The sequence below is a fragment of the Pseudophryne corroboree genome, chromosome 1 (genome assembly GCF_028390025.1).
Source record: "Pseudophryne corroboree isolate aPseCor3 chromosome 1, aPseCor3.hap2, whole genome shotgun sequence".
NCBI lineage: Eukaryota > Metazoa > Chordata > Amphibia > Anura > Myobatrachidae > Pseudophryne > Pseudophryne corroboree.
The window spans coordinates 1210563872-1210708050 of NC_086444.1; the positions used below are offsets into that span (position 1 = coordinate 1210563872).

The 144179-nt window shown below is 47.3% G+C and overlaps 1 pseudogene; it reads right to left on the reverse strand.

The window, feature by feature from the left end:
* Window positions 1–126666: 126666 nt before the first annotated feature.
* Window positions 126667–126785, reverse strand: LOC134948840 (5S ribosomal RNA; annotated as a pseudogene).
* Between the last annotated feature and the right edge of the window lie 17394 nt (window positions 126786–144179).

A 144179-nucleotide genomic window follows, 5' to 3' on the forward strand; every position in this document is an offset into this window, starting at 1 on the left:
ACGTTAGCAGTAAATAGATTCAAAGTTATTTTCAGTGCAGGTTACTGTGCTATAAACAAGTCCATTCTGATGCCTCCAGTGTACACGGAGCACTTAAAGATCCCATAATGAGCCATAGAGGTCAGTGCAGCATGTCCTTGTGCTAGAACGGTAGAGTTCACCATACGTGAGAAGGTACTAAAGACAATTAGGTCCAGCTTCCCCAACAGTCTTTGGGCCTAATTCAGACCTGATCGCTAGGGTGCGTTTTTTGCATCCCTCTGATCAGGTAGTCGATGCCTACAGGGGGAGAGGTAAATCGCTGTGCTGGGGTGCGATTGCATGTGCACAGGGCCGATGCAAGGTTTCTAGGCACCCTAGGCAAAGCTACACAATACTGCCCCTGCCTCCCCCGACACCCTCCCCCCCAGCTGCTAACATACAGATGTAGTCCTGCTCATCTATGCCGTGATGCATACGCATGCATTGCGGCATAATGCGAACGCGCCACACTTATGACTGTGACAGTTGCAGTGTAGCACGTTCGCTATATATACTGTATATATATATATATATATATATATATAAGCCTTCCAAAGACGGTGGCACTCTTGGGACTATATAAACATAGAATTTGACGGCAGATAAGGAACCACTTGGCCCATCTAGTCTGCCCCTTTTTTTTTATCCTTTAGGTAATCTCAACCCTTTTTGAACCTTAATTCTTTGTAAGGATATTCATATGCCTGTCCCAAGCATGTTTAAATTGCTCTACAGTCTTAGCCTCTACCACTTCTGATGGGAGGCTATTCCACTTATCCACTACCCTTTCTGTGAAGTAATTTTTCCTTAAATTTCCCCTGAACCTCCCCCCCTCCAGTCTCAGTGTATGTCCTCGAGTTCTAATACTTCTCTTCCTTTGAAGAATGTTTCCCTCCTGAACTTTAAGACCCTTGATATATTTGAAAGTTTCTATCATGTCTCCCCTTTCCCTTCTCTCCTCCAAACTATACATGTTAAGATCTTTTAGCCTTTCCGGGTACGTTTTGTGATGTAGGCCATGCACCATTTTAGTTGCCCTTCTTTGTACACTCTCTAATGTATTTATATATAAATGAAAGTCAAAGACACTAAGGTCTGGTCACCGTTTCGGTCCGCTGGACCTTTATCAAGAACCCGGGTTGTACAGACCTTAGTGTCTTTGACTTTCATGTATATAGTCCCGAGAGCGCCGCCGTCTTTGGTAAGCTTATATATGGTGGGAAAATACCTTGGAGGGCACCAGGGCAGTTAAATGGTATAGTATCAGGAGAGGGGATACGGTCGTTTGGTCGGCCCAACTTAGGTCGACAGTCATCAGGTCGACCAATGAAGGTCGACATGAGCATTAGGTCGACGTGCAATCAGTCGACGTGGGCGTTAGGTCGACATGTTAAAATGTAGCCATGAGTTTTTCACATTTTTGTAAAAACGTTTCATACTTAACCATCCACGTGGACTACGATCGGAATGGTAACCTTGCCCAAAGCGGTGCACTAATTGTGGTTCCCCCGTCACGTTACAGAGAAAACGACAAAAAAAAAAAAAACAGTCCAAAAACTCATGTCGACCTTTTAACCTGTCAACCTAATGCCCATGTCGACCTAGTGCCAATGTCGACCTTCAATGGTCAACTTAATAACTGTCGACCTAAGTTGGGTCGACCCAATGACCCATACCCCAGGAGAGTGCCGTATTTATGAATTGCTACATTGGCATTCAATTTAGAAACAGTAATGGGCCCTACACACTGGGCGATATGAGTGACAGATATGAACGATCTCGTTCATTAATGAAGGAGATACCATTCATATCTTTCAGCGTGGAGGCACCAGCAATGAACGATGCGTGGCCCCGCGCCTGTGCATGCATGCCAATGTGGATGATCTCATCCATATTTGCCTGCATTGCTATGGAGCCGGGTGACGGGGGGAGTGAAGAAACTTCACTCCCCCCCCCCCCCCCCGTCACTGCCCCCCCACTGCCGGGTCGCCCGTCGGCTGTATCCACCGTCGTGCAGCTCGGCGGCAGATCCCGCAGTGTGTAGGGCCCATTACATGCATCAAAAGAACACGTATACTGAAAGCAGTTTGAGGATTGGAATAATAATGTATCAGTCTAATTATAACAAAGTAACAAACCTTTAATTGATTTTAACCACACAGTTCTGGCAGCATGCTAGCAACATCGGAGTGATACATTATTATCCTAATCCACAAGCTGCTTGACATACTAGTAGTGTTCAAACTGCAAAGAAGTCTGTGACCGCGATGGCAGCGCAGGCAGACACATCTTAGTACATACAGGTGATAAGGAAGCCGGTGAGTTAGAACATTGCAGCATTATTAATGCGAAAATATCTCAAGCAGCATGCAGAAATGAGTACACGCCGCCTCTATGAGGGAAAGAGGTGGAGCAGGGGGGAGGAGCATTGCATCTGGCTTAGTTTATAGTAGGAGTAGGAAAGACTCTACGGGTGCCACTCACAGTATCTGCGTGTGCTTGTGGCACTGGTGCCAATGGCTGCCTATGTGTGTACCATAAGATGGATAATAGACCTATTTTTGTGCTTAAAGGCTTCCCCTAAAAGAGGAGGGGATTGTCATGGAATATTGCACAGAGTATGAGTAATAAAGATTAAATTCTATTTGGCACTCAGTTCTAGCATACTATTGTCATATGCAAATCACACAAAATATGCTTAATGTTAGGGTTTAAACAAACAACACACTTCATTTTATGAAGAAGTCTGATTATCTGTTTTGCTTTAAAGTCACATTCACAGCTAGTAATTCATCAGTGACCTCAGGGTTAGGTTGCAGGAGAGGGAGGGTTAGGGTTAGGCTGCAGGAGAGAGAGGGCTAGGGTTAGGCTGTGGGGAGGGAGGGTTAGGCTGCGGGAGAGAGAGGGTTAGGGTTAGGCTGTGGGGAGGGAGGGTTAGGCTGCGGGAGAGAGAGGGTTAGGGTTAGGCTGTGGGGAAGAGGGTTAGGGTTAGGTTTAGGCTGTGGGGAGGGAGGGTTAGGCAGCGGGAGAGGGAGGGTTAGGGTTAGGCTGCAGGAGAGAGAGGGCTAGGGTTAGGCTACGGGATAGGGAGGGTTAGGTTTAGACTGCGGGAGAGGGAGGGTTAGGGTTAGGCTCTGGGGAGGGAGGGTTAGGGTTAGGCTGCGGGAGAGAGAGGGTTAGGGTTAGGCTGTGGGGAGGAGGATTAGGGTTAGGCTGCGGGAGAGAGAGGGTTAGGGTTAGGCTGTGGGAGGATTAGGCTGCAGGAGAGGGAGGGTTAGGTTTAGGCTGCGGGAGAGAGAGGGTTAGGGTTAGGCTGTGGGGAGGGAGGGTTAGGGTTAGGCTGTGGGGAGGGAGGGTTAGGGTTAGTCTGTGGGGAGGGAGGGTTAGGGTTAGGCTGCGGGAGAGAGAGGGTTAGGGTTAGGCTGTGGGGAGGGAGGGTTAGGGTTAGGCTTTGGGAGAGGGAGGGTTAGGGTTAGGCTGTGGGGAGAGAGGGTTAGGCTGTGGGGAGGGAGGGTTAGGGTTAGGCTGCGGGAGAGAGGGTTAGGGTTAGGCTGTGGGGAGGAGGGTTAGGGTTAGGCTGTGGGAGGGTTAGGCTGCGGGAGAGGGAGGGTTAGGTTTAGGCTGTGGGAGAGGGAGGGTTAGGGTTAGGCTGTGGGGAGGAGGGTTAGGGTTAGGCTGTGGGAGGGTTAGGCTGCGGGAGGGGAGGGTTAGGTTTAGGCCGGCGGGAGAGGGAGGGTTAGGGTTAGGCTGTGGGGAGGGGGGCTAGGGTTAGGCTGCGGGAGAGAGAGAGGGTTAGGTTTAGGCTGTGGGGAGGAGGGGGCTAGGGTTAGGCTGCGGGAGAGGAAGGGTTAGGGTTAGGCTGCGGGAGAGGGAGGGTTAGGCTGTGGGGAGGAGAGGGTTAGGGTTAGGCTGCGGGAGTTGGAGGGTTAGGGTTAGGCTTCGGGAGAGAGAGAGGGTTAGGTTTAGGCTGTGGGGAGGAGGGGGCTAGGGTTAGGCTGCAGGAGAGGGAGGGTTAGGGTTAGGCTGCAGGAGAGGGAGGGTTAGGCTGTGGGGAGGAGAGGGTTAGGGTTAGGCTGCAGGAGAGGGAGGGTTAGGGTTAGGCTTCGGGAGAGAGAGAGGGTTAGGTTTAGGCTGTGGGGAGGAGGGGGCTAGGGTTAGGCTGCGGGAGAGGGAGGGTTAGGGTTAGGCTGCGGGAGAGGGAGGGTTAGGCTGTGGGGAGGAGAGGGTTAGGGTTAGGCTGCGGGAGAGGGAGGGTTAGGCTGTGGGGAGGAGAGGGTTAGGGTTAGGCTGCAGAAGAGGGAGGGTTAGGGTTAGGCTGTGGGAGAGGTAGGGTTAGGTTTAGGCTGTGGGGAGGGGGCGCTAGGGTTAAGCACCACCTGGTAGGGTTAGGGTTAAACTTCGGGGAGGGTGGGTTAGCCACCTCAGGGGATGGCTAGGCTGTGGAGGGGGGTGGGGAAGGGTGTTAGGTAGAGATGAGCGCCGGAAATTTTTCGGGTTTTGTGTTTTGGTTTTGGGTTCGGTTCCGCGGCCGTGTTTTGGGTTCGACCGCGTTTTGGCAAAACCTAACCGAATTTTTTTTGTCGGATTCGGGTGTGTTTTGGATTCGGGTGTTTTTTTCCAAAAAACCTAAAAAACAGCTTAAATCATAGAATTTAGGGGTCATTTTGATCCCAAAGTATTATTAACCTCAAAAACCATCATTTCCACTCATTTTCAGTCTATTCTGAATACCTCACACCTCACAATATTATTTTTAGTCCTAAAATTTGCACCGAGGTCGCTGGATGACTAAGCTAAGCGACCCTAGTGGCCGACACAAACACCTGGCCCATCTAGGAGTGGCACTGCAGTGTCACACAGGATGTCCCTTCCAAAAAAACCTCCCCAAACAGCACATGACGCAAAGAAAAAAAGAGGCGCAATGAGGTAGCTGTGTGAGTAAGATAAGCGACCCTAGTGGCCGACACAAACACCGGGCCCATCTAGGAGTGGCACTGCAGTGTCACGCAGGATGTCCCTTCCAAAAAACCCTCCCCAAACAGCACATGACGCAAAGAAAAAAAGAGGCGCATTGAGGTAGCTGTGTGAGTAAGATAAGCGACCCTAGTGGCCGACACAAACACCGGGCCCATCTAGGAGTGGCACTGCAGTGTCACGCAGGATGTCCCTTCCAAAAAACCCTCCCCAAACAGCACATGACGCAAAGAAAAAAAGAGGCGCAATGAGGTAGCTGTGTGAGTAAGATAAGCGACCCTAGTGGCCGACACAAACACCGGGCCCATCTAGGAGTGTCACTGCAGTGTCACGCAGGATGTCCCTTCCAAAAAACCCTCCCCAAACAGCACATGACGCAAAGAAAAAAAGAGGCGCAATGAGGTAGCTGTGTGAGTAAGATAAGCGACCCTAGTGGCCGACACAAACACCGGGCCCATCTAGGAGTGGCATTGCAGTGTCACGCAGGATGTCCCTTCCAAAAAACCCTCCCCAAACAGCACATGACGCAAAGAAAAAAAGAGGCGCAATGAGGTAGCTGTGTGAGTAAGATAAGCGACCCTAGTGGCCGACACAAACACCGGGCCCATCTAAGAGTGGCACTGCAGTGTCACGCAGGATGTCCCATCCAAAAAACCCTCCCCAAACAGCACATGACGCAAAGAAAAAAAGAGGCGCAATGAGGTAGCTGTGTGAGTAAGATAAGCGACCCTAGTGGCCGACACAAACACCTGGCCCATCTAGGAGTGGCACTGCAGTGTCACGCAGGATGTCCCTTCCAAAAAACCCTCCCCAAACAGCACATGACGCAAAGAAAAAAAGAGGCGCAATGAGGTAGCTGTGTGAGTAAGATAAGCGACCCTAGTGGCCGACACAAACACCGGGCCCATCTAGGAGTGGCACTGCAGTGTCACGCAGGATGGCACTTCCAAAAAACACTCCCCAAACAGCACATGACGCAAAGAAAAATTAAAGAAAAAAGAGGTGCAAGATGGAATTGTCCTTGGGCCCTCCCACCCACCCTTATGTTGTATAAACAGGACATGCACACTTTAACGAACCCATCATTTCAGTGACAGGGTCTGCCACACGACTGTGACTGATATGACGGGTTGGTTTGGACCCCCACCAAAAAAGAAGCAATTAATCTCTCCTTGCACAAACTGGCTCTACAGAGGCAAGATGTCCACCTCATCATCATCCTCCGATATATCACCGTGTACATCCCCCTCCTCACAGATTATCAATTCGTCCCCACTGGAATCCACCATCTCAGCTCCCTGTGTACTTTGTGGAGGCAATTGCTGCTGGTCAATGTCTCCGCGGAGGAATTGATTATAATTCATTTTAATGAACATCATCTTCTCCACATTTTCTGGATGTAACCTCGTACGCCGATTGCTGACAAGGTGAGCGGCGGCACTAAACACTCTTTCGGAGTACACACTTGTGGGAGGGCAACTTAGGTAGAATAAAGCCAGTTTGTGCAAGGGCCTCCAAATTGCCTCTTTTTCCTGCCAGTATAAGTACGGACTGTGTGACGTGCCTACTTGGATGCGGTCACTCATATAATCCTCCACCATTCTTTCAATGTTGAGAGAATCATATGCAGTGACAGTAGACGACATGTCCGTAATCGTTGTCAGGTCCTTCAGTCCGGACCAGATGTCAGCATCAGCAGTCGCTCCAGACTGCCCTGCATCACCGCCAGCGGGTGGGCTCGGAATTCTTAGCCTTTTCCTCGCACCCCCAGTTGCGGGAGAATGTGAAGGAGGAGATGTTGACGGGTCGCGTTCCGCTTGACTTGACAATTTTCTCACCAGCAGGTCTTTCAACCCCAGCAGACTTGTGTCTGCCGGAAAGAGAGATCCAAGGTAGGCTTTAAATCTAGGATCGAGCACGGTGGCCAAAATGTAGTGCTCTGATTTCAACAGATTGACCACCCGTGAATCCTTGTTAAGCGAATTAAGGGCTCCATCCACAAGTCCCACATGCCTAGCGGAATCGCTCCGTGTTAGCTCCTCCTTCAATGTCTCCAGCTTCTTCTGCAAAAGCCTGATGAGGGGAATGACCTGACTCAGGCTGGCAGTGTCTGAACTGACTTCACGTGTGGCAAGTTCAAAGGGCATCAGAACCTTGCACAACGTTGAAATCATTCTCCACTGCGCTTGAGACAGGTGCATTCCACCTCCTATATCGTGCTCAATTGTATAGGCTTGAATGGCCTTTTGCTGCTCCTCCAACCTCTGAAGCATATAGAGGGTTGAATTCCACCTCATTACCACTTCTTGCTTCAGATGATGGCAGGGCAGGTTCAGTAGTTTTTGGTGGTGCTCCAGTCTTCTGTACGTGGTGCCTGTACGCCGAAAGTGTCCCGCAATTCTTCTGGCCACCGACAGCATCTCTTGCACGCCCCTGTCGTTTTTTAAATAATTCTGCACCACCAAATTCAAGGTATGTGCAAAACATGGGACGTAATGGAATTTGCCCATATTTAATGCACACACAATATTGCTGGCGTTGTCCGATGCCACAAATCCACAGGAGAGTCCAATTGGGGTAAGCCATTCCGCGATGATCTTCCTCAGTTGCCGTAAGAGGTTTTCAGCTGTGTGCGTATTCTGGAAACTGGTGATACAAAGCGTAGCCTGCCTAGGAAAGAGTTGGCGTTTGCGAGATGCTGCTACTGGTGCCGCCGCTGCTGTTCTTGCGGCGGGAGTCCATACATCTACCCAGTGGGCTGTCACAGTCATATAGTCCTGACCCTGCCCTGCTCCACTTGTCCACATGTCCGTGGTTAAGTGGACATTGGGTACAGCTGCATTTTTTAGGACACTGGTGACTCTTTTTCTGAGGTCTGTGTACATTTTCGGTATCGCCTGCCTAGAGAAATGGAACCTAGATGGTATTTGGTACCGGGGACACAGTACCTCCAACAAGTCTCTAGTTGGCTCTGCAGTAATGATGGATACCGGAACCACGTTTCTCACCACCCAGGATGCCAAGGCCTCAGTTATCCGCTTTGCAGTAAGATGACTGCTGTGATATTTCATCTTCCTCGCAAAGGACTGTTGGACAGTCAATTGCTTGGTGGAAGTAGTAAAAGTGGTCTTACGACTTCCCCTCTGGGATGACCATCGACTCCCAGCAGCAACAACAGCAGCGCCAGCAGCAGTAGGCGTTACACGCAAGGATGCATCGGAGGAATCCCAGGCAGGAGAGGAATCGTCAGAATTGCCAGTGACATGGCCTGCAGGACTATTGGCATTCCTGGGGAAGGAGGAAATTGACACTGAGGGAGTTGGTGGGGTGGTTTGCGTGAGCTTGGTTACAAGAGGAAGGGATTTACTGGTCAGTGGACTGCTTCCGCTGTCACCCAAAGTTTTTGAACTTGTCACTGACTTATTATGAATGCGCTGCAGGTGACGTATAAGGGAGGATGTTCCGAGGTGGTTAACGTCCTTACCCCTACTTATTACAGCTTGACAAAGGCAACACACGGCTTGACACCTGTTGTCCGCATTTCTGTTGAAATACTTCCACACCGAAGAGCTGATTTTTTTGGTATTTTCACCAGGCATGTCAGTGGCCATATTCCTCCCACGGACAACAGGTGTCTCCCCGGGTGCCTGACTTAAACAAACCACCTCACCATCAGAATCCTCCTGGTCAATTTCCTCCCCAGCGCCAGCAACACCCATATCCTCCTCATCCTGGTGTACTTCAACACTGACATCTTCAATCTGACTATCAGGAACTGGACTGCGGGTGCTCCTTCCAGCACTTGCAGGGGGCGTGCAAATGGTGGAAGGCGCATGCTCTTCACGTCCAGTGTTGGGAAGGTCAGGCATCGCAACCGACACAATTGGACTCTCCTTGTGGATTTGGGATTTCGAAGAACGCACAGTTCTTTGCGGTGCTTTTGCCAGCTTGAGTCTTTTCAGTTTTCTAGCGAGAGGCTGAGTGCTTCCATCCTCATGTGAAGCTGAACCACTAGCCATGAACATAGGCCAGGGCCTCAGCCGTTCCTTGCCACTCCGTGTGGTAAATGGCATATTGGCAAGTTTACGCTTCTCCTCCGACAATTTTATTTTAGGTTTTGGAGTCCTTTTTTTACTGATATTTGGTGTTTTGGATTTGACATGCTCTGTACTATGACATTGGGCATCGGCCTTGGCAGACGACGTTGCTGGCATTTCATCGTCTCGGCCATGACTAGTGGCAGCAGCTTCAGCACGAGGTGGAAGTGGATCTTGATCTTTCCCTAATTTTGGAACCTCAACATTTTTGTTCTCCATATTTTAATAGGCACAACTAAAAGGCACCTCAGGTAAACAATGGAGATGGATGGATACTAGTATACAATTATGGATGTACTGCCGAGTGCCGACACAGAGGTAGCTACAGCCGTGGACTAACGTACTGTGTCTGCTGCTAATATAGACTGGATGATTGATAATGAGATGAAATCAATATATATATGTATGTATATATAATATCACTAGTACTGCAGCCGGACAGGTAGATAATATATTTATTAGGTAATGATGACTGATGACGGACCTGCTGGACACTGTCAGCTCAGCAGCACCGCAGACTGCTACAGTAAGCTACTATACTATAGTAGTATGTACAAAGAAGAAAGAAAAAAAAAAACCACGGGTAGGTGGTATACAATTATGGATGGACTGCTGAGTGCCGACACAGAGGTAGCTACAGCCGTGGACTAACGTACTGTGTCTGCTGCTAATATAGACTGGATGATTGATAATGAGATGAAATCAATATATATATGTATGTATATATAATATCACTAGTACTGCAGCCGGACAGGTAGATAATATATTTATTAGGTAATGATGACTGATGACGGACCTGCTGGACACTGTCAGCTCAGCAGCACCGCAGACTGCTACAGTAAGCTACTATACTATAGTAGTATGTACAAAGAAGAAAGAAAAAAAAAAACCACGGGTAGGTGGTATACAATTATGGATGGACTGCTGAGTGCCGACACAGAGGTAGCTACAGCCGTGGACTAACGTACTGTGTCTGCTGCTAATATAGACTGGATGATTGATAATGAGATGAAATCAATATATATATGTATGTATATATAATATCACTAGTACTGCAGCCGGACAGGTAGATAATATATTTATTAGGTAATGATGACTGATGACGGACCTGCTGGACACTGTCAGCTCAGCAGCACCGCAGACTGCTACAGTAAGCTACTATACTCTATAGTAGTATGTACAAAGAAGAAAGAAAAAAAAAACCACGGGTAGGTGGTATACAATTATGGATGGACTGCCGAGTGCCGACACAGAGGTAGCTACAGCCGTGGACTAACGTACTGTGTCTGCTGCTAATATAGACTGGATGATTGATAATGAGATGAAATCAATATATATATGTATGTATATATAATATCACTAGTACTGCAGCCGGACAGGTAGATAATATATTTATTAGGTAATGATGACTGATGACGGACCTGCTGGACACTGTCAGCTCAGCAGCACCGCAGACTGCTACAGTAAGCTAATATACCATAGTAGTATGTACAAAGAAGAAAGAAAAAAAAAACCACGGGTAGGTGGTATACAATTATGGATGGACTGCTGAGTGCCGACACAGAGGTAGCTACAGCCGTGGACTACCGTACTGTGTCTGCTGCTAATATAGACTGGATGATAATGAGATGCAGTATGTATAAAGAAGAAAGAAAAAAAAACCACGGGTAGGTGGTATACAATTATGGATGGACTGCCGAGTGCCGACACAGAGGTAGCTACAGCCGTGGACTACCGTACTGTGTCTGCTGCTAATATAGACTGGATGATAATGAGATGTAGTATGTATAAAGAAGAAAGAAAAAAAAAACACGGGTAGGTGGTATACAATTATGGATGGACTGCCGAGTGCCGACACAGAGGTAGCTACAGCCGTGGACTACCGTACTGTGTCTGCTGCTAATATAGACTGGATGATAATGAGATGTAGTATGTATAAAGAAGAAAGAAAAAAAAACCACGGGTAGGTGGTATACAATTATGGATGGACTGCCGAGTGCCGACACAGAGGTAGCTACAGCCGTGGACTACCGTACTGTGTCTGCTGCTAATATAGACTGGTTGATAATGAGATGTAGTATGTATAAAGAAGAAAGAAAAAAAAAACCACGGGTAGGTGGTATACAATTATGGATGGACTGCCGAGTGCCGACACAGAGGTAGCTACAGCCGTGGACTACCGTACTGTGTCTGCTGCTAATATAGACTGGATGATAATGAGATGTAGTATGTATAAAGAAGAAAGAAAAAAAAACCCACGGGTAGGTGGTGGTATACAATTATGGATGGACTGCCGAGTGCCGACACAGAGATAGCTACAGCCGTGGACTACCGTACTGTACTGTGTCTGCTGCTAATATAGACTGGATGATAATGAGATGTAGTATGTATAAAGAAGAAAGAAAAAAAAAACCACGGGTAGGTGGTATACAATTATGGATGGACTGCCGAGTGCCGACACAGAGGTAGCTACAGCCGTGAACTACCGTACTGTGTCTGCTGCTAGTATAGACTGGATGATAAATAATGATATAAAAAATATATATATATCACTACTGCAGCCGGACAGGTATATATTATATAATGACGGACCTGCTGGACACTGTCTGTCAGCAGAATGAGTTTTTTATAGAATAAAAAAACACCACACAAGTCACACGACGAGTGTTTAACTTTTTCAGGCAGACAATCACAATATACTGGTGGTCAGTGTGGTCAGGTCACTGGTCAGTCACACTGGCAGTGGCACTCTGGCAGCAAAAGTGTGCACTGTTTAATATGTACTCCTGGCTCCTGCTATAACCTATAACTGCTCCCCAGTCTCCCCCACAATTAAGCTGTGTGAGCACAGTCAGATATTATACATAGATGATGCAGCACACTGGGCTGAGCACAGATATGGTATGTGACTGAGTCACTGTGTATCGTTTTTTTCAGGCAGAGAACGGATTATATTAAATAATAATAAAACTGCACTGGTGGTCTCACTGGTCAGTTACTAGTATAACTAACTAACTACTATCAGCAAAATTCTGCACTCTCTGAGTACTCCTCCTAAGCTCCAGTAAATGAAGTGTCTCACTCTCACTCTCCTATCTATTTCTAAACGGAGAGGACGCCAGCCACGTCCTCTCCCTATCAATCTCAATGCACGTGTGAAAATGGCGGCGACGCGCGGCTCCTTATATAGAATCCGAGTCTCGCGATAGAATCCGAGCCTCGCGAGAATCCGACAGCGTGATGATGACGTTCGGGCGCGCTCGGGTTAACCGAGCAAGGCGGGAAGATCCGAGTCGCTCGGACCCGTGTAAAAAAACATGAAGTTCGGGCGGGTTCGGATTCAGAGGAACCGAACCCGCTCATCTCTAGTGTTAGGGTCAGGCTGTGGGTAAGGAAGGTTATGGAGGTAAGGGATTAGGGGTAGCATACGTATCCAGTAAGTGTAAGGGATTCTGAGTATTGGGATGTCACTGTCAGTACTCTAACTGCCGGCATCCCAAGTGTGGGGCATGCTCAAACTGAAATCTAAATTGCAGTGTAAAAATAAAGCAACCAGTATTTACCCTGCACAGAAACAATATAACCCACCCGAATCTAACTCCCTCTGCACATGTTATATCTGCCCACCTGCAGTGCACATGGGCCCTCATTCCGAGTTGTTCGCTCGCTAGCTGCTTTTAGCAGCATTGCACATGCTAAGCCGCCGCCCTCTAGGAGTGTATCTTCTTTGCAGTTTCTGAGTAGCTCCAGACCTACTCCTAGATTGCGATCACCTCAGTCCGTTTAGTTCCTGGTTTGACGTCACACACACGCCCTGCGTTCGGCCAGCCACTCCCCCGTTTCTCCAGCCACTCCTGCGTTTTTACCTGACACGCCTGCGTTTTTTAGCACACTCCCGGAAAATGCTCAGTTACCACCCAGAAACGCCCCTTTCCTGTCAATCACTCACCAATCAGCAGTGCGACTGAAAAGCGCCGCACAGACAACAGCAAAACTGCTAAGTTTTTAGTTAAATAACTAAGCGCATGCGCACGGCGTACCATGCGCATGCGCATTTAGCAACAAATCGCAGCATAGCGAAAATCGGCAACGAGCGAACAACTCGGAATGACCCCCATGATTTTGCCCAACTGCTAACAAATTTGCTGCTGCGATCAGATCTGAATTTCCCCCAATATGTTAGACTCAGGAAGTAATCATCGGGGGTGTAATTTGCCAGAGGGAATTGCAGGGGGAGGGGGGGTTCGAAACATGCAGGAGGCAATCGGAGGGGATGCAGTCGCGGGAGGGAGGCCGGGTAACATGTGGGAGGCAATTGCCGGGGGAGTTGAGTGTGTTTAATATGCAGGAGGCACTCACAGGAGGGGGGAGCACTGGTAATATGTGGGATGCAATTGTGGGAGGCAGAGGGCAGTTAAAAAGCGGGATGCAATCATGGGGGGGGCAGGTAACATGTGGAATACAATTGCAGGAAGGGGAGGCGCAGGTAAAATTCAGGATGCAATTGTGGGAGGCAGGGGCGGGTAAAATGCTGGATGCAATCGCGGGAGGAGTGGCGCCGGCCCGGGTAACATGAGGGTTTCCGTATTAACAGGGTGCTGTTATGGTGTGGGGGGCAAGGAAATGGTGGGTTCTATCGCAGAGGCAGGGGGGGGGGATTGCAGACAGAGGAGCAGTCAGCACGCAGTGCTACCCATGTTACACTGACTGACATCAGTGCCATGGCGGCTGATAGCTGGGCGACCGCGGCATCCCTGCCTCTAAGTCTCAACAGTTGCAGTATACAGGAGGTCACCTAAATCTGGTGGGTCATTTTAATCAATAAAGTTGGAAATAAAAATAAGTAACCTATTACTCTGGCCATGTGGTTTGTTTGCTGGTAAGGACCACTATTAGGGGAGCCTCCATATTATCGTCATCATCATCATCATCCAGATTTTTAAGTACCTGAGGACAGACATTTTGTTAAATACACAACTAGATTGTAAATGATTGATTTGCATGGACCTATAGACATACTCTTATGCAGTTCACCCATTTATTTATTTATTTATTTGTAGTAGGCTTCTAGGTTTCTATGTAACACCTACAAGTAAGAGAACATTGCACAAGTACAAATATATCCACGCTGTATTACCAACTGAGTACCTGAAACTCTGGGGAGTGGGTGGCAACTGGGGAGTTCCAGTACTCACGAGTGAAGCTGCAGCCAGTTATGAATGACCACAGCAATGCCTACTCTAACCCCTGGCTCCGTTACTCCCCCCAGTGGTCGGTTGGTGCCTGCAGAGCTAGTCTTCCCCTATAGCGGCCGCGTTTGAATGGGCGAATTAGGTCCGCCCAGACACCAATGCCCCCAGGTCTTACAAGGTAACAAGGCACCAACCGAGACTGCAAGTGAATAAGGGGGAAGCTAACTAAGACTAGCATGACTACCAATGAGAGATAATACAGAGAGGACAATGAACAGATTATATGTGGCATGGCCTCCAAAATCCCAACATAGGAACCAAGGCACAGAGTGTTGAAAGCTAACACATGGAATATATGAGTGATTGTGAATGCAACAATGCATGAAGATGTTATAATACAGAAATATAAGCAAGACAGTGTGTGGAAACTCCACAAAAACCTGAGTACAACGCTAGCTGGTTCTGGTCAGGTAATCAATCTGGCAAGGTCTCCGGGTCACGAGTTCAACACAGGCAGACAGGATCTAATACAGGCTGACAGGTTCTCACTGAATGCTCTAAGATGTAATAATACGGAAATGTAAGCAAGACAGTGTCTGTGTGGAAACTCCACACACTGCTTAGCAAAAACCTGCATACAAGGCTGGCTGTATCTGCTCAGGTTATCAATCGAGCAAGGTCTCCAGGTCACAAGTACAACACAGATAGACAGGATCTCTCTCGAGCTGACAGGTTCAAGATTCCACCATATGACAGGGCCTGGACACAGGTACAAACAGGAACATGTATTTATCACCAGCGTCAGGTGAAAGGCAGGCTGGGTAATAAAGGAAGCACGCCCCAGTCAGGATGGCTGGAAGCCAGACACAAGGTAATGGCCTAATTATCTGACAGGTGAGGCTGCACAGGCCACACATACAGGAGACAGGCTGCAGTTACACAGACTCACCAAAGGCGGCCCGCAACAGTACTCTAAACAAGTACATGAGAAAACCTGGCATGCAAACAGAAATATAACATAAAATACATCAACAGAATGCAAACAGGAATGAGCCACAGCAGTGGCTCATGACACGTTGGGCCTTACGCAAAGGTGAAGGCTATGCTGTAGTAGCTGCATCTTCAGCTACAATCGTTACTGAAACAAAAAATGCTAATGCTGCAGCAGAGGAGCTGAGACGTTCCCTGGCTGCAACTTTATTCCGCTGTGGTGCACACAAAAGCGCACCATCGAGTAGACACAGAGCCGGCCCTAACCAATATGATGCCCTAGGCAAGATTTTGGCTGGTGCCCCCTAGCACCGCCGCTAGTTCTGCAGGAGATGCCTGGCATGAGTCAGCTGGCAGCTCTGCTAACGTCGGGTGCCTTTTGTTTATAAAAATGCATCATATTATTTGCATTACTATGTGGCTAGGATGCACAAGCAGCTTCTGCTGATTAAAATTATATGCAGCATGCCTATATTCTGTGTGCGACTGTGGCTGTATCTGCATATGAAATGCTACATTACAGTGATTTCCAGGAATACACTACAACGTAGCATTTCGTATGCAGATACAGCTGCAGTCACACACAGAATATAGGCATGCTGCATATCATTTTAATCAGCAGAAGCTGCTGGTGCCCCTAAGCACACCAAATGCCCTAGGCATTTGCCTAGTTTACCTATGCCTAAGACCGGCTCTGAGTAGACATTTGTTACACCATTGCACAAAGGCACATCATCCAGTGGATTTCAGCCATACTATTGCACACAAAGGCGCACCATAGAGCAAACATTGGGGGTGATTCCGAGTTGTTCGCTCGCTAGCTGCTTTTAGCAGCATTGCACACGCTAGGCCGCCGCCCTCTGGGAGTGTATCTTAGCTTAGCAGAATTGCGAATAGAAAATTCTTAGCAGTTTCTGAGTAGCTTGAGACTTACTCACACATAGCGATCAGTTCAGTCCATTTCGTTCCTGGTTTGATGTCACACACACGCCCAGCGTTCGGCCAGCCACTCCCCCGTTTCTCCAGACACTCCTGTGTTTTCCCTGACACACCTGCGTTTTTCCGCACACTCCCAGAAAACGGCCAGTTTCCGCCCAGAAACACCCACTTCCTGTCAATCACACTACGATCACTTCAACGATGAAAAATCTTCGTTCGGGCGTGAGTAAATCTACTAAGTTTTGTGTTAAAATACTAACCGCATGCGCACTGCGTACCATGCGCATGCGCATTTTTGCCTTAATCGCTCCGTTGCGAAAATCGGCAACGAGCGAACAACTCGGAATGACCCCCATTGGCCACATCATTGCACAAAGGTGCAGCAATTAGCAGAAGTCAGCCTCACTATTGCACAAAAATGCACCAACTAGCAACCGTCGGCCACAACATTGCACAAAAGTGCACCAATGAGCGGAGGTTGACCACACCATTGCACAAAGGTACAGAAACAAGCAGACATTGGTGACAATATTGCACAAACGTGCACTTACAAGCAGATGTTGGGCACAACATTGCACAAAGGCGCACCAATAAGCGTCAGCCACACCACTGCACAAAGGCGCTCCAATGAGCGTCAGCCACACCAGTGCACAAAGGTGATCCAATGAGCATCAGCCACACCACTGCAAAAAGGCGCACCACTGAGCGGATGTCGGCCACACCATTGTACAAAAACACACCAATGAGTGGACACTGGGGGTAATTCAGAGATGATCGCAGCAGCAAATTTGTAAGCAGTTGGGCAAAACCATGTGTACTGCAGGGGGGGCAGATATAACATTTGCAGAGAGAGTTAGATTTGGGTGGGTTATACTGTTTCTGTGCTGGGTAAATACTGGCTGCTTTATTTTTACACTGCAATTTAGATTTCAGTTTGAACACACCCCATCCAAATCTAACTCTTTCTGTACATGCACATGGTTTTGTCCAACTGCTAACAAACTTGCTGCTGCGATTAACTCTAAAGTAGGCCCAATGGGGGTCATTCCGAGTTGTTCGCTCGCTAGCAGATTTTAGCAGCATTGCCCGCCGCCCTCTGGGAGTGAATCTTAGCTTAGCAGAATTGCGAATGAAAGATTAGCAGAATTGCGAATAGAAAATTCTTAGCAGTTTCTGAGTAGCTCGAGACTTACTCCTACACTGCGATCAGCTCAGCCCGTTTCGTTCCTGGTTTGACGTCACAAACACGCACGTTCAGCCAGCCACTCCCCCATTTACCCCAATTACCCCCATTGGCCACATCATTGCACAAAGGTGCACCAAAGAGCGGACGTCGCCCCAAACCATTGCAAAAAGGCGGACCAATGACCGGATGTCGGCCACACCATTGCACAAAGGCACAGCAACGAGCAGACGTCAGCCACACTATTGCATAAAGGCACACCATCGAGTGAACATTGGCCACACCGTTGCACAACGGTACACCATTGAGTGGATTTTGGCCACACATTGCACAAAAGTGCACCTTTAAGCAGACATCGGGCACACCATTGCACAAAGGCACACCAACGTGTGGGCATCAGCCACATCCTTGTACAAAGGTGCACCATTAAGTGGACATTGGCTACACCATTGCACAAAGATGCACCAATGGGCGTACGCCGGCCACACCATAGCACAAAGGTGCACCATGAAGCAGCACTAGAACAACCTGCAATCATATGGTTGCCCTGAATGTCAGATGCAAATTGTCCCCTCTGGTCTCATAAACTGAGTGGGAAGAGAAGAGGCGGAGCTGCGCTCACCACAGGTTCTATTCCCACTCTACGGGTGTCGTGGACTGTCTGTCGGTGTGCGACTGGTGGGATTTTCAGACGGCGGCATTGGTATTGTGACCCGCCGATCACATAAACGTATCCCAACTGTATGATTGGATTGGTGAACTTAACCACAGAATTGAATTGGAGCAGATACAGTATGACTACTCAGACCAATCTACCCAAAGATGCCATACTAGTTTATTACAAGGCTGTGCCCTTTTTTTGGACAGGTGATGCCACGTGTGACCTCTCTGTTTCCAACGCTACAATTGACAATGCTTAAATGTGGAAGTATGACGCGCAACAGGAAATATTTGTAATTATTTCTTTTTAATTGGAAGATTTATTTCCTTTACGTGATGCAGGCTCCGTCTCAATGTAAAACTTTTTGGCTTGCGTGTAGCTTAAATACATCAGCTGCAGGCCCTGTATACTTGTGGTGTTTGTAAGGCACTAAATTCAGGCAGACACCAGTAAAGGAGAATGAACACAATTAACAGCTTGGATTCTCGAAGGCACTGACTCCTTTTCAGTCACATTTATACGGTTCTGCGGCTCACTACATCTAATTGTGTAGACAAGCAATTTCCCAGCTTTTTTTCACTACGTTGCATGGAAGATAAAAGGAAAGATGAAAACTTTGTGTATCGCAGATCGTCTCCCTTATGATAATCTATATAATGTTACCGCTGTATCCTCTAATATAACCTTACATAAACCAGAATCTTTATTGTATTTCTTTATATCAGTTTTTATTCTGTAATGTCCAAGATTTATCCTAGAACTCAGTTTTCTCATTAAGGGGGACATTTACTAAGCAGTGATAAAAGTGGAGAAGTGGCCCACTGCAACCAATCAGCTGCTCTGTATACTTCTAAAGTATCCAAATGATAAATGTTACGTCAATGCTGATTGGTTGCCATGGGCAACTTCTCCACTGGCTCACTTCTCCACTTTTATCACTGCTTAGTACATGTCCCCCTAATTCTGAAATGTGGGAGCTGTAACAGTGCTTTATTTTTCCCAACAGAACTATTTTACTGTCCGAAGTTTGTTCCGATGTTGTTCAGGCCAAATTTCATAGTAGCGTATCACATCCCTAATAGCAACAATGTACAGTATTTGTATTTGCTTATGCTGGCCATACATCAGGACGACTCGCTTCCGAAGTCGTATCACGGTTTCCCTTCTACCTCCCCGGCAGCTCCCTGGCTGTCGCGGACACACAATGTGCTAACGTCCCGTCGTTAAACAATCGATCGTGTGCCTCACAAAAAAAAAAAGTCCAGGGAAATGCCACTCAAAATTGTACCATGCATTGAATGTGCATGAAACATGGTGTGATTACGACGGATAATATGGGCTGCACGTATGATCTGATGATGAGACATTTGACCCACGGGGCTGCACATCGTAATCGTACTCAAAACATGCGCAGTGTGCACAAGATGTATCAAATGAGGCATCGAAATCGCACATTCGTATGCGATATCGACCTAGTGAATGGCCAGCATCAGTGTAAAGTGTGTCTGCGGTTACAGCTTGTTGTGTGAAGTTGCAAGGCTTCAGCGTTATTTGTCCATGAGTTTTACAGCGCAGGCTCTTTAAGTGTTATGACGTCGGAATACGGACAGTCAGAATACTAACAACGGAATCCCAATGGTCTAAAGCAGGCATGTCCAAACTGCGGCCCTCCAGCTGTTGTGAAACTACACATCCCAGCATGCCCTGACACAGCTTTAGCATTCTCTGACAGCAAAACTGTGTCAGGGCATGCTGGGATATGTAGTTTCACAACAGCTGGAGGGCCGCAGTTTGGACATGCCTGGTCTAAAGCTTGATGGTTCCCGAAGGTAAGGACTAGGGTTGGGGGGGAGAGGTTAGGGATAGGCTGTGGGAGGGGACAGTTAAGGTTAGGCTGTGGAAGGGGTGGGAAAGGGTTAGGATTAGAGATAAGCGGGTTCGGTTTCTCGGAAACCGAACCCCCCCGAACTTCACCCTTTTTACATGGGTCCGAGGCAGGTTCGAACCTTCCCGCCTTGCTCGGCTAACCCGAGCGCGCCCGAACATCATCATCCCGCTGTCGGATTCTCGCGAGATTCGGATTCTATATAAGCAGCCGCGCGTCGCCGCCATTTTCACTCGTGCATTGGAGATGATAGGGAGAGGACGTGGCTGGCGTCCTCTCCGTTTATTGTTGAAGTTGATTGGTTTATTGCTTAATTGTGGGGAGGATTGGGGAGCAGCTGTTAGGAGGAGTACAGTGCAGAGTTTTGTTGATAAGTGACCACCAGTTTTTATCCGTTCTCTGCCTGAAAAAAACGCTCCATACCATATCTGTGCTCAGTGTGCTGCATAATATATCTGTGCTGAGTGCTCACACTGCTTAATTGTGGGGACTGGGGAGCAGCTATAGCAGGAGTACAGTGCAGAGTTTTGCTGACAGTGACCACCAGTATACGTTGTCTGCCTGAAAAACACTCCATATCTGTGCTCAGTGTGCTGCTTTATTGTGGGGACTGGGGACCACCAGTATAATTAATATTATATAGGAGGAGTACAGTGCAGAGTGCACTGCTGTACCTACTTCTGTGTCGTCATCCATTAAGTATACTATCCATCTACATTCTATACCTGTGGTGCATTTTAGTTTTGCAGTTTGCTGACACAGTGTCCACCAGTATACTATATATAGCAGTACGGTAGGCCACTGCTGTACCTACCTCTGTGTCGTCATCCATTAAGTATACTATCCATCTACATTCTATACCTGTGGTGCATTTTAGTTTTGCAGTTTGCTGACACAGTGACCACCAGTATACTATATATAGCAGTACGGTAGGCCACTGCTGTACCTACCTCTGTGTCGTCATTCATTAAGTATACTATCCATCTACATTCTATACCTGTGGTGCATTTTAGTTTTGCAGTTTGCCGACACAGTGACCACCAGTATACTATATATAGCAGTACGGTAGGCCACTGCTGTACCTACCTCTGTGTCGTCATCCATTAAGTATACTATCCATCTACATTCTATACCTGTGGTGCATTTTAGTTTTGCAGTTTGCTGACACAGTGACCCCCAGTATACTATATATAGCAGTACGGTAGGCCACTGCTGTACCTACCTCTGTGTCGTCATCCATTAAGTATACTATCCATCTACATTCTATACCTGTGGTGCATTTTAGTTTTGCAGTTTGCTGACACAGTGTCCAACAGTATACTATATATAGCAGTACGGTAGGCCACTACTGTACCTACCTCTGTGTCGTCATCCATTAAGTATACTATCCATCTACATTCTATACCTGTGGTGCATTTTAGTTTTGCAGTTTGCTGACACAGTGACCCCCAGTATACTATATATAGCAGTACGGTAGGCCACTGCTGTACCTACCTCTGTGTCGTCATCCATTAAGTATACTATCCATCTACACAGGGCCGGCTCCAGGCCTACTAGCAACCTGAGCGAGAAAATGTAAAAGCGCCCCCCAACCCCTATGCGCGCGCTTCGGGGAAAGTGGGCGTGGCCTCCTGGGAAAGTGGGTGTGGCCTCGTAACTTCATATTATTAAACTATAAATAAATATATTTTTTCACACCCCCTCTATGCACACAATTAGCAGCCTTATGCAGAACAGCCACAGTAGTGTTCCTTACACACAATGTCTCCAGTGTAGTGCCAGCTACACATGACATGCCCCGCAGCAGTGCCAGCAACACATGACATGCCCCGCAGCAGTGCCAGCTACACATGACATGCCCCGCAGCAGTGCCAGCTACACATGACATGCCCCGCAGCAGTGCCAGCTACACATGACATGCCCCACAACAGTGCCAGCTACACACAATAGGCCCCCCAGCAGTGCCAGCTACACATGATAGTATTCACGTTTTAGGGCAGGGTGCTGATCACAAGGAGGGCACATTTTTAAGTAAGGAGGGCAAAATGATGTACATACTGTAATGCTTGGTGCTCCTCCACCCACACGCTGAAGCAGGGACAGTGCGCGCCGAAGGCGCGCAGCAAAAATTTAGGGGCGTTGCTTCGTGGGGAAGGTGCATGACCACAGAATAGTGGCAATTCGCATTACACCACATAGTAGTGCAGCTAATACACATTGCACCAGGTAGAACCTCCAATACACTTTGCGCCAGGCAGGGCACGATAGACACTTTGCGCCAGGCAGAGCACATTAGACACTTTGCGCCAGGCAGAGCACATTAGACACTTTGCGCCAGGCAGCGCATGTTAGACACATTGCCTAGCCACAGACGCCTAGTAGATACACTACATGATATGCCCCCCAGCAGTGCCAGCTACATGTGACATGCCCCCCAGCAGTGCCAGCTACACGTGACATACCCCCCAGCAGTGCCAGCTACACGTGACATGCCCCCCAGCAGTGCCAGATACATAAATGGCCACACAGTGCAGATATGCCCCCAGTGCCATATACATAAATGCCCCCACAATGCCAGATACATAAGTGCCCCCACAGTGCCAGATGCATCAATGACCCCACAGTGCCAGATAAATCAGTGACCCCACAGTGCCAGATACATAAGTGCCAGATACATAAATGCCCCCAGTGCCACAAAACATAAATGCCCCCACAGTGCCAGATAAATAAATGCCCGCCGTGCCACAAAACATAAAAGCCCCCACAGTGCAGATATGCCCCCACAGTGCCAGATACATAAATGGCCCCAGTGCCAGAAACATAAATGCCCCCACAGTGCAGATATGCCCCCACAGTGCCAGAAACAAAATGCCCCCACAGTGCAGATATGCCCCCACAGTGCCAGAAACATAATGCCCCCACAGTGCAGATATGCCCCACAGTGCCAGAAACATAAATGCCCACACAGTGCAGATATGCCCCCACAGTGCCAGAAACATAATGCCCCCACAGTGCAGATATGCCCCACAGTGCCAGAAACATAAATGCCCCCACAGTGCAGATATGCCCCCACAGTGCCAGAAACATAATGCCCCCACAGTGCAGATATGCCCCCACAGTGCCAGAAACATAAATGCCCACACAGTGCAGATATGCCCCCACAGTGCCAGAAACATAATGCCCCCACAGTGCAGATATGCCCCCACAGTGCCAGAAACATAAATGCCCCCACAGTGCAGATATGCCCCCACAGTGCCAGAAACATAATGCCCCCACAGTGCAGATATGCCCCCACAGTGCCAGAAACATAAATGCCCCCACAGTGCAGATATGCCCCCACAGTGCCAGAAACATAATGCCCCCACAGTGCAGATATGCCCCCACAGTGCCAGAAACATAATGCCCCCACAGTGCAGATATGCCCCCACAGTGCCAAAAACATAATGCCCCCACAGTGCAGATATGCCCCCACAGTGCCAGATACATAATGCCCCCACAGTGCAGATATGCCCCCACAGTGCCAGAAACATAATGCCCCCACAGTGCAGATATGCCCCCACAGTGCCAGAAACATAATGCCCCCACAGTGCAAATATGCCCCCACAGTGCCAGAAACATAATGCCCCCACAGTGCAGATATGCCCCCACAGTGCCAGAAACATAATGCCCCCACAGTGCAGATATGCCCCCACAGTGCCAGATACATAATGCCCCCACAGTGCAGATATGCCCCCACAGTGCCAGAAACATAATGCCCCCACAGTGCAGATATGCCCCCACAGTGCCAGAAACATAATGCCCCCACAGTGCAGATATGCCCCCACAGTGCCAGAAACATAATGCCCCCACAGTGCAGATATGCCCCCACAGTGCAAGAAACATAAACGACCCCACAGTGCCAGATTTTAACTTACATGTCACTGACACTGCGGTGCTGGGAGCCGGGAGGAGGGAGTACTGCTGTGGGCGCGGGCGGGTGGGCGGACGGATGAACGATTCTGTCTGCGCGCTATGCGCGCTGCGCGGCGCCGGCGTCTAACGTCAGACGCCAGCGCCGCACAGCGCGCTGCATAGCGCGCACACAAGCGGCCGGGACACACAGATTGAAGGCTGGCTCCAGGCAGGAATATGGCGGCCGCAGCGTGCGGCGCCCTATAAGAGTGGCGCCCCGCGCGGCCGCTCTAGTCGAACATGCCTGGAGCCGGCCCTGCATCTACATTCTATACCTGTGGTGCATTTTAGTTTTGCAGTTTGCTGACACAGTGTCCACCAGTATACTATATATAGCAGTACGGTAGGCCACTGCTGTACCTACCTCTGTGTCGTCATCCATTAAGTATACTATCCATCTACATTCTATACCTGTGGTGCATTTTAGTTTTGCAGTTTGCTGACACAGTGACCCCCAGTATACTATATATAGCAGTACGGTAGGCCACTGCTGTACCTACCTCTGTGTCGTCATCCATTAAGTATACTATCCATCTACATTCTATACCTGTGGTGCATTTTAGTTTTGCAGTTTGCTGACACAGTGACCACCAGTATACTATATATAGCAGTACGGTAGGCCACTGCTGTACCTACCTCTGTGTCGTCATCCATTAAGTATACTATCCATCTACATTCTATACCTGTGGTGCATTTTACTTTTGCAGTTTGCTGACACAGTGACCACCAGTATAATAATAATAATAATAATAATTTTATTTATATAGCGCTCTTTCTCCAATAGGACTCAAGGCGCTTAACAGATACATAGCATAATATAGTACAGAAAATAATGAAGTACATTTTCATAAAATACAGAAGCATGAAGATACTAAAAGGGACATTATGGAAATGCTTGGGTAAATAGAAAAGTCTTGAGTCTACTTTTGAAGGATTCTATAGTTGGGGCCTCTCGCACTGTGCGGGGAAGTGAGTTCCATAGAGTCGGAGCCGCATGACTAAAAGCTCGACCCCCAGATGAATTACGGTAGATTCTAGGTACTGCTAAAAGTCCTTCATCTACAGATCGCAGTAATCGAGTGGGGTAGTATGGGGTCAGAAGTTGTTTCAGGTACCTTGGGCCTTGGTCATGTAATGCTTTGAAAATCAGTAATCCAATCTTGAAGATGATTCGCCATCGTACAGGCAGCCAGTGAAGGGAGTAGAGGATGGGTGTTATGTGGCTAGAACGGGGCTGGTTGGTTAAAAGCCTGGCAGCTGTGTTTTGCACCAGCTGTAAGCGCTGCAATTCTTTTGCTGGTAGACCAAGGTAGAGGGCATTACAGTAGTCTAAACGAGATGATACAAATGCATGTATGACTTTTGGCATATCATCTGAGGGAATTAAGTGCTTGATTCTGGCTATGTTCCTCAAGTGAAAGAATGAGGATTTGATTGTGGCTGATATCTGATGTTTAAGTGTCAAGCCACCATCCAGGACAACGCCAAGATTCCGCACACGATCACTGGTCTGTAATTCTGAATCCCCGAGTGTAAGTCCAGTTGGTTGGTTATGCTGCAGTCTTGTCCTTTGATGTTGCGGTCCTATCATAAGGACCTCTGTTTTATCCGGGTTCAATCGCAGCCAACTGGCGCTCATCTACTCCTGTAGTTCAGCTAGACAGCCATTTAGGGTTGCTATTGGATTATCAGTGCCCAGAGCAAAGGACAAGTACAGTTGTGTATCATTTGCATAGCAGTGGTAGACCAGGCCATGGCGCCTGATTATTTCGCCCAATGGGAGCATGTATACTGCAAAAAGCATGGGGGATAGTATAGAACCTTGTGGGACACCACATGGCAATGGCACTGGTGGTGATGAGTATAATCCAGATGATACTCTCTGTGACCTGCCTGTGAGAAATGATTTGAACCAGCTTAGGACTGTGCCATCCAGACCACAGAAATGTATCAGTCGCTCAATCAGAAGCCCATGGTCCACGGTATCAAATGCTGCCGAGAGATCCGGAAGGATTAATATTGAACAGTCACCTCTGTCTTTTGCCATCAGAAGATCATTTAACACACACACCAGGGCTGTTTCAGTGCTATGTCTTCTCCTGAATCCTGATTGAAATGGATCATAAATATCATGGGTTGTCAGGCGGGTTTCCATTTCCAGTTGATTTGCAACGACTTTCTCAATAACCTTTCCTAGGAAAGGAAGGTTTGATACCGGTCTGTAGTTGGTCATGCAGTCGGGATCTAAATTAGGTTTTTTAAGAAGCGGTCTAACAATTGCTTCCTTTAGGGGTCCAGGAAAAATGACTGTCTGCAAAGAGCATTGAACAATTTTTGTAAAGACAGGACCAATTATATCCATACAACCTATTAGAAGCTTGGTTGAGGCTGGGTCCAGATCACAGGTGGTGGGACGCAAAATCCGAGCAATTTCAGCAGTGTCCTTTACATCCACTGGTTCAAAGCTGGTCCATGAAGGCAGGTAGCTTATATTGGCAGGCTTTTAAGTTTGACACTCCTTTGATGGCACTGTGGAGATTCCAGCCCGGATGGTGGATATTTTATCTGCAAAGAAGTTTGCAAACTCGTTGCATCTTGCCTGGGAGAGGGTCTCATCAGTCTGCAGGCATGCTGGCTTGCAAAGCATCTCCACTGTGCGGAAAAGTTGAGCTGGCCTATTGTTTGCTGCTGTGATCTCATTTGACAGGAACTGTGCTTTCTTACGAGTGATTGTCGATTGATATTCTTCGTTATGCTTTATTAGTTTTATTTTGTCATTCACTAGGTTAGTCTTCCTCCATCGTCTTTCCAGTCTACGCCCCCTTTTCTTGAGCTCACTAACACTGTTGTCGAACCATGGAGCTTGACGTTGTGGTTTACGAGGTCTTAAACGCACAGGGGCGATAATATCAATTGCAGCCATAACATCCCTATTATAATAACGGACTAGGGAACAGGGATCTTCACAGGCACCCAGTATAGCAGAGAGATCCAGATTTGCTGCAAGAGCCTGGGGAGTCATACCCCTTCTTGGACGATACCTGGTCAACTCCACGGGCAGAGATCTTAATTGAGGGGTTACAACTGAGAACCAGAGGGAGTAGTGGTCTGACCAGATGACTGGGTTTATTTTTAGGTCAGTGATTTCTAATCCAATCTGAAAGACAAGTTTGAGAGTGTGACCACTTTTATGTGTGGCAGAGGGAATGACCTGTGTAAAGCCCAGACCATTCATTGTGCACAGGAGGTCTTGGCCAAGGCGTGAGAGCTCATCATCCACCCATGCATTGAAATCCCCGAGGATAAGCCATCTTTGATGTTCCAGAACCAGGCCAGCAACAGTGTCTGCAATTTCTTGTAGAAATATCTTTCCATCTCCAGGTGGCCGGTAAATGAGAAGTACTCTGAAACCTAATCCTGTCGAACTCCGGGCAGCAATGCACTCAAATGAGCGAGTAGTTTCAATAGGGTGGACCCTAAGTTTAAGTTCTTTTTTGAAGCAGATAGCCACCCCGCCACCCCTGCGGTCCAGTCTTGGGTTGTGGATGACAGAGTAGTTTGTTGGTACTGCAGCCTACAATATAGGTGCTGCATTTTCATCTAGCCAGGTCTCTGTAATACAGGCTAGATCTGCAGATTCAATAAGGTCAGCAATTGTTGCAGTCTTGTTTCTTATAGATCTGGCATTACAAAGGACTGACCTGATTGGTTATACCAGAGGGCCTTCAGTTTTCTTTATGTTAAGTGCAGGAGCTCTGGGTATGGGGGTCACAAAGTGAGAGTTGACAGTTCTGTCCTTCCAAACACAGGGCCGTCTTTTGGGTATCACTTCTATTTGATTGTTCTTTGAGTATGGGGGTGAGCAGGTGGGCAAAGAACTTAGATGGTTACCGGGGGAAACACATTTCCGGCCTGCTCGCTTCCCACGAATGCGCCTGTGTTTTCTTTTTAAAATGCCAAAAGATTGGAGAATAGAAGCCTGTGATGGTGTGATAGGAACTGCGGAACGTGGTGGGCGGAGTGAAAGAATGAAGCTGGAGCAATACGTATACATTTGATCATCAATGACAGATTACTATAAATTTGAGCTGCATATGATGATGAGAGAGGGAGAGAAAGCAGTGGGTTTTGTTTTTTTTTGTTCTTGGTTTTATTTTTATTTTTTCCTTTTTGTGTTTTGTTTTCCCCCAATTCGGTATATGATCCAAAATTATAATGGGATTATGAACAAAGTTATTGCTATAACCTATTGTGTATATTTGAAGCAAGTAATAAATAAAATAACTGCTGATTTAGTCAATTATCCTAGGATAGGCAGCATTTTGGAAAGGTGTTAGAAGCCAATTCCTACTGTGTAGGTGTGAAAAGTCTCAGTGTGAGAGGCCTTTGAAGTAGATTTTTTTTGTGGGGGCTGTGATAACGTGTCCTGGAAATGGATCCTGATTTTAAACAGTGAGCCTTCAGCAATTCAGAGCCTGAATATACTGATATTAGTAGATTAATGCAATAAGTCAGTAATTTGTTGCTCAGAGAACAGAGGTGGATGATGTCTAAGTGACTGCTATATATAGCAGTACGGTAGGCCACTGCTGTACCTACCTCTGTGTCATCATCCATTAAGTATACTATCCATCTACATTCTATACCTGTGGTGCATTTTAGTTTTGCAGTTTGCTGACAGTGTCCACCAGTATACTATATATAGCAGTACGGTAGGCCACTGCTGTACCTACCTCTGTGTCGTCATCCATTAAGTATACTATCCCTCTACATTCTATACCTGTGGTGCATTTTAGTTTTGCAGTTTGCTGACACAGTGACCACCAGTATACTATACATAGCAGTACGGTAGGCCACTGCTGTACCTACCTCTGTGTCGTCATCCATTAGGTATACTATCCATCTACATTCTATACCTGTGGTGCATTTTAGTTTTGCAGTTTGCTGACACAGTGACCACCAGTATACTACATATAGCAGTACGGTAGGCCACTGCTGTACCTACCTCTGTGTCGTCATCCATTAAGTATACTATCCATCTACATTCTATACCTGTGGTGCATTTTAGTTTTGCAGTTTGCTGACACAGTGTCCACCAGTATACTATATATAGCAGTACGGTAGGCCACTGCTGTACCTACCTCTGTGTCGTCATCCATTAAGTATACTATCCATCTACATTCTATACCTGTGGTGCATTTTAGTTTTGCAGTTTGCTGACACAGTGTCCACCAGTATACTATATATAGCAGTACAGTAGGCCACTGCTGTACCTACCTCTGTGTCGTCATCCATTAAGTATACTATCCATCTACATTCTATACCTGTGGTGCATTTTAGTTTTGCAGTTTGCTGACACAGTGACCACCAGTATACTATATATAGCAGTACGGTAGGCCACTGCTGTACCTACCTCTGTGTCGTCAAGTATACTATCCATCCATACCTGTGGTGCATTTCAGTTGTGCGCAGTAAATATAGTAGTAGGCCATTGCTATTGATACTGGCATATAATTCCACACATTAAACAATGGAGAACAAAAATGTGGAGGTTAAAATAGGGAAAGATCAAGATCCACTTCCACCTCGTGCTGAAGCTGCTGCCACTAGTCATGGCCGAGACGATGAAATGCCATCAACGTCGTCTGCCAAGGCCGATGCCCAATGTCATAGTAGAGAGCATGTAAAATCCAAAACACAAAAGTTCAGTAAAATGACGCAAAAATCAAAATTAAAAGCGTCTGAGGAGAAGCGTAAACTTGCCAATATGCCATTTACGACACGGAGTGGCAAGGAACGGCTGAGGCCCTGGCCTATGTTCATGGCTAGTGGTTCAGCTTCACATGAGGATGGAAGCACTCATCCTCTCGCTAGAAAAAAGAAAAGACTTAAGCTGGCAAAAGGCCAGCAAAGAACTGTGCGTTCTTCTAAATCACAAATCCCCAAGGAGAGTCCAATTGTGTTGGTTGCGATGCCTGACCTTCCCAACACTAGACGGGAAGAGCTTGCGCCTTCCACCATTTGCACGCCCCCTGCAAGTGCTGGAAGGAGCACCCGCAGTCCAGTTCCTGATAGTCAAATTGAAGATGTCATTGTTGAAGTACACCAGGATGAGGATATGGGTGTTGCTGGCGCGGGGGAGGAAATTGACAAGGCGGATTCTGATGATGAGGTGGTTTGTTTAAGTCAGGCACCCGGGGAGACACATGTTGTCCGTGGGAGGAATATGGCCATTGACATGCCTGGTCAAAATACAAAAAAATTCAGCTCTTCGGTGTGGAATTATTTCAACACAAATGCGGACAACAGGTGTCAAGCCGTGTGTTGCCTTTGTCAAGCTGTAATAAGTAGGGGTAAGGACGTTAACCACCTCGGAACATCCTCCCTTATACGTCACCTGCAGCGCATTCATCATAAGTCAGTGACAAGTTCAAAAACTTTAGATGACAGCGGAAGCAGTCCACTGACCACTAAATCCCTTCCTCTTGTAACCAAGCTCCTGCAAACCACACCACCAACTCCCTCAGTGTCAATTTCCTCCTTACCCAGGAAAGCCAATAGTCTCTGCAGGACATGTCACTGTCAAGTCTGACGAGTCCTCTCCTGCCTGGGATTCCTCCGATGCATCCTTGAGTGTAACGCCTACTGCTGCTGGCGCTGCTGTTGTTGCTGCTGGGAGTCGATCGTCATCCAAGAGGGGAAGTCGGAATACCACTTGTACTACTTCCAGTAAGCAATTGACTGTCCAACAGTCCTTTGCGAGGAAGATGAAATATCACAGCAGTCATCCTGCTGCAAAGCAGATAACTCAGGCCTTGGCAGCCTGGGCGGTGAGAAACGTGGTTCCGGTATCCATCGTTAATTCAGAGGCAACTATAGACTTGATTGAGGTACTGTGTCCCCGGTACCAAATACCATCTAGGTTCCATTTCTCTAGGCAGGCGATACTGAAAATGTACACAGACCTCAGAAAAATACTCACCAGTGTCCTAAAAAATGCAGTTGTACCCAATGTCCACTTAACCACGGACATGTGGACAAGTGGAGCAGGGCAGACTCAGGACTATATGACTGTGACAGCCCACTGGGTAGATGTATTGCCTCCCGCAGCAAGAACAGCAGCAGCGGCACCAGTAGCAGCATCTCGCAAACGCCAAGTCGTTCCTAGGCAGGCTACGCTTTGTATCACCGCTTTCCATAAGAGGCACACAGCTGACAACCTCTTACGGGAACTGAGGAAGATCATCGCAGAATGGCTTACCCCAATTGGACTCTCCTGGGGATTTGTGACATCGGACAACGCCAGCAATATTGTGCGTGCTTTACATCTGGGCAAATTCCAGCACGTCCCATGTTTTGCACATACATTGAATTTGGTGGTGCAGAATTATTTAAAAAACGACAGGGGCGTGCAAGAGATGCTGTCGGTGGCCCGAAGAATTGCGGGCCACTTTAAGCATTCAGGCACCGCGTACAGAAGACTGGAGCACCACCAAACATTCCTGAACCTGCCCTGCCATCTGAAGCAAGAGGTGGTAACGAGGTGGAATTCAACCCTCTATATGCTTCAGAGGATGGAGGAGCAGCAAAAGGCCATTCAAGCCTATACATCTGCACACGATATAGGCAAAGGAGGGGGAATGCACCTGACTCAAGCGCAGTGGAGAATGATTTCAACGTTGTGCAAGGTTCTGCAACCCTTTGAACTTGCCACACGTGAAGTCAGTTCAGACACTGCCAGCCTGAGTCAGGTCATTCCCCTCATCAGGCTTTTGCAGAAGAAGCTGGAGACATTGAAGGAGGAGCTAAAACAGAGCGATTCCGCTAGGCATGTGGGACTTGTGGATGGAGCCCTTAATTCGCTTAACCAGGATTCACGGGTGTTCAATCTGTTGAAATCAGAGCACTACATTTTGGCCACCGTGCTCGATCCTAGATTTAAAACCTACGTTGGATCTCTCTTTCCGGCAGACACAAGCCTGCAGAGGTTCAAAGACCTGCTGGTGAGAAAATTGTCAAGTCAAGCGGAACGTGACCCGTCAACATCTCCTCCTTCACATTCTCCCGCAACTGGGGGTGCGAGTAAAAGGCTAAGAATTCCTAGCCCACCCGCTGGCGGTGATGCAGGGCAGTCTGGAGCGAGTGCTGACATCTGGTCCAGACTGAAGGACCTGCCAATGATTACTGACATGTCGTCTACTGTCACTGCATATGATTCTCTCACCATGGAAAGAATGGTGGAGGATTATATGAGTGACCGCATCCAAGTAGGCATGTCAGACAGTCCGTACGTATACTGGCAGGAAAAAGAGGCAATTTGGAGGCCCTTGCACAAACTGGCTTTATTCTACCTAAGTTGCCCTCCCTCCAGTGTGTACTCCGAAAGAGTGTTTAGTGCAGCCGCTCACCTTGTCAGCAATCGGCGTACGAGGTTACTTCCAAAAAATGTTGAGAAGATGATGTTCATCAAAATTAATTATAATCAATTCCTCCGTGGAGACATTCACCAGCAATTGCCTCCAGAAAGTACACGGGGACCTGAGATGGTGGATTCCAGTGGGGACGAATTAATAATCTGTGAGGAGGGGGATGTACACAGTGAAAGGGGTGAGGAATCGGAGGATGATGATGAGGTGGACATCTTGCCTCTGTAGAGCCAGTTTGTGCAAGGAGAGATTGATTGCTTCTTTTTTGTTGGGGGCACAAACCAACCAGTCATTTCAGTCACAGTCGTGTGGCAGACCCTGTCGCTGAAATGATGGGTTCGTTAAAGTGTGCATGTCCTGTTTATACAACATAAGGGTGGGTGGGAGGGCCCAAGTACAATTCCATCTTGAAAAAAGAAAAGTGACTGATTGCGCTATTTCTCCAGGTGCGTATATGAATAAAAACACGTGCTTTTCACTTCTCTGGTGTTTATTTTAGTACAAACGTTATATCTCATACAACAATATAATAAAAAATTAAGTATGCATACTCATTAGGGGCACATTCTAAAAAAATTTTTTATAGTAATAAAAATGATGATATTTCTCTATTTTAGACATCCAGTGCTCAAATCTATCAGAGACAATTAATAATTACACTCCTGGATTAAAATGCAACATAATTTATGTATCCACAACGTTTAAACGGTGATTTTCCAAGGTGAAAACTCAGTTCTTTGTTTAAAGACACAGTTTCCACAACATTGAATAATGCTTATCTTCGTTGTATTAGAACTCAGTCTTTAGCATAGGACCACAGTTCTCATTCATATAATTGCAAAGTCCATAGACTGACAGTTTCTAAATTGAGCCGCTTACCACCGTGTCCGTGGATGCAGACGTGATGGGGAGATCCTCGCCGTGCACAGCGATGCTGGTTTGCTTTCCTTCTCCCCGTCCGTCCTCCGTGGTGGTAGCGGTGATGGATGGTTTCTAACCCTCAACGTGAGTGGGGCCGCTTGTATGTGGACAATTTTCAGAATAGACTCTCCACCTTGCTAGCCGCGTCTCCTTTGATTGCAGTTCAGCTGGAGCGGCAGGTGTGTAGGAGGTCTCGTTGGTTGTCCTTAGCTCCCAATCCGGCAGGGTTGATCCCAAACAATGTCGCTGATCACTTGGCAGGGTGATTGGCAATTCTCTAACGCGTTTCGCACACAGGTGCTTCCTCAAAGAGACTTTCTTTGAGGAAGCACCTGTGTGCGAAACGCGTTAGAGAATTGCCAATCACCCTGCCAAGTGATCAGCGACATTGTTTGGGATCAACCCTGCCGGATTGGGAGCTAAGGACAACCAACGAGACCTCCTACACACCTGCCGCTCCAGCTGAACTGCAATCAAAGGAGACGCGGCTAGCAAGGTGGAGAGTCTATTCTGAAAATTGTCCACATACAAGCGGCCCCACTCACGTTGAGGGTTAGAAACCATCCATCACCGCTACCACCACGGAGGACGGACGGGGAGAAGGAAAGCAAACCAGCATCGCTGTGCACGGCGAGGATCTCCCCATCACGTCTGCATCCACGGACACGGTGGTAAGCGGCTCAATTTAGAAACTGTCAGTCTATGGACTTTGCAATTATATGAATGAGAACTGTGGTCCTATGCTAAAGACTGAGTTCTAATACAACGAAGATAAGCATTATTCAATGTTGTGGAAACTGTGTCTTTAAACAAAGAACTGAGTTTTCACCTTGGAAAATCACCGTTTAAACGTTGTGGATACATAAATTATGTTGCATTTTAATCCAGGAGTGTAATTATTAATTGTCTCTGATAGATTTGAGCACTGGATGTCTAAAACAGAGAAATATCATCATTTTTATTACTATAAAATAATTTTTTAGAATGTGCCCCTAATGAGTATGCATACTTAATTTTTTATTATATTGTTGTATGAGATATAACGTTTGTACTAAAATAAACACCAGAGAAGTGAAAAGCACGTGTTTTTATTCATATACGCACCTGGAGAAATAGCGCAATCAGTCACTTTTCTTTTTTCTTGTGTAGCTTCTTGATCAATGTTTTGATCAAGATTTAGCTGTACGTACACAGGTACAGCTGGACAAAGATTGCAGCTCTAAATTTATAAATCTCAAATTAAGAGTAAATAATACAATTAACAAATTAGCGCCTGGATCAGGGTTGTTTTTACAATTCCATCTTGCACCTCTTTTTTCTTTCATTTTTCTTTGCATCATGTGCTGTTTGGGGACAATTTTTTGGAAGTGCCATCCTGTCTTGATTGACACTGCAGTGCCACTCCTAGATGGGCCAGGTGTTTGTGTCGGCCACTTGTGTCGCTTAGCTTAGTCACACAGCGACCTTGGTGCGCCTCTTTTTTTCTTTGCATCATGTGCTGTTTGGGGACAATTTTTTGGAAGAGCCATCCTGTCTTGATTGACACTGCAGTGCCACTCCTAGATGGGCCAGGTGTTTGTGTCGGCCACTTGTGTCGCTTAGCTTAGTCACACAGCGACCTTGGTGCGCCTCTTTTTTTCTTTGCATCATGTGCTGTTTGGGGACAATTTTTTGGAAGTGCCATCCTGCCTGACACTGCAGTGCCACTCCTAGATGGGCCAGGTGTTTGTGTCGGCCATTTGTGTCGCTTAGCTTAGTCACACAGCCACCTTGGTGCGCCTCTTTTTTTTCTTTGCATCATGTGCTGTTTGGGGACAATTTTTTGGAAGTGCCATCCTGTCTTGATTGACACTGCAGTGCCACTCCTAGATGGGCCAGGTGTTTGTGTCGGCCACTTGTGTCGCTTAGCTTAGTCACACAGCGACCTTGGTGCGCCTCTTTTTTTCTTTGCATCATGTGCTGTTTGGGGACAATTTTTTGGAAGTGCCATCCTGTCTTGATTGACACTGCAGTGCCACTCCTAGATGGGCCAGGTGTTTGTGTCGGCCACTTGTGTCGCTTAGCTTAGTCACACAGCGACCTTGGTGCGCCTCTTTTTTTCTTTGCATCATGTGCTGTTTGGGGACAATTTTTTGGAAGTGCCATCCTGTCTTGATTGACACTGCAGTGCCACTCCTAGATGGGCCAGGTGTTTGTGTCGGCCACTTGTGTCGCTTAGCTTAGTCAAACAGCCACCTTGGTGCGCCTCTTTTTTTCTTTGCATCATGTGCTGTTTGGGGACAATTTTTTGGAAGTGCCATCCTGTCTTGATTGACACTGCAGTGCCACTCCTAGATGGGCCAGGTGTTTGTGTCGGCCACTTGTGTCGCTTAGCTTAGCCATCCAGCGACCTCGGTGCAAATTGTAGGACTAAAAATAATATTGTGAGGTGTGAGGTGTTCAGAATAGACTGGAAATGAGTGGAAGTTATGGTAATTGAGGTTAATAATACTATGGGATCAAAATGACCCCCAAATTCTATGATTTAAGCTGTTTTTTAGGGTATTTTGAAAAAAACACCCGAATCCAAAACACACCCGAATCCGACAAAAAATTTTCGGTGTGGTTTTGCCAAAACGCGTCCGAATCCAAAACACGGCAGCGGAACCGAATCCAAAACCAGAACACAAAACCCGAAAAATGTCCGGTGCACATCACTAGTTAGGATTAGGGGTAGGGTTAAAATACTTACTGCTATCCATTGGGATTCTGGGGCTGTATATATACCTACCCGACCTCTGTTGGGATTCTCTGCTTCGGGATGCTGGTGTAGGCCATCCGTCGGGACTTCGTACGTATCCCTAATAACTAAGCAACTGAAACAAATCATAAGGGAAATTCATGGAGAGCTATTCAGGTGTACTCAGGAGTGGAGAGTGTCAGGGAGGAATGCTACAAATCCTTTCCAGGAAAACACTGTAGCATAGTATTTCGTATGCAGATAGAGCTGCAGTTGCACATAGAATATAGGCATGTCACATACCATTTTAATCAGCATAAGCTGCTTGTGTGTCCTATTGACATAGCGATGCAAATACGATGCATTTTACTTTCGGGGGAAAATACACAAAAAGACGCCTGGCGTTAGTAAACATGCTCATGATTAGACGCAACTAGAAGGGCTGTTTAACATGACTGCAGCAACAAAGAAAGAGGACATATCTGTAGTTAGATAGATAGATAGATAGATAGATAGATAGATAGATAGATAGATGTGCATTTAACCCTGACCCTACCACAGCCATAACCCTACCACAGCCATAACCCTAACTTTAACCATAAACTGTAGTGGCCAGAGGCGTAACTGTGGGCAGCAACAGAGTCGGCTTCCACCAGGCTCCTGCTCTGTAGGGGGGCACCTCACCTCCTGTTCTGTGTTCAGCGAGTTGATAGCTCGCTAGCAGTCTTAGCAGCCGTGCAAACGCTATGCCGCCGCCCACTGGGAGTGTATTTTAGCTTAGCAGAAGTGTGAACGCTTGTGCAGCCGAGCTCTGCAAAAACAGTTTGTGCCGTTTCTGAGTAGCTCTGAACCTACTCAGCGCTTGCGATAACTTCAGCCTATTCGTGTCCGGATTTGACGTCATACACCGTCCAGCAAACGCCCAGCCACGCCTACATTTCTTCAGACACGCCTGCGTTTTTGCAAACACTCCCTGAAAACGGTCAGTTGACACCCAGAAATGCCCCCTTCCTGTCAATCTTCTTGCGGCCGCCAGTGCGACTGAAAACTTTGCTAGAACCTGTGCACAATCACAACGGGCTTTGTACCCGTACGACGCACGTGCGCATTGCGGAGCATACGCATGCGCAGAAATGCCCATTTTTAGCCTGAACGCTGCGCTGCGAACAACGGCAGCTAGCGATCAACTCGAAATGACCCCCCCCCCATGTTAACACTCTATTGTTGACATTTTGTTTATATACTGCCGGCAGCCAGTCCCCCTTTTTATACATTGCGGCAGATAGACCCTTTTTACACATTACAGCAGCCAGTCCCCCTTTTTATACATTGCGGCAGATAGACCCTTTTTACACATTGCGGCAGCCAGTCTCCCTTTTGACACATTGCGGCAGCCGGTCCTTCTTTTGACACATTGCGGCAGCCGGTCCTTCTTTTTACACATTGCGGCAGAGAGCGTCCCTTTTTTACAATTACAGCAGACAGCGTCCCCGTTTTTACACATTACGGCAGACGGTGTCCCCCTTTATACACATTGCGGCAGCCAGTCCCCCTTTTTATACATTACGGCAGCCAGTCCCCCTTTTTACACATTGCGGCAGATAGACCCTTTTTACACATTGCGGCAGCCAGTCCCATTTTACACATTGCGGCAGCCAGCCCCATTTTACACATTGCGGCAGCCAGGACCCCATTTTACACATTGCGGCAGCCAGGACCCCATTTTACACATTGCGGCAGCCAGTCCCCATTTTTTACACATTGCGGCAGCCAGTCCCATTTTACACATTGCGGCAGCCAGTCCCATTTTACACATTGCGGCAGCCAGTCCCATTTTTTACACATTGCGGCAGCCAGTCCCATTTTACACATTGCGGCAGCCAGTCCCATTTTTTACACATTGCGGCAGGCGGTGTCCGAGAGAGAGACAGAGAGAGAGAGAGAGAGAGAGAGAGAGAGAGACAGAGAGACAGAGAGAGAGAGAGAGAGAGAGAGAGAGAGAGAAAGAGAGAGGGGGGGGGGATATACTTACCTTCTCCCCGCTGACAGGCTCCTCGTGCTGCTCCCTCGGTGCAGGCAGTGAGATAAGAAGGAGGAGGAGGGAGGGGGAGCAGGGAGCCGCAGCAGCGCTATGTTATTGGTAGTAAGCGCCGCTGCAGCATCCCCCTCTCCTTCTGTATTGGCTGCCGGGCAGCCAATACGGAAGGAGAGGGGGATGCTGCAGCAGCGCTTACTACCAATAACATAGCGCTGCTGCGGCTCCCTGCTCCCCCTCCCTCCTCCTTCTCCGCTGCCTCCGGCGCTGATGTCTTCTAGCTTCACAGTGCGGCGCACGGCGCAAAGACTTAGAGGCGGCATGTAATGAGTCAATTTGACTCATTACATGCCGCTGGCCGTGCGCCCCCAGGGCAACTGCGCTGTGTGCCAAGCCCCCTTGGCAAACACGTAGTTACGGCTCTGGTCAGATGTATTAACTTGGAGAAGGGATAAAGCAGTGATAAGCGCAAGATGATAACACACCAGCCAATCATTACGGATTTGAAAAATGACAGTTAGAAGCTGATTGGCTGGAACGTTATCACCTTGCACTTATCACTGCTTTATCACTTCTTTATCCTTCCTCCAGGCTTAATACATCTGCCCCAATGTTCTTTAGCTCATTTCCATTTGTCAGCAGCAGGAGATGACGTACATACAGTAAATGAAACCATGAGAAGCCGCCAGTTTCTCCTTATTGTCGGCAAGCAGGCTCTTGTAAGGCTTTGCTTAGTGTGTCGGCACCTGCAGCCATTGCCCAGTATGACTGTCCACAGATGTCATCAGACCTGTAGCTAATTAGCACCACAGAAAAATCACCAACCAGATGCCACTCGGATGCAGCATTGTGGGGAGAAAGGGAGTTTTGAGTGACGGGAGGACAATGTTCCCACTGACCTCACTATGTTCAGAGATGGATGCAGCCGCTGCGTTCGCATTCAGCGGCCGCATCCATACGGTCTGCGCAGGCGCACCAACCATAGTGCACATGATCAACCCTTCACCATGTGATCGAAACCCGGAAGGCTTCGATCGCATAGTGGTTGATAGCAGAGGCTGTCGAGGGGGCCTCAAGGCGGTGTTTGGTGGGCGTGGACAGAACAACGCAGGGGCTCCAAGAAAGAAAATGTCGCCGGACCACCTGCCAGGGCAGCCAGAGTACACAGGCAGGGGTTGTCCTTAGATAGATGCATTTGCAATTAAACTGCATGTGAGAGATGGACGGAAGCAAGATCTGCATCCATCTCTGAATAACCCCCTATGACAATACTTGGATTGCAGAAGTGAGTTGCTCATCTGATAGGAGCAGGCTCCAGCTAAATAAATGGTTGAGTATTTATAGTACAAAAAGTATGTAAAAGTTAATAGAAAGTGAGCGTATCCTTCAGATGTGCAGCTGAGATAAATACAGTAACGGTTTATGCCTCATAACTGTTACCATTGAAGTTACGTTTGCTGCACATTGGAGAAACAAATGACACATTTCAATGTGACTAGCTTCCTTCCCCGTCTGACAGGTGCACGCCACAAAAATTCTGCACAAAGGATAATTCTCTGCAGCTGTCAACTTGTAAAGGACTTGCTTAAATTAATCAGGAAGCGATTTCCCATTCAATCCAAAATTATGTTTTCCTTGTTGCACAAAGCAGTGGCAAAAAAAATGTCTTAAGTGTCTAAATCTGTTCCGCACCAATCAAGAATATAAATTGGGGAGAGAAAGGGAAAAAAACAAAGTAATGTACAGATTGTCCGTGCTTGCAATAAGAGTTCTGAAATAACCACAAACTTTAGCCAAGAAACAAGAATTCCGGCCCTAAGATAGAGCAGTGATATAAAATAGGGTTTCAGATTATAAGACGGACCAGTGCCCTGAAATAAGGGGACTGGAGTACTGCCAGATCGGTGCCATGAAGTTGTACATACAGGGAGTTCAAAAAGTCCCTCCGTAGTGAGCGCCGTCTCTGGCTCTAGATCTCCTCTGCAGCAGTGAGAGGACACTGAAGGATGATGCTTTCAACGCCTAATGTAGATACTGTAAGTATGTAGCATTTCTCTACTATTACATTTATTTTATTTATTAATAGTTTCTTATATAGCGCAGCATATTCCGTTACGCTTCACAATTGGAACAACAGTAATAGAACAAAACTGGGTAATAACAGACATATATAGAGGTAGGAGGGACCTGCTCACAAGCTTACAATCTATAGGGAAGTAGGCAATGATACACAAGGATAGATGCTACTTTATTGCAAAGGTTCTTATTGTGTTGTATGATGTGGTCACCCAGCAATGTTGGCCAAGGGTCAGGAGGGTGTGAGAGTGAAGAAAGATAAAATATGTGAGGTTATGTGTGGACATTACAGAGAGGCACTGAAGGTTGTGTGGGTGGGTCTGGAATTTGATAGGCTTGTCTGAAGAGGTGAGTTTTCAGGGAACGTTTAAAGGTTTGGAGACTAGAGGTAAGTCTTATTGTGAGTGGGAGGGCATTCCACAGAGTGGGCTTAGCCCAGATAAACTCATGTAATTTTGAGTGGAAGCGAGTAATGAGTGTGGATGAGCAATGCAGATTGTGTGCAGAGCGGAGAGGTCGGGTTGGGAGATATTTTGAGATAAGCAAAGTGATTTACATTGGTGTAGTTTGGTTAATAACCTTGTATGTAAGTAAAATATATATTTTTTTAATACTTTAGAATACCGGTAACCAATGGAGGGACTGACAGAGCGGATCTGCAGACAATGAACGTCTAGCGAGGAAGATTAGCCTGGCAGCTGCATTCAGAATGGATTGTAGTGGTGAGAGTCTCTTTTTGGTAAGACCAGTAAGAAGACTATTGCAATAGTCAATGCGGGAGATAATGAGAGCATGGATTAGAGTTTTTGCTGTGTCTTGTGTAAGGTATGGTTGTATTTTGGATATGTTTCTTAGATGTATGTAACATGATTTTGTGTAAATACAGTGTTTTAAAATGATAAAAAAGTGCTATAAAACAATATTGCAGGGGTTGGGTACGAGCGTTTGACCACGGGAACTAGGGAAGTGTGAGGTTGAGCCCAGGATGGCGGACATGTTAATAATGTAACGTAAAGCATTTTACCTGTGGTGGTTTACAACTACAAACATCATGAAGTATAGAAAATAATTATAAAAAACACACCCACTGTATGGAAATTCCACGCAGAGATGCTACGAAACTTGACTAATCTCTTATTTACAAAACTCCTCCAAGCTTGGTTATGCTTATGTGAGGAGTGAATACTCTGCACCAGTGGTGGCTTCAAGGGTCAGGGCTGCAGCACAATCCAATGTTCAAATAGGGGAGCCACACCAACTGCCAGTGAGTCAGTTTGGGATGACTGTTGGTGGCAGTTGCTGTGGCTCCCCTATTAGAACTTTGGACTGTGCTACAGCCAGGGCCGGATTAAGCCTTGGGGGTGCTCCGAACACTTAAGACAGGAGGGCCCCGGTGGAAGGGGTGAGGGGGTATATTAGATTGTGCATACCTCCCAATATGACCCATTCAAGTAGGGACAAAATGCTCTCTACCTGGACTCAGTGTTAGGTTCCTGGTGCTCAGAACAAGGGAGATGTTATGAAGTGAGTCCAGAGCACCAGGACGTAATGCTGGGAAAGGGGGAATGGAAAGGGAATAGCCCCTGGCGCCCTATCTCCGTTGTCTCGCCCGTGCTGTCAGTACACTCTTGCGAGACTATGGTTGCTTGAGCCCATGGCAGCCGCATTTGAAGGGCGGATTACGTCTGCCCAACTTCGATGCCCCCTCAGGTCTTAATGAGAGACAAAGAGTGTACCGAGACAGGGTGATAACAAGGGGCCCTCTAACTGAAACAACCAAAGCCAGGGGCTACTAACTAGCCTAAAACTAAATGTATGTGCGGCTTGCCGCCAAAGGAAAAGAACAACAAAGGAAATGCTGACCACACGCCGACACAATACTCTTGTGTTCCGGCGGTGACAGCATAAGCAGAACCCTCTGCAAAACACCAGTGACAGAAATAATAACAGAATACAGCGGCCTAGGCCGACGGACGCGGCAGAGCCGCTACTCACGGAACCGGTACGAATACTGGCAAACGGACAGGAACCCCCAATGCTGCCGACACAGACTCTCAGAACTGGAGGACAGGCAGAATTCCAAACGACAGACCGGTGGACACCAAGAAGCCAGAAACTCGACCAGGCATAGGCAAAGCCACTGGACTTCTGTACAGGAACACTTCACGGCAGGACACGGGATCAGACACAGGAATCGACACAGGGACTGACACAGGAATCGACACAGGAAGCAGTTCGACAGACACTGCTACACAGGAGCTCAGGAATTGGCAGGAACAAGCTCAGAACTCAAGCAGACTGGAAACCAAGAAATATCACCAGCGTCTGTGAATAGCACTGAGCCAGCATATAACAGAGAGGCCTAATTAATAATCTCATGCAGCTGCCCTGTTGCATGACTCCAAACTGACAAGATGCAATTAGCAGCCAGGTGAGGCTGAACACATGGGAACAAGCTGCAATTACACAAACTCACCAGCGGCAGCAACCAAGAGTACTCTTAAACAGAGCAACGGGAAATCCTGGCCTGCGAAACAACTAATAAACATAAAATAGGAATGAACCACTACCTGTGGTTCATAACAGTATCCCCTCCTTAAGGGTGAGTTCCGAGCACCCCATGACACCCACGGGGAACATGATCAGAAGAATAACATAAAATACCTAACTGACATGCAAAACAGGAATGAGCCACAGCCGTGGCTCATAACAGTACCCCCCCCCTTGAGGAGGGGTCAAAGGACCCCAAAATACAGACTATCCAAAACAAGGGATACAAAAAAAAAAAACCTGACACACTGGTCTAACAGACACGAAAATAGAAACAAGCTGCAACCACAGCTTGTAACAGTGCCCTCCCCCTGACGGTGGCCACTGGACACAAGATAAGGAAAAAAAATCTTTTTTTTTTTATATCAAGGCAAGAGTCAAAAATTATTTCTTTTTCTTCTTCTTCTTTTTACAAAGCTCTTTAGGTCTGACCAAGGTAATTCCCCAAACATTGTCTGAACTGATGGTACCACCCAGCAAGGCTGCGTTCAAATCAGAGACAGGTTTCTTACCCTTGGGAGCTGAACTTTCTGGCAAAGTACTATTATTAGAAGAAGAAGAAGTCAGAAAAGCACATCCTGCAGTCAAAACAACGGGCTGGGACTCTTGTGCCGAGTTTACAGTATTTGGTGGACTCTCAGCAGACAAGACGGGTGACTTAGAGGAACCTGAACCAATTTCTTTGGAACCATATATTTTAATAATTGCATCACTGAATGCTGGGGGATCCTGAAGAATGGGATCTTCAGCTTTCATTAGGCTGGTCGCCCACTCAAAAGGCTCTCCTCTAAAAGAATAAATCAGATAAAGCACAAGGTTCTCTGAAGTGATGCCCAGAAATGGTCTAGACAACATAATAATGTAATAGTGTTTGTAAAGCGCCAGAAATTGGGCTAAGTCCCCATCAAAGATTATGGATGTTGAGATATCAGAGTCAGGATCTGTTTCCTTCCCATCTGACTGACTGGAGTGCTTTGCTAGGACCTGGTCACTATTGAACTTACTCGAGGCTGAGACTCTCTGAACCCCACCCGGGGCAGTGACTTTCTGAACCCCACCCGGGGCAGTGACTTTCTGAACCCCACCCGGGGCAGTGACTTTCGGGAACCCCACTGGGGCAGTGGCCTCCGGGAACCCCGCTGGGGCAGTGGCCTCCGGGAACCCCGCTGGGGCAGTGGCCTCTGGGAACCCCGCTAGGGCAGTGGCCTCCGGGGACCCCACTGGGGCAGTGGCCTCCGGGAACCCCGCTGGGGCAGTGGCCTCCGGGAACTCTGCTGGGGTCAGCACCTCGGATTCTTTTACTGGGACCGAGCCGTCGGCCTCCCCCACTGGGACCGAGCCATCGGCCTCCCTCTCTGAGTCGATAATTATCGAAACTTCTCCCAGGACTATGACTTCCGGAACTTTTGCTGAAGCTATAACCTTCAGCACCTCCACTAATGCTACACCTCTTAAGTTCTTTCCTGGGGAAGCAACCTCTAGACCCTTCTTAGAGGCTGCGTCTCTCGAGGCCCCACTTGGGGATATTACTTCAAAGATCCCTTCTGGGGTTTTGCTTCTCGAGTTCCCTTCTAGAACTATGGTTTCAGATACCCTTTCTGAGGTTGCGCTCTTCAAGTCCCTACCTGGGGTAACAGCTTCTGAGATCCCTTCTGGTATGGAAACCTGAGCTATAATATTTGATGTCCCTCTATAAGCTAGAGCATCGGGTACCGCTCCAGCACTCTGGGCATCGGGTACCGCACCAGCACTCTGGGCATCGGGTACCACACCAAGATCCTGAGCATCGGGCACCTCTCCAGGACCCTGGGCAATGGGCACCACTCCAGGACCCTGGGCAACGGGCACCACTCCAGGACCCTGGGCAATGGGCACCACTCCAGGAACCTGGGCAACGGGCACCACTCCAGGGGCTTGCAACTCTGCTTCAACAGGAACCTCAAGAGAGGAGAGAAACATTCTCTTTTGATTCCTGAATCTATAATGGGGCTCCCTTGCCCAAGGACCCCAATTATAGGACAGAGAGCTTTTTAGTGTGGGTTGTGTGACAAGTACCTCTGCCACAGTAGAGACAGGAGTAGGTCTTGTATCCTGACTCAACTTGGCCAGAGGGCAAGACTCATCACCACACTTTGGCTTGCGCAACTCACAGGTCTGCAGATAGTGGCCTAAACCCCCACAATATAGGCATAAGTTTAAGTTTCTGCGACGCAGGCGCTCCTCTTCTGAGAGCCTGGGCCGCAGAAAACTTTTAAACCTTCTCTCTTCAATTAAACCAGAGGATTCTCTTGTCACCATACTGTGAACAAGAGTCTCTTTAGAGATAGATGTACTCTCAACGACTTCTGGCAAGATGAGCAAGATTTTGGTCAGAAGGTTTTGCAGTTGCTTTAAGGATTGCTGCAAAACTTCTAGTCGCTCTGGTCTCAAAGCACTGAAAGCAGAGTTCAGGGCTGAGAGAGATGCCTGCAGGGCGTGCATAGTAGACATAGGAGGATTTAAAACTAGACAAGACAAGACAAGGCAAGACTAGACAAGGCAAGACTAGACAAGACTAGACAAGGCAAGACTAGACAAGGCAAGACTAGACAAGGCAAGACAAAACAAGGCAAGACTGAATTTTTTAAACTAGACAAAACAAAACTGTTTTTTTAAACACCGGACTGGATTCTAAACACCGGACTGGATTCTAAACACTGAATTCTAGACAGGACTGGATTCTAAACACCGGATTGGATTCTGCACACTGAATTTCTAGACAAGACTGGATTCTAAACTAGACACTGGACTGGGCCAAAAAATAAAAAAAAAGTTTTATTTCTTTTTTGTGGTTAGGCTGGTGATAATGTTAGGTTCCTGGTGCTCAGAACAAGGGAGATGTTATGAAGTGAGTCCAGAGCACCAGGACGTAATGCTGGGAAAGGGGGAATGGAAAGGGAATAGCCCCTGGCGCCCTATCTCTGTTGTCTCGCCCGTGCTGTCAGTACACTCTTGCGATACTATGGTTGCTTGAGCCCATGGCAGCCGCGTTTGAAGGGCGGATTACGTCTGCCCAACTTCGATGCCCCCTCAGGTCTTAATGAGAGACAAAGAGTGTACCGAGACAGGGTGATAACAAGGGGCCCTCTAACTGAAACCAAAGCCAGGGGCTACTAACTAGCCTAAAACTAAATGTATGTGCGGCTTGCCGCCAAAGGAAAAGAACAACAAAGGAAATGCTGACCACACGCCGACACAATACTCTTGTGTTCCGGCGGTGACAGCATAAGCAGAACCCTCTGCAAAACACCAGTGACAGAAATAATAACAGAATACAGCGGCCTAGGCCGACGGACGCGGCAGAGCCGCTACTCACGGAACCGGTACGAATACTGGCAAACGGACAGGAACCCCCAATGCTGCCGACACAGACTCTCAGAAAACTGGAGGACAGGCAGAATTCCAAACGACAGACCGGTGGACACCAAGAAGCCAGAAACTCGACCAGGCATAGGCAAAGCCACTGGACTTCTGTACAGGAACACTTCACGGCAGGACACGGGATCAGACACAGGAATCGACACAGGGACTGACACAGGAATCGACACAGGAAGCAGTTCGACAGACACTGCTACACAGGAGCTCAGGAATTGGCAGGAACAAGCTCAGAACTCAAGCAGACTGGAAACCAAGAAATATCACCAGCGTCTGAATAGCACTGAGCCAGCATATAACAGAGAGGCCTAATTAATAATCTCATGCAGCTGCCCTGTTGCATGACTCCAAACTGACAAGATACAATTAGCAGCCAGGTGAGGCTGAACACATGGGAACAAGCTGCAATTACACAGACTCACCAGCGGCAGCAACCAAGAGTACTCTTAAACAGAGCAACAGGAAATCCTGGCCTGCGAAACAACTAATAAACATAAAATAGGAATGAACCACTACCTGTGGTTCATAACAGTATCCCCTCCTTTAGGGTGAGTTCCGAGCACCCCATGACACCCACGGGGAACATGAACAGAAGAATAACATAAAATACATAACTGACATGCAAAACAGGAATGAGCCACAGCCATGGCTCATAACACTCAGGAGGTCTCTCTCTAGACCCTCATTAGATGATAACAGGTTACACAGGACCCCTGGGAAGGGAAGAGGAGAAGCTGGGATCCCTGTGTCACTTACAGCTCTTTCCACCCTTATATCTCCGCAGATAGCTCATGGAACCTGATACTCTTGTGTTTCTGCCTGCATTGCATACTGTCCTGTACACATTCTGGCTGTCCGGTTCTGCTGCTGCATAAGAGGGAAAGCTAGTGATGTCAGTATCCTTTGGCTAGGGGGGGCCCTGACAAAGGGGGGCCTGGGGTATGTCCTGCGCCCTCCCTCTTAATCTAGCTATGGCTGCAGCTTCCAACTGTGGGGCCATCACTCCACTCATCTTTTCTTGTGTCTTTCTTTGGTCTCATATAATTATAATCTACAAGATTTATTGATGAGCACTTGGGATAAGTATCACTTACCTCTACTATTAGCAATGCATGTACAGTATGTATCTCTCAGACCTGGCTGTCCATATCCACATGCTTAGCTTCAGACCCCTCATCATATTCTGCTTACTGATAGCTCAGCGCAGCCCACAAACCCATCGTCATACTGTCTATGAACTTTGCTTAGATGAGATTGCCCCATGTATAGCCCAGCAATGCCCCTGCACTGCGTACACCTCTCCATGGCCCATACTTGCTCAGGCTTGGTTCTGCAGGTATGTGCAGTCATCTGCATCAGCCCTTAAAATACTGTAGATCACCTCTAGGGGGAGGGTGATCAGTGTGCTCTCTTTCCCTCATAAAACCTCTCACCTGTCCACTACAGCGGCCATTGTATCGGAGCTCATGGGGCAGGGAGAGAGAGGAGACTACACCCCAGCTGAGTGTTGCGTGATGGGCTGTGGACGATAGTGTTGCTGGACACTGAATCCCCCCCCCACACACACACACACACACTTCTCCCCGGACTCACTCCTGGCCAGATGTGCGTTTGGTAATACATATAGGCCACATACATAAGATGCAATGCAGATGGGGAGACCTTTGGATGAAACGTGTCTTTGGCAATGCGTGTCTACAGTAAGCTGAGTGGTATCACCCACTGCCAGGCAGCAGTTGTAAGAGCTCAGTACATCATGAAGCGCTTTAAAAATGATAAGAAAATGCCATTTACCTACTGTATACTGAAGACTACTTGTTGCACTGCAGCATGAATATTGTCCACCTGCGTAAAAGAACGACATACGAAAGCTTATGTGGGCTCAGACAGCAGATTTCTTGTTACTAAAGTAGCACCAATGTGTTAAATTATAACTAGAGATGAGCGGTCCGTGTTACAAGGAATCCGGACCGCTCCGAACATTGGGGATCTGAGACTTCCCGAGCCGCTGCCCCGATACTCCCGCCAGATTTGGATCCTTTGTCGAGGCTGAACGTCATCCCAGCGTTGGATTTTCATGGGACTTGGATGCCATATAAGCTGCCACCGCCATTTCACACTAAAGCACACAGCTGTTTGCTGTGCTGTACTCTTCTATATTAGCTGTGCTGTGTCCTGAAGTGGCTGGGCTCTAGTGACTGTATATAGGGGCACAATGCTGTATGCTGCGCTACTCTGCTGTATTAGCTGTGCTGTGTCCCACAAGTGGCTGTGCTCTATAGTGGCTGTATATAGGGAAACACTGCACCCTGCTTCATGCTGCGCTGTACTCTGATGTAAATTGTACTGTCGGTGCAATTTACCCTAGTGATCCACACATTTCAATCAAGCTGCAAGTAAAAAAACAGATATACTGTATAGATAGATAGATAGATAGATAGATAGATAGATAGATAGATTGTTTGTAAAGTTTAGTGCGCTTTGTTCAAGTGCATCTATAAGCCCTGTGATCCATGCAATTTAAATTGAGCTGTGAGTACAAAAAAGAAAAATATATATATATAGATCTTTTGTTTGACCTGTTCTGTGCACCAGTACGCTGTGGTAATGTTTCATAGATGTGCGATAAACTGCCGTGTGTTTGTGCAGCTGCTCTGTCGCTCAGTAACCAACCTTTGGCCACTATTGGTAAAAACAATATTATGAGCTGTGACGTGGTCAAAATTGTCTGCAAATGAGTGTTATTGACGTTAATACTGTAGGAACAAAAATTATGTGATTTTAGCTTTTTTTGTTAAATTTTGAAAATCTAAATACACAGCGGTCCGGCAAATCCAAATCCAGCAAAAATGTCCGGCACACATCTCTAATTATAATGGGTAGGTTTTCTTTGCTTTAGAAACCTCAATGATTGCTTAACAAAATTGATGGTCTTATTCAGATGTGGTTGGAGTGTCGCCTCCTTGGAAACAGCAGTGATAGCGCTGTATGGTGATGCAGCTGGAGGCAGCTATTACAAGCCGACGTCTCCTGCTGCGGTAGTGATCCGACCTGCATCTGATCACTGGACTCACAATTGGCAGGCTTGTGGCACCTGTGGGGACACGCAAGCCCGCCGTCGCAGAGGCCAGGACATCTCTGTCCAACGACGGAGATCCCTGGCCTATCCATCCCCTAACCGGCAGCGACATGCCTCCATTTGGAGAATCATAGGCTGTCGCCACCCCCCAGCTGGCAGGAGGCTTTTAATCACTGACAGTCTGCTGCCATCCTGCTTTCTACATCGCGGGCCCCATTTTGCGCTGCACATGCGCAAAGTATTGATAATTGGTACTTTGCGTATCCTGTAGCAAATGCTATGGGATCTGAATAACCCCCACTATGTCGATGAACCTACTCAGGGGCGGATCCAGAAAAAAAGATAGAGGGGGGCACCGAGATTGTGGGAACGTGGTAGCGGGCTGTGGCCAGGTGGGGAATTGTGGCCCCCACACGTCTACTGTGAATATATAGTGCAAATGAGCACCCACTTATATTTTGAGCAGCTAAGTGATTCTCCAGGGGTAATTATACTGGATGCCTTTTACTATACAGACAGATTAATGCACTATATATGAGCTAATGAATTTCAAGTTTGTAATCGTCATTTAAGTGGGTTGGGTCTGAAATGCCGACGGGCAGGGTGCCAGCAGTGAGAAAACCGACCGCAGCATCCCATTGTTTAGAATCCCAACAGGGGTCAGAAAGCAAGCTACCCCTCGGGATTCCTGCGCCGGTCTTCTGGCAGCCGAGATACCGGCCGCGGGGTTTCTAACCGGATCCCATGTAAGTCACTTGTCCTTGTACTGTACCTTGTAAGCCTCTCCCTGTCTCTGTAATATCTCTCCTAATTACTTACAGTACGTAAATTGTTTTGGAGGAGCAAAGGGTTAATTCAGCGAATCGTTGGCGCCATTTCACTCAGGTACCGAGTACATTATTATTATTTTTGTTTTAACACCCATTACCATCTATTTTTATTCCCTCCTCTGTTATTCCGCTGGAACACAACAGTTTAAGTCTATATACCTACCCTGTGTCTCACTGTAGGCGTAAATTCCCACACGCCCTACTGACTGCAGACATACAGAGTCAGGCATTTAGAAATAGCATTTTTGTATGAGTCTGCAAATAACAGCATAGTGTAAGTGACAGCTGCTTTCCCTACACCTCTGCAGAATGCGCTCAGTCAGAGTGCTAGCTCACGCTGAATAGCATCCATGGCTCACTGTGCTGACAGCTTAACCCTTTCACTAGGCTATAAACCATAACATAAATATCACATTTTTAGTCATTATGGCGAAATCTACTAAAGGGAAAATGCGGTAAAACCCCCGTTTTCGGGGGTTTTACCTAATTTTCATATGTACTAAGACCCGGCCACCGGGTTTTCGCCGCTGAGGGTTTCGCCATCTTTTTATGGCTATATTCCCCCTTAGAAACCTATGAGCTTCATTCACACGCACCACCGCATCCCACCCACCAGTCCAGCACCAGCCGACACCCTCCCTCACCTGTGTCCAGGTGCCGCTCCATGATCCCCCAGCTCCTCCCCCCTCGCAGCACAACCATTTCTGCTTCCGCCTGCAGGGGGGACGAGGAGAAGCCGGGGACTCCCAGCATACGTCACCTCCCAGGGCTAGGAGGTGACGGAACCCACAGAGACTCCCCGCACACCTTCTGACAGGTATCGCAGGGGGCCTCTGTCACCGCATTGCGATGTTAATCACATATGTTAGTATATATGCGATCAGCAGCGCTGTGGTGGGCGGTGAGGAGTGGTGATGTATTTTAATACATCCCGCCCTTAATATGATAAGCCTAAAGGTGCATACACACTGGCCCAGAAAATGAGTGACATCGCTCATTTTCCCCCTTCTTGAGCGATGTCGCTCATTTTCTCGGCCAGTGTGTATCCCGCTAGCGACGATCGATACGCGGCCCCGCAGGTCGGCAACGATTGTCGCTGTGGCAGTGCATGCAAGCAATCTTGGCTGTCGTCCAGGAGCTGCATGCACGGCCGGTGGCTGCGTGATGTCACTGAGCCATGTGATCGGTCATATCGCTCAGTGTGTATGGGCGACCGCCCGGGAGGGGAAACACTAGACGTCGACACTCATAGAGCGACGTCGTCTAGTGTGTATGGACCTTAATACTATCATTTCTGCTGCTTTCTGGTAGAAGACTAATCATGTATTCATTTTTTTATTTTTTTATTTAATGGATGGATCTAGAAATTTTGGACAATATTTATTCAGTGTGTTTGAAAAGACAGAAGTCTGTTCATTGTCTTCCCCCTATTTTCTACCTTTGCCAGTAGGGGTGAACTAGGGGCACTGTAGTGTTGCATGATCTGAACTGGGGACACTAATGTGGAATGGTCTGAACTGGAAGCACTGTAATGTGGCATGGTCTGAACTGGGGGCACTGTAATGTGGCATGGTCTGAACTGGGGGCACTGTAATGTGGCATGGTCTGAACTGGGAGCACTGTAATGTGGCATGATCTGAACTGGGAGCACTGTAATGTGGCATGGTCTGAACTGGGGGCACTGTAATGTGGCATGGTCTGAACTGGGAGCACTGTAATGTGGCATGGTCTGAACTGGGAGCACTGTAATGTGGCATGGTCTGAACTGGGAGCACTGTAATGTGGCATGGTCTGAACTGGGGGCACTGTAATGTGGCATGATCTGAACTGGAAGCACTGTAATGTGGCATGATCTGAACTGGAAGCACTGTAATGTGGCGTGATCTGAACTGGGGGCACTGTAATGTGGCATGATCTGAACTGGGGGCACTGTAATGTGGCATGATCTGAACTGGAAGCACTGTAATGTGGCATGATCTGAACTGGAAGCACTGTAATGTGGCATGATCTGAACTGGGGGCACTGTAATGTGGCATGGTCTGAACTGGAAGCACTGTAATGTGGCATGGTCTGAACTGGGAGCACTAATGTGGCATGATCTGAACTGGGGGCACTGTAATGTGGCATGATCTGAACTGGAAGCACTGTAATGTGGCATGATCTGAACTGGGGGCACTGTAATGTGGCATGGTCTGAACTGGGAGCACTGTAATGTGGCATGATCTGAACTGGGGGCACTGTATTGTGGCATGGTCTGAACTGGGAGCACTGTAATGTGGCATGGTCTGAACTGGGAGCACTGTAATGTGGCATGATCTGAACTGGGAGCACTGTAATGTGGCATGATCTGAACTGGGAGCACTGTAATGTGGCATGATCTGAACTGGGAGCACTGTAATGTGGCATGGTCTGAACTGGGAGCACTGTAATGTGGCATGATCTGAACTGGGAGCACTGTAATGTGGCATGGTCTGAACTGGGAGCACTGTAATGTGGCATGATCTGAACTGGGAGCACTGTAATGTGGCATGGTCTGAACTGGGAGCACTGTAATGTGGCATGGTCTGAACTGGGAGCACTGTAATGTGGCATGATCTGAACTGGAAGCACTGTAATGTGGCATGATCTGAACTGGGGGCACTGTAATGTGGCATGGTCTGAACTGGGAGCACTGTAATGTGGCATGATCTGAACTGGGGGCACTGTAATGTGGCATGGTCTGAACTGGGGGCACTGTAATGTGGCATGGTCTGAACAGGGAGCACTGTAATGTGGCATGGTCTGAACTGGGAGCACTGTAATGTGGCATGATCTGAACTGGAAGCACTGTAATGTGGCATGATCTGAACTGGGGGCACTGTAATGTGGCATGGTCTGAACAGGGGGTACTGTAATGTGGCATGGTCTGAACTAAGGACACTGTAATGTGGCTTCATCTGAACTGTGAGCACTGTAATGTGGCTTAATCTGAACTGGGGGCACTGTAATGTGGCATGGGCTGAACTAAGGACACTGTAATGTGGCTTAATCTGAACTGGAAGCACTGTAATGTGGCATGGTCTGAACTGGGAGCACTGTAATGTGGCATGGTCTGAACTGGGAGCACTGTAATGTGGCATGGTCTGAACTGGGAGCACTGTAATGTGGCATGCTGTGAACTGGGAGCACTGTAATGTGGCATGGTCTGAACTGGGAGCACTGTAATGTGGCATGGTCTGAACTGGGAGCACTGTAATGTGGCATGCTGTGAACTGGGAGCACTGTAATGTGGCATGGTCTGAACTGGGAGCACTGTAATGTGGCATGGTCTGAACTGGGAGCACTGTAATGTGGCATGCTGTGAACTGGGGGCACTGTAATGTGGCATGGTCTGAACTGGGGGCACTGTAATGTGGCATGATCTGAACTGGGGGCACTGTAATGTGGCGTGATCTGAACTGGGGGCACTGTAATGTGGCATGGTCTGAACTGGGAGCACTGTAATGTGGCATGATCTGAACTGGAAGCACTGTAATGTGGCATGATCTGAACTGGGGGCACTGTAATGTGGCATGGTCTGAACTGGGAGCACTGTAATGTGGCATGATCTGAACTGGGGGCACTGTAATGTGGCATGGTCTGAACTGGGGGCACTGTAATGTGGCATGGTCTGAACAGGGAGCACTGTAATGTGGCATGGTCTGAACTGGGAGCACTGTAATGTGGCATGATCTGAACTGGAAGCACTGTAATGTGGCATGATCTGAACTGGGGGCACTGTAATGTGGCATGGTCTGAACAGGGGGTACTGTAATGTGGCATGGTCTGAACTAAGGACACTGTAATGTGGCTTCATCTGAACTGTGAGCACTGTAATGTGGCTTAATCTGAACTGGGGGCACTGTAATGTGGCATGGACTGAACTAAGGACACTGTAATGTGGCTTAATCTGAACTGGAAGCACTGTAATGTGGCATGGTCTGAACTGGGAGCACTGTAATGTGGCATGGTCTGAACTGGGAGCACTGTAATGTGGCATGGTCTGAACTGGGAGCACTGTAATGTGGCATGCTGTGAACTGGGAGCACTGTAATGTGGCATGGTCTGAACTGGGAGCACTGTAATGTGGCATGGTCTGAACTGGGAGCACTGTAATGTGGCATGCTGTGAACTGGGAGCACTGTAATGTGGCATGGTCTGAACTGGGAGCACTGTAATGTGGCATGGTCTGAACTGGGAGCACTGTAATGTGGCATGCTGTGAACTGGGAGCACTGTAATGTGGCATGGTCTGAACTGGGGGCACTGTAATGTGGCATGATCTGAACTGGGGGCACTGTAATGTGGCGTGATCTGAACTGGGGGCACTGTAATGTGGCATGGTCTGAACTGGGAGCACTGTAATGTGGCATGGTCTGAACTGGGAGCACTGTAATGTGGCATGGTCTGAACTGGGAGCACTGTAATGTGGCATGGTCTGAACTGGGAGCACTGTAATGTGGCATGCTGTGAACTGGGAGCACTGTAATGTGGCGTGATCTGAACTGGGGGCACTGCAATGTGGAATATTAAGTATGGCATAATGTGAACTGGGGGCACTGTGTGACATGTCTACTGGTTCCACTACAATATGGCACAATATGAACTAGGGCACAGCATGGTATAACATGAACAAGATCACTACTATGGAGCATAAAATGAACGAGGGAATTACTGTACTATGAAGCATAAAAAGAACAATGGCACTACTACAGGGCATAAAATGAACAACCACTGCAAAGAGAGGCATCTCCTTAGAAGCATTTGGGTGGAGGCCCCTTCAAAAAGTTGCTATGGGGCCTTCAGAGTTCCAGCATCCCCTGAGTGGGATATATTGCAGTATATTTTCCCCAAAAATACACAATGCCACCAGAATCAAGTATATCAAGATACTCTCTGGAAGACTGCTACTCTCTGGAAGACTGCACTCTCCAGAAGACTGCTACTCTCTGGAAGACTGCACTCTCCAGAAGACTGCTACTCTCTGGAAGACTGTACTCTCTGAAAGACTGCTACTCTCTGAAAGACTGCTACTCTCTGAAAGACTGCTACTCTCCGGAAGACTGCTACTCTCCGGAAGACTGCTACTCTCTGGAACACTGCACTCTCTGGAAGACTGCACTCTCCGGAAGACTGCTACTCTCTGGAAGACTGCTACTCTCTGGAAGACTGCTACTCTCTGGAAGACTGCTACTCTCTGGAAGACTGCTACTCTCTGGAAGACTGCTACTCTCTGGAACACTGTACTCTCTGGAAGACTGCTACTCTCTGGAAGACTGCACTATACAGAAGACTGCTACTCTCTGGAAGACTGCTAATCTCTGGAAGACTGCTAATCTCTGGAGCACTGTACTCTCTGGAAGACTGCACTCTCCGGAAGACTGCTACTCTCTGGAAGACTGCTACTCTCTGGAAGACTGTACTCTCTGGAAGACTGCTACTCTCTGGAAGACTGCACTATCCAGAAGACTGCTACTCTCTGGAAGACTGCTAATCTCTGGAGCACTGTACTCTCTGGAAGACTGCACTCTCCGGAAGACTGCTACTCTCTGAAAGACTGCTACTCTCTGGAACACTGTACTCTCTGGAAGACTGCTACTCTCTGGAAGACTGCACTATCCAGAAGACTGCTACTCTCTGGAAGACTGCTACTCTCTGGAAGACTGCTACTCTCTGGAACACTGTACTCTCTGGAAGACTGCTACTCTCTGGAAGACTGCACTATCCAGAAGACTGCTACTCTCCGGAAGACTGCTACTCTCTGGAAGACTGCTACTCTCTGGAACACTGTACTCTCTGGAAGACTGCTACTCTCTGGAAGACTGCACTATCCAGAAGACTGCTACTCTCTGGAAGACTGCTACTCTCTGGAAGACTGCTACTCTCTGGAAGACTGCACTATCCAGAAGACTGCTACTCTCTGGAAGACTGCTACTCTCTGGAAGACTGCTAATCTCTGGAGCACTGTACTCTCTGGAAGACTGCACTCTCCGGAAGACTGCTACTCTCTGGAAGACTGCTACTCTCTGGAACACTGTACTCTCTGGAAGACTGCTACTCTCTGGAAGACTGCACTATCCAGAAGACTGCTGCTCTCTGGAAGACTGCTACTCTCTGGAAGACTGCTACTCTCTGGAACACTGTACTCTCTGGAAGACTGCACTCTCCAGAAGACTGCTACTCTCTGGAAGACTGTTACTCTCTGGAACACTGTACTCTCTGGAAGACTGCACTCTCTGGAAGACTGCACTATCCAGAAGACTGCTACTCTCTGGAAGACTGCTACTCTCTGGAACACTGTTCTCTCTGGAAGACTGCACTCTCCAGAAGACTGCTACTCTCTGGAAGACTGCTACTCTCTGGAAGACTGTACTCTCTGGAAGGTGTAGATAAACAGCTTTCGTCCTCATGTACAATATCAGGAACGATACATAACTGCCATAATTTTAGTGAGGATATTATAATAAGAATTCAGTAAAGATATTAGTCTTTAAGAGGCTGGAAGTTCGGTCTTTCTTCTTGGCTTACTGTAGGTAGAACTTTCACTAATGCAGAATTAACCTCAGAGGGAACAGAACCATTATATATTATTGCATTATAAAAGTGAGCTAGGATAGGTGTCACCTGATCTTTAAGAATGTTTTAAAATTTCCCGCTAAATCCGTCCCGTCGAGGGTCTTTGGTTGGTTTCGAGAAGGTGATGACCCTCCTAATCTAAGTTCTAGAAGCCATTAGAGAGTCTGCCTGTAAAGTTATTACCTGAGAAAGTTTGTGGGAATCCCAGAAATCACGTTTACTAGAATCGGGTAAGTCACTGTAGACGTAAGGAGTATTCCTATAATACCAGAACCATTTAGCCTTAAAGTTCCATCAACATCTCTTAAAGCAGGTATGTTAACACGAGGTGATAGCCTTTAGGAGATTTGATAGTAATCTGCTAGACTTACTGCCATACTAATAAAACTGGTATCTGGAGGATGTGGTGCGCAGAGCCGGCCCTAACCAATATGATGCCCTAGGCAAGATTTTGGCTGGTGCCCCCTAGCACCACCGCTGGTTCTGCCTCTGACCTTGCACCTCTTTCCCAGCACCATCTCCCCTCACCCATAGCAGTCCTTGTACCCCCTATATTTTAAATAGGAACAGTTCGCACATTTGACGCACAGCCCAAAAAGAGGCATCTTCTTGCTGGGAAGGGGCATGGCCACACAATAGTAACCCCAATTCCAATTACGCCACACAGTACTGCAACTTTATTCACATTTTATCTTGCGATAGTGTCCATAATTCATATTACATCCCACAGTAGTATCACTTTACCTTATAAACGTTACTCCTCACAGTAGAGCCCCTTATGCACATTACATCACACTGAATTGCTCCTTATTCACATTACACCACATCTTATTGCTCTTTATTCACATTAGACGACACAGTAGTGCCCTTTCTATATGCAACGCCACATAGTAGAGCATCTTATACACATAATGCCACACATTAGTAATACATTTATATACAATTCCACACAGTACTGCCCCTTACACATATGAGACACATTAAAGTCCTTATAAACATAATGCACCATACATATTATGACAACCTTTATTAATGCCCTTTTACACATAATGTCCCTTACACATATGCCACACATTTGCTGCACATTATTAGTGCCCCTATATACATAATGACACACATACAGTAGTACCCTGTTACACATATGCCGCACATTATTAATGCCCTTATACACATAATGACACACATAGTGCCCTTTACACATATGTTGCACATTATTAATGCATTTTTACATGACACAAATAATGCTCCTTACACATATTCTGAACACTACTGCACAACCAACCCACTCACATGCACCCAGCACTCACACTTCCACTAACACTGTGACCTCTGCCTCTGCTTGGATACAGATGTGTCCTCACAAATCTTGCATCAATGCTAATGTAGGGCACCTTTTTTTTATGAAAATGCATCTTATTTGCATTGCTATGTGGCTAGGATGCACAAGCAGTTTCTGCTGATTAAACTGATATGCAGCATGCCAATATACTGTGTGAGACTGTGGCTGTATCTGCATATGAAATGCTACATCAGAATATAGGCATGCCGCATATCATTTTACAGAAGAAAAAAGGGGGGGGGGTTGTAGGTGCACTGACTCTAGCATTACTGATATCATATAGCTTAGCATATAATAAATAGTGGAGTTTAGTTATGAATTGATCAATGCATGAAGCTGCAGCCCTGCGGCAAGGGACTCCACTCTGCTGCAGTACCTAACACTATAGGGGTTCAAACCTAGGGCACGGGACCCCCCAAAAAACCACAGCCAAGCAACCCCAGGGCATCGCAGGGAATAATTATGTGTAGTGAGAAGGATTAAGGGATAGGTGAAAAAAAAGGGTGTTATGGGGTGAATTAATATAAGTTCTTCTGTAGAACTACAAGTCTCAGTAGGTAGCACCTCACATTACTGGCAGCTATAGGTGTGCAGTCTAAGGCCCCTCCCTAGCAAACTAAAAGTGTTTTGTATAGACACATCTGAAGGAGTGAGACACCTTCATTCTTAGACTTGCACCCACCCGCACCTGACCCTCATTTATTTTAACTAGGGTACCTAGCATGACTGCACTTGTGAATATGGCACAATTCTAGGTAAGTCCAATTATTCAGAACAATAGGTCAGAAATGGGGTGGCTCCTGGGGTACGGGGCCTCCTGGACTGCCGTGGCTGGGCGACAACAGGGCATCGCAGCATTACATTTAATTTGGCACTTTCACCGTTTGTTTATAATAAATGTTACACATTTTTTTTCACTTATATTAATTCACCCCATAACACCCTTTTTTTTTTCACCTATCCCTTAATCCTTCTCACTACACATAATTATTCCCTGCGATGCCCTGGGGTTGCTTGGCTGTGGTTTTTTGGGGGGTCCCGTGCCCTAGGTTTGAACCCCTATAGTGCTAGGTACTGTAGCAGAGTGGAGTCCCTTGCCGTGGGGCTGCAGCTTCATGCATTGATCAATTCATAACTAAACTCCACTATTTATTATATGCTAAGCTATATGATATCAGTAATGCTAGAGTCAGTGCACCTACAACCCCCCCCCCCTTTTTTCTTCTGTAGAACTACAAGTCTCAGTAGGTAGCACCTCACATTACTGGCAGCTATAGGTGTGCAGTCTAAGGCCCCTACCTCGCATATCATTTTAATCAGCAGAAGCTGATGATGCCCCTAGGCATATCAAATGCCCTAGGCAATTGCCTAGTTTGCCTATGCCTATGGCCGGCTCTGGTGGTGCGTTTAGTCACCTCTTGAGACACAAGGGTATTATAAAAGAGCCTTCTTTTGATGATTTTTTTATTTTTTATTTTATTTTTGGCGAAAGATGATTTATGTGCATTATTATTATTATTATTATTGTTATTGTTATTGTTATTATTATTATTATTTATTAGCAGTTTCTTATAGAGCACAGCAAATTCCATTGTGCTTTACAATTGGAAACAGTGATAACATAAAACAAAACAATTGTGAAAAAACAAAGCTGGGCAATAATAACAGTCATAGAGGTAGGAGGGTCCTGCTCGCAAGCTTACAATCTATAGGGAAGTAGGCATTGATATACAAGGATAGGTGTTATCTACTACACAGTGGCCCACCAAATTGCAAAGGTTCTTGGTGGGCTGCATGATATGGTCACACAGCAATTTTGGCCTGGGGTCAGGAGGATGGGAAAGTGAAGAAAGAGAAGACATGTGAGGATATGTGTGGACTGCACATTGGGGATATAATTGGATAGGAATGTTTCTGAAGGTTATATGGGTGGTTCCAATTTGATAGGCTGCCTGAAGAGGTGAATTTTCAGGGAACATTTGAAGGTTTGGAGACTAGAGCAGGGGCATATCTACACTTTGGCCAGGATGGCACTCGCCAGGGGCACCGCCAGAGCTAGGGCGCTGCCCGGCTGTGCCATCCGCAGCCACTTGGTTTAATAAAATAATAGTGACAGTGAGTGGGGTAGGGTGGAGTGCAGATGTGTCTGAGGAGCTGCATATCCCGGACTCCCAGTCATCATTGCAGCGCCGGGGGAAGGGGGAGGATTCTCCGTTCGTATCTGAGCCAGCCAGCCATGGGGGAGGGACCGGCTGCAGACACCGCTCTGTCTCTCTGTGTGACAGCGGGAGGTGGAGCTGCTTTGTCTGCTGATCCTCCCTCGGACATATCAAAGGCGCCACTGTATGGAGTGGGTGACGTGCTGATGTGTGGGCAGAGGCTGAGTGACTGGGTAGTGGGTGCGGACTCCGCGCTGGAACATGGGTGAGAAAGGAAGCTGTGTCTGTGCTTGCGGGAGAGGGCAGAGGGCAACGGTGCTACCAGGTAACAGAGGATGAGGGGAGGTTTGGGGTGGGGGAGACATTTAGTGGGTGAGTGTCTTGACGCAAATGGATTCTAGAATTTCAATATGCTATCCCTCCATATCCCCTCTCCCATCTTCTATAACTGAAGATGGGAGATGGCGTATGGCTGTATGATAATTGAGGAGAAGGCATATGGGGGGGTGCCATAGTGAGGGGATGGCATGTTGAGGAGAAGGCATATGGGGGGGTGCCATTGTGGGGGGATGGGGATGGCATGTTGAGGAGAAGGCATATGGGGGTGGGGGTGGTATATTATGGTATTTGGGTTATAGCCTATTGAGCAGGTGTATGGGGGATGGCCTATTGAGGGGAAGGGGTGTATGGGTGGGATGGCCTATTGAGGGGAAGGGGTATGGGTGGGGAATTGATAAGGGGTATATGGGGGGGTACATTTAGGAGAGGGCCTATTAGGAGAACTGGCATATAATTATGTATATACGGGGGAGGTGGGGTATGTTGGAAAGCCACATTGGGGTGTAGAGCTGCAGATGGCTGGCACTTGGAAAGCACATGTGGGGGGGGATGAGAGTTGCTGGTATTTTAGAGGGGATGTGGAAATGGTGATGATGAGACTCTGGTAGTGTAGATGAGAACGGATATCGGGTTATCTGGTATGGTATGGAAAAGGGGTATGGAGGAGTGTGCTGGTGTTTAAAGTAGATGGGATATGGATGGTGCTGTCATGAGAAGTTAGCTGGCAAATTGAGAAGGGGTGTGTGTTAAAGGAGAAGGGTATGGGGGAGCTGATGCGTTAGAGTGAAGGGACACTGCTTTTTTTTAAAGAAGGGAACAGACTGGGAGGGGTTGAATTGTGGGAAGGGGAAACCGTAGAACAGCTGATATCATGGGACAGTAGTTTTTTGCACAGCCACACAGCAATTGTTCATACATACTGTATGTACTGATGGTGCAATCCTTTTTCAAATATGGGGGGGCGTCAGCCCCGTAATTTGCCAGGGGCGCTCGGACCCATAGATACACCCCTGGACTAGAGGAGAGTCTTATTGTGTGTGGGAATTCATTCCACAGATTGGGTGCAGCCCAAAGAAAAAGTCCTGCAATCGTGAGTGGGAGCGAGTAATTAGTGTGGATGAGAGACGCAGATCTTGTGAAGAGCGACGAGGTCGGATTGGAAAATATCTTGAGATAAGCAAAGCGATATATATTGGTGTAGTTTGGTTAATGTCCCCATGTGTAAGTAAAAGTATTTGATATTAAATACAGTAGAATACCAGTAACCAATGGAGGGACTGACAGAGAGGATCAGCAGATGATGAACGTCTAGTGAGGAAGATTAGCCTCGCAGCTGCAGTCAGAATGGATTGTGGTGGTGAGAGTCTCGTTTTGGGAAGACCAGTAAGAAGACTATTGCAATAATCAATGCGGGAGATAATGAGAGCATGTATTAGAGTTTTTGCGGTGTCTTGTGTAAGGTATGGTCGTATTTTGGTAATTTGGAGTAAGGGTCATGAGATCGGGTTGGGTATGCATGAGTCACCATACCGACGGCGGGATCCCGGCATTGAGATGGTCTCCTGAGGGGTGGGGGGAGTGCAACAAGACCCTTGCTGGCTCAGTGGCAAGTTGCGCTAACCACAGGTTCTATTCCCACTCTATGGGTGGGAGGTATTGTGAGCGGTTGTCTCCTGACCGCCGGTCACATAACTACATCCCATGAGATCTACAAAACAAAGGTTTACAGTCGTTAGGTCGACCATTATTGGTCAACATGGTCAAAAGTTTGACACATGAGAAGGGCGACCTAACAGAAGGTTGGCAATGAGAAAAGGTCAACACAAAATTAAAAAAAATGTTGGTGTAATTTCCGCCATCAAAGCACATGGAACCCCAATTAGTGTACTGCGTCCAATGTGGCTGAAGCTTACGCAGGCTGACCGTAGGAGCCGGACACAAGGGTCCAGCAAGTCTGAGTCCACCGACGCAGACCCTGGACCTGTCACACCTTCAAAATGGGTGCAGATGCCGTCCCTGCCCCCCCCCCCCAAACGCTGCAACATGTCAGCCATGCAGCGGCTGACATGCGGCAGTGAGCGATATCGCAAGACTCACTCTGCACATGCTCAGTACAGGGCTTGCACATGCGCAGATCCCCAAACATCGTATTTGAATCAGGCTCTAGCTGTCTGCCAGAACAGGACTGGGCCAGACTGGTGATCCAAATTATTGTGTACATAGGGTCCGGTTCATCGATGTATTCAGTTACACATGAGCAGCAGATGAATGACTGATGACCATTCTTCTGACCTGTGAAGCCATCGCGCGTGCTAAGCAATGTCTCGCCTGCCTTCATAAAATGTGCACATTGGGACAAAGCAATGAAAGCACTCGCGTATGCAGGGTCGGACTGGCCCACAGGGGTACAGGGGAAACCGCCGGTGGGCCCCACTGCCTGGGACCCTCCACAATCTCTAGGGATTCGGTTCCAGACTTTGCCCTAAATGTACATTATACATATTGTGACAGGACGGTTCCGTACTAAAGCACTCGCCGCTTTCGTGTCCCGTCTCCTGCGCACAGAATGGAGGGTCAAGTCACACGAGGCCTGACCACATAGGAGATTCCCGCTTACTGTCAGTAACCGCCTGTTACTGACTCCACCCACTGCATTGTGGGCGGGTTTATGCTGCCACCACCAAACTCCTCACCTGCCGTGGCGTTTGGAACCACGGTTCTGCTCTGTATGTGCCGACGCACTGCCTTACCACACCTGTGTGGTGTTGACGAATCCCCACTAGCCACTTGCTAGGCCTCTACTGGTAGCTGGCGGAAGGCGGAACTTGGAGACGTTAGGTGCTTCCCTGGACAGCCGGAGGGCGGGGCTATGTTTGTCATAACCCTGTAGGTCACAAGATGAAGCAATCTTCTTGAGGCAGATGATGTTTATTTGCTCAATAATAGCCTTTAAAAAGACTCATCCCTATTGCTAGGGGCAACAGCATACAACAAGATGTTCCAGCAGAATAAAGATGGTACAATTACAACCTAGAGGCTCACAGGCATCCTCTTTTTATCTCAGTTCTACACACAGTACCACAGGGGGGTAAGCCCTCCCTGTCTTCTCCAACCAATCAGCTTATCGCAGAAAATATAAATAAATACAAGTTACATTTCAAAAGTTAAGAATTAGATAAAGCACATTCCTGCTCCTCTTCATATATAACCAAACCAGTGGCTTTCCCAAACACAATCTGATTATCATGTTCCTGTCTCTTTCACAAATGTAAATGTAACTTGCATTTCAATTGCATTCACCCTCTCACACATAGACAACGTTCTTATACTGTAAATTAAACATAATCTGCATCACACATAATGCAGCCTAAGAAATGTTACATCAAACTGTTATTGAATGAAACCCACTAGTTTGCATTTGTAAAACACAATCTGATTAACATGTTCCTGTCTTCTCTAACATCTCCATACAAACCCAGTTCACACAATATTCAGAGAAGACAGCAAACAAATCCTTTCACCTGCATGTGTCTATAAAGTTACACAGAGACACAGAGCCGGCCATAGGCATAGGCAAACTAGGCAATTGCCTAGGGCATTTGATATGCCTAGGGGCATCAGCAGCTTCTGCTGATTAAAATGATATGCGGCATGCCTATATTCTGTGTGTAGCATTTGCAGATACAGCCACAGTCTCACACAGTATATAGGCATGCCGCATATCATTTTAATCGGCAGAAGCTGCTTGTACATCCTAGCCACATAGCAATGCAAATAAGATACATTTTCATTAAAAAAAGGTGCCCGACGTTAGCATTGAGTCAAGATTTATGAAGACACATCTGTATCCAAGCAGAGGCAGAGGTCACAGTGTTAGTGGCAGTGTGAGTGGGTTGGTTGTGCAGTAGTGTTCGGAATTTGTGTAAGGAGCATTATGTGTGTCATGTAAAAATGCACTAGTAATGTGCAGCAAATGTGTAGGTGACACTATGTGTGTCATTAAGTGTATAAGGGCATTAATAATGTGTGGCATATGTGTAAGGGACATTATGTGTAAAAGGGCATTAATAAAGGTTGTCATAATGTGTAAGGTGCGTTATGTTTATAAGGACATTAATAATGTGTCTCATATGTGTAAGAGGCATTTCTGTGTGGAATTATGTGTATAAATGCATTACTAATGTGTGGCATTATGTGTTTAAGGTGCTCTACTATGTGGCATTGCGTATAGAAAGGGCACTACTGTGTCATCTAATGTGAATAAAGAGCAATAGGGTGTGGTGTAATGTGAATAACGAGCAATTCAGTGTGATGTAATGTGAATAAGGGGCTGTCCTGTGAGGAGTAACGTTTATAAGGTAAAGTGATACTACTGTGGGATATAATATGAATTATGGACACTATCGCATGATCAAATGTGAATAAAGTTGCAGTACTGTGTGGCGTACTTGGAATTGGGGTTACTATTGTATGGCCATGCCCCTTGCCAGCAAAAACACACCCCTTTTTGGGCTGTGCGCCAAATATGCGAACTGTTCCTTTTTAAAATATAGGGGGTACAAACACCAAAATGGGTGAGGGGTGATAGTGCTGGGAAAGAGGTGCAAGGTCAGAGGCGGAACCAGCTGTGGTGCTAGGTAGTGATGTGCGCCTGAAATTTTTCGGGTTTTGTGTTTTGGTTTTGGGTTCGGTTCCGTGGCCGTGTTTTGGGTTCGGACGCGTTTTGGCAAAACCTCACCGAATTATTTTTGTCGGATTCGGGTGTGTTTTGGATTCGGGTGTTTTTTTCAAAAAACCCTAAAAAACAGCTTAAATCATAGAATTTGGGGGTCATTTTGATCCCATAGTATTATTAACCTCAATAACCATAATTTCCACTAATTTTCAGTCTATTCTGAACACCTCACACCTCACAATATTATTTTTAGTCCTAAAATTTGCACCGAGGTCGCTGGATGGCTAAGCTAAGCGACCCTAGTGGCCGACACAAACACATGGCCCATCTAGGAGTGGCACTGCAGTGTCACGCAGGATGGCCCTTCAAAAAAATACTCCCCAAACAGCACATGACGCAAAGAAAAAAAGAGGCGCAATGAGGTAGCTGTGTGACTAAGCTAAGCGACCCTAGTGGCCGACACAAACACCTGGCCCATCTAGGAGTGGCACTGCAGTGTCACGCAGGATGGCCCTTCAAAAAAGTACTCCACAAACAGCACATGACGCAAAGAAAAATGAAAGAAAAAAGAGGTGCAAGATGGAATTGTCCTTGGGCCCTCCCACCCACCCTTATGTTGTAAAAACAGGACATGCACACTTTAACCAACCCATCATTTCAGTGACAGGGTCTGCCACACGACTGTGACTGAAATGACTGGTTGGTTTGGGCCCCCACCAAAAAAGAAGCAATCAATCTCTCCTTGCACAAACTGGCTCTACGGAGGCAAGATGTCCACCTCATCATCATCGTCGTCCGATTCATCACCCCTTTCACTGTGTACATCCCCCTCCTCACAGATTATTAATTTGTCCCCACTGGAATCCACCATCTCAGGTCCCCGTGTACTTTCTGGAGGCAATTCCTGCTGGTGAATGTCTCCATGGAGGAATTGATTATAATTCATTTTAATGAACATCATCTTCTCCACATTTTCTGGAAGTAACCTCGTACGCCGATTGCTGACAAGGTGAGCGGCGGCACTAAACACTCTTTCGGAGTACACACTGGAGGGAGGGCAACTTAGGTAGAATAAAGCCAGTTTGTGCAAGGGCCTCCAAATTGCCTCTTTTTCCTGCCAGTATACGTACGGACTGTCTGACGTGCCTACTTGGATGCGGTCACTCATATAATCCTCCACCATTCTTTCAATGGTGAGAGAATCATATGCAGTGACAGTAGACGACTTGTCAGTAATCGTTGGCAGGTCCTTCAGTCCGGACCAGATGTCAGCATCAGCAGTCGCTCCAGACTGCCCTGCATCACAGCCAGCGGGTGGGCTCGGAATTCGTAGATGGATGGATAGTATAGTATTATATTACTTATGGACGACGAGTGACGACACAGAGGTAGGTACAGCCGTGGCCTACCGTACTGCTGCTTATATATATAATATACTGTATAACGGACCTGGTGGACACTGTCAGCAGACTGCTAAACTAGTATGAAGAAAGAAAAAAAAACACAGGTATACAATGTAGATGGATGGATAGTATAGTATTATATTACTTATGGACGACGAGTGCACTGACGACACAGAGGTAGGTACAGCCGTGGCCTACCGTACTGCTGCTTATATATATAATATACTGTATAACGGACCTGGTGGACACTGTCAGCAGACTGCTAAACTAGTATGAAGAAAAAAAAAACACCACAGGTATACAATGTAGATGGATGGATAGTATAGTATTATATTACTTATGGACGACGAGTGCACTGACGACACAGAGGTAGGTACAGCTGTGGCCTACCGTACTGCTGCTTATATATATAATATACTGTATAACGGACCTGGTGGACACTGGACACTGTCAGCAGACTGCTAAACTAGTATGAAGAAAAAAAACAAAACACAGGAGTGTTTTTCAGGCAGACAAACGTATACTGGACTGGTGGTCACTGTCAGCAAAACTGTGCACTGTACTCCTGCTATAACTGCTCCCCAGTCCCCACAATTAGGCAGTGTGAGCAGAGCAGTGCACTCAGCACAGATATATCATGCAGCAGTGCGGCACACTGAGTGAGCACAGATATGGTGGAGCGTTTTTTTTTCAGGCAGAGAAACAAACAAAGGATTAAACTCACTGGTGGTATAATCAAAACCCTGCACTGTACTCCCTAACAGCTGCTCCCCGTCCCCAATCCTCCCCACAATTATAAGTAAGTTACTCAGTCTTTACACTCAGTCTTTTTCTACTATAACGGAGAGGACGCCAGCCACGTCCTCTCCCTATCAATCTCAATGCACGTGTGAAAATGGCGGCGACGCGCGGCTCCTTATATAGAATCCGAATCTCGCGAGAATCCGACAGCGGGATGATGACGTTCGGGCGCGCTCGGGTTAACCGAGCAAGGCGGGAGGATCCGAGTCGCTCGGACCCGTGTAAAAAAAAGGTGAAGTTCGGGCGGGTCGGATTCCGAGGATCCGAACCCGCTCATCACTAGTGCTAGGGGGCACCAGCCAAAATTTTGCCTAGGGCATCATATTGGTTAGGGCTGGCTCTGCAGAGACACATCTCAATCTCAAAGAAATGGCTTGTCCATACACCCCTTTCCAGGTGCCAGGGTCATCAGCATCTCAATTCCTAGGTGAGAAGCTTCCAAGCCATTTGTCCACAAACGTAAATGCATTTTAAAACCAACACAGCTTACACATTCCTTCTAAGTGCTGGCATTTGCATGCAATGTAAATGTGCAATCCTACAACTGTGCCTATTGCATTAAATATAACATTGGTGAAAACACAGTATTAAATATATTTTTAAATAACCGGTGCCTAGCACCCACACTACATTTAAAGATGGCGCTTAGCACCAGTGCACAGTTTAAAAGTGGCGCCAAGCGCTCATTGTCCTTGATTATGGCGCCGGTCACTGAGGGTTAACCCCTTCAGTGCCGTGCCACCATTGTCCACGTGGGCTGGGGATCTCTCCGGCCACACATATGTCATATTATACTGGCCAGGGCGGTGGTGTATTTTCTACAGGGCATTGCTGTTATATTGATCTGGTACTATATCATGCATGTGCCAGCAGTAATGACTGTGTATATTTATCAAGGGGCCCAGACCATGTACTCAATAATGGTTAGCCAAGCGTCTGTGGTGAGTGGCCACACCCCCTCTGGAGACTGGCCACACCCCTAAACACGGGCCCCTACCACTGCATTCCCCTGGTGGGCCCTACATGCCCCAGTCCAACACTGAGCGTATGTTATTCTTTGCACACTACAAAGGAACCCCAGTGATGTTGCTCATCTGCAGGCAGCATACATCGGTAAGCTATAGACATTTGCAGCTATAGTAATTGTGCTTCAGGCAATGATCAATTTCCTTTTAAGACACTTAATACATCAAGTACAGTAATCAGTGTCTACATATCCATTTACTAAACGTCCTTAATCGGTGTATTATGGGTCATTAAAATCTTTTAATACACTCATCCATGTACACACACACAGTAATGGTGTTTTCATTGTGTAATGCACTCAATTAGTGATTGGGTTTAGTAGTTGCTCACCATTACTCTTACCTACCTTGCTGGCCGAATGTCTGATCGCAATGTTGCGGTTCTCTCCTAATTGTCAGCTCAGACACGCCTACTCATTACCTCTTGGGACATAGGGGGTCATTCCGAGTTGATCGCTAGCTACATTCGTTCGCTGTGCAGCGATCAGGCAAAAAAACTGCACTTCTGTGCATGTGTATGCGGCGCAATGCGCATGCGCGTCTTACTATTACAACGAACAAAGCAGTTTCACACAGGGTCTAGCGAAGCTTTTCAGTCGCACTGCTGACCGCAGAGTGATTGACAGGAAGTTTCTGGGTGTCAACTGACCGTTTTCAGGGAGTGTTCGAAAAAACGCAGGCGTGCCAGGAAAAACGCAGGTGTGGCTGGGCGAACGCAGGGCGTGTTCGTGACGTCAAAACAGGAACTGAACAGTCTGAAGTCATCGCAAGCGCTGAGTAGGTCTGAAGCTACTCTGAATTTTGTAGCCGCTCTGCGATCCTATCATTCGCACTTCTGCTAAGCTAAAATACACTCCCAGTGGGAGGCGGCATAGCGTTTGCACGGCTGCTAAAAACTGCTAGCAAGCGAACAACTTGGAATGACCCCCTTAGAGGTCTATTTACTAAGCCTTGGAGGTAGATAAAGTGGATGGAGATAAAGTACCAGCCAATCAGCTTCCAACTGTCATGTCACAGGCCTGGTTTGAAAAATGACAATCGATTGCATAGCCAGATTAAGGGGGGATGCAAGGCATACTGTACCCCAGCCCCCCCCCCCCCCCCCTCTGTCAGGGGGGTCCCCGGCCAGAGCACACTGACATCACTAGCTTTCCCTTTTTATGCAGCAGCAAAACCAGGCAGCCAGAATATGAGCAGGACAGTATGAAGTGCAGGCAGAGACACAAGAGTATGAGGTTTCATGAACTATCGACGGAGCTTCCAAACCAGAGGAGAGAGTTGAGACACAGGGTGGGTCACTTACAGCTCTGTCCATACCTGGGTGTCTCGGTCCTGTGTAACTTGTTATCTAATGAGGGTCTAGATGAGAGACACACACACACACACACACACACACACACAGAGTCCTCCTGAGTCCCGTCCCAATGTGTAAGTAGTCCAGAGGCTGCTGCTATTTTGCATGTGACAAGATAAATGATAGATTTTATTTTTCTATGTGTATTTTAAAGTTGTTTAAGTTGTCTTTGTTGCACTACAAGAACATTTTATAAAATAGTCTTTCAATTAGGTTGAGCTATAAACAGTACCCAGGCATTATTAAACTAATAGTAAAAATCATATATACACCATTGGGCTAAATTTAATATACACAATCCATACATCCCACCATGACCCATTCCAGGAGGGACAACATGCTCTCTACCTGGACTTCCCTCTTAAGTTGTGATTGCAATCACCTGGGTTGAAACACTTTTACTATCACTGAAATAGTTCAGCACGGGTGACGTCAATCATATATTAAGTAGTGATGGCACCGGAAAATTTTCGCGTTTTGTGTTTTGGTTTTGGGTTCGGTTCAGCGGCCGTGTTTTGGATTCGGACGCGTTTTGGCAAAACCTCACCGAAATTTTTTTGTCGGATTCGGGTGTGTTTTGGATTCGGGTGTTTTTTTCAAAAAACCCAAAAAAACAGCTTAAATCATAGAATTTGGGGGTCATTTTGATCCCATAGTATTATTAACCTCAATAACCATAATTTCCACTCATTTCCAGTCTATTCTGAACACCTCACACCTCACAATATTATTTTTAGTCCTAAAATTTGCACCGAGGTCGCTGGATGGCTAAGCTAAGCGACACAAGTGGCAGACACAAACACCTGGCCCATCTAGGAGTGGCACTGCAGTGTCAGGCAGGATGGCCCTTCCAAAAAATTGTCCCCAAACAGCACATGATGCAAAGAAAAAAAGAGGCGCACCAAGGTGGCTGTGTGACTAAGCTAAGCGACACAAGTGGCCGACACAAACACCTGGCCCATCTAGGAGTGGCACTGCAGTGTCAGGCAGGATGGCCCTTCAAAAAAATACTCCCCAAACAGCACATGATGCAAAGAAAAAAAGAGGCGCACCAAGGTGGCTGTGTGACTAAGCTAAGCGACACAAGTGGCCGACACAAACACCTGGCCCATCTAGGAGTGGCACTGCAGTGTCAATCAAGATAGGATGGCCCTTCCAAAAAATTGTCCCCAAACAGCACATGATGCAAAGAAAAAAAGAGGCGCACCAAGGTGGCTGTGTGACTAAGCTAAGCGACACAAGTGGCCGACACAAACATCTGGCCCATCTAGGAGTGGCACTGCAGTGTCAATCAAGACAGGATGGCCCTTCCAAAAAATTGTCCCCAAACAGCACATGATGCAAAGAAAAAAAGAGGCGCACCAAGGTGGCTGTGTGACTAAGCTAAGCGACACAAGTGGCCGACACAAACACCTGGCCCATCTAGGAGTGGCACTGCAGTGTCAATCAAGACAGGATGGCCCTTCCAAAAAATTGTACCCAAACAGCACATGATGCAAAGAAAAAAAGAGGCGCACCAAGGTGGCTGTGTGACTAAGCTAATCGACACAAGTGGCCAACACAAACACCTGGCCCATCTAGGAGTTGCACTGCAGTGTCAATCAAGACAGGATGGCCCTTCCAAAAAATTGTCCCCAAACAGCACATGATGCAAAGAAAAAAAGAGGCGCACCAAGGTGGCTGTGTGACTAAGCTAAGCGACACAAGTGGCCGACACAAACACCTGGCCCATCTAGGAGTGGCACTGCAGTGTCAATCAAGACAGGATGGCCCTTCCAAAAAATTGTCCCCAAACAGCACATGATGCAAAGAAAAAAAGAGGCGCACCAAGGTCGCTGTGTGACTTAGCTAAGCGACACAAGTGGCCGACACAAACACCTGGCCCATCTAGGAGTGGCACTGCAGTGTCAATCAAGACAGGATGGCCCTTCCAAAAAATTGTCCCCAAACAGGACATGATGCAAAGAAAAAAAGAGGCGCACCAAGGTCGCTGTGTGACTTAGCTAAGCGACACAAGTGGCCGACACAAACACCTGGCCCATCTAGGAGTGGCACTGCAGTGTCAATCAAGACAGGATGGCCCTTCCAAAAAATTGTCCCCAAACAGCACATGATGCAAAGAAAAATAGAGGCGCACCAAGGTGGCTGTGTGACTAAGCTAAGCGACACAAGTGGCCGACACAAACATCTGGCCCATCTAGGAGTGGCACTGCAGTGTCAGGCAGGATGGCCCTTCAAAAAAATTGTCCACAAACAGCACATGATGCAAAGAAAAATGAAAGAAAAAAGAGGTGCAAGATGGAATTGTCCTTGGGCCCTCCCACCCACCCTTATGTTGTATAAACAGGACATGCACACTGTAACGAACCCATCATTTCAGTGACAGGGTCTGCCACACGACTGTGACTGAAATGACTGGTTGGTTTGGGCCCCCACCAAAAAAGAAGCAATCAATCTCTCCTTGCACAAACTGGCTCTACAGAGGCAAGATGTCCACCTCATCATCATCCTCCGATTCCTCACCCCTTTCACTGTGTACATCCCCCCTTCTCACAGATTATTAATTCGTGCCCACTGGAATCCACCATCTCAGGTCCCCGTGTACTTTCTGGAGGCAATTGCTGCTGGTGAATGTCTCCACGGAGGAATTGATTATAATTCATTTTAATGAACATCATCTTCTCCACATTTTCTGGAAGTAACCTCGTACGTCGATTGCTGACAAGGTGAGCGGCTGCACTAAACACTCTTTCGGAGTACACACTGGAGGGAGGGCAACTTAGGTAGAATAAAGCCAGTTTCTGCAAGGGCCTCCAAATTGCCTCTTTTTCCTGCCAGTATACGTACGGACTGTCTGACGTGCCTACTTGGATGCGGTCACTCATATAATCCTCCACCATTCTTTCAATGGTGAGAGAATCATATGCAGTGACAGTAGACGACATGTCAGTAATCGTTGGCAGGTCCTTCAGTCCGGACCAGATGTCAGCACTCGTTCCAGACTGCCCTGCATCACCGCCAGCGGGTAGGCTCGGAATTCTTAGCCTTTTCCTCGCACCCCCAGTTGCGGGAGAATGTGAAGGAGGAGATGGTGACGGGTCACGTTCCGCTTGACTTGACAATTTTCTCACCAGCAGGTCTTTGAACCTCTGCAGACTTGTGTCTGCCGGAAAGAGAGATACAACGTAGGTTTTAAATCTAGGATCGAGCACGGTGGCCAAAATGTAGTGCTCTGATTTCAACAGATTGACCACCCGTGAATCCTGTTTAAGCTAATTAAGGGCTCCATCCACAAGTCCCACATGCCTAGCGGAATCGCTCTGTTTTAGCTCCTCCTTCAATGTCTCCAGCTTCTTCTGCAAAAGCCTGATGAGGGGAATGACCTGACTCAGGCTGGCAGTGTCTGAACTGACTTCACGTTTGGCAAGTTCAAAGGGTTGCAGAACCTTGCACAACGTTGAAATCATTCTCCACTGCGCTTGAGTCAGGTGCATTCCACCTCCTTTGCCTATATCGTGGCCAGATGTATAGGCTTAAATGGCCTTTTGCTGCTCCTCCATCCTCTGAAGCATATAGAGGGTTGAATTCCACCTCGTTACCACCTCTTGCTTCAGATGATGGCAGGGCAGGTTGAGGAATGTTTGGTGGTGCTCCAGTCTTCTGTACGCTGTGCCTGAATGCCGAAAGTGGCCCGCAATTCTTCGGGCCACCGACAGCATCTCTTGCACGCCCCTGTCGTTTTTTAAATAATTCTGAACCACCAAATTCAAGGTATGTGCAAAACATGGGATGTGATGGAATTTGCCCAGATGTAATGCACGCACAATGGGGGTCATTCAGAGTTGTTCGCGCTGTAAAAATCTTCGCATCGCAGCGATTTTCCGCTTAATGCGCATTCGCAATGTCCGCACTGCGACTGCGCCAAGTAAATTTGCTAAGCAGTTAGGTTTTTTACTCACAGCTTTTTCATCGTTCTGGCGATCGTAATGTGATTGACAGGAAATGGGTGTTACTGGGCGGAAACAGGCCGTTTTATGGGCGTGTGGGAAAAAACGCTACCGTTTCCGGGAAAAACGCGGGAGTGGCCGGAGAAACGGAGGAGTGTCTGGGCGAACGCTGGGTGTGTTTGTGACGTCAAACCAGGAACGACAAGCAGTGAAATGATCGCAGATGCCGAGTAAGTCTGGAGCTACTCAGAAACTGCTACGAGGTGTGTAATCGCAATATTGCGAATACATCGTTCGCAATTTTAAGATGCTAAGATTCACTCCCAGTAGGCGGCGGCTTAGCATGAACAAATCTGCTAAAATCCGCTTGCGAGCGAACAACTCGGAATGACCCCCAATATTGCTGGCATTGTCCGATGTCACAAATCCCCAGGAGAGTCCAATTGGGGTAAGCCATTCTGCGATGATCTTCCTCAGTTGCCGTAAGAGGTTTTCAGCTGTGTGCCTATTCTGGAAAGCGGTGATACAAAGCGTAGCCTGCCTAGGAACGAGTTGGCGTTTGCGAGATGCTGCTACTGGTGCCGCCGCTGCTGTTCTTGCTGCGGGAGGCAATACATCTACCCAGTGAGCTGCACAGTCATATAGTCCTGAGTCTGCCCTGCTCCACTTGTCCACATGTCCGTGGTTAAGTGGACATTGGGTACAACTGCATTTTTTAGGACACTGGTGAGTCTTTTTCTGAGGTCTGTGTACATTTTCGGCATCGCCTGCCTAGAGAAATGGAACCTAGATGGTATTTGGTACCGGGGACACAGTACCTCAATCAAGTCTCTAGTTGGCTCTGAATTAACGATGGATACCGGAACCACGTTTCTCATCGCCCAGGCTGCCAAGGCCTCAGTTATCCGCTTTGCAGCAGGATGACTGCTGTGATATTTCATCTTCCTCGCAAAGGACTGTTGGACAGTCAATTGCTTACTGGAAGTAGTACAAGTGGTCTTCCGACTTCCCCTCTGGGATGACGATCGACTCCCAGCAGCAACAACAGCAGCGCCAGCAGCAACAACAGCAGCGCCAGCAGCAGTAGGCGTTACACTCAAGGATGCATCGGAGGAATACCAGGCAGGAGAGGACTCGTCAGACTTGACAGTGACATGGCCTGCAGGACTATTGGCTTTCCTGGGTAAGGAGGAAATTGACACTGAGGGAGTTGGTGGTGTGGTTTGCAGGAGCTTGGTTACAAGAGGAAGGGATTTAGTGGTCAGTGGACTGCTTCCGCTGTCACCCAAAGTTTTTGAACTTGTCACTGACTTATGATGAATGCGCTGCAGGTGACGTATAAGGGAGGATGTTCCGAGGTGGTTAACGTCCTTACCCCTACTTATTACAGCTTGACAAAGGCAACACACGGCTTGACACCTGTTGTCCGCATTTGTGTTGAAATAATTCCACACCGAAGAGCTGATTTTTTTTGTATTTTGACCAGGCATGTCAAGGGCCATATTCCTCCCATGGACAACAGGTGTCTCCCCGGGTGCCTGACTTAAACAAACCACCTCACCATCAGAATCCTCCTTGTCAATGTCCTCCCCAGCGCCAGCAACACCCATATCCTCATCCTGGTGTACTTCAACAGTGACATCTTCAATTTGACTATCAGGAACTGGACTGCGGGTGCTCCTTCCAGCACTTGCAGGTGGCGTGCAAATGGTGGAAGGCGCAAGCTCTTCCCGTCCAGTGTTGGGAAGGTCAGGCATCGCAACCGACACAATTGGACTCTCCTTGGGGATTTGTGATTTTGAAGAACGCACAGTTCTTTGCTGTGCTTTTGCCAGCTTAAGTCTTTTCTTTTATCTAGCGAGAGGATGAGTGCTTCCATCCTCATTTGAAGCTGACCCACTAGCCATGAACATAGGCCAGGGCCTCAGCCGTTCCTTGCCACTCCGTGTCGTAAATGGCATATTGGCAAGTTTACGCTTCTCCTCAGACGCTTTTAATTTTGTTTTTTGGGTCATTTTACTGAACTTTTGTGTTTTGGATTTTACATGCTCTCTACTATGACATTGGGCATCGGCCTTGGCAGACGACGTTGATGGCATTTCATCGTCTCGGCCATGACTAGTGGCAGCAGCTTCAGCACGAGGTGGAAGTGGATCTTGATCTTTCCCTTTAACCTCCACATTTTTGTTCTCCATTTTTTAATGTGTGGAATTATATGCCAGTATCAATAGCAATGGCCTACTACTATATTTACTGCGCAAAACTAAAATGCACCACAGGTATACAATGTAGATGGATAGTATACTTAATGGATGACGAGTGACGACACAGAGGTAGGTACACAGCAGTGGCCTACCGTACTGCTATATATAGTATACTGGTGGACACTGTCAGCAAACTGCAAAACTGTCTAAAATGCACCACAGGTATAGAATGTAGATGGATAGTATACTTAATGGATGACGAGTGACGACACAGAGGTAGGTACACAGCAGTGGCCTACCGTACTGCTATATAAAGTATACTGGTGGACACTGTCAGCAAACTGCAAAACTGTATAAAATGCACCACAGGTATAGAATGTAGATGGATAGTATACTTAATGGATGACGAGTGACGACACAGAGGTAGGTACACAGAAGTGGCCTACCGTACTGCTATATATAGTATACTGGTGGACACTGTCAGCAAACTGCAAAACTGTCTAAAATGCACCACAGGTATAGAATGTAGATGGATAGTATACTTAATGGATAACGAGTGACGACACAGAGGTAGGTACAGCAGTGGCCTACCGTACTGCTATATATAGTATACTGGTGGACACTGTCAGCAAACTGCTAAACTAGTCTAAAATGCACCACAGGTATACAATGTAGATGGATAGTATACTTAATGGATGACGAGTGACGACACAGAGGTAGGTACACAGCAGTGGCCTACCGTACTGCTATATATAGTATACTGGTGGACACTGTCAGCATACTGCAAAACTGTCTAAAATGCACCACAGGTATAGAATGTAGATGGATAGTATACTTAATGGATGACGAGTGACGACACAGAGGTAGGTACACAGCAGTGGCCTACCGTACTGCTATATATAGTATACTGGTGGACACTGTCAGCAAACTGTAAAACTGTCTAAAATGCACCACAGGTATAGAATGTAGATGGATAGTAGAGATGAGCGGGTTCGGTTTCTTTGAATCCGAACCCGCACAAACTTCACTTTTTTTTTCACGGGTCCGAGCGACTCGGATCTTCCCGCCTTGCTCGGTTAACCCGAGCGCGCCCGAACGTCATCATGACGCTGTCGGATTCTCGCGAGACTCGGATTCTATATAAGGAGCCGCGCGTCGCCGCCATTTTCACACGTGCATTGAGAGTCATCCAGAGGACGTGGCTGGCGTCCTCTCCATTTAGATTAGATTTAGAAGAGAGAGAGAGAGAGAGATTGCTGTGATACTGTAGATTAGAAGAGAGTGCAGAGTGCAGACAGAGTTTAGTGACTGACGACCACAGTGACCAGTGACCACCAGAGACAGTGCAGTTGTTTGTTTTATTTAATATATCCGTTCTCTGCCTGAAAAAAACGATACACAGTCACACAGTGACTCAGTCTGTGTGCACTGCTCAGCCCAGTGTGCTGCACATCAATGTATTGTATATAAAGCTTATAATTGTGGGGGAGACTGGGGAGCACTGCAGGTTGTTATAGCAGGAGCCAGGAGTACATGATAAATAATATTATATTAAAATTAAACAGTGCACACTTTTGCTGCAGGAGTGCCACTGCCAGTGTGACTAGTGGTGACCAGTGCCTGACCACCAGTATATTAGTAGTATTGTATACTATCTCTTTATCAACCAGTCTATATTAGCAGCAGACACAGTACAGTGCGGTAGTTCACGGCTGTGGCTACCTCTGTGTCGGCACTCGGCAGGCAGTCCGTCCATCCATAATTGTATTATATACCACCTAACCGTGGTTTTTTTTTTCTTTCTTTATACCGTCGTCATAGTCATACTAGTTGTTACGAGTATACTACTATCTCTTTATCAACCAGTGTACAGTGCGGTAGTTCACGGCTGTGGCTACCTCTGTGTCGGAACTCGGCAGGCAGTCCGTCCATCCATAATTGTATTATAATATATACCACCTAACCGTGGTTTTTTTTTCGTTCTTTATACCGTCGTCATACTAGTTGTTACGAGTATACTACTATCTCTTTATCAACCAGTGTACAGTGCGGTAGTTCACGGCTGTGGCTACCTCTGTGTCGGAACTCGGCAGGCAGTCCGTCCATCCATAATTGTATTATAATATATACCACCTAACCGTGGTTTTTTTTTCGTTCTTTATACCGTCGTCATACTAGTTGTTACGAGTATACTACTATCTCTTTATCAACCAGTGTACAGTGCGGTAGTTCACGGCTGTGGCTACCTCTGTGTCGGCACTCGGCAGGCAGTCCGTCCAACCATAATTGTATTATATACCACCTAACCGTGGTTTTTTTTTCATTCTTTATACCGACGTCATACTAGTTGTTACGAGTATACTACTATCTCTTTATCAACCAGTGTACAGTGCGGTAGTTCACGGCTGTGGCTACCTCTGTGTCGGCACTCAGCAGGCAGTCCGTCCAACCAACCATAATTGTATTATATACCACCTAACCGTGGTTTTTTTTTCATTCTTTATACCGTCGTCATACTAGTTGTTACGAGTATACTACTATCTCTTTATCAACCAGTGTACAGTGCGGTAGTTCACGGCTGTGGCTACCTCTGTGTCGGCACTCGGCAGCCCGTCCATAATTGTATATACCAGTGACCTAACCGTGGTTTTTTTTTCTTTCTTTATACATACATACTAGTTACGAGTATACTATCTCTTTATCAACCAGTCTATATATTAGCAGCAGACACAGTACAGTGCGGTAGTTCACGGCTGTGGCTACCTCTGTGTCGGCACTCGGCAGCCCGTCCATAATTGTATATACCACCTAACCGTGGTTTTTTTTTCTTTCTTTATACATACATACTAGTTACGAGTATACTATCTCTTTATCAACCAGTCTATATATTAGCAGCAGACACAGTACAGTGCGGTAGTTCACGGCTGTGGCTACCTCTGTGTCGGCACTCGGCAGCCCGTCCATAATTGTATATACCACCTAACCGTGGTTTTTTTTTCTTTCTTTATACATACATATTAGTTACGAGTATACTATCTCTTTATCAACCAGTCTATATTAGCAGCAGACACAGTACAGTGCGGTAGTTCACGGCTGTGGCTACCCCTGTGTCGGCACTCGGCAGCCCGTCCATAATTGTATATACCACCTAACCGTGGTTTTTTTTTCTTTCTTTATACATACATACTAGTTACGAGTATACTATCTCTTTATCAACCAGTCTATATATTAGCAGCAGACACAGTACAGTGCGGTAGTTCACGGCTGTGGCTACCTCTGTGTCGGCACTCGGCAGCCCGTCCATAATTGTATATACCACCTAACCGTGGTTTTTTTTTCTTTCTTTATACATACATACTAGTTACGAGTATACTATCTCTTTATCAACCAGTCTATATATTAGCAGCAGACACAGTACAGTGCGGTAGTTCACGGCTGTGGCTACCTCTGTGTCGGCACTCGGCAGCCCGTCCATAATTGTATATACCACCTAACCGTGGTTTTTTTTTCTTTCTTTATACATACATACTAGTTACGAGTATACTATCTCTTTATCAACCAGTCTATATTAGCAGCAGACACAGTACAGTGCGGTAGTTCACGGCTGTGGCTACCTCTGTGTCGGCACTCGGCAGCCCGTCCATAATTGTATATACCACCTAACCGTGGTTTTTTTTTCTTTCTTTATACATACATACTAGTTACGAGTATACTATCTCTTTATCAACCAGTCTATATATTAGCAGCAGACACAGTACAGTGCGGTAGTTCACGGCTGTGGCTACCTCTGTGTCGGCACTCGGCAGCCCGTCCATAATTGTATATACCACCTAACCGTGGTTTTTTTTTCTTTCTTTATACATACATACTAGTTACGAGTATACTATCTCTTTATCAACCAGTCTATATATTAGCAGCAGACACAGTACAGTGCGGTAGTTCACGGCTGTGGCTACCTCTGTGTCGGCACTCGGCAGCCCGTCCATAATTGTATATACCACCTAACCGTGGTTTTTTTTTCTTTCTTTATACATACATACTAGTTACGAGTATACTATCTCTTTATCAACCAGTCTATATATTAGCAGCAGACACAGTACAGTGCGGTAGTTCACGGCTGTGGCTACCTCTGTGTCGGCACTCGGCAGCCCGTCCATAATTGTATACTAGTATCCAATCCATCCATCTCCATTGTTTACCTGAGGTGCCTTTTAGTTGTGCCTATTAAAATATGGAGAACAAAAATGTTGAGGTTCCAAAATTAGGGAAAGATCAAGATCCACTTCCACCTCGTGCTGAAGCTGCTGCCACTAGTCATGGCCGAGACGATGAAATGCCAGCAACGTCGTCTGCCAAGGCCGATGCCCAATGTCATAGTACAGAGCATGTCAAATCCAAAACACCAAATATCAGTAAAAAAAGGACTCCAAAACCTAAAATAAAATTGTCGGAGGAGAAGCGTAAACTTGCCAATATGCCATTTACCACACGGAGTGGCAAGGAACGGCTGAGGCCCTGGCCTATGTTCATGGCTAGTGGTTCAGGTTTTTTGGAAGGGACATCCTGCGTGACACTGCAGTGCCACTCCTAGATGGGCCCGGTGTTTGTGTCGGCCACTAGGGTCGCTAATCTTACTCACACAGCTACCTCATTGCGCCTCTTTTTTTCTTTGCGTCATGTGCTGTTTGGGGAGGGTTTTTTGGAAGGGACATCCTGCGTGACACTGCAGTGCCACTCCTAGATGGGCCCGGTGTTTGTGTCGGCCACTAGGGTCGCTTATCTTACTCACACAGCGACCTCGGTGCAAATTTTAGGACTAAAAATAATATTGTGAGGTGTGAGGTATTCAGAATAGACTGAAAATGAGTGTAAATTATGGTTTTTGAGGTTAATAATACTTTGGGATCAAAATGACCCCCAAATTCTATGATTTAAGCTGTTTTTTAGTGTTTTTGGAAAAAAACACCCGAATCCAAAACACACCCGAATCCGACAAAAAAAATTCGGTGAGGTTTTGCCAAAACGCGTTCAAACCCAAAACACGGCCGCGGAACCGAACCCAAAACCAAAACACAAAACCCAAAAAATTTCAGGCGCTCATCTCTAATGGATAGTATACTTAATGGATGACGAGTGATGACACAGAGGTAGGTACAGCAGTGGCCTACCGTACTGCTATATATAGTATACTGGTGGACACTGTCAGCAAACTGCAAAACTGTCTAAAATGCACCACAGGTATAGAATGTAGATGGATAGTATACTTAATGGATGACGAGTGATGACACAGAGGTAGGTACACAGCAGTGGCCTACCGTACTGCTATATATAGTATACTGGTGGACACTGTCAGCAAACTGCAAAACTGTCTAAAATGCACCACAGGTATAGAATGTAGATGGATAGTATACTTAATGGATGACGAGTGACGACACAGAGGTAGGTACACAGCAGTGGCCTACCGTACTGCTATATATAGTATACTGGTGGACACTGTCAGCAAACTGCAAAACTGTCTAAAATGCACCACAGGTATAGAATGTAGATGGATAGTATACTTAATGGATGACGAGTGATGACACAGAGGTAGGTACAGCAGTGGCCTACCGTACTGCTATATATAGTATACTGGTGGACACTGTCAGCAAACTGCTAAACTAGTCTAAAATGCACCACAGGTATACAATGTAGATGGATAGTATACTTAATGGATGACGAGTGACGACACAGAGGTAGGTACACAGCAGTGGCCTACCGTACTGCTATATATAGTATACTGGTGGACACTGTCAGCAAACTGCAAAACTGTCTAAAATGCACCACAGGTATAGAATGTAGATGGATAGTATACTTAATGGATGACGATTGATGACACAGATGTAGGTACACAGCAGTGGCCTACCGTACTGCTATATATAGTATACTGGTGGACACTGTCAGCAAACTGCAAAACTGTCTAAAATGCACCACAGGTATAGAATGTAGATGGATAGTATACTTAATGGATGACGAGTGACGACACAGAGGTAGGTACACAGCAGTGGCCTACCGTACTGCTATATATAGTATACTGGTGGACACTGTCAGCAAACTGCAAAACTGTCTAAAATGCACCACAGGTATACAATGTAGATGGATAGTATACTTAATGGATGACGAGTGACTACACAGAGGTAGGTACAGCAGTGGCCTACCGTACTGCTATATATAGTATACTGGTGGACACTGTCAGCAAACTGCTAAACTGTCTAAAATGCACCACAGGTATAGAATGTAGATGGATAGTATACTTAATGGATGACGAGTGACGTCACAGAGGTAGGTACAGCAGTGGCCTACCGTACTGCTATATATAGTATACTGGTGGACACTGTCAGCAAACTGCTAAACTAGTCTAAAATGCACCACAGGTATACAATGTAGATGGATAGTATACTTAATGGATGACGAGTGACGACACAGAGGTAGGTACACAGCAGTGGCCTACCGTACTGCTATATATAGTATACTGGTGGACACTGTCAGCAAACTGCAAAACTGTCTAAAATGCACCACAGGTATAGAATGTAGATGGATAGTATACTTAATGGATGACGAGTGATGACACAGAGGTAGGTACACAGCAGTGGCCTACCGTACTGCTATATATAGTATACTGGTGGACACTGTCAGCAAACTGCAAAACTGTCTAAAATGCACCACATGTATAGAATGTAGATAGATAGTATACTTAATGGATGACGAGTGACGACACAGAGGTAGGTACACAGCAGTGGCCTACCGTACTGCTATATATAGTATACTGGTGGACACTGTCAGCAAACTGCAAAACTGTCTAAAATGCACCACAGGTATACAATGTAGATGGATAGTATACTTAATGGATGACGAGTGACTACACAGAGGTAGGTACAGCAGTGGCCTACCGTACTGCTATATATAGTATACTGGTGGACACTGTCAGCAAACTGCTAAACTGTCTAAAATGCACCACAGGTATAGAATGTAGATGGATAGTATACTTAATGGATGACGAGTGATGACACAGAGGTAGGTACAGCAGTGGCCTACCGTACTGCTATATATAGTATACTAGTCTAAAATGCACCACAGGTATAGAATGTAGATGGATAGTATACTTAATGGATGACGAGTGACGACACAGAGGTAGGTACAGCAATGCACTCTGCACTGTACTACTCCTATATAATATTAATTATACTGGTGGTCCCCAGTCCCCACAATAAAGCAGCACACTGTGAGCACAGATATGGAGTGTTTTTCAGGCAGACAACGTATACTGGTGGTCACTGTCAGCAAAACTCTGCACTGTACTCCTACTATAGCTGCTCCCCAGTCCCCACAATTAAGCAGTGTGAGCACTCAGCACAGATATATTATGCAGCACACTGAGCACAGATATGGTATGGAGCGTTTTTTTCAGGCAGAGAACGGATAAAAACTGGTGGTCACTTATCAGCAAAACTCTGCACTGTACTTCTCCTAACAGCTGCTCCCCAATCCTCCCCACAATTAAGCAATAAACCAATCAACTTCTACAATAAACGGAGAGGACATCAGCCACGTCCTCTCCCTATCATCTCCAATGCACGAGTGAGAAAATGGCGGCGACGCGCGGCTGCTTATATAGAATCCGAATCTCGCGAGAATCTGACAGCGGGATGATGACGTTCGGGCGCGCTCGGGTTAGCCGAGCAAGGCGGGAAGGTTCTAACCTGCCTCGGACCCGTGTGAAAAAGGTGAAGTTCGGGGGGGTTCGGTTTCGGAGAAACCGAACCCCCTCATCACTAATATTAAGAGGGAAGTCCATTAAAAGAGCATTTTGTTCCTCCTGGAATAGGTCATGTTGGGAGGTATGCACAATCTTATATACAGCCTCCACCCCACCCCACCCCCCCCCCCTTCCCCCTTCAATCGGTGCCCCCATTGTCTAAAGTGCCCCGGGCACCACCAAGGCTTAATCCAGCCCTGGTTGCTTGGCTGGTACTTTATCTCCGTCCAAAGCTTAGTAAATATACCCCTTAGTATTAATGTATAAACACTTTTATTTTAAAAGCATGTAGTTGCAATTAACCAAGGCATAATATGTCATGTATTACACAATAGCATTTTTGGATTTGCAAGGTATGTCATTGACAGGAGATTACGCTATTGTCTCCAATTGCAGCTGGCACATCTCCAGTACATCATTAGTACCAATCAAGGTACATGTAACAATTTGTCACAGCTCTAAAATCAATTCACTATCGATTTCTCTATACAACTATTAAATACAATGGTAACACTAAAGAGAGGTGTCACAGTCAGTACATGTAATGAAAGCTATACCCTAAATATCAAATGTCCCACTCAGAACAATCGGACCGGTTCTCGCTGGTACACTGGTCGTTCTCCCAGGCTATATAGCGGAGAGACACAGACTGTGCTCCCCTCAGTGCTTTGGTTTGCTAAATGTTATTGGCTGGTGCTCATGTAGACATGGGCTAATCCATACCTTCCAGCATTCACTTGCTGCAATCGTAAGCCACGCCTCCCATGTCCGCCATCGAGGAAGCATGCCCAGCGCTCTGTGAGTTGCTAGCATGCCCCCAGTCTGTCTCGTGAAATAGATGCTGTATGCACGCTCACATCATCTATTCACCTCTGCACTGCTAAGCAGGGCAGCAAACGACAGGAGCCCCTCCCCCACACACACACACAAAGTGCGGCCGCTGGTGGGCCAGCAGGACAGTCCCAAAAAAACAGGACTGTCCCACGAAAATCGGGACAGTTGGGAGGTATGGGTAATCACATTAGGGGGTGATACACGGGGTTTAAGTGACCAGAATTCTGTCATATGGGTCTATTCAATGCCTGTCGGATCCTCTCCGACAGAGAGGATCCGAAAGTGCAGTATTCAATTTTGGGCATTTCTGACAAGTTTTGCCCATTTTCAACAATGCCGATGGGTCTTTTTTTTAAGTCGGATCACCACTGTCGAAAACAGGACAAAAACCTGTTGGAAATGCCGGCAAATCCAACAAAATAAGTGGATCCGCGGCTAATCCGCTGATCCACGTGTTTTCCGACAAGTCGGAAAAATGGTAACTCCATTGAATAGGTCGAATCCTGATTCGACCCCCAAAAAAAGTTGGAAACTGCTGTCTTTCCAACTTGACGGCAATTCCGACAGGCATTGAATAGACCCCATAGTGTCTAATAGTAACCATCAGAGGATATTTGTTGCTGTACCTAAATAGTACATTTGGGGTAGCCATGTTCCTTTTAAGATAAGGAAAAGATCCCCTTTCCTTTCAGGACACAATAGTCTGCCATTGATTCTTGCTTAGTCTATGAAGGGTTCCTAGCTGGAGGACCCTAAGTAGTGTGACTGAGCAGGGAGGAGGATAACTCACGGTTATGGGCTGCGGCAAACCTCCACATTACTGCGGACAGCGCTGTGTTGGAACGGCATAGACAGACACAGGCGGCTTATGTTGCAGGAGGGGAGGTAAAGCTAAACTCCATTTCCTGTAAAAGGCATCACTGCGGGACCACACTCCTGGTGTCACTCTGGTGTTCCCCGGTCTCAACAAGGTGAGGCCAGGGAACACCAGAGGAACTGGTCCGGTCATCAGGAACTGGTAAGTTTCTCTCAGAGCCTTCAGCCGGATGTGGTGGGATTTCCCTATTAGGCTAGGAGTTGGGGGTGCGGAAATCGGGTATCGGAACACCTAGTAACGGAGTACTGCTGTAGCCTGTCCTTTTGTTAGCCTTTCGGGCCAGTGAGTAGCCCTGTACATTTACATGTGCTGCCCAGTTGAGCCGTCAAACCGGCTTCTGCAGCAAGTGTACACGCAGTTGGCTGACCACCCGTACACACAGCATGATGGGCCAGTATATCTGTAGATATATTGGTCATCAGCTGTGCTGCACAGCCGATGTGATATTTCTGCGAACAAAGTCGTTTCTTTTGTAGGCGTGTCATTGGCGGGTCATGGGCGGATCATGTGGGGAAGGAAAGCCTGTTTCAGACAGATCTCTTGCTCCTCTGATGCAGCTGCTAGCAGGGCCGATTAAGCCATGGGGGTGCCCGGGGCACTTAAGACAGGGGGGCCCCCGGTGGAAGGTGGGGGATGTATATTAAATTGTGCTTACCTCCCAACATGACCCATTCCAGGAGGGACAAAATGCTCTCTACCTGGACTTCCCTCTTAATATACGATTGGCATCACCTTTGTTGAACTTTTTCATTGATAAAAAAAGGTGTTTCATCACAGGTGATTGCATTCATAAATTAAGAGGGAAATCCAGGTAGAGAGCATGTTGTCCCTCCTCATGTTGAGAGGTATGGATTGTGTATATTAAATTTAAACCAATGGTGTACATTAGTTTTAAACTAATAATGTAATAATGGCTGGGTACTGTTTATAGCTCCACCTAATGGAAAGACAACTATTATATAAAAATGTCTTGTAGTGGAACAAAGACAATTTAACCTTAAAATACACATAAAATAAAATATCTTGTCACATGCTAGAATAGCAGCAACCACTATACTACTTACACACTGGGACAGGAATCAGGAGGACTCTCTGTGTGTCTCTATCTCTAGACCCAAATGGTTTAGTTGCATAACAGTTTACACAGGACTCAGACACCCAGGCGGGGAGGAGGAGAAGCTGGGATCCCTGGGTCACTTACAGTTCTCTCCACGCTCCTATATCTCCTCTGGTCGGAAAGCTCTGCCGGTAGCTCATGAAACATGATACCCCAGTGTCTCTGCCTTCACTGCATACTGTCCTGCTCACATTTTGTCTGCTGATTCTGTTGCTGCTTAAGAGGGAAAGCTAGTGATGGCATTGTGCTCTGGCCTGGGTACCCCCTGACATAGGTGGGCCTGGGGTACAGTATGCCCTGCACCCCCCCCCCCCCCCGCCCCCCTTAATCTGGCTATGGCTGCTAGAAGCACCAATATGAATGATGACATGTGCGGCTGTGGAAGGAAAAACATATTTCCGCTTATAGCCCTATGGATACAGTACTTCCATTAGCAGAAGGCAGTAAATGTAGCTTCCATGGCACCACGCACACACAGCCACTTTACATCTGACCCAGAATGAGCCCCACACAGAGCCACCGGGTGTCTCTCTCCTCTCTGTGATATCAGATGCGCTGTCCCAATTGCAGGCCACTTTGGGGGGAATTCAATTGTGGGAAGGAAATAAAAAAAACTGAGGAGCCTCTTGTTTTCTCACCCCCCCCCCCCCCCCCCCCCCGAGCTTGTCTGATTTTTCCTAAAATGGTCCCCCCCGTGGACTAATTAAACAATTCCAATTATTGTAATTAGTCAATAATTACTCACGTTCCGAAGCAAGGTCTTCTTCTTCCAGCCAGTCCTCTGTAGCCGCGGGTACTAAGCAGCTGCTGCAACACACTTTGCATGCACGGAGCAACTCCCGGGGCTCAAAACCCAGAAGTCCTGACATCGTATAGGGCAGCTCTTATCGGAAGAACTGTCCTTTGCGATACTAATTGCATATTTAAGTGCATATGCAATTAGTATAGGCACAGTAAGTGACGAGATGTACCATATCTCAGAAGCGATGGTTAGTACATCCCACCCCCAAGACCCAGAATGCATCACATTCTGGGGGCTTAGCACATGTGAGAAACGCGTTCAAAGTCCGAAAATTGACGTTTTCAGGGTTCTGTCCGCATTTTTCCTTTTATACACACAGACGGGGTTATTCAGAGTTGTTTGCAAACCAAAAAAAGCAAATTAATAGGCAAAACCATGTGCACTGCAGGGGGGGCAGATGTAACATGTGCAGAGAGAGTTAGATTTCGGTGGGGTGTATTCAAACTGAATTCTAAATAAAACTGAAATCTAAGTGTAAAAATAAAGCAGCCAGTATTTACCCTGCACAGAAACAATATAACCCACCCAAATCTAACTCTCTCTGCACATGTTATATCTGCCCCACCTGCAGTGCACATGGTTTTGCCCAATTGCTAACTTTTTTTGGTTTGCTAACAACTCCGAATAACCCCCAGAGACCTCTGTACAATAATATTATCTCAGCTCTTTACTTTCACACTCGCACTCAATGGGAACAAATACACAAATATATATATATAGCTGGAACAAAGCTAAAGCACAGAGCCAGTTTCCATGGCTTTGCAGAGTATTTATATATACATTAAGCTTTACATTTTCCATAGCAACATCTTAGTCGACCTCAAAGATTTTAATAGAACGCAGCTAAACAATTATTTTTTCTTGGCTGGTAATTAAGTTCTGGAATTAATCATATTAGTACAAATGTTTCAGGTAGGCAAAGATCACATTTGCTGTCCTAATACTGTGATTGCTCCATTTACAGTGCTCAGCGATTGTGGGCCTGCTTCACAGGTGATGCAGTTGCACCATCGATGTGCACGAGGTGAATGGCTGGGGAGGCACACATGGGGATGGGTCTGAATTCCTACCTGCATCCCTGTGTCTTCACTTGCTGCTGCTGACTGAGCTCTGACTACAGTGCACTTCCTAGTCACATGACAGATCCAAAGGAATTACTGACAGTGATACTTGTGAAGGCATGGCATTTTATTTATGTGTCCTGCAGGCTTTCTGCATTATCGGTTATGGCAACTGAAGCTACATTGTGTGTGATCTACTGTAATTGCATTTGTTCCATATGCACCCAGGCACCCAAAGCCCAGTATCTTGGGAACTAGAATAGGTATATAAAATGGTAGTAAAATGGTACAAGGTCCTAATCGCAAAACTTTGAAGGGAATACTAATGGCTCTAAGCATGTATAGTCTGCAGTAGAGAATATAGAGCGGTTATATAGTATGAAAGAAACTCCACATAAACCATCCTGTAGTTTTTAACAAATTCAGGAGGAAATTATTCTGCAGAGGAAGAGAAGAATAGGACCTAGAAAACAACAAGACATGCACTACAACTAGATGGTAGCTGACTTTCCTGAAAATATAGTGTGGGTAGGTGGAATAATCTCCCAATAGGATTACTAGAGGCTGACACAGTTGGCCAATATAAACAAGCATGATATAGTCCTATCCTAAATCTGTAAGAAAAAGGTTCAAAGAGATTTCGAGGTTATCAGTGGTAACAACATAGACAGGGCTAGACTAGACTCGTGTAAGTGACGTCATGTGACCGACGCTGAAAACTCGACTCCATTCGGTATCCCAGCGCCGGAACACCGACCGCCGACATACTTAAGGTAAATATCGGGGTCACTACTATTGTTAGGGCCCAGGGGGTGTTAGGGCAAGGCACTAGAGGGGGAGGGGTTAGTCATAGCTGCCAATCCCTGACTCTTTGCACTAGCCGCCACCGTAGGTGGGTTAGTGTAGGGGACAGGGGAGGGATAAAATAATTACCCCATTCCCATCGGATTTTTATTGTTGAGATGCTGGTGTCAGTCATGTGACCTCCACCATCCAAACCGCCGGTAACATGTACAGTATCACACCCCTACGCTCAATAGGCGGAATGGTTCTTATCTTAATTTCTGTGTTTCTACTGTACAGTATCTCAATTGCGCCATAGACTCTTCAGTATACATTGTCCGTGATTAAACAAGAAAAACACGGTGCTGCACTGCAGAAGTCACTAAGGAGACGGGTTCGATGTTGTAGGCAAACCCAATGGCTTGCGTACAACACCGCTAGTGAGCGATTTGAGCATGTGCAAGATGTGTACAGTCTATGGGCAGGTTTCCATCTGTGAGATCGCTTACAGTGCCCTTAAGCTGCTGTTCGGGGGAGGGGGGAGGACGACGACGCAGACCTTTTTTCAAAAGATATCTTCACCATTTTGAAGGCATGACCAAGACAGGGTCTGCGTCTTCTGACGAAGATTTCCGGACCCCGGCAGGGGAGTTCCTCCACCTATTGATCACGAGCGGTCGTGAAGATGATCCAGTGTTGCGTCTTTGGACACATCACTCAAATCTGCGTAGCCGGCAGAAGGCATCTTTTTTTCTTCAGATACTTCCTGCGGCATTAACATATGTAGCAGCAGCAGTTACGACATCCGTCGCAGTCGCAACTGCTCACCGTACAACCACGAATGAGCCCCAAGGTTAGGAGATCAGCGTGCAACAAAGCTATTACGGTCATGGTGAATTACTGATGTTTCCTGTTCTTGGTGGAACGATAACCATGTCTTCATTCTGCATAACACTGCGATCCATTTTAATTCAGAAAATATCCTACGCACATACGTTCCTCTGAGTCATACCAGCAATTAACTGCTTGTATTAATGTGCGGCAGAATTTTAATGTGGCTTCCAAGACTGGTTGTTTTTCAAAGCAGTAATCGCAGCGGTACTGGAAAAATCCATCTGTTATTTTGCTAAATGATAATATGACGTTTCTCCCTTTTTTCTAATGCAGTAGCATGTAATTAGCGAGAGGCAGCACCAGCATTGCAGAGACAATCCTTTTAAGAACTATCGAGATCAGCAAATTCTAAACAGAAGGAAATGCAAGGAAATAACTCTTCTGGATGGCCAAATCAATAGATACAGTAATCCAATTGATTTTGGTGGAATTATTCCATCTGAAAGTGATCAGAATTAAGGTGACTGATGAAGGCGCAGTGTGATTTCAGGGTGAAGCATTCAGTCATATCTTGATTTATGATCTAATGAAAATTGATCCTACGAGGAGCGAGTGTAATTTATGTGCGGGAGAGATTTTAATCCCCTAGGGTAGTTTCAGATTTGGGCAGGGTCAGACTGGCGCACAGGGGTACAGGGGAAACCACCGATGAGCCCCACTGCCTGGGGCCCCTCCTCCTCCTCTAGGGATCAGGTTCCAGACTGTGTTCTTTATTATACATTATACATATGTTACGTTATACTGGACTATGGTGTATTCTCTACAGTGCATTGTCAATATTTATAAGGTACATTATCATGCACGCACTAGCAGTATTTATATATTTGTCAAGGGGCCCAGCCCATGCACTCACTAATGGTTAGGCAAACCAATGTAGCGCCTGGCCACACCCACTCTGGAGATTGACCACACCCCTAAATATGGGCCCCTACCACTGCATTCCCCCGGTGGGCCCTTTATGCCTCAGTCCAACACTGGATTTGGGGATAACTGCAGGGAGCAATGGGGTTAATTTTAATTGATGCAATTTAGCCAATTAGAGGCTTGCAGGAGCATTTTTAGGGGAAGGGAAGGAGGACTTAGGGGGTTATTCAGAGTTGTTAGCAAACCCCAAAAAATTTGCAATTGGGCAAAACCATGCGGCACTGCAGGTGGGGCAGATGTAACATGTGCAGAGAGAGTTAGATTTGGGTGGGTTATATTGTTTCTGCGCAGGGTAAATACTGGCTGCTTTATTTTTACACTGCAATTTAGATTTCAGTTTGAACACACCCCACCCAAATCTAACTCTCTCTGCACATGTTACATCTGCCCCACCTGCAGTACAACATGGATTTGCCCAATTGCTAACTTTTTGGTTTGCTAACAAACCTGAATAAGGCCCCGAGTTCAGTGTTAGGCAGGAATCTGCCTCTTTTTCCTTTGGTCTCCTTTCTCTTCCATATTTTCCCCTTTGTTGCCTGTAGACAGTGGCGGATCCAAGGGGGGGGCACTCGGGCCCGTGCCACCCCCTGTCATTTGTGGCCTCCATCCCCCGTCCCCCCCTTCCCCGGCGCCGCACAGGGAGATGACGGGCGCCCGCTGAGATTATGTTACCAGCAGGCGCCCGTCTCCCTGCACAGCGGCAGCCGGAGGCAGGAGCTCAGTACTGAGCTCCGGCTTCCGGCGCTGTCACTGTGCTGCGTGTGCTATGGGAGAGACGTCAGTCATGACTTCTCTCTCATAGTGCTGAGGACCGGACGCCAAGAGGAGGACTGCAGCGGTCTGGAAGCGGGAACGGGGCTCAGTAAGTATGATGGTTTTTTCTTCCTTAATGCAGCGGGGGCATCTTCTAGGGGCAAACTACGGGGGGACATTACTACTGGGGAGGCATCAACAAGGGGCATTACTACTGGGGGGGGGGCATTACTACTGGGGGCAAACTACTGGGGGCATTATTACTGGGGGGCATCTACTGGGGGCATTACTACTGGGGGGTCATCTATTGGGGGCATTACTACTGGGGGCAGCTACTGGGGGACATTTTTACTGGGGGCCATCTACTGGGGGCATTATTACTGGGGGGCATCTACTGGGGGCATTGCTACTGGGGGGTCATCTATTGGGGGCAAACTCCTAGGGGGCATCACTACTGGGGGCAAACTACTGGAGGATATTATTACTGGGGGGGGGGCATTTACTGGGGGCAAACTACTCTTGGGACATTATTACTGGGGGGCATCTACTGGGGGCAAACTACTGGGGGACATTATTACTGGGGGTCAACTACAAAGGGGCTAACTACTGGGGGTATACTACAGGAGGGCATTACTACTGGCGGCGTAACTACAGGGGCATTACTACTTTGGGGCTAAACTACAGGGGGGCCAAACTACTGGGGGCATAACTACAGGGGCCAAACTACAATTGGGCAAACTACAGGGGGGCATTACTACTGGTGGCTAAACTACAGGGGGCCAAACTCCTGGGGAATAACTACAGGGGCCAAACTACTGGGGGCATTACTACTGGGGGCTAAACTACAAGGGGGCATAACTGCAGGGGCTAAACTACAAGCAAGCAAACTACTGGGGGCATTACTACTGGGGGCTAAACTACAAGGGGGCATAACTGCAGGGGCTAAACTACAAGCAGGCAAACTACTGGGGGCATTACCACTGGGAAGCTAAACTAAAGGGGGCGGGGGGTAAACTACTGGGGTCATAACTTCAGGGGCATTACCACTGGGGGCATAACTACTAGGGCGCTAAATGACTGGGGGCATTACTACAGGCAACATTACTACTGGGGGCAATACGAGCATTGCATAAGGGGCACCACTACTATGGGGTCTATATAAGGGGCACTACCAGTACAGTGGACATTGCATAATGAGCGCTACAACTGTGGGCATTGTGTAAGAAGCGCCACCTCACATGCACCGAAGCCGCACGCAAATGTACTTGCCCCTTCCATGGTGCCCACCCCTATCATTTTCTTCTGGATCCGCCCCTGCCTGTAGACCTTTTTGCAGGAAAGAACAGTAGTCCACTGGCTAGCTCGCTGCAATACAGTCTGGCTGCTTCACCTTCCAGTATGTTATTTAGGCTGATTTTATCCTACTGGGGTCAGTGGCAACGGGATTCTAGCTGGACTTTTTTGTTGTACTGGGGGAGGGGTTGTACCTAGCACTTGCCCTTGAGAAGGGCAATTGGCCCTGCAAGCAGGTCATCCCATTGACTAAAGACAGGTCACTGTCAGTGTTCAGCTGCCGTTCTTTCTTGCAGCCAAAGTTTTTAATTTTTGGAATTTTAAAAGGTTGACCAATTTTGGAATCTATATGGTTGTCTGTGTCTTTATAGAGGTTATTGTTATTAATGTTAAGTTCCCATCTAAAATACGTTAATAGGGATAAAATTGGTGCATGTGTGCAGAAGTGTAGTTTGGAGCCCCTGTGCCCGAATGTAAGGGCATGCTATGATGTGGGGGCAGGGTCACATGACAAAGAAAAGCACCAGGGGCACTAGAGGTCCAATGGGCAAATACAATGATAAGAAGCCATGAAATAGTAGAGAAGGTGGCACAGAAGCAGCCCCAGAGCGGGTGCAGGGAGCACGGGGAGGACTTGTCAGCATGCAGGCCAGCCAGTATTTAGGCAACTGCGGACTGTCAAATTTTGCCTTGGCAGATGAGCACACTCTGAACTGGACCCCCTTAATTTGTACTACAAAGGGTATGCATTGCAGGCAACTGTCGGACTGGATAAGACATGAGTAAGGTCCCCTAATTTCCCCCTTGCTGAGCTTCGATTACTACCCATCCTGTTAATGCTGAAGGGGTTAACACTCCCTTCTGCTGTTGCCTGGGAGACACCAGCAGGACCAGTGAGCAGACAGGCAATAGGACCCTTGGACTTACTTATAATAGAGGAGGGAGTGAGAAGGCTGATAGAGTTTTGATTGGCTGTGGCAGAGCGGGAAAAAGAGGAGGCGGGGTTCACGCCAGTGTGTGTGAGAGGAGACACGCTGTGGAGAGCGGAGCTGCCGCTGAGGAGACCGCTGTGAGGAGACACGCTGTGGAGAGTGGAGCCGCCGCTGAGGAGACAGCTGTGAGGAGACACGCTGTGGAGAGCGGAGCTGCCGCTGAGGAGACCACTGTAAGGAGACACGCTGTGGAGAGTGGAGCCGCCACTGAGGAGCCAGCTGTGAGGAGACACGCTGCGGAAAGTGGAGCCGCTGCTGAGGAGACTGCTGTGAGGAGACACGCTGTGGAGAGCGGAGTCACCACTGAGGAGACCGCTCTGAGGAGACATGCTGTGGAGAGCGGAGCCGCCGCTGAGACCGCTGTGAGGAGACATGCTGTGGAGAGCGGAGCCACCGCTGAGACCGCTGTGAGGAGACATGCTGTGGAGAGCAGAGCTGCCGCTGATGAGACCGCTGTGAGGAGACACACTGTGGAGAGCAGAGCCACTGCTGAGGAGACCGCTGTGAGGAGACACGCTGTGGAGAGCAGAGCTGCCGCTGAGGAGATGGCTGTGAGAGCCGCCAGCCACTGCAGTGACACCAGCCTGCCCAGTACTGAGAGAAGCTGCCGGGAAAGGTCTCAGGTGATAGGGGGAGTGGGTGAGGCCGCTGATAGCAGGTACCTACCTCTGACACACAGACACTCCAGTTAATGCCCTCAGTTAGAAACCCAGAGTCACCCAGCTCCGCATTCACAGCTGAATAGGGATCAGATGAGAGAGAGAGAGAGAGACACTCTTCCTTTTACTTGGCAGACACAGCTATTAAGAGTACTGGACAGTATTAAATATTGTACCTTTCAACAGGGGAGTCCATTTAATGACCAGCACAACCCTTTTTGGATATCATTTACGTTAGGAAAGGCAGGTGCCAGGTAGCAAAAGAAACTCTAAACTGCCTCAGTGAACAGGGTGACAGGATGGAGCGGACCCCTTGTGTATTTTAGACACTCCACAGCTTGTATCAGCCAGTTTTACTATACCTTGCCTGCAATCTATCTGCACCTTTCATGTGACGCTGAACTGTATTGTGAACACACTCTAGCTATTCAGAGCCTCAGCTGCTAATATAGCCTGCAACTGCCAGCCGTGCTTATAACCTTACTGCTTTGCCCAGAAACTGCTTTAAATTAATTTGCACCCTGCTGAGTCTTTTATTAAGTCTGCCAATTTATGCATGCCCCTTTATTCTCTGAACGGTGTGAGGAATTAGTACGTTATATTTCACCCTTCACTGAACTGCTTGCTTGGTACTGTATACCTACTGTCTGCTAACCTGCAATATCGAACTGTGCTTAATTCTGCTATTGACTTAAAATTATCAGCATTTCCTGCTGCTATTGAGACAGTAGATTATAAAGGGTTCAGAATCTTCGCATGTAAATTGACTCTTTTGCTGCCCTGGTTTAGTTCCGGTACTAGGTATAAAACTCAGTCACCAGCAGCTTGTGACGACAACAAAGGTTACCGCCTCAAGCGGGCATAGTAGAATATTACTAATTCTCAGTATGTAAATGCATATGCAAATGGTTTACTGATTTGATTGTATACTGTGATATTGCTGAAATTATTTATTAACAGTTCTTATATAGCGCAGCATATTCTGTTGCGCTTTACAATTAGAACAACAGTAATAGAACAAAACTGGGTAAAAACAGACAGACGTAGAGGTAGGAAGGCCCTGCTCGCAAGCTTACAATCTATAGGGAAATAGGCATAGATACACAAGGATAGATGCTATCTATTGCATTATGGTCCACCAGATTGCTAGGTTCTTAATGGGTTGTATGATGATACCCCACAATGTCAGGAGGGTGTGAGAGTAAAGAAAGATATATAATGTTATGTATACTGTACAGAGAGGATGTAATTAGATAGGGAAGCACTGAAGATTATGTGGGTGGGTCTGGAAGTTGATAGGCTTGCCTGAAGAGGTGAGTTTTCAGGGAACGTTTAAAGGTTTGGAGACTAGAGGAGAGTCTTATTGTGCGTGGGAGGGCATTCCACAGAGTGGGTGAAGCCCGGATAAAGTCCTGTAATTTTGAGTGTGAACAAGTAATGCGTGTGGATGAGAGACGTAGATCTCGTAGCTGTACCAATTTGCAACCTTTTCCTATATCCTCATGTGCACCCTTTGTCTTATTTGTGGAAGTGTATTTGCCTTTTAATCAGTTATTCTCACAGAGGTGGCCAGTTTGATCCTGATTAATAAATCTTTATGTCACCGTCCTAATGTGTAGTGACTAATATGTTGGGTCCTCTGGGGTTGGGGCTCCTCGTCCCTCTGCTTAGTGTTCCAGAAGTGAGACCCAGTCCAAGAAGTGATTCCGAGTAAAGAATCCAGGTACGTCCACCGACACCTGCACTCAGAACAGCACTCCACCATTCCTACCTGTTACACATGAGCTGCTGGCTATCTCTGAAGATGGTGTTAGGTACCATGACTATCTTGTACAGTGCCAGTGTATTGTGTGGCTGGCTGTATACCATGGTAACCTATGATTTTCCAGCTATTATGGACCTACAAGTTCCAGCTTGCCCTCTTGCCTCTGCTGTGTAGAGGCTCTGTTTGTGTTCTGACTGGGCGGCTTCGCCTCAGAAGCTTCTCCAGAGCGGCACAGGGGAGCACCTACTGGTGGGAAACAAAAACTTTATTCTTTCAATAAAAAATGTATTATGTGTAATGGTAAGAGGATATTTTTATTGTAATTTTTTTTTAAATGTACTTCTGTACTTTTTTTGCTCATATTTGCCAGGTTCATGTGCCACTTGTTGGGGGGCGACACTTTAATACTTATGTTAGTACTGGCGTCTGAAATTAACCAGCAAAATTCCTACTCAACTATGCCACATCCCATCTTGAGATGAGTATACACCGGCAGGACATGCTTACACTAACCCTTTATGCTGTCATACTTTGTAAATACTGTATGTATACATAATTCAATATAAATCAAAAATGTTGTAGTTCATAGCTTTTTCTCATTATTATATTAAATTGCCAATCATCGAATGAGGCCTTATAACCAATGAAAATAATAAGAATAATTGGACAGAGGGGGGCAGCCAATACTGTTGTGCCTAGGGGTAACCTGACCCGTAAGTCAGCCCCTGCCAGCGGCACTCCCATAAAATACTCATAAGACCGGGGGTCAGGGAACTTTTTTACCTTTTACCAAAAAATATATTTAGATACGCCAACGTTACCCCCTTGATTTGAAAGGAAGGAAATCATATATAATTGTGCATATATACTGGTTATCACTGTTTATATGGCATTTCTGTGTATATTCATATATATATATATAATTATTATTTCTCTTTATTTTTCTTTTTTTTATTTCCGAAAATTATTTTTTGGCAATGAATGGGTTAATAACCACTTTCTCCCCAAAACACCAGAATGAATGTAAGAAAGATGGATGAGGGGGGGAAGGGGAACGGACACAACATTTAGGCGACAGATGGTCACATCCTCACCTCAGTAATGTCAGTGGGAATCTCCCACTGTTATGTGGGCCAATGTCTGATCCTGCGGGTTGTGTGGGTTGGCGGGCCGCGGGCGGGAGGACAGCGCAGGATGTCACACCGTGGCCAGGAACACTGGGGAGGGTTAGGGTGCGGGTGTGTGTGTGGGGAGGGAGGGAGGATTAGAGTTAGGCTGCGGTGAGGTGGGTTTGGTTTAGGCACCACTTGCGAGTGTTTTAGTTAGGCTGCGGGAAGGGAGAACTAGGATTAGGGGGCTAAGGGGGAGGGTGAAAATACTTGCAATGGGATGCCGGTGTTGGTCATATGACCACCGGCATCCTATCCACCGCCATTTAGTATATATTGCCCCCGGTCCTGTCCCACGCAACGGGTCTGGCTGTCGCTATATACTGTAGGTAAATGTTAATAAATAAATAAATCTCCTGCTACGGAGGAGTGAGAGTATGTATGGTGGATTTACGTAGACAAGTACAAACTTACTATATTACATGTATATTATTTATCTCAACCTGTGTTAAGTATCAATCACAAGTAAGCCAGAAGGGAGGACAATGAGCCGTATAGCAGTGGCCTTTTCCTGTAACAGAGCTTGTGATCATGCGACGGATGCATTCACCTCACTATACAGAGCCGCTGGCAATCATATTCCATTGAGTATATTTGTTTCAGTCTACAGTCATTTATTGGTGGAAGCGTTTGGAAATAATTTTGCTCGGGTGATGGTTACAGATCCATTCATTCCATATTGTCCACAAACATAAATACTAGGCCCGGTTTCCCAGGTCTGCAGGAGGCGGCGTGAGGCTGCAGGTATTATAGTACCTGTGACAGATGTAGGCCACCGTACACATTCATCTCATCTCCTGAAGTATCTACAAGAGACAATTCACTCTCGCCGGCCGAGCACCGGTGATGTAATAAATAAAGGACATCTTCATCCTGCGGAAAGTTGAGCCGTTCTGACAGCCACTACTTGGAGCCCTGTGCCACTGTTCCTAGCTGGCATTAGACTTGCTCTTTGACACAACAAATGCCTGTGAGGAATAGTTTTAGAGAAGAATGGGTTTATCCTAATGCTGGCGGGGAAAGGTTCCTGGGCTATCTTCACGGCCTCGTCTTTGTGGCGACATTCGTTGAAAGTTAACCCTGCAGAGAACGCCATGTGCAATTAGCGAGAATAAGACACCAGTAAGACACTCGCAGTACGTCCCTGATATCCACACGAGTTAGAGATAATTAATGCACATGAACAGAGCATTAAGAAGCGACATTGCTATATAGATCTACATTGTTATGAAGTGGCAGTTGGCCATACCCGGAATTTATCCAATTAAGCTATTGAGCTTGTGGGGCCACCTGGCATGCTTGGGTGCTTTCATACCCTTTTATAAATAAAAAAATATATATTGATGTTCTATTCAGTGGCAGGTTTCAGGCATTCCGTCGTCACTGCTCCCTATGAGCAGCCTGCTTCCATAGTTCGTGGCCCCCTGCCTTCCTGGTGACCCCTCCATCACACAGCCAGAGCAGGACCTCTTCACACCACGGCTGCACTGGATGACAGCGGCAGCGGCACAGAAGAAAATGGAGATGGGTACAGCAGCAGGGGAGTATGGGTCATAACATGACTGAGGTCACAAATGCATTTTAGTTTCTGTCAACCATTACCCCTAATTCAGAGCCAAGATTTGTCATTTATTGCTTACCCATTCATGCACGTGGAAGGTTGGGGGATTTTGCCCACAATAAATATAGCGCAATTGAGTTTCATATTGAACAAGAAATAATGGGTTCCGTTCAATGGGCCTAATTCAGGCCTGACCACGCTGTGTGGTTTTCGCACAGCAGCCGATCAGGTCTAAACTGCGCATGCCAGACAGCCGATGGCCATCTTAGCCCAGCGATCGCCTCTGCCTGATTGACAGGCAGAGGCAGTCGCTGGGTGAGAGGGGTGGGCCGGCGACGTTTGGCTGCCATTTTAGGGACACGGTCCAGGCAACGCAGGCATGCCTGGACCATTTGGGGGGCTGGCTGCGGCGGCTGCATGACGTCACATGCAGCCGCTGCGACCTGGACAGCGATAGGTAGCTCCCTGCCAGCGCGCAGGTAGGGAGCTACTCGTCAAGTATAAAACCATTGCCAAGTGCAATGCTTTTGTACTTATGCAGGGGGGGGGGGGGGTCGGGCACCAGACATGTGGGGCGGACTAGCCGGCAAATTTTGCACGGCTATGATCAGGTCTGAATTAGGCCTAGTATCTCAACTGACGGGATCCCGGCATACCGACAACAGAATCCCAACACCCATCAGAACACCAACATCGGAATTCTTTAAACATCAGGATTTCGAAGCTGGAATCTTGACATTTGTAATAGGCACCACCAGGGGGGAAGTGGGGGGGATTAGATTTAGACACTGACAGGGGACATTCACCCTTGTCGGGATCTTCTTTATGTTGTGTCTCCATTTACCATTGGTGGATTTCTCACTAGAGACACTTGAGGCACGTGCCTAGGGTGGCTACTTGCTGGTGGCAGCACAGCAGACCCCTCTGTATCAATGCCCTAGTAGGATACGGCCTTTTTCGAAATCTGACAGGTGTCCTGAGCATTGAATTGTGCTGCCAGATTTTGGTGGTAGGAGGGAGAATTTGGGGCTCACCTGGCTGTCCGGTGGCAAGGAGACTAGTAGCGACATAAAGGGGGTGAGCATGCAACAACGTAATATGGAGGCAGTGGGCAATAACCTTGTGCCAAGGAGCAGCCTGACCCCTAAATTTGCTCTGATTGTGTGTTGCAATGGCCACACTTACCAACAATGTGACTAGAGACAGTGGTGTGCAACTCCCACCTACTTTTTTGTAGAATACGCCTATGTAAATCCACTTTAAGCAAAGAAAATTCCAGTTCCACTTTAAATTACCGATCCGCCTATTGTGATATTTTGTTTGTTATTCCAGCAACACCCGCTATTTATCTTGTGATTGGATCATATGCCAACTGCACCATCAAATATGCACTGCGCACAGTGCCTAATCCAGAGATGTACACAAACCCTATGATTTCCGCACATCTCCGATGGTGGGCGTCTGCGCAGAACAGGTCCTGCATTGTTGCACGCAGTGTCCCTGGAGCTACAGGCTGTGGCCGTTTGGGAGCCATGTGGGGGTGCTGCTGGCCTCCGTTCTGGAAAACGGACGCTCTCTTGTTGAAAGCTATTTGTTTCCAAAATTTAGGAGAGCGCCCCCTGGTGTTATAAATTTATATCACTGTCTTCTTCGATTCTAGTTCGTGCTTGTCTTGATCTGTATACCATTACTTCCATTAATATATTCCTTTCCTTAGAAACACAAAGAAATCTTGGTATACAGTATGGGGATTATATGTTCACAAGGGTCACTGTTAAAGAGATGACTTTTCCTGCCATATGAAGCAAAATAACGCAGAGAGTTTATCTTTCCCGGCACCCCACAGAATCTAGTTCTAGTTTAATCTTTCTTGGAACTGTATTAGCATTACTTAAAGGGAAAAGAAGGTGAATGTGATTCAGCTTTCCATTTTTATTTAAATATTTGACCATTTCCATGTAAAAGAATAATATTATTTCTTCTTCTTCTGTACCTTATCTTCCCTACACAGATACCTGGAAGAAATTACATCTGACATAATTCCTCATGTTTGCTTATGTCATGACTAAGACACTTGCTGTCATTTGGGCAGATGTATTAAGCCTGGAGACAGCATAAGGAACTGATAAAGCAGTGATAAGAACAAGGTCATAAACGCACCAGCCAATCAGCTCCTAACTGTTAATTTAGATACTGGAGCTGATTGACTGGTGTGTTTATCACCTTGCATTTATCACTGGTTTATCACTTCCTTATGCCTTCTCCAGTTTAATACATCTGCCCCATTATTCTCACATGTCTTGGAAATATGGGGCAGATGTATTAACCTGGAGAAGGCATAAGGAAGTGATAAACCAGTGATAAGTGCAAGGTGATAAACGCACCAGCCAATCAGGTCCAATATGTAAATAAACAGAGCTGATTGGATGGTGCATTTATCACCTTGCACTTATTACTGGTCAATTACTTCCTTATGCTGTCTCCAGGCTTAATACATCTGCCCCAGTGCTCTAAACACCAGATATGGGGGCATATATATATTGCAACAAATATTTGGGGATTTTCCCCAAAACCAGTGATGGATCCGGAAAGGGGGGAGGTGGTGATTGGCCCCAGCTATAAAAGGGAGGCCACAGCCTAACAAAAGAGAAGCGGTTAAATCGCGCCCTTCCCCAAACTCGGATCCCACCATTGCCGAAAATACAAAACACCCATTTTCGTGGGCTACCCACAAATAATAAGAATTTACTTACCGATAATTCTATTTCTCGGAGTCCGTAGTGGATGCTGGGGTTCCTGAAAGGACCATGGGGAATAGCGGCTCCGCAGGAGACAGGGCACAAAAAAGTAAAGCTTTACTAGGTCAGGTGGTGTGCACTGGCTCCTCCCCCTATGACCCTCCTCCAGACTCCAGTTAGGTACTGTGCCCGGACGAGCATACACAATAAGGGAGGCATTTTGAATCCCGGGTAAGACTCATACCAGCCACACCAATCACACCGTACAACTTGTGATCTAAACCCAGTTAACAGTATGACAACAGAAAGGGCCTCTTAAAGATGGCTCCTTAACAATAACCCGAATTAGTTAGCAATAACTATGTACAAGTATTGCAGATAATCCGCACTTGGGATGGGCGCCCAGCATCCACTACGGACTCCGAGAAATAGAATTATCGGTAAGTAAATTCTTATTTTCTCTATCGTCCTAAGTGGATGCTGGGGTTCCTGAAAGGACCATGGGGATTATACCAAAGCTCCCAAACGGGCGGGAGAGTGCGGATGACTCTGCAGCACCGAATGAGAGAACTCCAGGTCCTCCTTTGCCAGGGTATCAAATTTGTAAAATTTTACAAACGTGTTCTCCCCCGACCACGTAGCTGCTCGGCAGAGTTGTAATGCCGAGACCCCTCGGGCAGCCGCCCAAGATGAGCCCACCTTCCTTGTGGAGTGGGCTTTTACAGTTTTAGGCTGTGGCAGGCCTGCCACAGAATGTGCAAGTTGAATTGTGTTACAAATCCAACGAGCAATCGACTGCTTAGAAGCAGGTGCGCCCAACTTGTTGGGTGCATACAATATAAACAGCGAGTCAGATTTTCTGACTCCAGCCGTCCTTGCAATGTATATTTTTAAGGCTCTGACAACGTCCAACAACTTGGAGTCCTCCAAGTCGCTAGTGGCCGCAGGCACCACAATAGGTTGGTTCAGATGAAATGCTGATACCACTTTAGGGAGAAAATGCGGACGAGTCCGCAGTTCTGCCCTATCCGAATGGAAGATTAGATAAGGACTTTTATAAGATAAAGCCGCCAATTCAGATACTCTCCTGGCAGAGGCCAGGGCTAGTAACATAGTCACTTTCAATGTGAGATATTTCAAATCCACCTTTTTCAATGGTTCAAACCAATGGGATTTGAGGAAATCTAAAACTACATTTAGATCCCACGGTGCCACCGGAGGCACCACAGGAGGCTGTATATGCAGTACTCCCTTGACAAAAGTCTGGACCTCAGGGACAGAGGCCAATTCTTTTTGGAAGAATATTGACAGGGCCGAAATTTGAACCTTAATGGATCCCAATTTGAGACCCATAGATAATCCTGATTGCAGGAAATGTAGGAAACGACCCAGTTGGAATTCCTCCGTCGGAACCCTCCGATCCTCGCACCACGCTACATATTTTCGCCAAATGCGGTGATAATGTTTCACGGTGACTTCCTTCCGTGCCTTAATCAAGGTAGGAATGACTTCTTCTGGAATGCCTTTCCCTTTTAGGATCTGGCGTTCAACCGCCATGCCGTCAAACGCAGCCGCGGTAAGTCTTGAAAAAGACAGGGACCCTGCTGTAGCAGGTCCCTTCTCAGAGGTAGAGGCCACGGTTCGTCCGTGAGCATCTCTTGAAGTTCCGGATACCAAGTCCTTCTCGGCCAATCCGGAACCACTAGTATTGTTCTTACTCTTCTTTGCCGTATGATCTTCAATACCTTTGGTATGAGCGGCAGAGGAGGAAACACATACACTGACTGGTACACCCAAGGAGTTACCAGTGCGTCCACAGCTATTGCCTGTGGATCTCTTGACCTGGCGCAATATTTGTCCAGTTTCTTGTTGAGGCGAGACGCCATCATGTCTACAATTGGTCTTTCCCAACGGTCTATTAACATGTTGAAGACTTCTGGATGTAGACCCCACTCTCCCGGATGAAGATCGTGTCTGCTGAGGAAGTCTGCTTCCCAGTTGTCCACGCCCGGGATGAACACTGCTGACAGTGCTATCACGTGATTCTCCGCCCAGCGAAGAATCTTGGCAGCTTCTGCCATTGCACTCCTGCTTCTTGTGCCGCCCTGCCTGTTTACATGGGCGACCGCCGTGATGTTGTCCGACTGAATCAACACCGGCTTTCCTTGCAGGAGAAGTTCCGCCTGGCTTAGAGCATTGTAGATTGCTCTTAGTTCCAGAATGTTTATGTGAAGAGACTTTTCCAGACTCGTCCATACTCCCTGGAAGTTTCTTCCTTGTGTGACTGCTCCCCAGCCTCTCAGGCTGGCGTCCGTGGTCACCAGGATCCAATCCTGAATGCCGAATCTGCGGCCTTCTAATAGGTGAGCCTTCTGCAACCACCACAGAAGTGACACCCTTGTCTTTGGTGACAGGGTTATTCGCAGGTGCACCTGCAGATGCGACCCTGACCATTTGTCCAACAGATCCCTTTGGAATATTCTTGCATGGAATCTGCCGAATGGAATTGCTTCGTAAGAAGCCACCATTTTTCCCAGGACTCTTGTGCATTGATGTACTGACACTTTTCCTGGTTTTAGGAGGTTCCTGACCAGATCGGATAACTCCTTGGCTTTTTCCTCTGGAAGGAAAACCTTTTTCTGAACCGTGTCCAGAATCATTCCTAGGAACAGCAGACGAGTTGTCGGGATTAAATGTGATTTTGGAATATTCAGAATCCACCCGTGTTGTCTTAGCACCTCTTGAGATAGTGCTAAAGCTGTCTCCAGCTGTTCTCTGGACCTTGCCCTTATTAGGAGATCGTCCAAGTATGGGATAACTAATACGCCTTTTCTTCGAAGAAGAATCATCATCTCGGCCATTACCTTGGTAAAGACCCGAGGCGCCGTGGACAATCCGAACGGCAGCGTCTGAAACTGATAGTGACAGTTTTGAACAATGAACCTGAGGTACCCCTGGTGTGCGGGGTAAATCGGAACGTGTAGATACGCATCCTTGATGTCCAAGGATACCATAAAGTCCCCTTCTTCCAGGTTCGCTATCACTGCTCTGAGTGACTCCATCTTGAACTTGAACTTTTTTATGTAGAGGTTCAAGGACTTCAGATTTAGAATAGGCCTTACCGAGCCATCCGGCTTCGGTACCACAAATAGAGTGGAATAATACCCCTTTCCTTGTTGTAATAGGGGTACTTTGACTATCACCTGCTGAGCGTACAGCTTGTGAATGGCTTCCAACACCCTCTCCCTTTCGGAAGAGACGGTTGGTAAGGCAGACTTCAGGAAACGATGAGGAGGATCCGTCTCTAATTCCAACCTGTACCCCTGAGATATTATCTGCAGGATCCAGGGGTCTACCTGCGAGTGAGCCCACTGTGCGCTGTAATTTTTGAGACGGCCCCCCACTGTCCCCGAGTCCGCTTGAGAGGCCCCAGCGTCATGCTGAGGTTTTTGCAGGAGCCGGGGAGGGCTTCTGTTCCTGGGAAGGAGCTGCCTGTTGGTGTCTCTTCCCTCTTCCTCTGCCTCGTGGCAGGTACGACAAGCCCTTTGCTCTCTTATTTTTGTAGGAGCGAAAAGGCTGCGGTTGAAAGGTCGGTGCCTTTCTCTGTTGGGGAGTGACTTGAGGTAAAAAAGTGGATTTCCCGGCAGTAGCCGTGGCCACCAAGTCTGATAGACCAACTCCAAATAACTCCTCCCCTTTATACGGCAAAACCTCCATGTGACGTTTTGAATCCGCATCGCCTGTCCACTGTCGTGTCCATAAGGCTCTTCTGGCTGAAATGGACATAGCACTCACCCGAGATGCCAGTGTGCAAATATCCCTCTGTGCATCACGCATATAGATAAATGCATCCTTTATTTGTTCTAACGACAGTAAAACATTGTCCCTATCTAGGGTATCAATATTTTCAATCAGGGATTCTGACCAAACTACTCCAGCACTGCACATCCAGGCAGTTGCTATAGCTGGTCGTAGTATAACACCTGCATGTGTGTATATATTCTTTTGAATAACCTTCATCTTTCTATCTGATGGATCCTTAAGTGCGGCCGTCTCAGGAGAGGGTAACGCCACTTGTTTGGATAAGCGTGTGAGCGCCTTGTCCACCTTAGGGGGTGTTTCCCAGCGCGCCCTAACCTCTGGCGGGAAAGGGTATAATGCCAATAACTTTTTTGAAATTATCAACTTTTTATCAGGAGCAACCCACGCTTCATCACACACGTCATTTAATTCTTCTGATTCAGGAAAAACTGTTTGTAGTTTTTTCACACCATACATAATACCCTGTTTTACGGTATCTGTAGTATCAGCTAAATGTAACGTCTCCTTCATTGCCAAAATCATATAACGTGTGGCCCTACTGGAAAATACGTTTGAATTTCTACCGTCGTCACTGGAATCAGTGCCCGTGTCTGGGTCTGTGTCGACCGACTGAGGCAAAGGGCGTTTTGTTTAAGGGAAGATAAACCATCACGTAATTCCACAAATAAAGGCATCCATTCTGGTGTCGACCCCCTGGGGGGTGACATCTGCATATTTGGCAATTGCTCCGCCTCCACACCAATATCGTCCTCATACATGTCGACACCACGTACCGACACACACCGCAAACTCACAGGGAATGCTCTAATGAAGACAGGACCCACTAGCCCTTTTGGGGAGACAGAGGGAGAGTCTGCCAGCACACACCACAAAGCGCTATATATACAAGGGATATCCTTATATTAAGTGCTCCCTTATAGCTGCTTTAATATATATATATATATATATATAGCCATTAATGTGCCCCCCCTCTCTGTTTTACCCTGTTTCTGTAGTGCAGTGCAGGGGAGAGACCTGGGAGCCGTTCTGACCAGCGGAGCTGTGACAGAAAATGGCGCCGTGTGCTGAGGAGATAGGCCCCGCCCCTTTTTCGGCGGGTTCTTCTCCCGCTATTTTTCCAGTCAGGCAGGGGTTAAATATCTCCATATAGCCCCTATGGGCTATATGTGAGGTATTTTTAGCCTTGTATAAGGTTTATATTTGCCTCTCAGAGCGCCCCCCCCCCAGCGCTCTGCACCCTCAGTGACTGCCCAGTGAAGTGTGCTGAGAGGAAAATGGCGCACAGCTGCAGTGCTGTGCGCTACCTTATGAAGACTGAGGAGTCTTCAGCCGCCGGTTTCCGGACCTCTTCACGCTTCAGCATCTGCAAGGGGGTCGGCGGCGCGGCTCCGGGACCGGACTCCACGGCTGGGCCTGTGTTCGATCCCTCTGGAGCTAATGGTGTCCAGTAGCCAAGCAGCAAATCCACTCTGCATGCAGGTGAGTTTACTACTTTCCCCCTAAGTCCCACGTTGCAGTGATCCTGTTGCCAGCAGGACTCACTGTAAAGAAAAAAACCTAAACTAAACTTTCTCTAAGCAGCTCTTTAGGAGAGCCACCTAGATTGCACCCTTCTCGTTCGGGCACAAAATCTAACTGGAGTCTGGAGGAGGGTCATAGGGGGAGGAGCCAGTGCACACCACCTGACCTAGTAAAGCTTTACTTTTTTGTGCCCTGTCTCCTGCGGAGCCGCTATTCCCCATGGTCCTTTCAGGAACCCCAGCATCCACTTAGGACGATAGAGAAATTACAGATTCTCTGAATATAAGTAAGGGGGACTATAGCAGATAAGGAGATTTATGGTAGACTTACCATGGTTAGATCTCTTTCTGCAAGGTACACTGGGTTCCACAGGGAAATATTGGGGTGTAGAGTTGGATCTTGATCCAGAGGCACCAACAGGCTAAAGCTTTGACTGTTCCCAGAATTCATTGCAGGGCCTCCTCTATAGTCCCGCTTCCAGGCACTGGAGCTCAGTTTCGTTAACCAGTCCAATGCAGTAGCAGGTAAAAGAGAAGGCAGATGTTAGTCACATAGAACCACGTTCTCACGACAGGAGAAGGGACCAGCAGCTAATGCCAAACAAACCCAAAGAAGCTAAGTGCCTCAGGGTGGGTGCCCTGTGGAACCCAGTGTACCTTGCAAAAAGAGATTTAACCATGGTAAGTCTACCATAAATCTCTTTTTCTGCAGCGGGGTACACTATGTTCCACAGGAAAACATCAGGGATGTCCTAAAGCAGTTCCTCATGGGATGGGACGCACCGTAGCGGGTACAAGAACCCGGCGTCCAAAGGAAGCATCCTGGGAGGTGGAAGTATCAAGGGCATAGAACCTAATGAACGTGTTCACTGAGGACCACGTAGCCGCCTTGCACAATTGTTCAGCAGACGCGCCACGGCGGGCCGCCCAAGAAGGTCCAACAGACCGAGTAGAATGGGCTTTAATGGCAGCAGGAGCCGGAAGACCAGCCTGTGCATACGCTTGTGCAATCACCATTTTAATCCATCTGGCCAAGGTTTGCTTATTCACAGGCCAGCCATGTTTGTGAAATCCAAAAAGTACAAAAAGGGTATCTGACCTCCTGAGAGAGGCAGTCCTCTTCATATAAAGACAAAGAGCCCGAACTACATCCAAAGACCCACTTTGGAGGACAAACCAGAAGAGATAAAAGCCAGAACCACAATCTCTTGGTTAAGATGGAAAGATGACACCACCTTAGGCAAATAACCAGAACGAGTTCTAAGAACTGCCCGGTCACGCTGAAAAATCAGAAAGGGTGGACGACAGGACAAAGTGCCTAAATCCGACACTCTCCTAGCAGAGGCAATAGCCAGCAGAAACACGACCTTAAGCGTAAGCCATTTAAGGTCCACTGACTCAAGAGGTTCAAATAGAGACTCTTGCAGGGCAGTCAGGACAACAGACAGATCCCTGGAGCCACAGGAGGGAAATAGGGAGGCTCAATCCATAAAACACCCTTAGTGAAAGTATGAACATCAGGAATAGACGCAATTTTTCCTCTGAACCCACACCTTGAAGGAAGCCAGACGAAGGCCCAAGTCCAGGCCTTGTTGCAGAAAAGCTAAAAGTCTGGAAGTTCTGAATTTGTATGCGTCATAATTCTTAGCAGCACACCAGGTGAAGTAAGAATTCCAGACCCTATAAAAAATCAGTGCAGAAGCCGGTTTACGGGCCTCCAGCATAGTTTGGATAACCGCCTCGGAGAATCCTTTGGCCCTCAGGAGTGATGCCTCAAGAGCCACGTTGTCAAAGCCAGTCTGGCCAGGTCCGGGTAGACACAAGGGCCCTGAACAAGGAGGTCTGGGCACTGAGGAAGTAGAAGAGGACGCTCTGACCCTGCAGGTCTGAGAACCAATGCTGTCTGGGCCACGCAGGAGCAACTAGAAGTAGTATTCCTCCTTCTTGCTTGAACTTTTGTAGTACCCTGGGCAGGAGAGATACTGGAGGGAACACATAGGGCAGCCAAAAGTTCCATGGAATTGCCAGTGCATCCACAAATGCTGTTGAGGATCCCTTGTTCTTGATCCATAGGCCTGAACCTTGTGATTGTGCCGAGAGGCCATCAGATCTACGTCTGGTAGACCCTAACTTGTCCACTTGGAGTTGAAAGACTTCCTGATGAAGACTCCACTCTCTGGCATGTACGTCCTGATGACTGAGGAAGTCCGCCTCCCAGTTGAGGACTTCCGAAATGAACACTGACGATATTGCTGGCAGATGGCGTTCTGCCCAACAAAGGATTTTTTAAACTTCCAACATTGCCAAGCGGCTTCGAGTGCTGCCTTGATGATTTATGTATGCCACCATGGTGGCCTTGTCTGATTGTACTTGAACAGGCCTGTTCTGTATCAGAGGCAGGGCAAGAGTCAAAGCATTGAACACTTGCCGCAATTCCAGAATGTTTATCGGGAGGAGAGATTCCTCCTTGGTCCACCGACCCTGGATAGAGTGGTGCCCTAGCACCGCGCCCCAACCCCACAGACTGGCGTCCATAGTCAGTCGGACCAGGTTGGGAATCCAGAAGTGTTATGCACACCAGTGCCAGCAGGAAAGTACTGGTGTCAGAACTGTTATGCACTCCAGTGTCTGCAGGAATGTACTGGTGTTTGAACTGTTATGCAAAACAGATGGACTCACAGACAAACTGGGGGATATGACATAACGTACACAGAAGGTGATAGGGTAACAAAATACACACAAAGTGAACAGAGAAGCCCAGAGGCTAAGGAACTGGGTATCTCCCTTGTATTAGAACTGCTAAGATGGAAAAAGCAAGATGTTGTGTTTTAATACGTAGAGTACCCGAAATGCTGTTGCTAAGGGCAACAGCAAAACCCTAAAGGGTTACCAACGGGTGTGGCAGTAAACTCCTTGGTCAGAGATGGAATGATAGACACAAGGAGAATCTCCACAATCCTAATTCTCACTTGCAGTGCACAGGTTTTAGCTTACTGACACTAAACTGACCCCTGACACCTAGCACAGTGAGACAGGATTAGACAGGCAAGTCTTAGAATACAGCCGCAAACTTGCTAAGTTCACAGAGTGTAACAGAACCCCAGCAAGCTAAACGACTGACTCCAGTCTTACTGCTAGGTCTGGATTGGCAGAGTGTAATACCAAATTCCCAGGCCTATTTGCAGTAAGCAACAAACAAATACAAAGCTACACAGTACTGGCTAACGTTCATGAACTGACTAACCAACAAAGATTCAGCAGCATCTGCTTACCCTGAAAAGAGGCCTTATAAAGCAGGTGCTGTCCACGCCCCACTCAGACCTCACAGACTGTGAGCACAAAAACCAGCACCGGATCCCCTGCCGTGCACAGAGCCTATAACCACTGCACAGCAAAAGACCCGAACCGGAGTATCAGCTGCGCTCAGGTTACTCCACTAGCACTTGTCTCCCGGTTGCCATGACGACGTGGCAGCACAGGGCAGGAGACCCTAACAGTACCCCCCCTCTGACGAGGGGTCAAAGAACCCCTACCACCGGGTTTATCGGGGAACTGCGAGAAGAAAGAGCGTATCAGTCTGGGGGCATGAAGATCACAACTGCGCACCCACGACCGCTCCTCCGGGCCATACCCCTTCCAGTGCACCAAAAATGACAGCCGACCCCGAACCACCTTGGAGTCAAGAATCCTTTCAACAACAAACTCCCTCTGGCCACGTATCAGAAGAGGGGAAGGTCTTCCACTGGTAGAAGGATTACTAATCGCCCGTTTTAAAAGGGAACAATGAAATGTTTTATTGATACCCAAAGAACGGGGCAGATCTAACTGAAATGCCACCGGATTGATAACCCTGGTGATCTTATAAGGGCCGATGAACCGGGGCCCTAACTTATGAGATGGCTGTCTCAACTTCAAATTCTTGGTAGACAACCAGACGAAGTCTCCTAATTTGAAGCTGCAGGGTCTTTTCCGCTTATCAAAAACCCTTTTGGTCACTAATGACACAGACACAAGGGCTTTCTTCACTTTCCGCCAAATACCTCTAAGGACCGAAACCACAGAGGAACCACCAGGCGTGGAGTCCAGGGGGTCAAAAGAATTGGCCTTAGGATGATGCCCATACACACAAAGGAAGGGAGAGATCCCTGTAGCAGAGTGAGCCGCGTTGTTATAGGCAAACTCCGCCATGGACAGATGAGCAACCCAGTCAGTCTGACACTTGGAGACATAACACCTGAGGAACTGCTCCAAGGACTGGTTCACCCTTTCAGTCTGCCCATTAGACTGCGGATGGTAGCCTGACGACAAGCTGACAGAAATCTGGAGATCGGAACAAAATGCCCTCCAGAATTTGGCCACAAACTGGGATCCGCGGTCAGAGACCACATCAAGTGGCAACCCGTGGAGACGCACAACATGTAGCATAAATAATTCAGACAGGCGTCTGGCTGATGGCAGCCCAACCAGTGGAACGAAGTGCGCCATCTTCGAAAACCTGTCAACGACAACCCAGATGGCTGTCATCCCCGAGGATTTGGGCAAGTCCACCACAAAATCCATTGAAATGTGGGTCCATGGCTTAGATGGGATAGAGAGTGGATGTAATGGGCCAACAGGAACCCCTCTAGGAGTCTTATTTCGGGCACAGATGTCACATGCCCGAACCCACTGATCCACATCCTTAGCCACCGAGGGCCACCACACCGCCCTAGATAGCAACTCCCGAGTTCTGGCAATACCCGGGTGACCTGCCGACTTCTTGGCATGGAATTCCAGGAACACTCGCTGTCTTAACCTAGGAGGCACAAACAAAAGACCTACCGGAAGGTCTGGAGGAGCCTGCTCCTGTGCTCTAAGGACTAATGATAAGAGGTCCTGGGTAATGCCCACTTTAATACATGATGGGGAAACAATGGGCAACGGCTCCTCGGTGGTCTCCTGGATTGGAGCAAAACTCCGCGAGAGCGCATCAGCCTTGATGTTTTTTGACCCAGGGCGATATGTTATCAAAAAATTAAAGCGAGCAAAAAACAAAGCCCATCGTGCCTGCCTGGCATTGAGACGCTTCGCTGACTCTAAATATGCCAGATTCTTATGGTCAGTGAGAATTGAGACCACAAACTTAGCCCCCTCAAGCCAGTGTCTCCACTCCTCGAGTGCATCCTTAATAGCCAACAATTCCCGGTTACCCACGTCATAATTCATCTCGGCAGGCGAAAATTTACGGGAAAAGTAAGCACAGGGATGAAGGCGATTATCAGACACTCCCATCTGAGAAAGCACTGCCCCAATACCCATCTCAGAGGCATCCACCTCCACCACAAAAGGACGCTCTGGATCTGGGTGTCGCAGCACCTTGGCCGAGACAAATGCCCTTTTGAGATGGGCAAAAGCCGCTTTAGCCTCACAAGACCAGTGAGCAACATCCGCCCCTTTCTTAGTGAGTGCCACCAAGGGCGCCACTATAGACGAAAATCCAGCGATAAATCGTCTATAAAAATTCGCAAAGCCCAGGAAACGCTGAAGCGCCTTCAAACTAGTGGGCTGCACCCAATCCAGGACTGCCTGTACCTTGGAACCCTCCATTTGGAAACCTTCTGGGGAGATAATATATCCTAGAAATGCGATTTGCTGAACTTCAAATTCGCACTTCTCCAGCTTCGCCCCAAGCCGGTGGTCTCTGAGTTTCTGGAGGACTAAGCGTACATGCTTCCGATGTTCCTCCAGGGAATGGGAGAAGATTAGGATGTCATCTAAGTATACAACTAAGAATCTATCCAAATATTCCCTGAGCACATCATTCATGAAATCCTGGAAGACTGCCGGGGCATTACAGAGCCCAAAAGGCATCACCAAATATTCATAATGCCCTGAGTGGGTATTAAAGGCAGTCTTCCATTCATCCCCCTCTCTTATTCGGATTAGATTGTACGCACCGCGTAGGTCAATCTTAGAAAAAATGGTGGCAGTACGAAGCTGGTCAAACAAGACCGAAATGAGAGGCAGTGGGTATGAGTTTTTAATCGTGATACGGTTCAATTCCCTGAAGTCGATGCAGGGTCGCAACGAACCGTCCTTTTTACCCACGAAGAAGAACCCCGACCCAACTGGAGACTGTGAAGGTCTGATAAATCCCTTAGCCAAGTTCTCCTGAATGTACTCTGCCATAGCCTGAGTCTCAGGACGTGACAGGGAGTACAACCTGCTCTTGGGAAGCTTAGCATTTGGCAACAAATCAATGGCACAGTCATAAGGGCGATGGGGAGGTAGTACCTCTGCAACTTTTTTGGAGAACACGTCCGCAAAATCTGCATAACACCCTGGCAATCCTGGCAAACTTAGCTGCGAGAGCCTGACTGGAAGGCTCAAGCAACTCCTGAAACAATCAGTACCCCAACTAAGAATCTCCCCAGAGACCCAGTCAAATTGAGGATTGTGGGCCCTTAACCAGGGTAACCCCAACACCAATGGGGCAAAAGTACAGACAGTCACATAAAAGGACAATTTTTCAGAGTGTGTGGCTCCAATAAACAAAGAAATCTGGCTAGTGCAAGAGGTAATTTTACCTTGGGATAATGGTTCCCCGTTTAACCCACAAATCTCAATTTCCGATGCCAAGGGTACTAAGGGAACAGAGTGTTTCAGGGCGAATTGGCGGTCCATAAAAACCCCGTCGGCCCCACTGTCCACAAAGGCCTCAGTCTTGACAGTTTGACCGAGGATCTTCAAGGTCACCGGAATGATAAAAGTCTTCTTGGGAAATTCTGACTTCTGGCCTGACAGGATATTTCCCATCACCCTCAGGCCCTGTAGTTTTCCGGCTTTTCTGGGCATGATACTACCACATGACCTTTATTCCCACAGTACAAACACAACCCCTGCTGTCTCCTCCGCGTCTTCTCACGCGAGGAGAGGCGGGTAGCCCCAATCTGCATAGGCTCCTCAGAAAATTCCTCAGAGTCTGAGGTTCCCTTGGGAAGGAAGGAAATCTCAGTCTCCCTTTCAAGCCTACGCTCTCTCAGCCGTCTATCCACCCGGATGGATAACTGCATGAACTGATCCAAGCTATCAGGCAAGGGATATTGTACCAGTTGGTCCTTTATCTGGTTAGAAAGACCTCTTCGGTACTGGTGTCTCAGGGCTGGGTCATTCCACTGGGTATCATGGGCCAACCTCCGAAACTCCGTACAGTAAACCTCAACTGGCCTTCTCCCTTGCTTAAGGATCGAAATCTGAGCCTCGGCTGAGGCCGTCTTGTCAGGGTCATCATACAACATGCCCAGTGCCGTAAAAAAAGCATCAACACTTTTAAGCGACGGACAGTCAGGCTGCAACCCATATGCCCAGACCTGTGGGTCTCCTTGTAGCAAGGAAATCACTATGCCCACCCGCTGAATCTCCGACCCAGAAGACTGAGGCCTAAGCCGGAAGTATAGCTTGCAGCTCTCCTTGAAACAAAAGAACTGCGAGCGATCTCCAGAAAAACGATCCGGGAGATTTACTTTCGGCTCCTTAACCCCTGCAGGTGCTGCTGCTGCGGGAGCTCCGCCAGCAGCCTGGGAGGTGTGCATTTTAATGGACAAATCATTAAATTGTCGAGTCAGGACCTGCACCTGATCGACCACCTGTTGCAACATATTTTGAGGGGTATGCTCCATATTCCCACAAAATTTCAACAGGAGTATTAGGCTGCTGAATATGTTATGCACACCAGTGCCAGCAGGAAAGTACTGGTGTCAGAACTGTTATGCACTCCAGTGTCTGCAGGAATGTACTGGTGTTTGAACTGTTATGCAAAACAGATGGACTCACAGACAAACTGGGGGATATGACATAACGTACACAGAAGGTGATAGGGTAACAAAATACACACAAAGTGAACAGAGAAGCCCAGAGGCTAAGGAACTGGGTATCTCCCTTGTATTAGAACTGCTAAGATGGAAAAAGCAAGATGTTGTGTTTTAATACGTAGAGTACCCGAAATGCTGTTGCTAAGGGCAACAGCAAAACCCTAAAGGGTTACCAACGGGTGTGGCAGTAAACTCCTTGGTCAGAGATGGAATGATAGACACAAGGAGAATCTCCACAATCCTAATTCTCACTTGCAGTGCACAGGTTTTAGCTTACTGCCACTAAACTGACCCCTGACACCTAGCACAGTGAGACAGGATTAGACAGGCAAGTCTTAGAATACAGCCGCAAACTTGCTAAGTTCACAGAGTGTAACAGAACCCCAGCAAGCTAAACGACTGACTCCAGTCTTACTGCTAGGTCTGGATTGGCAGAGTGTAATACCAAATTCCCAGGCCTATTTGCAGTAAGCAACAAACAAATACAAAGCTACACAGTACTGGCTAACGTTCATGAACTGACTAACCAACAAAGATTCAGCAGCATCTGCTTACCCTGAAAAGAGGCCTTATAAAGCAGGTGCTGTCCACGCCCCACTCAGACCTCACAGACTGTGAGCACAAAAACCAGCACCGGATCCCCTGCCGTGCACAGAGCCTATAACCACTGCACAGCAAAAGACCCGAACCGGAGTATCAGCTGCGCTCAGGTTACTCCACTAGCACTTGTCTCCCGGTTGCCATGACGACGTGGCAGCACAGGGCAGGAGACCCTAACAAGAAGGGACGGCCCCTGCTCAACTGATGGTCCTGTAGCCCCCAGCCCAGTGACAGATGAACCTCCAAAGTCAAGGAGATCATTTGAGACCTGATCCGATGAGGCAGACCGTCCCACTTGGAAAGAATCAACCTCTGCAGAGGGTGGGAATTAAATTGAGCGTACTCTACCATGTCAAAAGCCGACACCATGAGGCCTGTCACACGCCAGGGGCAGCGGCCGCCGCACTTACCCCTATGTGTCTGCTGGTCGCTCCGGCGGCTCTCGCCTCCGGCGGTCCTTGGGTCCCGGCGTCTGGCTGGCGCGGCTCCCGGCGGTTCCCTGGAGCGTGGGCGCCGTCGTGACGTCCGACGTCACGTGGGTGGAAAGTGGCTGACGTCACCTACCCGCTCCACCAATCGCGAAAAGGCGGGAAATTCAAAACCAGACGCCGGGCAAAGCCCCGGCGCCTGAGTATCGTCTTTCCTCTAAGGTGGATGCCAGTGCTCCTGTTCACCGTGTGTCTCCCAGCGGCTGTACTCCAGTGCTTCCAGTGTTTCAGGGTGTCTTTCGGCAGCCGAGTTTCCAGAGTACCCAGCAACCAGCGTGGTTCTTTGCAGTGCAGTTAACAGAGTCTTCAAACACCGCTCTCAAATTCTTCAGTGACCTTTACCATCGCTCACCAGTTCTTCATTTAACAGTGTCTTTAAACATCGCTCACAAGTTCTTCATTTAATAGTGTCTTTAAACATCGCTCACAAATTCTTCAGTGTCTTTCACCATCGCTCACAAGTTCTTCATTCAACAGTGTCTTTAAACATCGCTCACAAATTCTTCAGTGTCTTTCACCATCGCTCACAAGTTCTTCATTCAACAGTGTCTTTAAACATCGCTCACAAGTTCTTCATTTAATAGTGTCTTTAAACATCGCTCACAAATTCTTCAGTGTCTCTCACCACCGCTCACAAGTTCTTCATTCAACAGTGTCTTTAAACACCGCTCACAAATTCTTCAGTGTCTTGCACCATCGCTCACAAGTTCTTCATTTAACAGTGTCTTTAAAAATCGCTCACAAATTCTTCAGTGTCTTTCACCATCGCTCACAAGTTCTTCATTCAACAGTGTCTTTAAACACCGCTCACAAATTCTTCAGTGTCTTGCACCATCGCTCACAAGTTCTTCATTTAACAGTGTCTTTAAAAATCGCTCACAAATTCTTCAGTGTCTTTCACCACCGCTCACAAGTTCTTCATTCAACAGTGTCTTTAAACACCGCTCACAAATTCTTCAGTGTCTTGCACCATCGCTCACAAGTTCTTCATTTAACAGTGTCTTTAAAAATCGCTCACAAATTCTTCAGTGTCTTTCACCATCGCTCACAAGTTCTTCATTCATCAAGTGTCTTTTGCCATCGCTCTCAAGTTCTTCATTTGTTAGTGTCTCTCAACATCGCTCACAGGTTCTTCATTTGTGTCTGTAGACATTGCTAACTAACTCTTCAGTAACCTTGGACATTGCCCACAACTTCACTTCTGTTTATGTGTCGCTGTATTGCTCCCTTCCCATAATAAAGTCCTTCAGCATTTTACACCAAATCTAACTGTCAGAGTCCTGTATGAGGAAAACCTATATCCGGCCATCTCTGCTCCGACCCAACTGTGGTTCCTCTTCCCGATCATCGGAAGAATCCACGAGTTCACAACACCCCCAACTCAGGTCAGTGACAGTATACTCAGGCCACTTGGACCCGGGGGATCGGAACCCTGAGGCAAGTGCCATCCAGGACCTGGTTACCCGAGTTCAGAGTCAGGAGGCGGCACAGAGCCAGGTGATGCAGTATCTCCAGGAATTATCCGGCCGGCTGGATCAAATTCAGGCTTCCCTGGCTTCAGTAGTTCCGGCTCCAGCTCCAGTACCCGCTCCAGTAGTTGTCCCTGGTAACGCTCCATCTTTGCCCGGAACCAGGTCACGCCTTCAGCTCCCCACTCCCTCTCGTTATAACAGGAATCCGAAGAATTGCCGTGGTTTTCTCAACCAGTGCGAGGTACATTTTGAACTTCTCTCACACAACTTCCCCATGGATCGGTCCAAGGTGGCGTATATTATTTCCTTGCTTGAGGGTTCAGCGTTGGATTGGGTATCTCCGTTATGGGAGCGATCTAATCCTTTGGTTTCCAGTTACACCAATTTCATCGCGTCTTTCCGAAGGATCTTTGATGAGCCCGGCAGAACGACCGCTGCTTCTTCAGATTTGCTCCGAGTCCGACAAGGCTCCCGTTCAGTGGGACAGTATGTGATTCATTTTCAAACCATAGCCTCTGAACTGCACTGGAATAATGATGCTCTCCGGGCCGCTTTTTGGAACGGGCTGTCCGACCGTCTTAAGGATGAACTGATCACTAGGGATTTGCCAGATTCTTTAGAACAGTTGATCTCACTTTGTGTGAAGGTGGATCTTCGCATGCAGGAACGAGGTGGCGAGCGTAGTCGGTCAGATCGATCGAGATTCTGGTCTATCCCGGCTAAGCAAACGGTTACCTCAAGTCCAGACGAACCCATGCAAATCAATCAATCTCGGCTTTCCCCGGAAGAACGACAGCGCCGTCATGAGGGTAGACTCTGTCTCTACTGTGGAGCCGCGGATCATTTCCTCAAATTCTGCAAGTCCCGTCCGGGAAACGGGCAGTCCTAGCTGGTTCCGGAGGAGTCGAGTTAGGGGTTACATCCAAATCTACTCCGACAGTGGACTGTTTACTCTCTGTGTCTCTGTTTTCTGAGTCTATAGCCAAACCTGTTAAGGCTCTTCTGGATTCTGGGGCTGCGGGGAATTTCGTTTCCCTTTCTTGTGTCCAGAATCTGGGCTTACAGTTACAGTCTGTAGAACGACCTATTACTTTGACTGCCATCAATGGTACCCAAATTTCTGATGGTCTTATTTCAAGTCGCACAGTGCCGATCAAGCTGCAGGTAGGAGCTCTGCATCAAGAGTATCTGGAGTTTCTAGTGATTCGGGAGATGCCCCACGATCTGGTTCTTGGTCTTCCTTGGCTTAAAACTCACAACCCTCATGTCGATTGGAAGTCGTCACAAATAATGTCCTGGAGTTCATTTTGTCATTCTAATTGTCTCACCCCTGTCTATCCGCTTCGTGCATCTTCCAAGTCGGATGAGGAGCTCATTCCAGAGGCCTATCGGGATTTCACAGACGTGTTTTAGGAGCAGGCAGCCGATCAGTTGCCACCCCATAGACCCTGGGACTGTCCCATTGATCTCATCCCAGGGAAAATGCCACCCCGGGGACGCACTTATCCCTTATCTTTACCCGATACCCAAGCTATGTCGGACTATATCAAGTCTAATCTGCTGAAAGGATTCATCCGCCCTTCTACCTCCCCGGCGGGTGCAGGCTTCTTTTTTGTGAAGAAGAAGGACGGAGGCTTGAGACCATGTATCAACTATCGTGGCCTCAATGATATTACCATTAAGAACAAATATCCTTTGCCGCTCATCACGGAGCTATTTGATAGGGTTCGTGGAGCCCATGTCTTCACCATGCTCGACTTAAGGGGAGCCTATAATTTGATACGTATCCGACAGGGGGACGAATGGTAGACGGCCTTCAATACCAGGGACGGGCATTACGAATATCTGGTAATGCCCTTTGGCCTCAGCAATGCCCCTGCCGTCTTCCAGGGATTTGTGAATGAAATCTTCCGAGATATGTTATACCTAAGTGTAGTGGTATACTTTGATGACATTCTGATATTTTCTAAGAATCTCACTGAGCACCGAGTACAGGTCAGGGAAGTACTTCTTCGTCTACGAAGGAATCATCTCTACGGCAAGATTTCCAAATGTACCTTTGAGGTCCCTTCAATTCCATTCCTCGGTTATGTCATCTCAGGTACGGAGCTTCGCATGGATCCGGAAAAACTTACTGCCATTCGGGACTGGACTCAGCCTCTTTCCTTGAAAGCGGTGCAAAGATTTCTGGGTTTTGCAAACTACTACCGGAAATTCATAAAGGGATTCTCTACCATTGTGGCCCCTATTACTGCCCTAACCAAGACGGGGTCTAACCCAAGTCACTGGTCTTCCGAAGCTGTGGCAGCGTTCGCTCAGTTAAAAGCAGCCTTTATGTCCGCTCCGGTATTCCAGCAACCAAATTTTTCCAAACCATTCTTCTTGGAGGTCGACGCTTCTTCAGTAGGCATCGGTGCCGTGCTTTCTCAGTACTCCTCTGACGGGAAGTTACATCCATGTGGTTTCCATTCTCGCAAGTTCTCTCCTGCTGAACGAAACTACACCATTGGAGATCAGGAACTTTTGGCAATAAAATCTGCCCTGGAAGAATGGAGATACCTATTGGAAGGTGCTAAACACCTAATTACGATTTACACTGATCATAAGAACTTGCTGTACCTCAAGACGGCCCAGTGCCTGAATCCCCGTCAAGCTAGATGGGCGCTCTTCTTCACTCGATTCTTGTTCGTTATTAAGTACCGGGCCGGGACTTTCAACACTAAGGCAGATGCTCTGTCTCGTTCCTAAACGGCTTCGGATGAGGAGAATTCTGTTGAAAAGGCTTTGATTCTCTGTCCAGTTTCTATTTCGGCAGCTCCCACCGCTCTGGGTCCTCCCCCTGGAAGAATGTCGGTACCAGCTAAATTTCGACCAAGGTTGCTGCAGTGGGTTCATGTCTCCAAGTTCACCGGTCATCTTGGAGTTCAAAAAATGTGGGAGTTTCTACAAAGGTCATACTGGTGGGACACTATGAAGAAGGATATATACGAGATTATGTCAACTCTTGTCCACAATGTGCTCAGCACAAAATTCTTCGGCTACCTCCAGCGGGGTTGCTTCATCCACTGTCCATTCCTAAGAAGCCCTGGACCCATATTTCTATGGACTTCGTCACCGATTTGCCCCTCTCCAAGGGTCACAATACAGTCTGGGTGACTGTTGACCGCTTTTCCAAGATGGCACATTTTGTTCCTTTGACCGGGCTACCGTCGGCTCCCAAGTTGGCGTTATTATTTATCCGAGAACACTGCCGCTTACACGGGTTACCTCTGGAAATAGTCTCTGATCAGGGAGTGCAGTTTACTGCAAGATTCTGGAGGGCCCTCTGTTCAGTCTTACAAATAAAGCTCAAGTTTTCATCTGCCTACCACCCTCAAACCTATGGGCAAACTGAACGCGTCAATCAAGATTTAGAGACTTTTCTCCGCGTTTATCTCTCTCCTTCGCAGGATGATTGGGTGGAACTGTTGCCCTGGGCCGAATTTGCCCATAATCATCTGTACCACTCTTCCACTGGCGAGTCCCCATTCTTCATTAATTATGGATTCCATCCACAAGTTCCAGAACTACCCGTCTGTCCCCCGGAAGATGTTCCTGCTGCAGCCTCTACTCTCCGGCACTTCAGTCAAATCTGGAGTAGGATTCACGCTAACCTCAAGAAAATCTCCGGTCGCTACAAATTCTTTGCGGATAGGAAGCGACGGGCAGCTACTCAATACAAAGTTGGTGACAGGGTATGGCTCTCTACCCGCAATCTCCGTTTAAGAGTGCCTGCTATGAAGTTTGCTCCGAGGTTTATTGGTCCATACCCAGTGTTGCAAGTCTTGAACCCGGTTGTCTGCAAATTGGGATTGCCTTCCCACTTTCGGGTACCAAACTCCTTCCATGTCTCTCTCCTCCGTCCCCTTATCTTGAATCGGTTCCATTCAGAACCCCCTAGGCCAACCTCTGTAGAGACTGAAGCTGGAACGGATTTTGAAATCAAAGCTATTCTTGACTCTCGTTATCTTCACAATAATCTACAGTATTTGGTAGAATGGAAAGGTTATGGTCCTGAGGAGAGGAGCTGGGTCAAAGCTACTGAGGTGACGGCCCCCCGACTGCTGCGGATTTTTCATTCCAGACATCCAACTAAGCCCGGGAAGTGTCCAGGGGCCACTCCTGGAGGAGGAAGTACTGTCACACGCCAGGGGCAGCGGCCGCCGCGCTTACCCCTACGTGTCTGCTGGTCGCTCCGGCGGCTCTTGCCTCCGGCGGTCCTCTGGTCTGGCTGGCGCGGCTCCCGGCGGTTCCCTGGAGCGTGGGCGCCGCGTGACGTCCGACGTCACGGGGGTGGAAAGCGGCTGACATCACCTACCCGCTCCACCAATCGCGAAAAGGCGGGGAATTCAAAACCAGACGCCGGGCAAAGCCCCGGCGCCTGAGTATCGTCTTTCCTCTAAGGTGGATGCCAGTGCTCCTGTTCACCGTGTGTCTCCCAGCGGCTGTACTCCAGTGCTTCCAGCGTTTCAGGGTGTCTTTCGGCAGCCGAGTTTCCAGAGTACCCAGCAACCAGCGTGGTTCTTTGCAGTGCAGTTAACAGAGTCTTCAAACACCGCTCTCAAATTCTTCAGTGACCTTTACTATCGCTCACCAGTTCTTCATACAACAGTGTCTTTAAACATTGCTCACAAATTCTCCAGTGTCTGTCACCATCGCTCACAAATTCTTCAGTGTCTTTCACCATCGCTCACAAGTTCTTCATTCAACAGTGTCTTTAAACATCGCTCACAAGTTCTTCATTTAACAGTGTCTTTAAACATCGCTCACAAGTTCTTCATTTAATAGTGTCTTTAAACATCGCTCACAAATTCTTCAGTGTCTTTCACCATCGCTCACAAGTTCTTCATTCAACAGTGTCTTTAAACATCGCTCTCAAATTCTTCAGTGTCTTTCACCATCGCTCACAAGTTCTTCATTCAACAGTGTCTTTAAACACCGCTCACAAATTCTTCAGTGTCTTGCACCATCGCTCACAAGTTCTTCATTCAACAGTTTCTTTAATCATCGCTCACAAATTCTTCAGTGTCTTTCACTATCGCTCACAAGTTCTTCATTCATCAAGTGTCTTTTACCATCGCTCTCAAGTTCTTCGTTTGTTAGTGTCTCTCAACATCGCTCACAGGTTCTTCATTTGTGTCTGTAGACATTGCTCACTAACTCTTCAGTAACCTTGGACATTGCCCACATCTTCACTTCTGTTTATGTGTCGCTGTATTGCTCCCTTCCCATAATAAAGTCCTTCAGCATTTTACACCAAATCTAACTGTCAGAGTCCTGTATTAGGAAAACCTATATCCGGCCATCTCTGCTCCGACCCAACTGTGGTTCCTCTTCCCGATCATCGGAAGAACCCCCGAGTTCACAACACCCCCAACTCAGGTCAGTGACAAGGCCTAGTACTTGCATCGCCGAGTGTATCGACATCCTTGGACGAGAAAGAAAGTATCTGATCCTGTCCTGAAGTTTCAGGACTTTCTCTTGAGACAGAAACAGTCTTTAACTTAGTGTGTGTCAAGCTGTGCCCCCAGGTGAACCATGTTCCGAGCAGGAATCAACGAGGACTTCTTCCAGTTGATGAGCCACCCGTGGGCTTGTAGGAATTGGACCGTGAGGTCCAGATAACTGAGGAGAACATCTTTGGAGTTTGCCAGGATCAGCTAGTCGTCCAGATATGGCAGGATCCTGATTCCCTGATGGCGGAGAAGGGTCGTCATCACAGCCATGTCCTTGGTGAAGATCCGAGGGGCCAGGGCCAGTCCAAACGGCAGAGCCTGGAATTGATAGTGCAGGTTGCCAATAGCAAAGCGCAGATATCGCTGATGTGATATGGCAATAGGTATATGCAGGTTGCCAATAGCAAAGTGCAGATATCGCTGATGTGACATGGCAATAGGTATATGCAGGTAAGCATCCTGTATGTCCAAGGATACCATATAGTCTCCTGGTTCCATGGCCAGTACAATTAAGCACAGTGTTTCCATTCGGATTTTGGACACTCTCACAAACTTGTTCAGTGATTTGAGGTTGAGTATAGGCTGGAAAGACTCATTGGGTTTCGGGACTAGAAAAAGGGTTGAGTAGTATCCTCTGCCTCTCTGGGACAGAGGTACTGGCACTACCACTCCTGTATCCAGGGGGGATAGCACAACCTTGTGTGGAGCTTGCGCTTTCAACGGATCCGAAGGGATAACCGTTGTGCAGAACTGGCGAAGGGGACATCTCTTGAAAGAGAATTCGTACCCATGAGAGATAACTTCTCGCACCCAGGCGTCTGAAGTGGTCCTTAACCAGACCTGGGTGAATTGCAGAAGTCGGTCTCCCACCCTGAGTTCCCCCAGGAGGAGGCCCACCCCATCATGCATCTGGCTTGTCTTGTTTGGAAGCAGGCTCACGGGCATCCCAGGATTGTTTAGGTTTGGGCTTGGTGGTTTTGGAAGCACAAGCCTGTCTCGGGTATGCCTGACCCTTTGCTTTCCCTGGAGGCCGAAAGGAACGAAAACTGGTGCTCTTTGCCTTCAGTGCAGAAGGATTAGTATTCGGGAGAAATGCAGTCTTAGCAGCTGCTAAATCAGTCACAATCTTATTAAGATCTTCCCCAAACAGTATGTCTCCCTTAAAAGGGAGTACATCCAAGGTCTTCTTGGAGTCCAGATCCACCTTCCATGACCTCAAGCACAGAATATGGCGAGCCAACATGGACGTAGTTGATGCCTTGGCCGCCATTACACCTGCCTCAGGGGACGCCTCCTGAATATGGCAATGGAGGCTGTGGCAATATGGAGGCTGTGGCAATGGAGGCTGTGGCAATATGAGACAGATATTGTCTGGCAGTATCAGAGATATCCTGAGGTAGCTCTTACTCAATAGCCTGACCCATGCTTTGATACCTTTTGCGGTCCAAGAGGCTGCTATAGTGGGTCTATGTACCACACCTGTAAGGGAGTAAATAGACTTCAGGCATCCCTCCACATGCTTATCCGTCGGTTCCTTCAATGAAGTGACAGTGGTGACAGGTAGAGTAGATGACACCACAAGCCGGGTGACATGGGCATCCACTGGAGGTGAATTTTCCCACTTGTTACACAACTCAGCAGGGAGAGGATAACGAGCTAACATTTTTTTAGACGGGGAGAATTTCTTTCCTGGAGAAGACTAGGGTTCCTGACATATATCAACTAAGTGGTCAGAATTTGGCAATACTACCTTAGTTACCTTCTGACGTTTAAACTTATCAGGTTTCTTAGACGCAGTAGTGGGATTTACCTCATCATCAATTTGTAGAATCAGCTTAATAGCCTCCACTAGGTCAGGGACATCAACCTGAGCTGTAGAGTCCTCATTAGAAGCAACTGTATCAGTGTCTGACGGGTTGGTGAATTCTCCATCCTCATCAGAAGTAACATCTGAAATATTACTGGATTGCGAGGAGGAAGCAGCCCACTTAGATGACCCCTTGGCCCAGAGGGACGTGAGGTAGGTTTTTGACTAACCAAAGATTGATTCAATTGTTGAATCTGGAGAGTTAGCGTATCCACCCAGGGCGGATTAACCACAGGGACAACATGTGGCTGCAATGGCACAGGAGGTCCCATACGGGGCATATGGTGTGTAACTAGTGTATTAAGCATAGTTGAAAACGCTACCGAAGGTGTTTTCATGATGCAGGAGCGTCCGCGAGATTGCCCGCCCTTTGTTGCAGACATTATAAAGAGTGTAGCCGCAGAGCGTAACAGTACAATATAGCCAGAAAAATACAGTACCTGCAAATAACTCCCCTGATTTATGTGACCCTAAATACAGGACAGAAAAAAATAATTAAAGCAGTATGAGGTGACTGAAATACACAGTAAAACACACTAAACAGTATAAACTGCTTAGCACTATATATGAGACCCTGACACACCTAACCCCACCCCCCCCCCCCCCCCCCCCCAGGGTACAGAAAACAGTGATAGCAATAGGTGGGATACACTGAAAGTGAAATCCACACAGCAGATGCAGGCACACCCAGTCACAGTAACAATGCAGAAATTATTACAGACAAACAATAAAACTGCACTGGACTAGTCAAAATACATATTATATATATATATATATATATATATATATATATCTCAATGCACAGTCAGAGACTGGATGTATATAGCAGAATACTTGTACTAAATATTCAGGTAGAGGGACACTTGTTCTTAACTAACACTGTCTAAAATGACATGTACAATACTTAAGTGACTGTAAATGCACAGCGCTGAGCAAGTAGGCGGATTTACAGAGGAGACATTGCCCTGCAGTCCCAGAGACCAGCCGCAGCTACTTGTGAAAAGATGGCACCCAAATCTCTGTCAGGAAGTGAGGGAGAGTGAGAAGCAGATCTAGGGCGGGAATACCAGCAGTAGATGGCGCCCGAAGCTGGGGCAGGGGCTACAGGTCAAGCGCCTTATCCCCTATGCTGGTCCTCACCACCGGGTACTATGGAGGCTTATTAAAATGGATTTTTCTATAATCCAACCTGTGCTGCCTTCCCTGGTGGATATAGTGGGGTTAGCAAAGGGAGAGAAGAGAAGGCTCTTGTGTGGGCGCACTCATTAATTAATTGTAATGCCTTTACTGATTAACCCATTGGTTAATCTAATTACTGATAAAACACAATTTTATTGAAATAATTATTAAGATCAATGTAATTGCCCCTTATCAAAAGTGTGGGTGATCCCGAATGATTATATAAATAAAATGTTCTGGTCCTGCCTCAGGAAATGAGATAGAGATGGGTGAAGACACCACAAAGTCATACACCCATCTCACCCGACCAGTACAGATAATCTGTATTGATGAGACCAATTGGTCAATTAATTATTAATTCTGTCATAATCCAAGAAAGAATTATCAGCATTGATTAAGCAATACAAGGTTGTTTATACACTGAACTTATAAGAATAGTAACTCGTAGCAGTTGGTTTTATTGGGGAAAACCAAATAATGTATCTTCCCTAAAGAAGAAATAGGTGGAAAAAATATATGAGCAAGTGGTGATACTGCTGTTGGAGTCACATACCACACATCATATGAGATGTTTAATGCTCTACAACACTGGGTATTCCCTGTGAGTCTCCTCTTCAGGTACTGACTCAGCCCAACACTGTTTCGCTTCCAAGATCGGACGAGATCGGGCATTGGCAGTGTGGTTTGATAGTAGAGAAAGTAGGTCAGACTCCAATGAGAGTGCACCTATATAAGAAAGAGTGACTTTTTAAGTCACAGAGATGCAGTGTGGATCTGCTGTTTATGTTAGGCAGGGGATATCAAATCCCACCGAAGTGGTATTGTGCCCCTGGATCATAAATGAGAGTCCACGAAAAAAGAAAGGAGCATGGAAATTAAGGCATAGTGTGGTCTAAACCACTATTAAGCAAGAATAATCATATAAAGCTCAAGAAGTACTTATTCAAAGATTCATGTATATCTGCGTACTAAAAGAATTTTATATATGTGTACACTGGTGCTGAGATTAAAGACAGAGGATCATTCAGAATTGTTTATAGTACAGATTACTATTAATGGTATGCGGGGTTTAGAATTCTGTTGAAAAAAGTCGTCACTGAAAGCACATAAAATGAAATGAAATGAATAGAATGTAGATTATTGCAAATGCTGGAACATAAAGAGAAAGGAAAGAAGTCTTTCATAAAATGAGCAGCAATAAGACCCTTATAATCACAAAAGAAATGTCAGGGAAATGCAATATTCTATTCCTAGTGTAAACAGCTTGATCTTAGTGAAAGAGTGCTACGCAGAGAGCTGTGACTAAACACAGACAAATATGTACAGCCACATATTGTGGTATATAGCCTGGATACATACAGAGATAAAGATAATTCCTGTGACGGCTGGAAGCAATGAACCCAGAGTGACTGGATTGAAATGATCTGACCTGAGGCTAGGACAATGAATCAAATGCAGCTGGACAAACGAGGACCCATTGGATTGGAAAACGTGTTTCACCCCTGTGGGGCTTGTTCACTTCCTGGGTCTGCATGTTAATGACTGGGAGATTTATACCGCCTAGTTAAGGCATGTGGGCCAATCAAAGTTAGGAATTGATAATAATTTAAAGGGTATACACCTGTGCTGATAAGCGCCGTGAGCCACTGACGTCAGTGGCTGGACGGCAATGCTGAGACTCATGAGGTCGGAGGCGCCATATTGGATAAGGGTAGTCGTGCCCTTAATTCTGATTACCCGCGTTTGTATTTTAAATATCCAGGCGCAGCGCACCTCACAAATAATGTTTTGGAGAGTGTGTGTCTGTGCTGATATGCGCCATAAGCCGCTGGCATCAGTGGCTAGACGGCGATGTGGAGACTAATGAGATCGGAAGCACCATATTGGAAAAGGGCAATCTTGCCCTTACTTAGGATTAACCGCGTTATATTTATAACCTTATATTTACAGTATATGGGCATAGTGCACCTCATTGTTGAATGGCGCCAAGTGCTCCTGAGAGAGCGGCCACGAAATTCACAGACAGGCACCACATCCATTGACAGTCTAGCTGACGTCAGCGGCTTGAAGGCGACGCTTTGCGGGCCGAGGTCGTAATTGCCATATTGGAAGTGGGCAATTGTGCCCTTTGTGAAAGACTAATCAGGCACCGGCGGGCAACGTCACACCAAAGTGTAGTTATAGCAGCTGTTGGGCTGCGGGCGCCCCTGGGGATGCGGCCATAGGATTCAATGGTCAGGGACATATAGAAGATGTTATGGAGATTTTCTCCATGTTAGAAGAGGGCAATTGTTGGTTGGCTTATAAGGAGCGGGGAGAGGATTAGAGGATATTGGTTTATTAGCTTGTCTGCATAATTGACTATAATGGGGTGTTGACTATATAAATTGTAAAATGAAAAATATATGATTTCGAAAATTAACTCTGAGGTGAATGAACATGGGTGAAATAATTGACAATAAATCATATTGCCTAGGAAATTATATGGAAATATTATAATTCTAATGAAATTTGAAATAGAAGTAAAAATAAATATAAATAAAAAATAATAATAAAAATGAAAACTGATAAATACACATGAAAAGGAGAATATATAAAATAAACTATTTTTGGTAGGTTATGATTATGTTATGATCTGGAAGGGAAATGAAAAGGTGAACCAAGGTGAAGGAAGTGGGGGTGGAGGAGAGGGGGTGGGGTATAGGGTTTAAGTGAGGAAGTGGAACTGAGATATGGGAATTGGTTGCATGAGGGATGGTCATTGATATATTTGGCCAAATGACCAGTGTGGTTGTGAGGGCCGGAATTTATGTGGGACTGGGAAAGGGTGAATGTTGAGGGGTATCTAGGGTGATATGTGCCCTGTTCGGAGCCATAGTGTTGATAATTATGATGAGTGAATAGTATGAACTGCTGCAGAGTGCAGAAGAGTGAAATTGTGTGTATTGTTACTCAATTGAATTATTGTGATTGGTTGCTGGGAGGAGGAAGGATATTGAGGGAGTGAGGAAATTATTTGGTAGTGTCATTAAGATATATGATGTGCCAACATGGGAGATTGGAAAGTTGACGATGGGGGCTATTGAGTGTGTGAAGGGGAATGAAGAGAGAGGAGGGAAAGAAAGGGGAAAAATGGGAGAAGATAGTGGGATTGATTAGAAAAGGGAGGGAAGGAGTGAGAAGGAGGGAAGGAGAATGAGAAAGAGACAGGAAAATGTAATGAAGAATTAAAATCAGAGTGAAGGTAGCACATAATTAGATCAATGATAAAGATGTAGGGTCATATTAGTATATCATAAAAAGACCCCAAAATTTATGTTCTCATTAAGTCCAAGTGGTTTCAGACTGCCCAAACGGAAGATCCATTCACTTTCTCGTTTCAATAATTCCTGGGTGATATCACCTCCACGGATGCCCAATTTGATGTGGTCCAGACCGAAAACCTTCAGATCCTTAGCAGATCCTTTGTGGACAGAGTAGAAGTGTCTGGCAACTGAGGTAAGTTGTTTCATTCGAGTGATATCTTGTTGGGCATTCCTGATATTGCCCATATGTTCTAAGATCCTCTCTTTGAGTTTTCTGGTAGTCATACCTATGTATCTGAGGTCACAGCTGCAAGTTAGGCAATAAATTACTGCCTGCGAGTTGCAGTTGAAGAAGTGTTGTATCTTGACTGATTGTCCATATCTATCTGTGACTGTGTTGTTTCGTGAGATTTGCGGACATAACTTGCAGTGACCACAAGGAAAGGTACCAGTTATCACTGGTTTCTTGGGAGTTGTTGTCACAAAATGACTACGGACCAAATGGTCCTTAATATTCTTAGACCTGCGCCAGCTCATCTGAACTGGGGTATTCACATATGGTGCAAGGTCGGGATCCAATTGTAATATGGGTAAATGCTTGGATATGGCATTTTTCAGCATTTGCCATTCTGGGCAAAAAGTGCCAATGAACCTGATATTGTCCTCTTGTTTGGGTTTCTCCTTACCCTTTCTGAAAATGAGGTCTTCTCTTTTGGTCATCTTAGTGGCTGAATAGGCATGTTTAAGGGATCGTTTGCTGTAGCCCCTGGCCTGTTAGTTCCCAACTTTTCTTATTGAAGACCGAATCTTCTGAACAGTTCCTTCTCAATCGCAAGTACTCCCCCTTTGGGATGTTTTCAATTGTCGGGGGAAAATGTGAACTTGTCTGGTAAAGAAGGCTATTGGTTGCTGTCTCTTTGCGGTATAATTCGGTTGCCAAGTAGCCTGTGTTTGATTTATAGATATTTAGATCCAAAAATGGGACAGTTTCTGAACTGATGGTATATGTAAGTGAAATATTCAATTCATTGGTGTTGAGCTCTTTGATGAATTCTATTAATAGTTCTTTGTTGCCATCCCAGATGATGAAAATGTCGTCAATGTATCGGAGCCACATGACGATATGTATGGTGTATTTTTCATTTGCAGAGTTGAAGACGGCGATATGCTCCCACCATCCCAAGAAAAGATTTGCATATGTGGGCGCACAAGCTGCGCCCATTGCTGTCCCTCTTACTTGTAGGAAAAATTGATCTTTGAAGACAAAGTAATTTTTGGCACGGACAAAGTGGAGTAACTGTTGAAGAAAAATGGAAAAATCACTTTCTCCTCCTTGGTCGAGAAAGAATTTGACTGCTGTGAGACCGTGATGGTGGCTAATGCTGGTGTATAATGCCTCCACGTCACAAGTCGCTAGCAAAAAATCTTTTTCAAAATGTATGTCATGGATTTTTCTTAGGAGATCTGCTGTGTCTTGTAGATAAGAGGGTAATGAGAGTACAAATTCCCGAAGATGTAGATCGAGGAATCGACTCGGTTGCTCCAAAAGCCCCCCATTTCCTGACATGATGGGTCTTCCGGGGGGACATACTGCGTCTTTGTGTATTATGCAGACAAGCTAATAAACCAATATCCTCTAATCCTCTCCCCGCTCCTTATAAGCCAACCAACAATTGCCCTCTTCTAACATGGAGAAAATCTCCATAACATCTTCTATATGTCCCTGACCATTGAATCCTATGGCCGCATCCCCAGGGGCGCCCGCAGCCCAACAGCTGCTATAACTACACTTTGGTGTGACGTTGCCCGCCGGTGCCTGATTAGTCTTTCACAAAGGGACAATTGCCCACTTCCAATATGGCAATTACGACCTCGGCCCGCAAAGCGTCGCCTTCAAGCCGCTGACGTCAGCTAGACTGTCAATGGATGTGGTGCCTGTCTGTGAATTTCGTGGCCGCTCTCTCGGGAGCACTTGGCGCCATTCAACAATGAGGTGCACTACGCCCATATACTGTAAATATAAGGTTATAAATATAACGCGGTTAATCCTAAGTAAGGGCAAGATTGCCCTTTTCCAATATGGTGCTTCCGATCTCATTAGTCTCCACATCGCCGTCTAGCCACTGATGCCAGCGGCTTATGGCGCATATCAGCACAGACACACACTCTCCAAAACATTATTTGTGAGGTGCGCTGCGCCTGGATATTTAAAATACAAACGCGGGTAATCAGAATTAAGGGCACGACTACCCTTATCCAATATGGCGCCTCCTACCTCATGAGTCTCAGCATTGCCGTCCAGCCACTGACGTCAGCGGCTCACGGCGCTTATCAGCACAGGTGTATACCCTTTAAATTATTATCAATTCCTAACTTTGATTGGCCCACATGCCTTAACTAGGCGGTATAAATCTCCCAGTCATTAACATGCAGACCCAGGAAGTGAACAAGCCCCACAGGGGTGAAACGCGTTTTCCAATCCAATGGGTCCTCGTTTGTCCAGCTGCATTTGATTCATTGTCCTAGCCTCAGGTCAGATCATTTCAATCCAGTCACTCTGGGTTCATTGCTTCCAGCCGTCACAGGAATTATCTTTATCTCTGTATGTATCCAGGCTATATACCACAATATGTGGCTGTACATATTTGTCTGTGTTTAGTCACAGCTCTCTGCGTAGCACTCTTTCACTAAGATCAAGCTGTTTACACTAGGAATAGAATATTGCATTTCCCTGACATTTCTTTTGTGATTATAAGGGTCTTATTGCTGCTCATTTTATGAAAGACTTCTTTCCTTTCTCTTTATGTTCCAGCATTTGCAATAATCTACATTCTATTCATTTCATTTCATTTTATGTGCTTTCAGTGACGACTTTTTTCAACAGAATTCTAAACCCCGCATACCATTAATAGTAATCTGTACTATAAACAATTCTGAATGATCCTCTGTCTTTAATCTCAGCACCAGTGTACACATATATAAAATTCTTTTTGTACGCAGATATACATGAATCTTTGAATAAGTACTTCTTGAGCTTTATATGATTATTCTTGCTTAATAGTGGTTTAGACCACACTATGCCTTAATTTCCATGCTCCTTTCTTTTTTCGTGGACTCTCATTTATGATCCAGGGGCACAATACCACTTCGGTGGGATTTGATGTCCCCTGCCTAACATAAACAGCAGATCCACACTGCATCTCTGTGACTTAAAAAGTCACTCTTTCTTATATAGGTGCACTCTCATTGGAGTCTGACCTACTTTCTCTACTATCAAACCACACTGCCAATGCCCGATCTCGTCCAATCTTGGAAGCGAAACAGTGTTGGGCTGAGTCAGTACCTGAAGAGGAGACTCACAGGGAATACCCAGTGTTGTAGAGCATTAAACATCTCATATGATGTGTGGTATGTGACTCCAACAGCAGTATCACCACTTGCTCATATATTTTTTCCACCTATTTCTTCTTTAGGGAAGATACATTATTTGGTTTTCCCCAATAAAACCAACTGCTACGAGTTACTATTCTTATAAGTTCAGTGTATAAACAACCTTGTATTGCTTAATCAATGCTGATAATTCTTTCTTGGATTATGACAGAATTAATAATTAATTGACCAATTGGTCTCATCAATACAGATTATCTGTACTGGTCGGGTGAGATGGGTGTATGACTTTGTGGTGTCTTCACCCATCTCTATCTCATTTCCTGAGGCAGGACCAGAACATTTTATTTATATAATCATTCGGGATCACCCACACTTTTGATAAGGGACAATTACATTGATCTTAATAATTATTTCAATAAAATTGTGTTTTATCAGTAATTAGATTAACCAATGGGTTAATCAGTAAAGGCATTACAATTAATTAATGAGTGCGCCCACACAAGAGCCTTCTCTTCTCTCCCTTTGCTAACATATGTGTTTCTGGCTCTGGGCGCACCCCCAAACTGGACACTGAATTAAGGATTTACTTATATAATTGTCCAACTTTGGTTTCTTTTGATTCATAAATAATTACAGACTGGTGCCGGGTCGCTCTTTTCTTTGCTATGGATATAGTGGGGTCCCTGCTCTGGCACAGTGACCACGCCATCGTCGCGGCCCATCTCCTAAGACCGCGTCCGGAAAGTGATTTTGGCGGTTCCCACTGGGTGGACCCTCTTACCTCCTCCCAAAGAAGCAGCCACGCGATCCTGGAGAGCGCCAGCGGCGGTGTGCCTAAGAACCGGAGCACCTCCGCTCCGCAAGCACCCTGGAACTCAGCCAGTGGGAGTATGCTGCGCTGCTGGGAAGGTGTTGGAGCCGCAGCACAGCATGTCATTAGGACATAAAAGTGCTGCAGCCCTTGAAAAACTCTTTTCGGTGCTGCCTAGTGCAGCCCCCCCATTTAAGTGACCAACTTACAAACTGAGCTCCAGTGCCCGGAGGCGGGGGCATAGAGGAGGCCCTGCAATGCATCCTGGGAACAGTCAAAGCTTTAGCCTGTTGGTGCCTCTGGATCAAGATCCAACTCTACACCCCGATGTGTCCCTGTGGAACACAGTGTACCCCGCTGCAGAAATTGGAAATACTGTATCTGCTGTGATACCCCATTTTTTATGCAAAAGCTGCCACCATAGGTTCTGAGAGGGCAGCTATTGTGAATTCCATATTTACCAAGCTTCCTTGGCCCCATTGCCATTGTAACCTATGGGCTACATTTCCCAGGAGAAAGATCTGTTGGGTCACCCCCGACAATAGCAGTTCGCATACAGGTGCGCCAAAAGCTTTGCCAGGCCCTGGTAATGAGGGGACGGCATGACCATGGGGGGAGGCAAAATGGGGGATGCCAGTGTCAGAACCGGTGTGCAGCGCGCGGCAGCGGTGGGAGGTCGTGATTGCTCCCCTTCCTCTCTCCCCACCTGATGCCACATGAGGCTGTCATTAATGGGGAAGGGGAAGGTCAGCGGGACCTGGGCCCCTTCCAGGCCCCTCCAATGGGCCCGGGTAAAGAGTACCCGCTCCCTCCCTCTCAGCGCTACTGCTCGCATATGCGCATGCATGATGGCCGATTAGCAATCATTTTACTTCTAAAACATCAGAGCCCCTATCCCAGGATGTAATGGACTAAATACAGGTGATCCTTAAATTCTTCTTGCCGCAATAAGCAACAGTAAGACATAATTTTACTGCAGTCTGTGCAAGGACAATACCGAAGTGCAGAAAACAGTGAGGAGCTGTGGTGAAATAAGGGGTTAAGATCTTCATCATCCAAGTACATTGTTTCCCAAATACTCTATGAATTGGGTACCTGGCATATTCAATAATGCCAGGACCAGGGCCGGATTAAGCCTTGGGAGGGCCCAGGGCACTGGAGGAAGGGGGGATATATATTGGATTGTATATACCTCCCAACGTGGTACATTCCAGGAGGTACAAAATGCTCTCTACCTGTATTTCCGTCTTAATATATGATTGGCATCACCTGTATTGCACTATTTAATTCATAAAAAAAGGTGTTTCAACACATGTGATTGTAATAATAAATGAAGAGGAAAGTCCAGGTAGAGAGCATTTTATCCCTCCTGGAATAGTTCATGTTAGGAGGTATGGATTGTGTGTATTCAATTTAAACTAACTGTGTATATTAGATTTAAATGAATAGTTTAATAATGTCTGGTTACTGTTTATAGCTCCGCCTAATGGAAACATTATTTTAGAAAGCTTTCCTGTAGTGGAACAAAGACAACTTAAACAACCTTAAAATAGACAAAGGAAAAAAAATCTATACTGTACTTTATCTTGCAAGAATGCAACAGCAGCAGCCTCTGTGCTACTTACACACTGGGACAGGACTCAGAAGGACTCTGTGTATGTGTCTCTCTCTAGAACCGAATGCTCTCATTAGATTACAGGTTACATGGTACCAGACAGGCAGGAAGAAGGAGAAGCTTTGATCACTGGGTCATTTACAGCTCTCTTCCCCCTCCTATCTCTCCTCTGGTTGGGAAGCTTCATCTGAAACCTAACACTCCTGTGTCTTTGCCGTTAGTGCAAACTGTCCTGCTCATATTCTGGCTGCCTAGTTCTGCTGCTGCACAAGAGGCAGAGCTAGTGATGTCAGTATGCTCTGGACTGGGGGTCCCCTGACAGAGGGGGGCCCGAGGTACAGTATGCCCTGCGACCCTCCCTTAATCTGGCTATGCCCAGGACACCCTTTTCCTCAGCGCTAGCTGGTGCTTCAGTGCCTGGAATGTGTAAATGTATTCTGTTATTGTTTATTGTCACAATGTATATAACAGAGACTAGGTGCTTCATCGCGCCCTACGGGCGCTCTTCACACCGTCGAAAGGGGCTACGCCCCCTTAACCCCTGCACGTCTTGCTGCGGTTCAATATTTGTATGAGTGGATAGAGGGGATAGAGAGACGCGGGCCGGTAGGGAGGGGATAGATAGAAGGGGGGCGGTAGGGAGGGGATAGAGAGACGCAGGGCGGCAGGGAGGGGATAGAGAGACGCAGGGCCGTAGGGAGGGGATAGAGAGACGCAGGGCGGTAGGGAGGGGATATATAGAGACGCGGGGCGGTAGGGAGGGGATAGAAAGACGCGGGGCGGTATGGAGGGGATAGAGAGACGCGGGTCGGCAGCGAGGGGATAGAGAGACGCGGGGCGGTAGGGAGGGGATAGAGAGACCCGGGGCGATAGGGAGGGGATACAGAGAGGCGGGGCGGCTGGGAGGGGATAGAGAGATGCGGGGCGGTAGGGAGGGGATACAGAGACGCGGGGCGGTAGGAGGGGATACAGAGACACGGGGAGGTAGGGAGGTGATACAGAGACGCAGAGCGGTAGGGAGGGGATACTGAGATGCGGGCGGTAGGGAGGGGATACAGAGGCATAGGGAGGAGGGGTTAGAGAGAGGCGGGGCGGTAGGGAGGGGATATAGAGACGCGGGGCGGTAGGGAGGGGATAGAGAGATGCGGGGCGGCTGGGAGGGGATATAGAGACGCGGGGCGGTAGGGAGGGGATAGAGAGACGCGGGGCGGCTGGGAGGGGATATAGAGATGCGAGGCGGTAGGGAGGGGATAGAGAGACGTGGGGCGGTAGGGAGGGGATAGAGAGACGCGGGGCGGCTGGGAGGGGATATAGAGACGCGGGCGGTAGGGAGGGGATAGAGAGACGCGAGGCGGTAGGGAGGGGATAGAGAGACGCGGGGCGGTAGAGAGGGGATATAGAGACGCGGGGCGGTAGGGAGGGGATAGAGAGACGCAGGGCGGTAGGGAGGGGATAGAGAGACGCGGGGTGGTAGGGAGGGGATATAGAGACGCGGGTCGGCAGGGAGGGTCCCCAGTGAGGAAGCTGATGAAGAGAGGGGGGAAAGTAGTGGAGGGGGAGGGCGCCAGAAGAGGAGACTTGTGTAAAGTGGCGAGCAGACATAGAAACAGTGGGTAGGATGGCCGGAGGGACTCACCGTTGGGGCTGTGGGCGGCTGCTGCCGGCTGGTAAACAGTACAGTGTCCAGAGGCGTCACTGGGTCAGCATTTCAGCATTACTGTTACACACATCTCTCCCCCCCCGCGGCCGAAAAGGGGGCGGGGCTTGCTGTGAAAGGGGCGTGGCCTCGCAGTTCTGTTCTCTCTCGCTCCGGGGGTGTTTCCAGCTTGCCTGTAGATGCTGGCAGCCCCCGGAGACTGGAGAGTGTGTGCCGGCTGTGTGACAGGAGGAGAGTGCTGCAGGAGATGACGTCACTGCAGCACTCGCCTCCTGTCACAGCAGGAGAGCTGACAGCGGGATTTGTGCGGAGGAGGCGGCGGGTGTGTGTACACAGCGCAGGGAGGGCTATGAGAGCCTTCTCCTGCGCCACCCGTCCCTCCTAATGTGTATGCCGGGGGCGGCATCAGCCGTTGTTGTTGGGCCGGCGCCGCGGCCGGGGAATCAGAGCTGCTGATGGGTGGGGGGAGGGGAGAGAGAGAGATGGACAGGCAGCAGGAGCTTGTTGACTCCGCCCACCGCTGTGACTCCACCCAGCGTTACGGGCACAGAGTCACAGATTTAGACAAATATATAGGAGATGTGCACCAACCATCCTGTTTTGGTTTTGGATCTCTATTAATTTTGTGTTCTGGTTCTAATTTTGCAAAGCCACCATCACGTTTTTTGGTTTTGGACATGTATTTTTATTTTTAGATGCTAAAAACAGCTAAAACCGTGTAATTTTGGCCTGTTTTTGTTCCCATCGTATTATTATTATTCGGCGCCATAACATTAATTTCCAGTCTTTTGCAGTCAATTTTCACCACCTCACAGCTCACAAAATTGCTCACCAATATTGGCCAAATGCTGGCTAGCTAGACTAAGCAGCAGAGCAGCAGCACAAACACAAGGCAGTAATTTCTGTTTGGAAATGTTCTGTAAATTAGTAATGTACTAGCAATAACCAATCGCAGCAACTCGCAAGTACTTTCAATAGAAAACAAGACAACACAGACATTTGCTTAGAACTGTGTGTGGATTATCAGTGCTCAAAAGTAGTAGTAGTTAACAAACAGCAAACTATTGTATAAAATAGCAACAGTAGACGTGGATGCAGGGCCGGTGCTAGGGTGTTTGGCGCCTCCCTGCAAACTATACATTTGCGCCCTCTCCCGCAGTAATACATGGAGGAGAAGCGGTATCAGCGCACATATGTGCTGATACAACTTCCCTCCTATAGCAACGCCTCATACATTTACCCCACTGTATTATACTCTGCTCACTTCATCCATCATGGTATTTGAAAAGTTACCTCTATTTGTGCACCATCTATTCACCATCATCCTTTCATGTGCGCATACAGATGTAGCCATGCTCATCGTTGTTCTTTGTGGCAGCGAAGGCGTGGCAAGTGTGCCCGTATCTATGGGCACGTGCTTGCATGCATTAAAACCTATGGAGCAAACGCCAGCTGCAACCAGTCGCAGCTAGGTGCATTTGCATTGCGATGCGTATGCCCGTGCGTACGCATTGCGGCTTAGATGAGCGTGGCTACGTCTGTAGGTGCCGACACAACAGGACAGAACGTGGTTACAAAACAACACTTATCGTCTCCAGTTTTTAACATTTTATATGCGCAGGGAAAAATAGACACTCACACATTATATATAAAGCTTGTAAAAGATATAAATTATGATACACTTGCAGCAGGAGTATTTAGGAGCAATTGCTGACAAGGATTTTGAAGAGTTAAACTCACTATTATGTTGTAGTGATTCTTGTCGGCTGCCCTGAACTCAGTCGAGGTCCCGTGCACTGGAGCAACATGAAGAGGGGGAGGGCTCAGAAACCCGAGTCACAACAGTGCAGAGAACGGGTTCCTTGCCTCCCAGCAGAAGCAGGAACAGAAAGTAACAGCTGAAGTACGTCTCACAGCCCGTGCGGACTGCGCAGAAACCCTTCCTGATGCTGAGAGGTGGAAGTGACGGGAGATCAGTGGGTGGGGTGGAGCTTAACTCCGCTGGCGCCGCTGCGCATTGTCAGCAATAGCGCACAGCGTGAGCGCACTCAGCGCACATTAGCAGGGTATAGCAGCAGAGCGATGAGAGCGCCTCTCCTGCCCGGCGCCTACCTGCTTTGCAGACTCTGCTGAGCGGGTAGCGCCGGGCCTGCGTGGATGCCCCGCCCATTCTGTCCCTCTCACTTGGGGGTCCCGCCCGCTGATGAATGCCACCCTGCCCATGTAAAGCTCTGATAAGTTTTTGTTGAAGCAGCCCTTTCCCCCTAGGGGAGAGCAGAGACCAATGTGTGGCAGCCAGCAGCACTACATGTATCAGCAGATGTAGTGTGTCATGGGCATTGTGTTCCCCACAGCCAGGTGATCAGTGGCATCTCTTTATCCCAGCCAGGGAACCAGTGTCTCCTTCATCCAGCAGCTCCACAAAATTTCCCCATAAATAAAAATAGTGTTCCATATTTGCAGGGACTGTGTGGGATACCGTGCGGGGTAATATGTGGAATACTTTGGGACACACAGTTAGCTACTGACCGAGTTGCAGAGCGAGACACCCAGTGTGGGTCGGATACAGTGCTGCTCAGAAACAGTGCAGGATGCACTGTGGGTTGGATACAGGGGGTAATTCAGACCTGATTGTGTTTTCTCACAGCCTGCGGTCGGGTCTAAACTGCGCATTCCGTATACACCACAACGCGCAGGCGTGTCCATGCGTTTGCAGGGAGGGTTCCTGACATCATTTCCGGTCCCGGACAGGCTGCGCAGAGACTGCACAAAATCTGTTTGTAGAGCTCTGCTACACATGCGATCGCACACTTGCACAGCTAAAATACACTCCCCCTGTAGGCGGCGACTATCTGATTGCAGCATTGCAAAAATCTCCTGCTAGCAATCAGGTCTGAATTAGGCCCACAGTGCGGCTCAGATACATCTGTTGTTTCATCAACAACTTTGCTTCCTGGCTTCCTCACTTCCTCTCTTCTGACATTCCCTCCATTATCCTAGGAGATTTCAACATCCCTATTGACATCCCCACACAATCCCCTGCCTCTAAACTCCTTAACCTCACCTCTTCACTTGGTCTCTCCCAGTGGACCTCCTCACCCTCCCATGTGAATGGGAGCTCACTGGATCTGGTCTTCACTCACCGCTGTGATATTTCTGATTTTTCCAACTCCCCATTTCCCCTCTCTGACCACCACCTGCTCTCCTTTAACCTATCTCTCTCGACTTCCCCATCTCTACCTCCTAAGGCTACCATCACTAAGCGTAACATTGAAGCTATTGACACCACATTCCTTTCCTCCCTGTTTGACTCACTTCTCTCTCCTATTCTCTCTCTCTCATGCCCTGAACAAGCCACTTCCACATACAGTGCATCCCTTACTTCTGCTCTTGACTCTGTTGCTCCACCAACCACTATTCACCCTCGCAAATTAACACCTCAACCCTGGCACACCAGATGCACCAGATAGCTGCAAAAATGCTCACGTACTGCTGAGCGACACTGGAGGAAATCACGCTCTAAGGCAGACTTACTCCATTTCAAACTTATGCTCTCATCCTTCAGTGCTGCCCTTTCTCTTGCTAAACAGTCATACTTCAAGAACCTCATATCCTCCCAGTCTTCCAACCCCCGGCGCCTCTTTGCCACTCTCAACACACTCCTCTGCCCACCTCCACCTCGTCTCCCTTCCTCACTCTCTGCTCTTGACTTTGCCACTTACTTCACATCCAAAATTGACTCCATACGTCAGGACATCACATCACACCAGACCATCAGTAACCAGCTTTCTCCCATCCCTTGCCAACCCTCCCCATCCCTCGCACCTACTCTGACATCTTTCTCCCATGAATCTGGAGAGGAAGTCATGGCCCTCATTCGTTCCTGTCCCCTCACCACCTCCCCACTTGACCTTATCCCCTCCCGCCACCTCCGTTACCTCTCTCCTTCTGCTTGTTCCCATCTTTCCCACCTTCTCAATCTGTCCCTCTCATCAGGCACTGTCCCCTCTGCCTTCAAGCATGCACTCATCTCTCCTATTCTTAAAAAACCTACACTTGATCCAAACACTCTCTCCAACTACCGACCCATCTCTCTCCTCCCTTTTGCCTCCAAACTCCTTGAGCGTATTGTCTACAACCGCCTTACTTCCTTTCTTTCCTCACACTCACTGCTTGACCCATTCCAGTCTGGCTTCCGTTCTCTCCACTCCACTGAAACTGCCCTTACAAAAGTATGCAATGACCTCCATGCTGCTAAATCTAAGGGACACTACTCTATACTTATTCTACTTGATCTCTCTGCTGCTTTTGACACTGTGGACCATCCTCTCCTACTGCAAATTCTTCACTCCATTGGTCTGCGCGACACTGCCCTCTCTTGGCTGTCCTCCTACCTTTCTGACCGTTCTTTCTCTGTCTCCTCTCATGACTCCACCTCCCCCTCACTTCCACTAACTGTAGGGGTACCCCAAGGTTCTGTCCTTGGTCCTCTTCTCTTCTCTCTCTATACGTCCTCACTAGGTAAGCTCATTCATTCTTTTGGTTTCCAATATCATCTCTATGCTGATGACACCCAAATCTATCTTTCCTCTCCAGACCTCTCCCCTGCTCTCCTCACTCGTATCTCCAACTTTCTCTCTGCTACCTCTTCCTGGATGTCCCAGCGCTTTCTTAAACTTAACATGTCTAAGACAGAGCTGATCATCTTTCCTCCCTCCCGCATAACCTCACCTCCTACAATCTCATTATCTATTGATGGCACTACTATCTCCTCTAGCCTCCAAGTGCGCTGTCTTGGAGTAATCCTTGACTCCTCCCTCTCCTTCAAACCACACATTCAGCACCTCTCACAAACCTGCCATTTTCATCTAAAAAATATTTCCAGGATCAGACCCTTTCTGACCCAGGATGCTACTAAGACTCTTATCCACTCACTGGTTATCTCCAGACTGGACTACTGTAATCTGCTCCTGACTGGCATTCCTGACAAATACCTCTCTCCACTCCAATCTATCCTCAATGCTGCTGCCCGGCTCATCTTCCTCACCAAACGCACTACGTCCACCTCTCCTCTCTTACTAGACCTTCACCTGCTCCCCTTCCCTTTCAGAATCCATTTCAAGCTTCTCACACTCGCTTACAAAGCCCTCACCCACTCCTCTCCCATCTACATCTCTGACCTTATCTCCCTTTACACTCCCACCCGTCCTCTTCGCTCTGCTAATGCACGCTGACTCTCCTGCCTACGGATTACTTCCTCCCACTTCTACCTCCAAGATTTTTCACGTTCTGCACCACTTCTTTGGAATTCCCTACCTCTCCCCCTCAGACTCTCCATCTCTCTACAAAACTTCAAACGATCTCTCAAGACCCACTTCTTCACCAAACCCAGCCAAATCTCATCCTAACCCTCTGTTCTACGCTCTCTATGTACCCCATCTGTGTCACCCCTGTCTGTCTACCCCTCCCCTTTAGAATGTAAGCTCTCACGAGCAGGGCCCTCTTCCCTCATGTGCTTACCCTTTCTTACTTTAATAATCTTCAACTGTACCACATCCAGCAGTCTTCTGCCACCTGATACTTATTCCAGTGTCATCTGCTGATGTAACTATGTTTATTTACCCTGTACTTTTCCTATACTGTCATCAACTGTAAGTTGCTGTTTTCCTGTTTGATTATTTGTTTATGTATTCTGTAATTGGGCGCTGTGGAACCCTTGTGGCGCCATATAAATAAAGGATAATAATAATAATAAAATAAATACAGTGTTAATCGGCAACAGTGCGGGTTACAGTGCGGGATATAGTGTAAGTCAGATACAGTGCAGGTCGATTACAATGTGGGCCGGATACAGTGCGGGTCGGATACAGGGGGTAATTCCGAGTTAATCGTAGCTGTGCTACGATAATTTACACTGACATGCTGGGGGATGCCCAGCACAGGGCTAGTCCGCCTCGCATGTCAGTCCGGCCCCCCCTCCGATGCCTTTGCACTTTAGCGTGCTGGCCGGGAGCTACTCCTCGACCTCCGGCCCGCAGCGGCTGCGTGTGACGTCACGCAGCCGCTGCGGCCCGCCCCCTGTTCAGTCCGGCCACGCCTGCGTTGGCCGGACCGCACCTATGAAACGGCGGCTAAATTCCGCTGTTCATCCCTGTCAATCAGGCAGAGGCAATCGTAGCGCAGCGATGGGCGGCCATGCGCCGACGCACTGCGGCGCCGGTGCATGCGCAGTTCTGACTCGATCGCTATGCTGCGAAAGACTGCAGCGTGCGATCGGGTCAGAATGACCCCTACAGTGCTGGTCAGAAACAGTGCAGGTTGTACTGTGGGTTGGATACAGTGCGGGTCGGATACAGGACCTAATTCAGACCTGATCTCAGCAGCAAATATTTTCTCTTAAGGGCAAAACCATGTGCAGTGCAGGTGGGGTAGATGTAACATGTGCAGAGAGAGTTAGATTCGGGTGGGGTGTGTTCAAACTGAAATCTAAACTGTAGTGTAAAAATAAAGCAGCCAGTATTTACCCTGCACAGAAACAATATAACCCACCCAAATCTCTCTCTCTCTGCACATGTTACATCTGACTCCCCTGCAGTGCACATTAGAGAAAGATTTTGCTGCTGTGATCAGGTCTGAATTAGGCCCACAGTGCGGCTCGGTAACAGTGCGGCTTACAGTGCGGGATACAGTGTAAGTCAGATACAGTGCAGGTCAATTACAATGTGGGCCGGATACAGTGCGGATCACATACAGTGTGGGTTGGATAACGTGGGGATTACAGTGTGGGTTGGATACAGTACAGGTTACAGTACGGGTTGGATACAATGTATGAGAATGCAGGGAGCTATTGGCAGAGAACTGTGTAAACGGTTCTTTCAGCCAATCAGCGATCCACTCGGAATCGGTAAGTTCAGGTGGGTTTGGTTTCTAGGAAACCGATCTGTTCATCTTTAGTATATAATAAACCCATGAAGAAGCCATCCTCGGGTAACAACTGTTACAAGGACTTAACTGAGCCCATCCCTTTTTCATTGCTGATGCAGGCCCAGGGACTACGCATACAGATGGCCGGATAACATCCAGCAGAAGAGTCACTGGGTTACAGAAGCTGAATCTTAGAACATTGCTGGAAGCAGTTAGTCCAGAGCTACACCAGCGGTGATACTGGACCTTTGGGAAGAGCTATTGGGTGTACCTGTTATCAGCAGTCAGCGGAGGTGTGGAAGAGGAAGGGTCAGGGCCACCAACCAGGTCCCCCCCAAGAGATAAATAGATCCAGGACCCAGAGGCCACAACCACAGGAACTACAAAA